Source organism: Lampetra fluviatilis, chromosome 48 (assembly GCF_964198595.1).
Source record: "Lampetra fluviatilis chromosome 48, kcLamFluv1.1, whole genome shotgun sequence".
In the NCBI taxonomy this organism is placed as follows: domain Eukaryota; kingdom Metazoa; phylum Chordata; class Hyperoartia; order Petromyzontiformes; family Petromyzontidae; genus Lampetra; species Lampetra fluviatilis.
The window spans coordinates 3897003-4016935 of NC_136322.1; the positions used below are offsets into that span (position 1 = coordinate 3897003).

Here is a 119933-nt window from a genome sequence, read left to right on the forward strand (position 1 = left end):
CACATAGGGCCTCGTGGTCGGGTCACCTACCCTGAGTTTTCACCCGAGGGCCCCCTAGGGGGGTTACCCCACGGTTTCTCAGGGCCAGGGAATTGGACAGGACCCTTCCCAGGCCAAGTAACACTGCGGCGCCGTGGGCGGATTTGAGATCGCACGACCACGGCGAGCTCAGAGAGCCCCGCAGTTAGAAACGCATACAAACACAAACACGGGTCAGCAAGGCAGATAGCTGGGATCAGGAACCGGGACGACTGATTGGTCGAAAGTTCAAAGGCCGGCGGGATCGCAAAAGAGCGGGAAATCCTAGGCTCAGGATTGGTCGAGAGACCAAGGCGGTCGGGACGGGGGCGCCTAGCCTTTGATGTGAATAGTTTAAAAGAAAACGCAGGGGCAGTAGGGAACTCTCTTCTTCTGGAGTTTGGACACGGGGTCAGCGACGAAGGAGTCATCGGGCGAGCCGCTAGATTGTCTGCAGGACGATCTGAGCGCCGCAAGGTCACCAAGGACTACAGACGGTATCGTGTTGCGCGCCTTACAACACCTCAGAGCGGAGGGTAGGATCCGTAGGAGAGGGTTAGTTCGGGGTAAGGACGAGTAGGAAAGCGGTTTAGCAGAGAGCGCAGCATAGAATAGGGCTACACGGCACCAGAGTGTGGGTTAGAAGCGCCTTGCTGTCCCGCACACACACACGGGTGGCTCGGTTGGTTAGCAAGGGCTAATAAAATCTCGAGCGTAGTAACAAAACCGTGTTGTTGGGTGTTTTTGGAACGTGGTATTAGCGTGCACTGCATTCGCGAGTGTGTGGTCGTTGTACGCATAAAGGCCGTGGTCTCTGTACGATTGTGCGGGTACGGAGGTGTGTGCGTTAACGCCCGGGGAGAGCACTTTTGGTGTGTTGGCGTGACTACGCAGCCGTGTGAGAGGAGAATCGTCCTTGTACGATATTTGTGTTGACGTGCACGCGCGAGTGGGGGAGGGGACGAGTCGTCGTGTCGGCGTGTGCCCCGCTTGCGTGCGCTCGTTACTTGCGTAAGCTCTCGGCGTGCGTAATCGGCGTGCCCAAGGTGCGCGATCGTAACGTGGGCGGCCAGCGCGGCGCAGAGCGGCGCAGGAGTGGGTATCGCGTGTGGAGCTGTATGCGTGTGTGCGCGCACGTTCACGACGTGTGTAACACAGGTGCGCGATCCTAACGTGAGTGGTCAGGGTTGGGTGAGTGCCGTGCAGAGCTGTGTGTGGGTGTGCGCGTGCGTGGTTATCCATGCCTGCTACGCGGACCCGCGGTGGAGGGGAACCCTCGGGTGACGGCTCCCACACCCTGGGTGAGGAGCCTAGCGGCGGTTCGCTTAGCAGCGGGGGGGCGATTGATGATGTTAGTCCGGCCGTTAGTATTATCGAGGGAGGGATCTCGGGGGCTAGCGACCCCTACACTCTCCCCGGGCGTTAACGCACACACCTCCGTACCCGCACAATCGTACAGAGACCACGGCCTTTATGCGTACAACGACCACACACTCGCGAATGCAGTGCACGCTAATACCACGTTCCAAAAACACCCAACAACACGGTTTTGTTACTACGCTCGAGATTTTATTAGCCCTTGCTAACCAACCGAGCCACCCGTGTGTGTGTGCGGGACAGCAAGGCGCTTCTAACCCACACTCTGGTGCCGTGTAGCCCTATTCTATGCTGCGCTCTCTGCTAAACCGCTTTCCTACTCGTCCTTACCCCGAACTAACCCTCTCCTACGGATCCTACCCTCCGCTCTGAGGTGTTGTAAGGCGCGCAACACGATACCGTCTGTAGTCCTTGGTGACCTTGCGGCGCTCAGATCGTCCTGCAGACAATCTAGCGGCTCGCCCGATGACTCCTTCGTCGCTGACCCCGTGTCCAAACTCCAGAAGAAGAGAGTTCCCTACTGCCCCTGCGTTTTCTTTTAAACTATTCACATCAAAGGCTAGGCGCCCCCGTCCCGACCGCCTTGGTCTCTCGACCAATCCTGAGCCTAGGATTTCCCGCTCTTTTGCGATCCCGCCGGCCTTTGAACTTTCGACCAATCAGTCGTCCCGGTTCCTGATCCCAGCTATCTGCCTTGCTGACCCGTGTTTGTGTTTGTATGCGTTTCTAACTGCGGGGCTCTCTGAGCTCGCCGTGGTCGTGCGATCTCAAATCCGCCCACGGCGCCGCAGTGTTACTTGGCCTGGGAAGGGTCCTGTCCAATTCCCTGGCCCTGAGAAACCGTGGGGTAACCCCCCTAGGGGGCCCTCGGGTGAAAACTCAGGGTAGGTGACCCGACCACGAGGCCCTACGTGGGTGCGGGTGCGTGTTTATGTGGGGGGGGTGATGGGGGGCAGTGCGGCGGTGGAAGCCGGGCGGCTCCCTGGCTCGGCCGAGCGGCCCCGTCGCTGTGGCACCACATAGCCCCCCGGGGTGCCAGTCCCCGTCCCGGGTTGACTGGAGCACCTCGCCTGGGTTGCCCCCACGAGGTATCGCCGCGGGGTCCGCGGGATTCGCCCGGCCCTTGTGGCTGGCCTCGGGGGTGGCGGCTCCGTCTCCTGGGGCTCCGGCGGTGGTCTCCTCCTCCATTCCAACGGCTCCCCTCGGTCTCTGGCACCTGCGGGCTGGGGAACAAACTCAGAGGCGGTGGGGTTTAAGGGTCGCCGTCCTCGTCGCCCCCGGCCCCGCCCGGGGCCCCTCGGAGCCCGGGGCTCCGTGGGGCCCATATACTGCGCGAGGCCCCCGGGCACGGGGGGTAGGGGGACCCCGGGGTTTCGGGGTACTTGGACGGCGGGGCTCCCCCCCTCGGGGGCTGCTCGCCACGGCTTCAGTCGGCGGATGTTGACCACCATCTCCCGGCCCCTCTCTCCTCCCTGAATCAGCACCGTCCATGGTGAGATCTGCCGTCTCACAATCCAGGGTCCTCGCCAGTAGGTGGTCAGCTTCCCCACCTGTCCGGCACCGACGCGGGGAGTGTACAGCCACACCTCGGAGCCCGCAGTGTAGAAGGGGGGCTCCATACGGGGTCGGGCGCCCTGCTCTTGCCGCTGGTGCGCGGCCTCTCCGTGCGGGTAGGCTCGGCCCCTGGCCCCTCGCAGGGTCTCCAGCAAGTGCTCCACGGGGTGGCTCCCTTCCTCCCGTTGCGGCGGAGGGACACCGAACAGCAGATCTGCGGGCAGGCGAGACTCGCGACCAAACATCATTAGGAACGGGGTCTGTCCTGTAGATGTGTGAACGGCGGTGGTGTAGGCGAACAGGGCATAGGGGAGGTGTTCGTCCCAGTCCTGTTGATTCGCGGCCGCCATGCGTTTAAGCTTCCCGGCCAGAGTCTGGTTCATCCTCTCTACCATCCCGTTCGCCTGGGGGTGATATGCCGTGGTTCGGTCCTTCTGGATCCCGAACTCTCGGCACAGCGCCTGGAATAGTTCGGCCTCGAATTCACTACCCTGGTCGGTAATGACTCGTTCGGGGATCCCGCACTTAAGTACGTAGTTTTCCACGAAGGCCCGGGCCACTACGAGGGCTGTTTTATCCGGGATAGCCACCGCCACGGGGTAGCGGGTGAAGTACTCCACCGCTACAAGAATATATCGGTTGCCCCGGTGGGATCGTGGAAAGGGCCCTTGCAGGTCGATTCCGACCAACTGATTCGTCCGACTGACTCGGAACGGCCTCAGGGGTACCTGGTACCTCGCCGGCTTTTGCCCACACTGCTGACAGGCCCGGCAGCCCTGCACCCAGGCGGCCACATCTTGCGCCAATTTAGGCCAGAGATACTGGCGACGCAGAGTCTCCCGGGTGCGCCGTTCCCCATCATGGCCCCCGAGCGGGTGGTCGTGTACCAGTCGTAGCAGCTGGGGTCGCACCTGGGCAGGAACACAGATACACCCCGGCTGGCCGGCCTCGGTTAACTCCCGTACCACTCCGTTCTGTACACACAACCGGGCATACAAACCGCTCCAGGGTCCTGGTAGGGCGCTCTTTTCCTCCCGCAGTGCCGCCTCCACTGCCGCCAGATCCGGATCTCGCTGCTGGGTCTGTCTCAGCTGCTCGTCGTTTAGGCCCGGGAAGGCACAGCCGACGTCCTCCTGGGTCCGTCCGATCGGGTCCCGAGCCGCGGGTCCCGCGCTTGCCGGGCGGTCGACGGGATCCTCAGTGCCACCTGCGAGGGTCTCTGTGGCGCACACTGCACTCTCTCTCGGGGGGGGGAGTTTAGTTTCCGCGCGCTCCTTGGGTTCTGCTGCCTGGCGGCAGCGTCCCCCCGTGAAGCACGGGCAGGCGTCTCCCTCCCTCGTCTCAGCGCGCACCGCGGGCCGTCTTGACAAGGCGTCCGCGTTCGCGTGTGTCCGCCCCGCTCGGTACTCGATCTGCAGGTTGTACTCCTGCAGCTGCGCCAGCCATCGAGCCATCTGCCCCCGCGGTTCCTTGAATGTAAGGAGGAACTGCAGTGCATAATGATCGGTGCGCACACGACATTTCCTGCCGTACAAGTACGGTCGGAACTGTTTACACGCGAAAATTACAGCATACAGTTCCTGACGGGTTACACAATAGTTCAGTTCGGCCCCGCTCAGGGTCCGACTGGCGTACGCGATGACCCGCTCCGTCCCACCCTGCACTTGCGACAGCACCGCGCCCAGCCCACTGCTGCAGGCGTCAGTGTCCAAAATAAAATCGGTGGTGAAATCTGGGAAAGCCAAGGTGGGGGTGTGGGTGAGGTGGTCTTTGAGTGTGGTGAAAGCCGTCTGGCAGGCCTCCGACCACTGATAGGGGTTCTTAGGGGAGGTGAGTTGGGTGAGGGGGCGTGCAATCTCACTGAATCCCTTTACAAATCGACGGTAATAAGTGGCGAGTCCCAAGAATGACCTGATCTCCGTCAGGTTCCTCGGCCGCGGCCAATCCACTACGGCACGCACCTTCTCGGGATCGGTGCTCACCCCTGCCTCGCTGACTCGGTGTCCGAGGTACCCCACCTCGCGTTGCGCAATGTAACACTTACGTGGCTTGAGCTTGAGATGGGCTGCTCGCAGTCGCTGGAATACTTCCCGCAGCCTGGACCAGTGTTCGGACAGCGACCTACTGAACACTATTACGTCGTCCAGGTAAATCAGGCACTGTTCCCACTGCAAGCCCCGCATCACCAACTCCATCAACCGCTGGAACGTCGCGGGCGCGTTAGTGAGTCCGAACGGCAACACTCGAAACTCAAACAGGCCCATCGGGGTGGTGAATGCTGTTTTTGGCCGATCCTCCTCCGTCATCTCCACCTGCCAGTAACCGGACGCCGGATCGAGGGTGGAAAAATACCGCGCTCCTGCGAGACTGTCGAAGGTGTCGTCGATGCGTGGGATGGGAAAAGCGTCGCCGAGGGTGACTGCGTTCAATTTTCGGTAATCAACGCAGAACCGAGTCGATCCGTCCTTTTTCGTTACCAGTACCACCGGGGCAGACCAAGGGCTCGCGGAGGGCTGGATTATGTTATTGCGTAGCATATCCGTGACTGCCTCTTTGATCTGGGTCCGTTCAGGCGCGCCCACTCGGTATGCGGGGAGTTTGATGGGTCGGGCTGCACCTGTGTCAATTTGGTGCTTGACCAGGTCGGTCCGGCCCACGTCCGAATCGTGCTCACTGAACACGTCGGCGTACTCCCGCAATAACCCGCGCAGCTGATCGGCCTCCCCCTTAGGTAAGGCTGCCCAAGGCACATGTAACGCATCCTGCAGGGGAACAATCTCGGCTCGGGGGGTCGGGCCGACCCGCCAGGCCAGATCCTGGCTGTCCTCGGGGCGGCCAGGGTCCTCCGCCCAGAGTGCGAACACCGAGTCGTTCGAGTGGCGAGCATGCAGGGGGTGTATGGTGGCTACCGGGGTGCGTCGTCGTATCATTGCCGGGGTACTGTGTGGGTTAAACACACGTATAAACAGCCGGCCCCCATCTGCGTTTACCAGTGTGGCTGACCCTACCACCCCGTATCGCGATGCCAACTCCGGGTGAGGAGTCAGCATTACCTCGCCCGATGGTCGGTGGGTTGGGTCGGTGGAGAGGGTTGCCACCGGCACCAGCATCTCGGCGAGAGGCCCGATGGTGACGGCCGACACCAGCGTAGCGGCCACAGGTGCGAAGCGGGGGCGCGTTGGTTCTCGTCCCAGGAACGGTATCCGCTCGCCGTTGCTCTCCATGGTGGCGCATCGCTGGCGGGGTTGCACGTTGAGTCCCAGCCGTTCTAAGAGGTCGGTACCTGCGATACACTCGTGACACAACGCACTCGACACGTAGAACTCCTGGGTGCACACCTGACTGCCTATGCGGACCTCTAGGGTGGCTCTCCCCAGCAGCCCCATTCCGGCTCCGCTCGCCGTGTGCAGCGCGCGGTCCGGTGCCTGCAGGTGACGCACGTCGACCCCGATCGCGCTGCAGTGCGCTGCGCTCACGAGCGAGGCCACCGCCCCCGTGTCCAGCAGAATTCGGGTACGCACTCCGTTTACCTCCCCTTCCACCAGCGACGTGGCCCCCGTGATCCCCGCCACCAGCTCCCGTAGCCAGTCGCCAGGAGTCACCGTTTCCGTGGGCGTTGTTGTTGGAACCTGTGTGGAGATCACTCGCTCGCCATTATTACCGTCTTTTTGCATCGGGACCGCTTCGAATGCACCCCCAGATGGTCCACTCTCTAGGGGGCGTTGGGGTTTAACCCCGGCGCGTTTCTAGCGCGGGCGATCTGCGGACAGTCTCTCACGAGATGCCCTCGCCGGTCACACAGGTAACACGCACGGGGGGCCGTCCCGTAGGAGCCCCCCCGTCCGTTCCCTATCCCCCCTCCGGCACGCCGCTGCCCCGACTCTGCCTCCAGTCGAGCCACTCTCCCAGTTAATCCTCCTACCTCGGCCTGGACCGTCTCTACCATTGTCTCCAGCGCAGTCATGTGTGCCCGTACTTGGGTTACCTTGTTGTCTACTTGGGTTACCCTGTCACCTACCTGGGTTACCCTGTCACCTACCGGGGTTACCTGGCCGGAGACATCCTTTATACCCGTTTGTATACCGGCAACCCATCCCGGGGTTGTCTCGCGGGACACTGGAGGTTCTCTTTCCCGGCCCCTTACCGTCCTCGCGAGCTCCTGTTCCTCCTCCTCGTCTTCCGAGAGCAGGCTCGCAATGGCGCGCTCTCGTCCCAGCCCCCGGAGCTGCGCGCGTTCGCTGTGAATTCTTTCACACTTACGTGCGCGCTCGACAAGGGTGTTAAAGGGAAGACGTGGGCAGCTCATGTCTGGCTGCCACCACGCCGTGCGAGACAGGTACCGCTGGATTTTCTCGGCAGCCAGTTCCTCAATAACCTCAGTTGCGTACCCCGGGCGTGCGATCTTTGTTAACTCGCGCACATCCTCGGCGTAATCACGGAGATCTTCGCCAGGTTGGCGACGGCGCGCCTCTAAGGCCGATTTTGCTTCCTCCTCGTCACGCGTGCCAAAACGCTGATCGAGTCGGCGCATCAGCTCCTCTAGCTGTGTCTGTGCGCTCGCGGGTAACGCTTCTACAAAATCGGCTGCCCGCCCATCAAGATTCATATTAAGTTGACGTACCGCCTGCGCGTCCGTCCATCCATTAATTTCCTTGGCCCCTAAGAGATTGCGGGCGAATGCCTTCCACGAAGGGGCCCCCCGGCCGGTAAATATCAGTCTTATTTTAGCGTGAGGTAACGCGGGGGTCCGTACCGCTTCCGACACCAATTTGTGGGGGTCGCTAGCCCCCGAGATCCCTCCCTCGATAATACTAACGGCCGGACTAACATCATCAATCGCCCCCCCGCTGCTAAGCGAACCGCCGCTAGGCTCCTCACCCAGGGTGTGGGAGCCGTCACCCGAGGATTCCCCTCCACCGCGGGTCCGCGTAGCAGGCATGGATAACCACGCACGCGCACACCCACACACAGCTCTGCACGGCACTCACCCAACCCTGACCACTCACGTTAGGATCGCGCACCTGTGTTACACACGTCGTGAACGTGCGCGCACACACGCGTACAGCTCCACACGCGATACCCACTCCTGCGCCGCTCTGCGCTGCGCTGGCCGCCCACGTTACGATCGCGCACCTTGGGCACGCCGATTACGCACGCCGAGAGCTTACGCAAGTAACGAGCGCACGCAAGCGGGGCACACGCCGACACGACGACTCGTCCCCTCCCCCACTCGCGCGTGCACGTCAACACAAATATCGTACAAGGACGATTCTCCTCTCACACGGCTGCGTAGTCACGCCAACACACCAAAAGTGCTCTCCCCGGGCGTTAACGCACACACCTCCGTACCCGCACAATCGTACAGAGACCACGGCCTTTATGCGTACAACGACCACACACTCGCGAATGCAGTGCACGCTAATACCACGTTCCAAAAACACCCAACAACACGGTTTTGTTACTACGCTCGAGATTTTATTAGCCCTTGCTAACCAACCGAGCCACCCGTGTGTGTGTGCGGGACAGCAAGGCGCTTCTAACCCACACTCTGGTGCCGTGTAGCCCTATTCTATGCTGCGCTCTCTGCTAAACCGCTTTCCTACTCGTCCTTACCCCGAACTAACCCTCTCCTACGGATCCTACCCTCCGCTCTGAGGTGTTGTAAGGCGCGCAACACGATACCGTCTGTAGTCCTTGGTGACCTTGCGGCGCTCAGATCGTCCTGCAGACAATCTAGCGGCTCGCCCGATGACTCCTTCGTCGCTGACCCCGTGTCCAAACTCCAGAAGAAGAGAGTTCCCTACTGCCCCTGCGTTTTCTTTTAAACTATTCACATCAAAGGCTAGGCGCCCCCGTCCCGACCGCCTTGGTCTCTCGACCAATCCTGAGCCTAGGATTTCCCGCTCTTTTGCGATCCCGCCGGCCTTTGAACTTTCGACCAATCAGTCGTCCCGGTTCCTGATCCCAGCTATCTGCCTTGCTGACCCGTGTTTGTGTTTGTATGCGTTTCTAACTGCGGGGCTCTCTGAGCTCGCCGTGGTCGTGCGATCTCAAATCCGCCCACGGCGCCGCAGTGTTACTTGGCCTGGGAAGGGTCCTGTCCAATTCCCTGGCCCTGAGAAACCGTGGGGTAACCCCCCTAGGGGGCCCTCGGGTGAAAACTCAGGGTAGGTGACCCGACCACGAGGCCCTACGTGGGTGCGGGTGCGTGTTTATGTGGGGGGGGTGATGGGGGGCAGTGCGGCGGTGGAAGCCGGGCGGCTCCCTGGCTCGGCCGAGCGGCCCCGTCGCTGTGGCACCACAGCCCCGCTTGCGTGCGCTCGTTACTTGCGTAAGCTCTCGGCGTGCGTAATCGGCGTGCCCAAGGTGCGCGATCGTAACGTGGGCGGCCAGCGCAGCGCAGAGCGGCGCAGGAGTGGGTATCGCGTGTGGAGCTGTACGCGTGTGTGCGCGCACGTTCACGACGTGTGTAACACAGGTGCGCGATCCTAACGTGAGTGGTCAGGGTTGGGTGAGTGCCGTGCAGAGCTGTGTGTGGGTGTGCGCGTGCGTGGTTATCCATGCCTGCTACGCGGACCCGCGGTGGAGGGGAATCCTCGGGTGACGGCTCCCACACCCTGGGTGAGGAGCCTAGCGGCGGTTCGCTTAGCAGCGGGGGGGCGATTGATGATGTTAGTCCGGCCGTTAGTATTATCGAGGGAGGGATCTCGGGGGCTAGCGACCCCCACAAATTGGTGTCGGAAGCGGTACGGACCCCCGCGTTACCTCACGCTAAAATAAGACTGATATTTACCGGCCGGGGGGCCCCTTCGTGGAAGGCATTCGCCCGCAATCTCTTAGGGGCCAAGGAAATTAATGGATGGACGGACGCGCAGGCAGTACGTCAACTTAATATGAATCTTGATGGGCGGGCAGCCGATTTTGTAGAAGCGTTACCCGCGAGCGCACAGACACAGCTAGAGGAGCTGATGCGCTGACTCGATCAGCGTTTTGGCACGCGTGATGAGGAGGAAGCAAAATCGGCCTTAGAGGCGCGCCGTCGCCAACCTGGCGAAGATCTCCGTGATTACGCCGAGGATGTGCGCGAGTTAACAAAGATCGCACGCCCGGGGTACGCAACTGAGGTTATTGAGGAACTGGCTGCCGAGAAAATCCAGCGGTACCTGTCTCGCACGGCGTGGTGGCAGCCAGACATGAGCTGCCCACGTCTTCCCTTTAACACCCTTGTCGAGCGCGCACGTAAGTGTGAAAGAATTCACAGCGAACGCGCGCAGCTCCGGGGGCTGGGACGAGAGCGCGCCATTGCAAGCCTGCTCTCGGAAGACGAGGAGGAGGAACAGGAGCTCGCGAGGACGGTAAGGGGCCGGGAAAGAGAACCTCCAGTGTCCCGCGAGACAACCCCGGGATGGGTTGCCGGTATACAAACGGGTATAAAGGATGTCTCCGGCCAAGTAACCCAGGTACGCGAGGAAACGAATAAAAATATGACCCAACTGCAATCCTCCGTTGAGACCATCCGATCCGAAATGGGGGACCTAGACTCCACGGTAGGAGGGCTAACTGGAAGGATAGCCCGACTAGAAGCAGAGTATGAGCAACAGCGCACGGGGGGAGGAGGGAGTGGGCAGAAAGTTCGCCACAGAGCCGCCACTCCTCCCAGGACGTGTTATGTGTGCGACCGTCGAGGGCATCTCATGAGGGACTGCCCTCAGCTCGCCCGTGCGAGGCCGATGCATAGGTCAAACACTAAGCCCCCCCTAGAGAGGGGACCACCGGGGGATGAAATCGACGTAGACCCGACCCAAACCAGCTGTAATAATAATGGCGAGCGAGTGATCCATAAACAGGTTACAACGACAACACCCAAGGGCGCAGGGACCTCGGGCGATTGGCTGCGGGAGCTGGTGGCAGGGATAACGGGAGCCACGTCGCTGGTGGAAGGCCAGGTGAAGGGGCAGCGCACCCGGATCCTGCTGGACACGGGCGCCGTGGCCTCTCTCATGAGCGCCGCGCACTGCAGCATGCTCGGGGTGGACGTGGGCTGCCTGCAGGCCCCGGATCGCGCGCTGCACACGGCAAGCGGAGCCGGGATGGGGTTGCTGGGGAAGGTCTCCCTCGAGGTCCGTCTAGGAAACCAGGTGTGCACACAGGAATTCTACGTTTCGAGTGTGTTGTGCCACGAGTGCATTGCAGGAACGGACCTCCTGGAAAAGTTGGGACTTAACGTACAGCCCCGGCAACGATGCGCTACGGTGGAGGGCAGCGGGGAGCGGATTCCGTTCCTAGGACAGGAGCCGAATCGCCCACGCTTCACACCCGTGGCCGCTACGCTGGTGTCGGCCGTCACCATCGGGCCTCTCGCCGAGATGCTGGTGCCAGTGGCAACCCTCTCCACCGACCCAACCCACCGACCATCGGGCGAGGTAATGCTGACTCCTCACCCGGAGTTGGCATCGCGATACGGGGTGGTAGGGTCAGCCACACTGGTAAACGCAGATGGGGGCCGGCTGTTTATACGTGTGTTTAACCCACACAGTACCCCGGCAATGATACGACGACGCACCCCGGTAGCCACCGTACACCCCCTGCACGCTCGCCACTCGAACGACTCGGTGTTCGCACTCTGGGCGGAGGACCCTGGCCGCCCCGAGGACAGCCAGGATCTGGCCTGGCGGGTCGGCCCGACCCCCCGAGCCGAGATTGTTCCCCTGCAGGATGCGTTACATGTGCCTTGGGCAGCCTTACCTAAGGGGGAGGCCGATCAGCTGCGCGGGTTATTGCGGGAGTACGCCGACGTGTTCAGTGAGCACGATTCGGACGTGGGCCGGACCGACCTGGTCAAGCACCAAATTGACACAGGTGCAGCCCGACCCATCAAACTCCCCGCATACCGAGTGGGCGCGCCTGAACGGACCCAGATCAAAGAGGCAGTCACGGATATGCTACGCGATAACATAATCCAGCCCTCCGCGAGCCCTTGGTCTGCCCCGGTGGTACTGGTAACGAAAAAGGACGGATCGACTCGGTTCTGCGTTGATTACCGAAAATTGAACGCAGTCACCCTCGGCGACGCTTTTCCCATCCCACGCATCGACGACACCTTCGACAGTCTCGCAGGAGCGCGGTATTTTTCCACCCTCGATCTGGCGTCCGGTTACTGGCAGGTGGAGATGACGGAGGAGGATCGGCCAAAAACAGCATTCACCACCCCGATGGGCCTGTTTGAGTTTCGAGTGTTGCCGTTCGGACTCACTAACGCGCCCGCGACGTTCCAGCGGTTGATGGAGTTGGTGATGCGGGGCTTGCAGTGGGAACAGTGCCTGATTTACCTGGACGACGTAATAGTGTTCAGTAGGTCGCTGTCCGAACACTGGTCCAGGCTGCGGGAAGTATTCCAGCGACTGCGAGCAGCCCATCTCAAGCTCAAGCCACGTAAGTGTTACATTGCGCAAAGCGAGGTGGGGTACCTCGGACACCGAGTCAGCGAGGCAGGGGTGAGCACCGATCCCGAGAAGGTGCGTGCCGTAGTGGATTGGCCGCGGCCGAGGAACCTGACGGAGATCAGGTCATTCTTGGGACTCGCCACTTATTACCGTCGATTTGTAAAGGGATTCAGTGAGATTGCACGCCCCCTCACCCAACTCACCTCCCCTAAGAACCCCTATCAGTGGTCGGAGGCCTGCCAGACGGCTTTCACCACACTCAAAGACCACCTCACCCACACCCCCACCTTGGCTTTCCCAGATTTCACCACCGATTTTATTTTGGACACTGACGCCTGCAGCAGTGGGCTGGGCGCGGTGCTGTCGCAAGTGCAGGGTGGGACGGAGCGGGTCATCGCATACGCCAGTCGGACCCTGAGCGGGGCCGAACTGAACTATTGTGTAACCCGTCAGGAACTGTATGCTGTAATTTTCGCGTGTAAACAGTTCCGACCGTACTTGTACGGCAGGAAATGTCGTGTGCGCACCGATCATTATGCACTGCAGTTCCTCCTTACATTCAAGGAACCGCGGGGGCAGATGGCTCGATGGCTGGCGCAGCTGCAGGAGTACAACCTGCAGATCGAGTACCGAGCGGGGCGAACACACGCGAACGCGGACGCCTTGTCAAGACGGCCCGCGGTGCGCGCTGAGACGAGGGAGGGAGACGCCTGCCCGTGCTTCACGGGGGGACGCTGCCGCCAGGCAGCAGAACCCAAGGAGCGCGCGGAAACTAAACTCCCCCCCCCGAGAGAGAGTGCAGTGTGCGCCGCAGGAACCCCTGCAGAAGGAGCCCGGGGACAGACGGATCATCCCACCCCAACCGGGCGGATCCAAGAGGATGTCGGCTGCGCCTTCCCGGGCTTGGACGACGAGCAGCTGCGACAAACCCAGCAGCGGGATCCGGATCTGGCGGCGGTGGAGGCGGCACTGCGAGAGAGGAAGGATGCACTACCAGGGCCCTGGAGCGGTTTGTATGCCCGGTTGTGTGTAGAAAACGGGGTGGTGAGGGAACTGGCCGACGCTGGGCAGCCGGGGTGCATCTGCGTTCCCGCCCATGTGCGACCCCAACTACTACGACTGGTACACGACCACCCGCTCGGGGGCCATGATGGGGAACGGCGCACCCGGGAGACTCTGCGTCGCCAGTATCTCTGGCCTAAATTAGCGCAAGATGTGGCCGCCTGGGTGCAGGGCTGCCGGGCCTGTCAGCAGTGTGGGCAAAAGCCGGCGAGGTACCAGGTACCCCTGAGGCCGTTCCGAGTCAGTCGGACGAATCAGTTGGTCGGAATCGACCTGCAGGGGCCCTTTCCACGATCCCACCGGGGCAACCGATATATTCTTGTAGCGGTGGAGTACTTCACCCGCTACCCCGTGGCGGTGGCTATCCCGGATAAAACAGCCCTCGTAGTGGCCCGGGCCTTCGTGGAAAACTACGTACTTAAGTGCGGGATCCCCGAACGAGTCATTACCGACCAGGGTAGTGAATTCGAGGCCGAACTATTCCAGGCGCTGTGCCGAGAGTTCGGGATCCAGAAGGACCGAACCACGGCATATCACCCCCAGGCGAACGGGATGGTAGAGAGGATGAACCAGACTCTGGCCGGGAAGCTTAAACGCATGGCGGCCGCGAATCAACAGGACTGGGACGAACACCTCCCCTATGCCCTGTTCGCCTACACCACCGCCGTTCACACATCTACAGGACAGACCCCGTTCCTAATGATGTTTGGTCGCGAGTCTCGCCTGCCCGCAGATCTGCTGTTCGGTGTCCCTCCGCCGCAACGGGAGGAAGGGAGCCACCCCATGGAGCACTTGCTGGAAACCCTGCGAGAGGCCAGGGGCCGAGCCTACCCGCACGGAGAGGCCGCGCACCAGCGGCAAGAGCAGGGCGCCCGACCCCGTATGGAGCCCCCCTTCTACACTGCGGGCTCCGAGGTGTGGCTGTACACTCCCCGCGTCGGTGCCGGACAGGTGGGGAAGCTGACCACCTTCTGGCGAGGACCCTGGATTGTGAGACGGCAGATCTCACCATGGACGGTGCTGATTCAGGGAGGAGAGAGGGGCCGGGAGATGGTGGTCAACATCCGCCGACTGAAGCCGTGGCGAGCAGCCCCCGAGGGGGGGAGCCCCGCCGTCCAAGTACCCCGAAACCCCGGGGTCCCCCCACCCCCCGTGCCCGGGGGCCTCGCGCAGTATATGGGCCCCACGGAGCCCCGGGCTCCGAGGGGCCCCGGGCGGGGCCGGGGGCGACGAGGACGGCGACCCTTAAACCCCACCGCCTCTGAGTTTGTCCCCCAGCCCGCAGGTGCCGGAGACCGAGGGGAGCCGTTGGAATGGAGGAGGAGACCACCGCCGGAGCCCCAGGAGACGGAGCCGCCACCCCCGAGGCCAGCCACAAGGGCCGGGCGAATCCCGCGGACCCCGCGGCGATACCTCGTGGGGGCAACCCAGGCGAGGTGCTCCAGTCAACCCGGGACGGGGACTGGCACCCCGGGGGGCTATGTGGTGCCACAGCGACGGGGCCGCTCGGCCGAGCCAGGGAGCCGCCCGGCTTCCACCGCCGCACTGCCCCCCATCACCCCCCCCACATAAACACGCACCCGCACCCATGTAGGGCCTCGTGGTCGGGTCACCTACCCTGAGTTTTCACCCGAGGGCCCCCTAGGGGGGTTACCCCACGGTTTCTCAGGGCCAGGGAATTGGACAGGACCCTTCCCAGGCCAAGTAACACTGCGGCGCCGTGGGCGGATTTGAGATCGCACGACCACGGCGAGCTCAGAGAGCCCCGCAGTTAGAAACGCATACAAACACAAACACGGGTCAGCAAGGCAGATAGCTGGGATCAGGACCCGGGACGACTGATTGGTCGAAAGTTCAAAGGCCGGCGGGATCGCAAAAGAGCGGGAAATCCTAGGCTCAGGATTGGTCGAGAGACCAAGGCGGTCGGGACGGGGGCTCCTAGCCTTTGATGTGAATAGTTTAAAAGAAAACGCAGGGGCAGTAGGGAACTCTCTTCTTCTGGAGTTTGGACACGGGGTCAGCGACGAAGGAGTCATCGGGCGAGCCGCTAGATTGTCTGCAGGACGATCTGAGCGCCGCAAGGTCACCAAGGACTACAGACGGTATCGTGTTGCGCGCCTTACAACACCTCAGAGCGGAGGGTAGGATCCGTAGGAGAGGGTTAGTTCGGGGTAAGGACGAGTAGGAAAGCGGTTTAGCAGAGAGCGCAGCATAGAATAGGGCTACACGGCACCAGAGTGTGGGTTAGAAGCGCCTTGCTGTCCCGCACACACACACGGGTGGCTCGGTTGGTTAGCAAGGGCTAATAAAATCTCGAGCGTAGTAACAAAACCGTGTTGTTGGGTGTTTTTGGAACGTGGTATTAGCGTGCACTGCATTCGCGAGTGTGTGGTCGTTGTACGCATAAAGGCCGTGGTCTCTGTACGATTGTGCGGGTACGGAGGTGTGTGCGTTAACGCCCGGGGAGAGCACTTTTGGTGTGTTGGCGTGACTACGCAGCCGTGTGAGAGGAGAATCGTCCTTGTACGATATTTGTGTTGACGTGCACGCGCGAGTGGGGGAGGGGACGAGTCGTCGTGTCGGCGTGTGCCCCGCTTGCGTGCGCTCGTTACTTGCGTAAGCTCTCGGCGTGCGTAATCGGCGTGCCCAAGGTGCGCGATCGTAACGTGGGCGGCCAGCGCAGCGCAGAGCGGCGCAGGAGTGGGTATCGCGTGTGGAGCTGTACGCGTGTGTGCGCGCACGTTCACGACGTGTGTAACACAGGTGCGCGATCCTAACGTGAGTGGTCAGGGTTGGGTGAGTGCCGTGCAGAGCTGTGTGTGGGTGTGCGCGTGCGTGGTTATCCATGCCTGCTACGCGGACCCGCGGTGGAGGGGAATCCTCGGGTGACGGCTCCCACACCCTGGGTGAGGAGCCTAGCGGCGGTTCGCTTAGCAGCGGGGGGGCGATTGATGATGTTAGTCCGGCCGTTAGTATTATCGAGGGAGGGATCTCGGGGGCTAGCGACCCCCACAAATTACTCTGCACTCCGTTCGAGTGAGGGAGCTGCCACCCGCCTCGCCTGTGTTTGTGATCTCTGCTTTCGGGCTCGATTACTCCCATCACATCAATGCTTAAAACACATCGAGTGGGTAAAATGTTATAGTTAATTTGGCGAATGTACGTAACTTATCCAATCTACACAAATCCTCACGATTGAACTGCACCAAGCGTCGAGCTCCTTGATCAGGGCCGAGGCAAGGCGAGCAACCATCGCCACGCCGTAAATGGGTTTGACTTACAGAATATGGCACGCATTCAACAGCAACGTAATACACTGTCATGTGTTACCGATGAACTAATGGAAGCGCAGCAGCATCTGGTTCACTTTTTTAACTAAGTGGGTGGCTCTGAAAAGAGCCGTTGAGGTGGAGTGAATCGAGCGTCGTCCGATCGGATTCACTTCTTTGGCGCAGTCTTCTTGGGCTTGGCCGCGGCCTTCTTGGGCTTGGCCACCTTGGGTTTGGCGGCCTTGGCCTTGACGGTCTTGGGCTTAGCGACCTTGGGCTTCGCAGCCTTGGGCTTGGCTGGGCTCTTCGCCGCCTTCTTGGGCTTAACAGCCAACTTCACCTTTTTGGGGCTCTTGGCCGCCTTGGCAGCCGCGGGCTTCTTTGCTTTCTTGGGAGACTTCTTGGGCGCGGTCTTCTTGGCTGCCGCGGGCTTCTTCACCTTCTTGGCTGCCGCGGGCTTTTTAGCTGCGGGCTTTGCCGTTGACGACTTGGGCTTCGCCTTTGCGGCAGCCTTTTCCTTGTTGAGTTTGAAAGAGCCAGACGCGCCGCTGCCCTTCACTTGCGCCACGGCGTCTTTGGCCACGAGCTTCTTGATGGCCAACTTCACGCGGGCATTGTTCTTCTCCACGTCGTATCCTCCGGCAGCAAGCGACTTTTTGAGCGCAGGAAGAGACACGCCGTTCCTCTCCTTGCTGCTGGCCAGAGCCTTGAGGATGAGCTCGGACACGCTGGGGCCGACCTTCTTGGCCTTTGGAGCGGCGCGCTTCTTCTTGGGGCTTTTAGGCGCTGAAGTAGCCGCAGCTGGTGGTTGAGCAGGAGCAGTTTCCGCCATCTCAAGACGTCGCTTTTATCGCCTCGCCTCTTTGAAATCGAAATCAGCGCTCTCACGAATTCGAAACGAGTGTTCTCCAGGCCCGAGGTTATTATAGAAGCGGCGTACTGAATGCGGACGTCGCTGAGATCATTCAGAACTCAGCTCTGGTGAGGGAGTTGCCACCATACTCACTGTGTTTATCACGCCTGCCTTTGGGCTCGATTACTCCCGTAACGTTCATACTTACATGCATCTAGTTGATACATTATCACGAAGATCACTTCTTTAATGTACGTTACTTATGCAATATACGACAATGCTCACGATATAAATTATAATTCAAAACAAGTGAACAACCAACATTTGGGAGACATTGTTCGGTCAGGGCATGCTATGACGATTGTCGGTTTTCAAAAGTGTTACTGATGAACACTATTTAAAACGCACTCGAATTTTTTGCAAGACAAGATGCTTCAACAGACTACTCATATTTAATTCCAACGAAATATTTTCTATTTAAGTTTTGCCTCGCGCGCTCGCGATTCCTCCTCTCGCGCTATGGTGAGGACTGCGCGCCATGTCAACAGTCCCTTGTCACCGAACTTTTAACTGGACGTTTTAATCGAACTTTGAAATGAATAAATATATGGATTTTCAGATGGACAACAAACTGAAGAAAATTACTCAAAATTAACCGACATTAAATAGAAAGTTTAACATTTTACGTGGCAAGAGGTGAGTAGCTCACGCACTGCAGAAGGGTCGCGCGCCTTGAACAAGATCGAGGCACGGTGCACAATCATCACCACTCAAATTCAACTCAAGTGACTCTGCAGTCGAATGTTTAAAGAAAATATATAATCTTACGTTTAATGCACCGACAGAGTTGATATTCTAGGAGCGCAGGATGGTTCATCCGATGGGTTGTTTTTACTGCAATAAGTAACACGTATTTACTGCACTAAGTAACACGAATGAGTAATCATTGGAAAGATGTTATTAACCATGTAAAAAATATTTAACTACACATATTTGTACCATCTTATTTGACAAGTAATATTATACTTTACCGAGTGTTGACATCCCCAGCGTTTACCAGTACTTTTTTGCTTACTATCAGCTAACACCGGCCACAACCCTGAGCTGATGTGCTCATTTGATCCCTTTTCTGACCGCTCAAAAAGAGCGAGTTTTATTCTTTAAAAAACACGATTCTTTCTTCCAATAGGCATCCCAATTTATTCTAAACCATGTTCCATGATTGATGCAATGTTGGAATGCTGCTCAAATACCGTTCCTAAATTAGACATAAAGGGTATCTGGAATGAGCAGAGCATTCGTTTAATTGCGAGCAATTTGGGACGAGGGCAACTCGACGACGGTGTCCTTATTAAACAGGACCCTGCGGGGTGGGCTGGTAGGAACGAATAACCAAATAATATAAACATAATGTATTATTACACTTGTTAAGCCAGGAAAGCCCCACTGAGTCAAAAGGTTTTTGTAGGGTCCTGCCAAGTGTTTGCAGTAGGGGGCGATGTTGCTACACCTAATCGGACGATACGAAGGGAGAGATTGAGGCCTAGTTCTAGGCTTTAGGCCTAGCTGTATGCTTTAGGGCGCTGTGAGTTAATTTTTAATTTAAATGATTTAATGATTCATGTAAAAGCTTTAAATTTAAATGTTTCTATTTAAAAACATGAGGGAATGTAACATTGTTAAACATAACTCCCTTTCACACACGCGGGGGTACGACACGAATGGAGAGTTTCAGGCCTAGTTCTAGGCTTTAGGCCTAGCTGTAGGCTTTAGGGCGCTGTGAGTTTTTTTTTAATTTCAAAGTTTTAATTAAAAGCTATCTCAGGGAATTATTAGGGCGCTGTTAGTTGTTTTATTTAATTTCAAAGTTTTAATTAAAAGCTATCTCAGGGAATTATTAGGGAATGTTACACGTGTTTAGCCAGGAAAGCCTCATTAATTTAAATGTTTTAATTAAAAGCTGAGGGAATTATAAGGGAATGTTACACTTGTTTAGCCAGGATAGCGTCACTGAGTCAAGGTTTTCGTAGGGTCATGCCAAATGTTTGCAGTAGGGGGCGATGTTGACGGACGGACACATTAATCTATTGGTGGTCTGGTCCACTTCGTTCCTACCAGTATAACAAAACTCCTGTGTACGACTGTCCGAGCTCTTTGCAAGTAAGTGGGTGGCTCTGAAAAGAGCCGTTGTTGTGGTGGTAGAGGCGGCGGCGCGTTCACTTCTTTGCCTGAGAGGTCTTCTTGGGCAGCAGCACGGCCTGGATGTTGGGCAGCACACCGCCCTGGGCGATAGTCACGCCGCCCATGAGCTTGTTGAGCTCCTCGTCGTTTCGCACGGCGAGCTGCAGGTGTCGGGGGATGATCCTCGTCTTCTTGTTGTCGCGGGCGGCATTGCCAGCCAGCTCGAGGATCTCGGCAGAAAGGTACTCGAGCACGGCGGCCAGGTAGACGGGTGCTCCAGCGCCGACCCGCTGGGCGTAATTGCCCTTGCGGAGCAGCCTGTGAACGCGACCCACGGGGAACTGCAGGCCGGCGCGGGAAGAGCGGGACTTTGCCTTGGCGCGAGACTTGCCACCGGTCTTGCCGCGTCCAGACATTGTTAAGCGACCTAGGATGCAAAAAGCACTGGAGACAAAGTACGAACGATTTGTGACGTTAACACGCACCACCGGAGCGGCTTTTATAGCGGAGACGAGGATCGTAGAGCGCGCCGCTGCTGATTGGCTCCTCTCGGTCGAGTCCCGCCCTCTCCTTGAGCCACCAATGAAAAGCCGGGACGCGAGGATTCGATGTTGACTTTAATTATTTGTATCCATATATATTTTAATGCGGGCACGCATCTTATGAATGAAACAATGCGATACACGTACTTAATAGGTTCAAGTTTTAAGCATGATAGAGTTAATTAATGGGCACGTGCTGGCAAGTCAAACTTATAAGCGGATTCCGCAAATATCAATGTATTATTGATTATAATAATCATTTTGAGGGACCGCATTGGTTATAAGAAATCATTGTGATAGCCTTGAGCTCGTGATTGATCGCCCACGTGCCTATACGGTGTATATATATTTTCCTTTAACCGCCTGTTCGGGCAATGCCTAAAAATATATGTGCGTGAATAATTCAGTCTCTTAGTTTGCAAAATGTGAACTTCTTATCAGCTCGGGCTTGAAACAACATAAACCAATATCTTTGGGTTTAATAGTTAATATATTTCACCAAAATAACCCTTTTGTTGAACATTATGTAAGCATGGTTTCACAACGCTTATATACGACACCAACGTGTGATGTTGAAAAATATGAGCGGCGGGGTATAGAAAATGAACTTCATTGTCGCTTACGCCTGACGACTCGTGAGAGCCGTGACCAGCAAACGAAGGTTTCCGGCACCCGAACTTTGAAGAACACACATGGAAGCGTTTTCATGAGTAAGTGGTGGCTCTGAAAAGAGCCTTTGTGTTGTGCTTTGAGGGCCGAGCTGGGCGTTCAAGCGCGCTCGCCACGAATGCGGCGGGCGAGCTGAATGTCCTTGGGCATGATGGTGACGCGCTTGGCGTGGATGGCGCACAGGTTGGTGTCCTCGAAGAGCGCGACAAGGTACGCTTCGCTGGCCTCCTGCAGAGCCATGACAGCGGAGCTCTGGAAGCGCAGGTCGGTCTTGAAGTCCTGCGCGATCTCCCTGACGAGGCGCTGGAAGGGCAGTTTGCGGATGAGCAGCTCGGTGGACTTCTGGTAGCGGCGGATCTCGCGCAGAGCGACGGTGCCGGGCCTGTAGCGGTGAGGCTTCTTGACGCCGCCCGTGGCCGGAGCGCTCTTTCGGGCCGCCTTGGTGGCGAGTTGCTTGCGGGGGGCCTTGCCGCCCGTGGACTTGCGAGCCGTCTGCTTGGTGCGAGCCATGGCTTGGTGAGGGCAAAGATTCTCACAGGCGGGGAGAAGGCGGCTTATGTAGCCCAGAGCGCGCGCTCACTGGTCAGCGGAGTCGTGACGTGCGAAGAAGGGGAGCGTGCTGATTGGTTGGCAGCGTGCAATGATCTCGAGTCGTCAACTCTTCTTAATCAACAAAATGTTCACAGTTTGGATCATTTCAGAATGCCGCATCACGATGCAGTAGTACCCTTTGAGCGCCGTCGATGTCTTTAACGGATGTTATTTTCTCAAGCAAACACCTTTCCGAAAACAACTTTACAGTGCTCTGCATGATCTAAATAAAGTGTTAAGAAACTGCACTTCATTGGAAACAGTAATACGTAAAAATGTCGGAAAGAGGTGATCACAGGAATAGATATATATTCTCTTGGCATTGAGATGATGATCAATTATACTGCACGAGTCATCCATGCTAGGCGCTTACTTTTACATATATGTACACGTGCAAAATGTTAGTTCCTGCCCGAAAATACAACCACGAATTAAATATGGCATTGCAAGGTTTTGGCGCCAAATATCCAATGTAATATCTGAATGGGCTGCAGATGAAATCAATGGACAATCAAGTCCAAGAAATGCCTGCTGGTGAATATGATGTGCCATGAATATTGTTATCGCTTTTATTCACGTGGAAACATGTTAAAATGCGTTCGATCTCTCCACTTCACTCAATGAGCGAACAATGTCCCCGCGTGAACCGGGGCTTTGTTGGAAGTTTCGTTTTGTACTCCTGCTAGGACTGGTACAAGCAGGTTCGGAGAGGTGGGTGGCTCTGAAAAGAGCCTTTGTAATTAATGGTGGAGTCGAGGCTTCACTTGGAGCTTGTGTACTTGGTGACGGCCTTGGTGCCCTCCGACACGGCGTGCTTGGCCAGCTCGCCGGGGAGCAGCAGTCGCACTGCGGTCTGGATCTCCCGAGAAGTGATGGTGGAGCGCTTGTTGTAGTGCGCCAGGCGGGACGCCTCGGAAGCGATGCGCTCGAAGATGTCGTTGACGAACGAGTTCATGATGCTCATTGCCTTGGACGAGATGCCGGTATCGGGGTGCACCTGCTTCATCACCTTGTAGATGTAAATGGCGTAGCTCTCCTTCCTGCGGTGGCGTCGCTTCTTGCCATCCTTGCGCGTTGCCTTGGTCACAGCCTTCTTGGAGCCCTTCTTGGGAGCAGGAACCTTGGCCGGCCCAGCGCTCTTTGATGCGGGAGGATCGGGCATGTCGACGCGTTGTAGGCAGCTTCAGGTCAGAACAGACGGGAAGCGAATGTGGATGTCGGTCGGGCGATGAGCTCCTTTTATAGGAGGCGAGATGCAAATCAGAGGATCGTAGTGCGCGGCGCTGCTGAGTGGCTCTTTTAGTACCATCCCTCTCCATCAGCCTCCAATGAGAAACGCGGACGCGATGCTCACTTTAATATCGTTTTTACTGCAAAAAGGACTTGTGAATATAACACAATGTAATGTCCAAACATGTATATTAGTGAATTGCAGCCATGGCCATTGCCTTTGTTTTAATAAGGATGACTGGAAAACCCAATACAGTATATTGTGTTTTGAGCGTGGGTTTTTTTGTTTCTTACGAGGGATTGTTTCACCACTCGTCTAATACGGCGCACGGGCGTTTTAAGAACGCAATTTGGAAAAATACAAGCGCTCGGTGGAGAAAAATAACTTCGCTGTTGTGCTGTACAGGTGGAGATTAGCATTCCGGCACGCTACGTCAATTAGGACGAGTGTGCTGTAAGATTGTGGCGCCAAATGCTCCACGTAATATCGGAATCGGCTGCAGCTGGAAATAATTAACGCAAAAATACCAGAAATGGGTACTGTATTAACGCGTTCAAGAATTACGCCTTGTTAAATGTGACGTGTCGTGAATATCATTTCTTTCATTCATGTGGAAGCAGATGAAGATTCGCCAACTCAACAAGCAAACGTCCACCACGCTCACGAGGAATTGGTGCGCAACAACCCAGGACATGTGCTCCATTTAGAAAGTGTTTGGCAACACTGGCGCAAGCAGTTTCGAAGAGGTGGGTGGCTCTGAAAAGAGCCTTTGGGTTGGCTTAGTGTGCGAGAGATGGGCGCTCAGCCTCCGAAGCCGTAGAGAGTGCGGCCCTGGCGCTTGAGGGCGTAGACCACGTCCATGGCGGTGACGGTCTTGCGCTTGGCGTGCTCCGTGTAGGTGACGGCGTCGCGGATGACGTTCTCAAGGAAGACCTTCAGGACGCCGCGGGTCTCCTCGTAGATGAGGCCCGAGATGCGCTTCACACCGCCGCGGCGAGCGAGGCGGCGGATGGCGGGCTTGGTGATGCCCTGGATGTTGTCGCGCAGCACCTTGCGATGGCGTTTTGCGCCTCCCTTGCCGAGCCCCTTACCGCCTTTACCGCGTCCAGACATTCCGACTACTTCTGACAAAGCTCGCGAGAGACTGCGCGCTCAGCTTGAAAGCAGCAGCCGCCTTTATACCCGAAGCGTGGTGACGTCACCGACCACCCCTGCCCTCCGCGATGGCTCCGCCTTAAACCTTAGACCTTTAACCTCTGTGACGAAGAAAACCCTCCACTGTCGTCAATAACACTTCCTTGACATGTATAATATGCGACGTTTTGGGCAATGACCCTTCTTCGAAGCACTCTGTAATGATATTGGCACACCCGCAGCGAACGCGAGAGGAACGCGATCTGTTGCAAGATTGCACGTGGAGTGAATAATCGGTGTAAGGTCTTGTTTTCAAGTGAACAAGATGAACTAACTTTATAATCGTGTGAAGCTAAACGGCTTCCAATTGTGGTGCCACAGCGACGGGGCCGCTCGGCCGAGCCAGGGAGCCGCCCGGCTTCCACCGCCGCACTGCCCCCCATCACCCCCCCCACATAAACACGCACCCGCACCCACGTAGGGCCTCGTGGTCGGGTCACCTACCCTGAGTTTTCACCCGAGGGCCCCCTAGGGGGGTTACCCCACGGTTTCTCAGGGCCAGGGAATTGGACAGGACCCTTCCCAGGCCAAGTAACACTGCGGCGCCGTGGGCGGATTTGAGATCGCACGACCATGGCGAGCTCAGAGAGCCCCGCAGTTAGAAACGCATACAAACACAAACACGGGTCAGCAAGGCAGATAGCTGGGATCAGGACCCGGGACGACTGATTGGTCGAAAGTTCAAAGGCCGGCGGGATCGCAAAAAAGCGGGAAATCCTAGGCTCAGGATTGGTCGAGAGACCAAGGCGGTCGGGACGGGGGCTCCTAGCCTTTGATGTGAATAGTTTAAAAGAAAACGCAGGGGCAGTAGGGAACTCTCTTCTTCTGGAGTTTGGACACGGGGTCAGCGACGAAGGAGTCATCGGGCGAGCCGCCAGATTGTCTGCAGGACGATCTGAGCGCCGCAAGGTCACCAAGGACTACAGACGGTATCGTGTTGCGCGCCTTACAACACCTCAGAGCGGAGGGTAGGATCCGTAGGAGAGGGTTAGTTCGGGGTAAGGACGAGTAGGAAAGCGGTTTAGCAGAGAGCGCAGCATAGAATAGGGCTACACGGCACCAGAGTGTGGGTTAGAAGCGCCTTGCTGTCCCGCACACACACACGGGTGGCTCGGTTGGTTAGCAAGGGCTAATAAAATCTCGAGCGTAGTAACAAAACCGTGTTGTTGGGTGTTTTTGGAACGTGGTATTAGCGTGCACTGCATTCGCGAGTGTGTGGTCGTTGTACGCATAAAGGCCGTGGTCTCTGTACGATTGTGCGGGTACGGAGGTGTGTGCGTTAACGCCCGGGGAGAGCACTTTTGGTGTGTTGGCGTGACTACGCAGCCGTGTGAGAGGAGAATCGTCCTTGTACGATATTTGTGTTGACGTGCACGCGCGAGTGGGGGAGGGGACGAGTCGTCGTGTCGGCGTGTGCCCCGCTTGCGTGCGCTCGTTACTTGCGTAAGCTCTCGGCGTGCGTAATCGGCGTGCCCAAGGTGCGCGATCGTAACGTGGGCGGCCAGCGCAGCGCAGAGCGGCGCAGGAGTGGGTATCGCGTGTGGAGCTGTATGCGTGTGTGCGCGCACGTTCACGACGTGTGTAACACAGGTGCGCGATCCTAACGTGAGTGGTCAGGGTTGGGTGAGTGCCGTGCAGAGCTGTGTGTGGGTGTGCGCGTGCGTGGTTATCCATGCCTGCTACGCGGACCCGCGGTGGAGGGGAATCCTCGGGTGACGGCTCCCACACCCTGGGTGAGGAGCCTAGCGGCGGTTCGCTTAGCAGCGGGGGGGCGATTGATGATGTTAGTCCGGCCGTTAGTATTATCGAGGGAGGGATCTCGGGGGCTAGCGACCCCCACAAATTGGTGTCGGAAGCGGTACGGACCCCCGCGTTACCTCACGCTAAAATAAGACTGATATTTACCGGCCGGGGGGCCCCTTCGTGGAAGGCATTCGCCCGCAATCTCTTAGGGGCCAAGGAAATTAATGGATGGACGGACGCGCAGGCAGTACGTCAACTTAATATGAATCTTGATGGGCGGGCAGCCGATTTTGTAGAAGCGTTACCCGCGAGCGCACAGACACAGCTAGAGGAGCTGATGCGCTGACTCGATCAGCGTTTTGGCACGCGTGATGAGGAGGAAGCAAAATCGGCCTTAGAGGCGCGCCGTCGCCAACCTGGCGAAGATCTCCGTGATTACGCCGAGGATGTGCGCGAGTTAACAAAGATCGCACGCCCGGGGTACGCAACTGAGGTTATTGAGGAACTGGCTGCCGAGAAAATCCAGCGGTACCTGTCTCGCACGGCGTGGTGGCAGCCAGACATGAGCTGCCCACGTCTTCCCTTTAACACCCTTGTCGAGCGCGCACGTAAGTGTGAAAGAATTCACAGCGAACGCGCGCAGCTCCGGGGGCTGGGACGAGAGCGCGCCATTGCAAGCCTGCTCTCGGAAGACGAGGAGGAGGAACAGGAGCTCGCGAGGACGGTAAGGGGCCGGGAAAGAGAACCTCCAGTGTCCCGCGAGACAACCCCGGGATGGGTTGCCGGTATACAAACGGGTATAAAGGATGTCTCCGGCCAAGTAACCCAGGTACGCGAGGAAACGAATAAAAATATGACCCAACTGCAATCCTCCGTTGAGACCATCCGATCCGAAATGGGGGACCTAGACTCCACGGTAGGAGGGCTAACTGGAAGGATAGCCCGACTAGAAGCAGAGTATGAGCAACAGCGCACGGGGGGAGGAGGGAGTGGGCAGAAAGTTCGCCACAGAGCCGCCACTCCTCCCAGGACGTGTTATGTGTGCGACCGTCGAGGGCATCTCATGAGGGACTGCCCTCAGCTCGCCCGTGCGAGGCCGATGCATAGGTCAAACACTAAGCCCCCCCTAGAGAGGGGACCACCGGGGGATGAAATCGACGTAGACCCGACCCAAACCAGCTGTAATAATAATGGCGAGCGAGTGATCCATAAACAGGTTACAACGACAACACCCAAGGGCGCAGGGACCTCGGGCGATTGGCTGCGGGAGCTGGTGGCAGGGATAACGGGAGCCACGTCGCTGGTGGAAGGCCAGGTGAAGGGGCAGCGCACCCGGATCCTGCTGGACACGGGCGCCGTGGCCTCTCTCATGAGCGCCGCGCACTGCAGCATGCTCGGGGTGGACGTGGGCTGCCTGCAGGCCCCGGATCGCGCGCTGCACACGGCAAGCGGAGCCGGGATGGGGTTGCTGGGGAAGGTCTCCCTCGAGGTCCGTCTAGGAAACCAGGTGTGCACACAGGAATTCTACGTTTCGAGTGTGTTGTGCCACGAGTGCATTGCAGGAACGGACCTCCTGGAAAAGTTGGGACTTAACGTACAGCCCCGGCAACGATGCGCTACGGTGGAGGGCAGCGGGGAGCGGATTCCGTTCCTAGGACAGGAGCCGAATCGCCCACGCTTCACACCCGTGGCCGCTACGCTGGTGTCGGCCGTCACCATCGGGCCTCTCGCCGAGATGCTGGTGCCAGTGGCAACCCTCTCCACCGACCCAACCCACCGACCATCGGGCGAGGTAATGCTGACTCCTCACCCGGAGTTGGCATCGCGATACGGGGTGGTAGGGTCAGCCACACTGGTAAACGCAGATGGGGGCCGGCTGTTTATACGTGTGTTTAACCCACACAGTACCCCGGCAATGATACGACGACGCACCCCGGTAGCCACCGTACACCCCCTGCACGCTCGCCACTCGAACGACTCGGTGTTCGCACTCTGGGCGGAGGACCCTGGCCGCCCCGAGGACAGCCAGGATCTGGCCTGGCGGGTCGGCCCGACCCCCCGAGCCGAGATTGTTCCCCTGCAGGATGCGTTACATGTGCCTTGGGCAGCCTTACCTAAGGGGGAGGCCGATCAGCTGCGCGGGTTATTGCGGGAGTACGCCGACGTGTTCAGTGAGCACGATTCGGACGTGGGCCGGACCGACCTGGTCAAGCACCAAATTGACACAGGTGCAGCCCGACCCATCAAACTCCCCGCATACCGAGTGGGCGCGCCTGAACGGACCCAGATCAAAGAGGCAGTCACGGATATGCTACGCGATAACATAATCCAGCCCTCCGCGAGCCCTTGGTCTGCCCCGGTGGTACTGGTAACGAAAAAGGACGGATCGACTCGGTTCTGCGTTGATTACCGAAAATTGAACGCAGTCACCCTCGGCGACGCTTTTCCCATCCCACGCATCGACGACACCTTCGACAGTCTCGCAGGAGCGCGGTATTTTTCCACCCTCGATCTGGCGTCCGGTTACTGGCAGGTGGAGATGACGGAGGAGGATCGGCCAAAAACAGCATTCACCACCCCGATGGGCCTGTTTGAGTTTCGAGTGTTGCCGTTCGGACTCACTAACGCGCCCGCGACGTTCCAGCGGTTGATGGAGTTGGTGATGCGGGGCTTGCAGTGGGAACAGTGCCTGATTTACCTGGACGACGTAATAGTGTTCAGTAGGTCGCTGTCCGAACACTGGTCCAGGCTGCGGGAAGTATTCCAGCGACTGCGAGCAGCCCATCTCAAGCTCAAGCCACGTAAGTGTTACATTGCGCAAAGCGAGGTGGGGTACCTCGGACACCGAGTCAGCGAGGCAGGGGTGAGCACCGATCCCGAGAAGGTGCGTGCCGTAGTGGATTGGCCGCGGCCGAGGAACCTGACGGAGATCAGGTCATTCTTGGGACTCGCCACTTATTACCGTCGATTTGTAAAGGGATTCAGTGAGATTGCACGCCCCCTCACCCAACTCACCTCCCCTAAGAACCCCTATCAGTGGTCGGAGGCCTGCCAGACGGCTTTCACCACACTCAAAGACCACCTCACCCACACCCCCACCTTGGCTTTCCCAGATTTCACCACCGATTTTATTTTGGACACTGACGCCTGCAGCAGTGGGCTGGGCGCGGTGCTGTCGCAAGTGCAGGGTGGGACGGAGCGGGTCATCGCATACGCCAGTCGGACCCTGAGCGGGGCCGAACTGAACTATTGTGTAACCCGTCAGGAACTGTATGCTGTAATTTTCGCGTGTAAACAGTTCCGACCGTACTTGTACGGCAGGAAATGTCGTGTGCGCACCGATCATTATGCACTGCAGTTCCTCCTTACATTCAAGGAACCGCGGGGGCAGATGGCTCGATGGCTGGCGCAGCTGCAGGAGTACAACCTGCAGATCGAGTACCGAGCGGGGCGAACACACGCGAACGCGGACGCCTTGTCAAGACGGCCCGCGGTGCGCGCTGAGACGAGGGAGGGAGACGCCTGCCCGTGCTTCACGGGGGGACGCTGCCGCCAGGCAGCAGAACCCAAGGAGCGCGCGGAAACTAAACTCCCCCCCCCGAGAGAGAGTGCAGTGTGCGCCGCAGGAACCCCTGCAGAAGGAGCCCGGGGACAGACGGATCATCCCACCCCAACCGGGCGGATCCAAGAGGATGTCGGCTGCGCCTTCCCGGGCTTGGACGACGAGCAGCTGCGACAAACCCAGCAGCGGGATCCGGATCTGGCGGCGGTGGAGGCGGCACTGCGAGAGAGGAAGGATGCACTACCAGGGCCCTGGAGCGGTTTGTATGCCCGGTTGTGTGTAGAAAACGGGGTGGTGAGGGAACTGGCCGACGCTGGGCAGCCGGGGTGCATCTGCGTTCCCGCCCATGTGCGACCCCAACTACTACGACTGGTACACGACCACCCGCTCGGGGGCCATGATGGGGAACGGCGCACCCGGGAGACTCTGCGTCGCCAGTATCTCTGGCCTAAATTAGCGCAAGATGTGGCCGCCTGGGTGCAGGGCTGCCGGGCCTGTCAGCAGTGTGGGCAAAAGCCGGCGAGGTACCAGGTACCCCTGAGGCCGTTCCGAGTCAGTCGGACGAATCAGTTGGTCGGAATCGACCTGCAGGGGCCCTTTCCACGATCCCACCGGGGCAACCGATATATTCTTGTAGCGGTGGAGTACTTCACCCGCTACCCCGTGGCGGTGGCTATCCCGGATAAAACAGCCCTCGTAGTGGCCCGGGCCTTCGTGGAAAACTACGTACTTAAGTGCGGGATCCCCGAACGAGTCATTACCGACCAGGGTAGTGAATTCGAGGCCGAACTATTCCAGGCGCTGTGCCGAGAGTTCGGGATCCAGAAGGACCGAACCACGGCATATCACCCCCAGGCGAACGGGATGGTAGAGAGGATGAACCAGACTCTGGCCGGGAAGCTTAAACGCATGGCGGCCGCGAATCAACAGGACTGGGACGAACACCTCCCCTATGCCCTGTTCGCCTACACCACCGCCGTTCACACATCTACAGGACAGACCCCGTTCCTAATGATGTTTGGTCGCGAGTCTCGCCTGCCCGCAGATCTGCTGTTCGGTGTCCCTCCGCCGCAACGGGAGGAAGGGAGCCACCCCATGGAGCACTTGCTGGAAACCCTGCAAGAGGCCAGGGGCCGAGCCTACCCGCACGGAGAGGCCGCGCACCAGCGGCAAGAGCAGGGCGCCCGACCCCGTATGGAGCCCCCCTTCTACACTGCGGGCTCCGAGGTGTGGCTGTACACTCCCCGCGTCGGTGCCGGACAGGTGGGGAAGCTGACCACCTTCTGGCGAGGACCCTGGATTGTGAGACGGCAGATCTCACCATGGACGGTGCTGATTCAGGGAGGAGAGAGGGGCCGGGAGATGGTGGTCAACATCCGCCGACTGAAGCCGTGGCGAGCAGCCCCCGAGGGGGGGAGCCCCGCCGTCCAAGTACCCCGAAACCCCGGGGTCCCCCCACCCCCCGTGCCCGGGGGCCTCGCGCAGTATATGGGCCCCACGGAGCCCCGGGCTCCGAGGGGCCCCGGGCGGGGCCGGGGGCGACGAGGACGGCGACCCTTAAACCCCACCGCCTCTGAGTTTGTCCCCCAGCCCGCAGGTGCCGGAGACCGAGGGGAGCCGTTGGAATGGAGGAGGAGACCACCGCCGGAGCCCCAGGAGACGGAGCCGCCACCCCCGAGGCCAGCCACAAGGGCCGGGCGAATCCCGCGGACCCCGCGGCGATACCTCGTGGGGGCAACCCAGGCGAGGTGCTCCAGTCAACCCGGGACGGGGACTGGCACCCCGGGGGGCTATGTGGTGCCACAGCGACGGGGCCGCTCGGCCGAGCCAGGGAGCCGCCCGGCTTCCACCGCCGCACTGCCCCCCATCACCCCCCCCACATAAACACGCACCCGCACCCACGTAGGGCCTCGTGGTCGGGTCACCTACCCTGAGTTTTCACCCGAGGGCCCCCTAGGGGGGTTACCCCACGGTTTCTCAGGGCCAGGGAATTGGACAGGACCCTTCCCAGGCCAAGTAACACTGCGGCGCCGTGGGCGGATTTGAGATCGCACGACCACGGCGAGCTCAGAGAGCCCCGCAGTTAGAAACGCATACAAACACAAACACGGGTCAGCAAGGCAGATAGCTGGGATCAGGACCCGGGACGACTGATTGGTCGAAAGTTCAAAGGCCGGCGGGATCGCAAAAGAGCGGGAAATCCTAGGCTCAGGATTGGTCGAGAGACCAAGGCGGTCGGGACGGGGGCTCCTAGCCTTTGATGTGAATAGTTTAAAAGAAAACGCAGGGGCAGTAGGGAACTCTCTTCTTCTGGAGTTTGGACACGGGGTCAGCGACGAAGGAGTCATCGGGCGAGCCGCTAGATTGTCTGCAGGACGATCTGAGCGCCGCAAGGTCACCAAGGACTACAGACGGTATCGTGTTGCGCGCCTTACAACACCTCAGAGCGGAGGGTAGGATCCGTAGGAGAGGGTTAGTTCGGGGTAAGGACGAGTAGGAAAGCGGTTTAGCAGAGAGCGCAGCATAGAATAGGGCTACACGGCACCAGAGTGTGGGTTAGAAGCGCCTTGCTGTCCCGCACACACACACGGGTGGCTCGGTTGGTTAGCAAGGGCTAATAAAATCTCGAGCGTAGTAACAAAACCGTGTTGTTGGGTGTTTTTGGAACGTGGTATTAGCGTGCACTGCATTCGCGAGTGTGTGGTCGTTGTACGCATAAAGGCCGTGGTCTCTGTACGATTGTGCGGGTACGGAGGTGTGTGCGTTAACGCCCGGGGAGAGCACTTTTGGTGTGTTGGCGTGACTACGCAGCCGTGTGAGAGGAGAATCGTCCTTGTACGATATTTGTGTTGACGTGCACGCGCGAGTGGGGGAGGGGACGAGTCGTCGTGTCGGCGTGTGCCCCGCTTGCGTGCGCTCGTTACTTGCGTAAGCTCTCGGCGTGCGTAATCGGCGTGCCCAAGGTGCGCGATCGTAACGTGGGCGGCCAGCGCAGCGCAGAGCGGCGCAGGAGTGGGTATCGCGTGTGGAGCTGTACGCGTGTGTGCGCGCACGTTCACGACGTGTGTAACACAGGTGCGCGATCCTAACGTGAGTGGTCAGGGTTGGGTGAGTGCCGTGCAGAGCTGTGTGTGGGTGTGCGCGTGCGTGGTTATCCATGCCTGCTACGCGGACCCGCGGTGGAGGGGAATCCTCGGGTGACGGCTCCCACACCCTGGGTGAGGAGCCTAGCGGCGGTTCGCTTAGCAGCGGGGGGGCGATTGATGATGTTAGTCCGGCCGTTAGTATTATCGAGGGAGGGATCTCGGGGGCTAGCGACCCCCACAAATTACTCTGCACTCCGTTCGAGTGAGGGAGCTGCCACCCGCCTCGCCTGTGTTTGTGATCTCTGCTTTCGGGCTCGATTACTCCCATCACATCAATGCTTAAAACACATCGAGTGGGTAAAATGTTATAGTTAATTTGGCGAATGTACGTAACTTATCCAATCTACACAAATCCTCACGATTGAACTGCACCAAGCGTCGAGCTCCTTGATCAGGGCCGAGGCAAGGCGAGCAACCATCGCCACGCCGTAAATGGGTTTGACTTACAGAATATGGCACGCATTCAACAGCAACGTAATACACTGTCATGTGTTACCGATGAACTAATGGAAGCGCAGCAGCATCTGGTTCACTTTTTTAACTAAGTGGGTGGCTCTGAAAAGAGCCGTTGAGGTGGAGTGAATCGAGCGTCGTCCGATCGGATTCACTTCTTTGGCGCAGTCTTCTTGGGCTTGGCCGCGGCCTTCTTGGGCTTGGCCACCTTGGGTTTGGCGGCCTTGGCCTTGACGGTCTTGGGCTTAGCGACCTTGGGCTTCGCAGCCTTGGGCTTGGCTGGGCTCTTCGCCGCCTTCTTGGGCTTAACAGCCAACTTCACCTTTTTGGGGCTCTTGGCCGCCTTGGCAGCCGCGGGCTTCTTTGCTTTCTTGGGAGACTTCTTGGGCGCGGTCTTCTTGGCTGCCGCGGGCTTCTTCACCTTCTTGGCTGCCGCGGGCTTTTTAGCTGCGGGCTTTGCCGTTGACGACTTGGGCTTCGCCTTTGCGGCAGCCTTTTCCTTGTTGAGTTTGAAAGAGCCAGACGCGCCGCTGCCCTTCACTTGCGCCACGGCGTCTTTGGCCACGAGCTTCTTGATGGCCAACTTCACGCGGGCATTGTTCTTCTCCACGTCGTATCCTCCGGCAGCAAGCGACTTTTTGAGCGCAGGAAGAGACACGCCGTTCCTCTCCTTGCTGCTGGCCAGAGCCTTGAGGATGAGCTCGGACACGCTGGGGCCGACCTTCTTGGCCTTTGGAGCGGCGCGCTTCTTCTTGGGGCTTTTAGGCGCTGAAGTAGCCGCAGCTGGTGGTTGAGCAGGAGCAGTTTCCGCCATCTCAAGACGTCGCTTTTATCGCCTCGCCTCTTTGAAATCGAAATCAGCGCTCTCACGAATTCGAAACGAGTGTTCTCCAGGCCCGAGGTTATTATAGAAGCGGCGTACTGAATGCGGACGTCGCTGAGATCATTCAGAACTCAGCTCTGGTGAGGGAGTTGCCACCATACTCACTGTGTTTATCACGCCTGCCTTTGGGCTCGATTACTCCCGTAACGTTCATACTTACATGCATCTAGTTTATACATTATCACGAAGATCACTTCTTTAATGTACGTTACTTATGCAATATACGACAATGCTCACGATATAAATTATAATTCAAAACAAGTGAACAACCAACATTTGGGAGACATTGTTCGGTCAGGGCATGCTATGACGATTGTCGGTTTTCAAAAGTGTTACTGATGAACACTATTTAAAACGCACTCGAATTTTTTGCAAGACAAGATGCTTCAACAGACTACTCATATTTAATTCCAACGAAATATTTTCTATTTAAGTTTTGCCTCGCGCGCTCGCGATTCCTCCTCTCGCGCTATGGTGAGGACTGCGCGCCATGTCAACAGTCCCTTGTCACCGAACTTTTAACTGGACGTTTTAATCGAACTTTGAAATGAATAAATATATGGATTTTCAGATGGACAACAAACTGAAGAAAATTACTCAAAATTAACCGACATTAAATAGAAAGTTTAACATTTTACGTGGCAAGAGGTGAGTAGCTCACGCACTGCAGAAGGGTCGCGCGCCTTGAACAAGATCGAGGCACGGTGCACAATCATCACCACTCAAATTCAACTCAAGTGACTCTGCAGTCGAATGTTTAAAGAAAATATATAATCTTACGTTTAATGCACCGACAGAGTTGATATTCTAGGAGCGCAGGATGGTTCATCCGATGGGTTGTTTTTACTGCAATAAGTAACACGTATTTACTGCACTAAGTAACACGAATGAGTAATCATTGGAAAGATGTTATTAACCATGTAAAAAATATTTAACTACACATATTTGTACCATCTTATTTGACAAGTAATATTATACTTTACCGAGTGTTGACATCCCCAGCGTTTACCAGTACTTTTTTGCTTACTATCAGCTAACACCGGCCACAACCCTGAGCTGATGTGCTCATTTGATCCCTTTTCTGACCGCTCAAAAAGAGCGAGTTTTATTCTTTAAAAAACACGATTCTTTCTTCCAATAGGCATCCCAATTTATTCTAAACCATGTTCCATGATTGATGCAATGTTGGAATGCTGCTCAAATACCGTTCCTAAATTAGACATAAAGGGTATCTGGAATGAGCAGAGCATGCGTTTAATTGCGAGCAATTTGGGACGAGGGCAACTCGACGACGGTGTCCTTATTAAACAGGACCCTGCGGGGTGGGCTGGTAGGAACGAATAACCAAATAATATAAACATAATGTATTATTACACTTGTTAAGCCAGGAAAGCCCCACTGAGTCAAAAGGTTTTTGTAGGGTCCTGCCAAGTGTTTGCAGTAGGGGGCGATGTTGCTACACCTAATCGGACGATACGAAGGGAGAGATTGAGGCCTAGTTCTAGGCTTTAGGCCTAGCTGTATGCTTTAGGGCGCTGTGAGTTAATTTTTAATTTAAATGATTTAATGATTCATGTAAAAGCTTTAAATTTAAATGTTTCTATTTAAAAACATGAGGGAATGTAACATTGTTAAACATAACTCCCTTTCACACACGCGGGGGTACGACACGAATGGAGAGTTTCAGGCCTAGTTCTAGGCTTTAGGCCTAGCTGTAGGCTTTAGGGCGCTGTGAGTTTTTTTTTTATTTCAAAGTTTTAATTAAAAGCTATCTCAGGGAATTATTAGGGCGCTGTTAGTTGTTTTATTTAATTTCAAAGTTTTAATTAAAAGCTATCTCAGGGAATTATTAGGGAATGTTACACGTGTTTAGCCAGGAAAGCCTCATTAATTTAAATGTTTTAATTAAAAGCTGAGGGAATTATAAGGGAATGTTACACTTGTTTAGCCAGGATAGCGTCACTGAGTCAAGGTTTTCGTAGGGTCATGCCAAATGTTTGCAGTAGGGGGCGATGTTGACGGACGGACACATTAATCTATTGGTGGTCTGGTCCACTTCGTTCCTACCAGTATAACAAAACTCCTGTGTACGACTGTCCGAGCTCTTTGCAAGTAAGTGGGTGGCTCTGAAAAGAGCCGTTGTTGTGGTGGTAGAGGCGGCGGCGCGTTCACTTCTTTGCCTGAGAGGTCTTCTTGGGCAGCAGCACGGCCTGGATGTTGGGCAGCACACCGCCCTGGGCGATAGTCACGCCGCCCATGAGCTTGTTGAGCTCCTCGTCGTTTCGCACGGCGAGCTGCAGGTGTCGGGGGATGATCCTCGTCTTCTTGTTGTCGCGGGCGGCATTGCCAGCCAGCTCGAGGATCTCGGCAGAAAGGTACTCGAGCACGGCGGCCAGGTAGACGGGTGCTCCAGCGCCGACCCGCTGGGCGTAATTGCCCTTGCGGAGCAGCCTGTGAACGCGACCCACGGGGAACTGCAGGCCGGCGCGGGAAGAGCGGGACTTTGCCTTGGCGCGAGACTTGCCACCGGTCTTGCCGCGTCCAGACATTGTTAAGCGACCTAGGATGCAAAAAGCACTGGAGACAAAGTACGAACGATTTGTGACGTTAACACGCACCACCGGAGCGGCTTTTATAGCGGAGACGAGGATCGTAGAGCGCGCCGCTGCTGATTGGCTCCTCTCGGTCGAGTCCCGCCCTCTCCTTGAGCCACCAATGAAAAGCCGGGACGCGAGGATTCGATGTTGACTTTAATTATTTGTATCCATATATATTTTAATGCGGGCACGCATCTTATGAATGAAACAATGCGATACACGTACTTAATAGGTTCAAGTTTTAAGCATGATAGAGTTAATTAATGGGCACGTGCTGGCAAGTCAAACTTATAAGCGGATTCCGCAAATATCAATGTATTATTGATTATAATAATCATTTTGAGGGACCGCATTGGTTATAAGAAATCATTGTGATAGCCTTGAGCTCGTGATTGATCGCCCACGTGCCTATACGGTGTATATATATTTTCCTTTAACCGCCTGTTCGGGCAATGCCTAAAAATATATGTGCGTGAATAATTCAGTCTCTTAGTTTGCAAAATGTGAACTTCTTATCAGCTCGGGCTTGAAACAACATAAACCAATATCTTTGGGTTTAATAGTTAATATATTTCACCAAAATAACCCTTTTGTTGAACATTATGTAAGCATGGTTTCACAACGCTTATATACGACACCAACGTGTGATGTTGAAAAATATGAGCGGCGGGGTATAGAAAATGAACTTCATTGTCGCTTACGCCTGACGACTCGTGAGAGCCGTGACCAGCAAACGAAGGTTTCCGGCACCCGAACTTTGAAGAACACACATGGAAGCGTTTTCATGAGTAAGTGGTGGCTCTGAAAAGAGCCTTTGTGTTGTGCTTTGAGGGCCGAGCTGGGCGTTCAAGCGCGCTCGCCACGAATGCGGCGGGCGAGCTGAATGTCCTTGGGCATGATGGTGACGCGCTTGGCGTGGATGGCGCACAGGTTGGTGTCCTCGAAGAGCGCGACAAGGTACGCTTCGCTGGCCTCCTGCAGAGCCATGACAGCGGAGCTCTGGAAGCGCAGGTCGGTCTTGAAGTCCTGCGCGATCTCCCTGACGAGGCGCTGGAAGGGCAGTTTGCGGATGAGCAGCTCGGTGGACTTCTGGTAGCGGCGGATCTCGCGCAGAGCGACGGTGCCGGGCCTGTAGCGGTGAGGCTTCTTGACGCCGCCCGTGGCCGGAGCGCTCTTTCGGGCCGCCTTGGTGGCGAGTTGCTTGCGGGGGGCCTTGCCGCCCGTGGACTTGCGAGCCGTCTGCTTGGTGCGAGCCATGGCTTGGTGAGGGCAAAGATTCTCACAGGCGGGGAGAAGGCGGCTTATGTAGCCCAGAGCGCGCGCTCACTGGTCAGCGGAGTCGTGACGTGCGAAGAAGGGGAGCGTGCTGATTGGTTGGCAGCGTGCAATGATCTCGAGTCGTCAACTCTTCTTAATCAACAAAATGTTCACAGTTTGGATCATTTCAGAATGCCGCATCACGATGCAGTAGTACCCTTTGAGCGCCGTCGATGTCTTTAACGGATGTTATTTTCTCAAGCAAACACCTTTCCGAAAACAACTTTACAGTGCTCTGCATGATCTAAATAAAGTGTTAAGAAACTGCACTTCATTGGAAACAGTAATACGTAAAAATGTCGGAAAGAGGTGATCACAGGAATAGATATATATTCTCTTGGCATTGAGATGATGATCAATTATACTGCACGAGTCATCCATGCTAGGCGCTTACTTTTACATATATGTACACGTGCAAAATGTTAGTTCCTGCCCGAAAATACAACCACGAATTAAATATATTGCATTGCAAGGTTTTGGCGCCAAACATCCAATGTAATATCTGAATGGGCTGCAGATGAAATCAATGGACAAACAAGTCCAAGAAATGCCTGCTGGTAAATATGATGTGCCATGAATATTGTTATCGCTTTTATTCACGTGGAAACATGTTAAAATGCGTTCGATCTCTCCACTTCACTCAATGAGCGAACAATGTCCCCGCGTGAACCGGGGCTTTGTTGGAAGTTTCGTTTTGTACTCCTGCTAGGACTGGTACAAGCAGGTTCGGAGAGGTGGGTGGCTCTGAAAAGAGCCTTTGTAATTAATGGTGGAGTCGAGGCTTCACTTGGAGCTTGTGTACTTGGTGACGGCCTTGGTGCCCTCCGACACGGCGTGCTTGGCCAGCTCGCCGGGGAGCAGCAGTCGCACTGCGGTCTGGATCTCCCGAGAAGTGATGGTGGAGCGCTTGTTGTAGTGCGCCAGGCGGGACGCCTCGGAAGCGATGCGCTCGAAGATGTCGTTGACGAACGAGTTCATGATGCTCATTGCCTTGGACGAGATGCCGGTATCGGGGTGCACCTGCTTCATCACCTTGTAGATGTAAATGGCGTAGCTCTCCTTCCTGCGGTGGCGTCGCTTCTTGCCATCCTTGCGCGTAGCCTTGGTCACAGCCTTCTTGGAGCCCTTCTTGGGAGCAGGAACCTTGGCCGGCCCAGCGCTCTTTGATGCGGGAGGATCGGGCATGTCGACGCGTTGTAGGCAGCTTCAGGTCAGAACAGACGGGAAGCGAATGTGGATGTCGGTCGCGCGTTGAGCTCCTTTTATAGGAGGCGAGATGCAAATCAGAGGATCGTAGTGCGCGGCGCTGCTGAGTGGCTCTTTTAGTACCATCCCTCTCCATCAGCCTCCAATGAGAAACGCGGACGCGATGCTCACTTTAATATCGTTTTTACTGCAAAAAGGACTTGTGAATATAACAAAATGTAATGTCCAAACATGTATATTAGTGAATTGCAGCCATGGCCATTGCCTTTGTTTTAATAAGGATGACTGGAAAACCCAATACAGTATATTGTGTTTTGAGCGTGGGTTTTTTTGTTTCTTACGAGGGATTGTTTCACCACTCGTCTAATACGGCGCACGGGCGTTTTAAGAACGCAATTTGGAAAAATACAAGCGCTCGGTGGAGAAAAATAACTTCGCTGTTGTGCTGTACAGGTGGAGATTAGCATTCCGGCACGCTACGTCAATTAGGACGAGTGTGCTGTAAGATTGTGGCGCCAAATGCTCCACGTAATATCGGAATCGGCTGCAGCTGGAAATAATTAACGCAAAAATACCAGAAATGGGTACTGTATTAACGCGTTCAAGAATTACGCCTTGTTAAATGTGACGTGTCGTGAATATCATGATTTCTTTCATTCATGTGGAAGCAGATGAAGATTCGCCAACTCAACAAGCAAACGTCCACCACGCTCACGAGGAATAGGCGCGCAACAACCCAGGACATGTGCTCCATTTAGAAAGTGTTTGGCAACACTGGCGCAAGCAGTTTCGAAGAGGTGGGTGGCTCTGAAAAGAGCCTTTGGGTTGGCTTAGTGTGCGAGAGATGGGCGCTCAGCCTCCGAAGCCGTAGAGAGTGCGGCCCTGGCGCTTGAGGGCGTAGACCACGTCCATGGCGGTGACGGTCTTGCGCTTGGCGTGCTCCGTGTAGGTGACGGCGTCGCGGATGACGTTCTCAAGGAAGACCTTCAGGACGCCGCGGGTCTCCTCGTAGATGAGGCCCGAGATGCGCTTCACACCGCCGCGGCGAGCGAGGCGGCGGGCTTGGTGATGCCCTGGATGTTGTCGCGCAGCACCTTGCGATGGCGTTTTGCGCCTCCCTTGCCGAGCCCCTTACCGCCTTTACCGCGTCCAGACATTCCGACTACTTCTGACAAAGCTCGCGAGAGACTGCGCGCTCAGCTTGCAGCAGCAGCCGCCTTTATACCCGAAGCGTGGTGACGTCACCGACCACCCCTGCCCTCCGCGATGGCTCCGCCTTAAACCTTAGACCTTTAACCTCTGTGACGAAGAAAACCCTCCACTGTCGTCAATAACACTTCCTTGACATGTATAATATGCGACGTTTTGGGCAATGACCCTTCTTCGAAGCACTCTGTAATGATATTGGCACACCCGCAGCGAACGCGAGAGGAACGCGATCTGTTGCAAGATTGCACGTGGAGTGAATAATCGGTGTAAGGTCTTGTTTTCAAGTGAACAAGATGAACTAACTTTATAATCGTGTGAAGCTAAACGGCTTCCAACACAATAGTTGAGTGAACGTCACCAACTAGTTCTCCCAAAGTAAGAAAGACATTGCAAACAATGCGATATTTACGTATAGAAATTAATTTTAATAGAGAAGTTTAGATGGTGCACCGCAATGTTTACAAAACAAAGTGAAAAGGCGAGAACGAGCGAATGAAGGCAAATTGAGTAAAGCTGTCTGGAATCAATACCTTTTTAGACTAAATTCCATATTTGGCACCAGTAACATGATGACGGAATGAAGAGGTGCAACACATAATTCGGACGTCGCTGAGATTACTCTGCACTCCGTTCGAGTGAGGGAGCTGCCACCCGCCTCGCCTGTGTTTGTGATCCCTGCTTTCGGGCTCGATTACTCCCATCACATCAATGCTTAAAACACATCGAGTGGGTAAAATGTTATAGTTAATTTGGCGAATGTACGTAACTTATCCAATCTACACAAATCCTCACGATTGAACTGCACCAAGCGTCGAGCTCCTTGATCAGGGCCGAGGCAAGGCGAGCAACCATCGCCACGCCGTAAATGGGTTTGACTTACAGAATATGGCACGCATTCAACAGCAACGTAATACACTGTCATGTGTTACCGATGAACTAATGGAAGCGCAGCAGCATCTGGTTCACTTTTTTAACTAAGTGGGTGGCTCTGAAAAGAGCCGTTGAGGTGGAGTGAATCGAGCGTCGTCCGATCGGATTCACTTCTTTGGCGCAGTCTTCTTGGGCTTGGCCGCGGCCTTCTTGGGCTTGGCCACCTTGGGTTTGGCGGCCTTGGCCTTGACGGTCTTGGGCTTAGCGACCTTGGGCTTCGCAGCCTTGGGCTTGGCTGGGCTCTTCGCCGCCTTCTTGGGCTTAACAGCCAACTTCACCTTTTTGGGGCTCTTGGCCGCCTTGGCAGCCGCGGGCTTCTTTGCTTTCTTGGGAGACTTCTTGGGCGCGGTCTTCTTGGCTGCCGCGGGCTTCTTCACCTTCTTGGCTGCCGCGGGCTTTTTAGCTGCGGGCTTTGCCGTTGACGACTTGGGCTTCGCCTTTGCGGCAGCCTTTTCCTTGTTGAGTTTGAAAGAGCCAGACGCGCCGCTGCCCTTCACTTGCGCCACGGCGTCTTTGGCCACGAGCTTCTTGATGGCCAACTTCACGCGGGCATTGTTCTTCTCCACGTCGTATCCTCCGGCAGCAAGCGACTTTTTGAGCGCAGGAAGAGACACGCCGTTCCTCTCCTTGCTGCTGGCCAGAGCCTTGAGGATGAGCTCGGACACGCTGGGGCCGACCTTCTTGGCCTTTGGAGCGGCGCGCTTCTTCTTGGGGCTTTTAGGCGCTGAAGTAGCCGCAGCTGGTGGTTGAGCAGGAGCAGTTTCCGCCATCTCAAGACGTCGCTTTTATCGCCTCGCCTCTTTGAAATCGAAATCAGCGCTCTCACGAATTCGAAACGAGTGTTCTCCAGGCCCGAGGTTATTATAGAAGCGGCGTACTGAATGCGGACGTCGCTGAGATCATCCAGAACTCAGCTCTGGTGAGGGAGTTGCCACCATACTCACTGTGTTTATCACGCCTGCCTTTGGGCTCGATTACTCCCGTAACGTTCATACTTACATGCATCTAGTTGATACATTATCACGAAGATCACTTCTTTAATGTACGTTACTTATGCAATATACGACAATGCTCACGATATAAATTATAATTCAAAACAAGTGAACAACCAACATTTGGGAGACATTGTTCGGTCAGGGCATGCTATGACGATTGTCGGTTTTCAAAAGTGTTACTGATGAACACTATTTAAAACGCACTCGAATTTTTTGCAAGACAAGATGCTTCAACAGACTACTCATATTTAATTCCAACGAAATATTTTCTATTTAAGTTTTGCCTCGCGCGCTCTCGATTTCTCCTCTCGCGCTATGGTGAGGACTGCGCGCCATGTCAACAGTCCCTTGTCACCGAACTTTTAACTGGACGTTTTAATCGAACTTTGAAATGAATAAATATATGGATTTTCAGATGGACAACAAACTGAAGAAATTTACTCAAAATTAACCGACATTAAATAGAAAGTTTAACATTTTACGTGGCAAGAGGTGAGTAGCTCACGCACTGCAGAAGGGTCGCGCGCCTTGAACAAGATCGAGGCACGGTGCACAATCATCACCACTCAAATTCAACTCAAGTGACTCTGCAGTCGAATGTTTAAAGAAAATATATAATCTTACGTTTAATGCACCGACAGAGTTGATATTCTAGGAGCGCAGGATGGTTCATCCGATGGGTTGTTTTTACTGCAATAAGTAACACGTATTTACTGCACTAAGTAACACGAATGAGTAATCATTGGAAAGATGTTATTAACCATGTAAAAAATATTTAACTACACATATTTGTACCATCTTATTTGACAAGTAATATTATACTTTACCGAGTGTTGACATCCCCAGCGTTTACCAGTACTTTTTTGCTTACTATCAGCTAACACCGGCCACAACCCTGAGCTGATGTGCTCATTTGATCCCTTTTCTGACCGCTCAAAAAGAGCGAGTTTTATTCTTTAATAAACACGATTCTTTCTTCCAATAGGCATCCCAATTTATTCTAAACCATGTTCCATGATTGATGCAATGTTGGAATGCTGCTCAAATACCGTTCCTAAATTAGACATAAAGGGTATCTGGAATGAGCAGAGCATTCGTTTAATTGCGAGCATTTTGGGACGAGGGCAACTCGACGACGGTGTCCTTATTAAACAGGACCCTGCGGGGTGGGCTGGTAGGAACGAATAACCAAATAATATAAACATAATGTATTATTACACTTGTTAAGCCAGGAAAGCCCCACTGAGTCAAAAGGTTTTTGTAGGGTCCTGCCAAGTGTTTGCAGTAGGGGGCGATGTTGCTACACCTAATCGGACGATACGAAGGGAGAGATTGAGGCCTAGTTCTAGGCTTTAGGCCTAGCTGTATGCTTTAGGGCGCTGTGAGTTAATTTTTAATTTAAATGATTTAATGATTCATGTAAAAGCTTTAAATTTAAATGTTTCTATTTAAAAACATGAGGGAATGTAACATTGTTAAACATAACTCCCTTTCACACACGCGGGGGTACGACACGAATGGAGAGTTTCAGGCCTGGTTCTAGGCTTTAGGCCTAGCTGTAGGCTTTAGGGCGCTGTGAGTTTTTTTTTAATTTCAAAGTTTTAATTAAAAGCTATCTCAGGGAATTATTAGGGCGCTGTTAGTTGTTTTATTTAATTTCAAAGTTTTAATTAAAAGCTATCTCAGGGAATTATTAGGGAATGTTACACGTGTTTAGCCAGGAAAGCCTCATTAATTTAAATGTTTTAATTAAAAGCTGAGGGAATTATAAGGGAATGTTACACTTGTTTAGCCAGGATAGCGTCACTGAGTCAAGGTTTTCGTAGGGTCATGCCAAATGTTTGCAGTAGGGGGCGATGTTGACGGACGGACACATTAATCTATTGGTGGTCTGGTCCACTTCGTTCCTACCAGTATAACAAAACTCCTGTGTACGACTGTCCGAGCTCTTTGCAAGTAAGTGGGTGGCTCTGAAAAGAGCCGTTGTTGTGGTGGTAGAGGCGGCGGCGCGTTCACTTCTTTGCCTGAGAGGTCTTCTTGGGCAGCAGCACGGCCTGGATGTTGGGCAGCACACCGCCCTGGGCGATAGTCACGCCGCCCATGAGCTTGTTGAGCTCCTCGTCGTTTCGCACGGCGAGCTGCAGGTGTCGGGGGATGATCCTCGTCTTCTTGTTGTCGCGGGCGGCATTGCCAGCCAGCTCGAGGATCTCGGCAGAAAGGTACTCGAGCACGGCGGCCAGGTAGACGGGTGCTCCAGCGCCGACCCGCTGGGCGTAATTGCCCTTGCGGAGCAGCCTGTGAACGCGACCCACGGGGAACTGCAGGCCGGCGCGGGAAGAGCGGGACTTTGCCTTGGCGCGAGACTTGCCACCGGTCTTGCCGCGTCCAGACATTGTTAAGCGACCTAGGATGCAAAAAGCACTGGAGACAAAGTACGAACGATTTGTGACGTTAACACGCACCACCGGAGCGGCTTTTATAGCGGAGACGAGGATCGTAGAGCGCGCCGCTGCTGATTGGCTCCTCTCGGTCGAGTCCCGCCCTCTCCTTGAGCCACCAATGAAAAGCCGGGACGCGAGGATTCGATGTTGACTTTAATTATTTGTATCCATATAAATTTTAATGCGGGCACGCATCTTATGAATGAAACAATGCGATACACGTACTTAATAGGTTCAAGTTTTAAGCATGATAGAGTTAATTAATGGGCACGTGCTGGCAAGTCAAACTTATAAGCGGATTCCGCAAATATCAATGTATTATTGATTATAATAATCATTTTGAGGGACCGCATTGGTTATAAGAAATCATTGTGATAGCCTTGAGCTCGTGATTGATCGCCCACGTGCCTATACGGTGTATATATATTTTCCTTTAACCGCCTGTTCGGGCAATGCCTAAAAATATATGTGCGTGAATAATTCAGTCTCTTAGTTTGCAAAATGTGAACTTCTTATCAGCTCGGGCTTGAAACAACATAAACCAATATCTTTGGGTTTAATAGTTAATATATTTCACCAAAATAACCCTTTTGTTAAACATTATGTAAGCATGGTTTCACAACGCTTATATACGACACCAACGTGTGATGTTGAAAAATATGAGCGGCGGGGTATAGAAAATGAACTTCATTGTCGCTTACGCCTGACGACTCGTGAGAGCCGTGACCAGCAAACGAAGGTTTCCGGCACCCGAACTTTGAAGAACACACATGGAAGCGTTTTCATGAGTAAGTGGTGGCTCTGAAAAGAGCCTTTGTGTTGTGCTTTGAGGGCCGAGCTGGGCGTTCAAGCGCGCTCGCCACGAATGCGGCGGGCGAGCTGAATGTCCTTGGGCATGATGGTGACGCGCTTGGCGTGGATGGCGCACAGGTTGGTGTCCTCGAAGAGCGCGACAAGATACGCTTCGCTGGCCTCCTGCAGAGCCATGACAGCGGAGCTCTGGAAGCGCAGGTCGGTCTTGAAGTCCTGCGCGATCTCCCTGACGAGGCGCTGGAAGGGCAGTTTGCGGATGAGCAGCTCGGTGGACTTCTGGTAGCGGCGGATCTCGCGCAGAGCGACGGTGCCGGGCCTGTAGCGGTGAGGCTTCTTGACGCCGCCCGTGGCCGGAGCGCTCTTTCGGGCCGCCTTGGTGGCGAGTTGCTTGCGGGGGGCCTTGCCGCCCGTGGACTTGCGAGCCGTCTGCTTGGTGCGAGCCATGGCTTGGTGAGGGCAAAGATTCTCACAGGCGGGGAGAAGGCGGCTTATGTAGCCCAGAGCGCGCGCTCACTGGTCAGCGGAGTCGTGACGTGCGAAGAAGGGGAGCGTGCTGATTGGTTGGCAGCGTGCAATGATCTCGAGTCGTCAACTCTTCTTAATCAACAAAATGTTCACAGTTTGGATCATTTCAGAATGCCGCATCACGATGCAGTAGTACCCTTTGAGCGCCGTCGATGTCTTTAACGGATGTTATTTTCTCAAGCAAACACCTTTCCGAAAACAACTTTACAGTGCTCTGCATGATCTAAATAAAGTGTTAAGAAACTGCACTTCATTGGAAACAGTAATACGTAAAAATGTCGGAAAGAGGTGATCACAGGAATAGATATATATTCTCTTGGCATTGAGATGATGATCAATTATACTGCACGAGTCATCCATGCTAGGCGCTTACTTTTACATATATGAACACGTGCAAAATGTTAGTTCCTGCCCGAAAATACAACCACGAATTAAATATATTGCATTGCAAGGTTTTGGCGCCAAACATCCAATGTAATATCTGAATGGGCTGCAGATGAAATCAATGGACAAACAAGTCCAAGAAATGCCTGCTGGTAAATATGATGTGCCATGAATATTGTTATCGCTTTTATTCACGTGGAAACATGTTAAAATGCGTTCGATCTCTCCACTTCACTCAATGAGCGAACAATGTCCCCGCGTGAACCGGGGCTTTGTTGGAAGTTTCGTTTTGTACTCCTGCTAGGACTGGTACAAGCAGGTTCGGAGAGGTGGGTGGCTCTGAAAAGAGCCTTTGTAATTAATGGTGGAGTCGAGGCTTCACTTGGAGCTTGTGTACTTGGTGACGGCCTTGGTGCCCTCCGACACGGCGTGCTTGGCCAGCTCGCCGGGGAGCAGCAGTCGCACTGCGGTCTGGATCTCCCGAGAAGTGATGGTGGAGCGCTTGTTGTAGTGCGCCAGGCGGGACGCCTCGGAAGCGATGCGCTCGAAGATGTCGTTGACGAACGAGTTCATGATGCTCATTGCCTTGGACGAGATGCCGGTATCGGGGTGCACCTGCTTCATCACCTTGTAGATGTAAATGGCGTAGCTCTCCTTCCTGCGGTGGCGTCGCTTCTTGCCATCCTTGCGCGTTGCCTTGGTCACAGCCTTCTTGGAGCCCTTCTTGGGAGCAGGAACCTTGGCCGGCCCAGCGCTCTTTGATGCGGGAGGATCGGGCATGTCGACGCGTTGTAGGCAGCTTCAGGTCAGAACAGACGGGAAGCGAATGTGGATGTCGGTCGGGCGATGAGCTCCTTTTATAGGAGGCGAGATGCAAATCAGAGGATCGTAGTGCGCGGCGCTGCTGAGTGGCTCTTTTAGTACCATCCCTCTCCATCAGCCTCCAATGAGAAACGCGGACGCGATGCTCACTTTAATATCGTTTTTACTGCAAAAAGGACTTGTGAATATAACACAATGTAATGTCCAAACATGTATATTAGTGAATTGCAGCCATGGCCATTGCCTTTGTTTTAATAAGGATGACTGGAAAACCCAATACAGTATATTGTGTTTTGAGCGTGGGTTTTTTTGTTTCTTACGAGGGATTGTTTCACCTGTGGGGGTCGCTAGCCCCCGAGATCCCTCCCTCGATAATACTAACGGCCGGACTAACATCATCAATCGCCCCCCCGCTGCTAAGCGAACCGCCGCTAGGCTCCTCACCCAGGGTGTGGGAGCCGTCACCCGAGGATTCCCCTCCACCGCGGGTCCGCGTAGCAGGCATGGATAACCACGCACGCGCACACCCACACACAGCTCTGCACGGCACTCACCCAACCCTGACCACTCACGTTAGGATCGTGCACCTGTGTTACACACGTCGTGAACGTGCGCGCACACACGCGTACAGCTCCACACGCGATACCCACTCCTGCGCCGCTCTGCGCTGCGCTGGCCGCCCACGTTACGATCGCGCACCTTGGGCACGCCGATTACGCACGCCGAGAGCTTACGCAAGTAACGAGCGCACGCAAGCGGGGCACACGCCGACACGACGACTCGTCCCCTCCCCCACTCGCGCGTGCACGTCAACACAAATATCGTACAAGGACGATTCTCCTCTCACACGGCTGCGTAGTCACGCCAACACACCAAAAGTGCTCTCCCCGGGCGTTAACGCACATGTGGGGGTCGCTAGCCCCCGAGATCCCTCCCTCGATAATACTAACGGCCGGACTAACATCATCAATCGCCCCCCCGCTGCTAAGCGAACCGCCGCTAGGCTCCTCACCCAGGGTGTGGGAGCCGTCACCCGAGGGTTCCCCTCCACCGCGGGTCCGCGTAGCAGGCATGGATAACCACGCACGCGCACACCCACACACAGCTCTGCACGGCACTCACCCAACCCTGACCACTCACGTTAGGATCGCGCACCTGTGTTACACACGTCGTGAACGTGCGCGCACACACGCATACAGCTCCACACGCGATACCCACTCCTGCGCCGCTCTGCGCCGCGCTGGCCGCCCACGTTACGATCGCGCACCTTGGGCACGCCGATTACGCACGCCGAGAGCTTACGCAAGTAACGAGCGCACGCAAGCGGGGCACACGCCGACACGACGACTCGTCCCCTCCCCCACTCGCGCGTGCACGTCAACACAAATATCGTACAAGGACGATTCTCCTCTCACACGGCTGCGTAGTCACGCCAACACACCAAAAGTGCTCTCCCCGGGCGTTAACGCACACACCTCCGTACCCGCACAATCGTACAGAGACCACGGCCTTTATGCGTACAACGACCACACACTCGCGAATGCAGTGCACGCTAATACCACGTTCCAAAAACACCCAACAACACGGTTTTGTTACTACGCTCGAGATTTTATTAGCCCTTGCTAACCAACCGAGCCACCCGTGTGTGTGTGCGGGACAGCAAGGCGCTTCTAACCCACACTCTGGTGCCGTGTAGCCCTATTCTATGCTGCGCTCTCTGCTAAACCGCTTTCCTACTCGTCCTTACCCCGAACTAACCCTCTCCTACGGATCCTACCCTCCGCTCTGAGGTGTTGTAAGGCGCGCAACACGATACCGTCTGTAGTCCTTGGTGACCTTGCGGCGCTCAGATCGTCCTGCAGACAATCTAGCGGCTCGCCCGATGACTCCTTCGTCGCTGACCCCGTGTCCAAACTCCAGAAGAAGAGAGTTCCCTACTGCCCCTGCGTTTTCTTTTAAACTATTCACATCAAAGGCTAGGCGCCCCCGTCCCGACCGCCTTGGTCTCTCGACCAATCCTGAGCCTAGGATTTCCCGCTCTTTTGCGATCCCGCCGGCCTTTGAACTTTCGACCAATCAGTCGTCCCGGTTCCTGATCCCAGCTATCTGCCTTGCTGACCCGTGTTTGTGTTTGTATGCGTTTCTAACTGCGGGGCTCTCTGAGCTCGCCGTGGTCGTGCGATCTCAAATCCGCCCACGGCGCCGCAGTGTTACTTGGCCTGGGAAGGGTCCTGTCCAATTCCCTGGCCCTGAGAAACCGTGGGGTAACCCCCCTAGGGGGCCCTCGGGTGAAAACTCAGGGTAGGTGACCCGACCACGAGGCCCTACGTGGGTGCGGGTGCGTGTTTATGTGGGGGGGGTGATGGGGGGCAGTGCGGCGGTGGAAGCCGGGCGGCTCCCTGGCTCGGCCGAGCGGCCCCGTCGCTGTGGCACCACATAGCCCCCCGGGGTGCCAGTCCCCGTCCCGGGTTGACTGGAGCACCTCGCCTGGGTTGCCCCCACGAGGTATCGCCGCGGGGTCCGCGGGATTCGCCCGGCCCTTGTGGCTGGCCTCGGGGGTGGCGGCTCCGTCTCCTGGGGCTCCGGCGGTGGTCTCCTCCTCCATTCCAACGGCTCCCCTCGGTCTCTGGCACCTGCGGGCTGGGGAACAAACTCAGAGGCGGTGGGGTTTAAGGGTCGCCGTCCTCGTCGCCCCCGGCCCCGCCCGGGGCCCCTCGGAGCCCGGGGCTCCGTGGGGCCCATATACTGCGCGAGGCCCCCGGGCACGGGGGGTAGGGGGACCCCGGGGTTTCGGGGTACTTGGACGGCGGGGCTCCCCCCCTCGGGGGCTGCTCGCCACGGCTTCAGTCGGCGGATGTTGACCACCATCTCCCGGCCCCTCTCTCCTCCCTGAATCAGCACCGTCCATGGTGAGATCTGCCGTCTCACAATCCAGGGTCCTCGCCAGTAGGTGGTCAGCTTCCCCACCTGTCCGGCACCGACGCGGGGAGTGTACAGCCACACCTCGGAGCCCGCAGTGTAGAAGGGGGGCTCCATACGGGGTCGGGCGCCCTGCTCTTGCCGCTGGTGCGCGGCCTCTCCGTGCGGGTAGGCTCGGCCCCTGGCCCCTCGCAGGGTCTCCAGCAAGTGCTCCACGGGGTGGCTCCCTTCCTCCCGTTGCGGCGGAGGGACACCGAACAGCAGATCTGCGGGCAGGCGAGACTCGCGACCAAACATCATTAGGAACGGGGTCTGTCCTGTAGATGTGTGAACGGCGGTGGTGTAGGCGAACAGGGCATAGGGGAGGTGTTCGTCCCAGTCCTGTTGATTCGCGGCCGCCATGCGTTTAAGCTTCCCGGCCAGAGTCTGGTTCATCCTCTCTACCATCCCGTTCGCCTGGGGGTGATATGCCGTGGTTCGGTCCTTCTGGATCCCGAACTCTCGGCACAGCGCCTGGAATAGTTCGGCCTCGAATTCACTACCCTGGTCGGTAATGACTCGTTCGGGGATCCCGCACTTAAGTACGTAGTTTTCCACGAAGGCCCGGGCCACTACGAGGGCTGTTTTATCCGGGATAGCCACCGCCACGGGGTAGCGGGTGAAGTACTCCACCGCTACAAGAATATATCGGTTGCCCCGGTGGGATCGTGGAAAGGGCCCTTGCAGGTCGATTCCGACCAACTGATTCGTCCGACTGACTCGGAACGGCCTCAGGGGTACCTGGTACCTCGCCGGCTTTTGCCCACACTGCTGACACCAATTTGTGGGGGTCGCTAGCCCCCGAGATCCCTCCCTCGATAATACTAACGGCCGGACTAACATCATCAATCGCCCCCCCGCTGCTAAGCGAACCGCCGCTAGGCTCCTCACCCAGGGTGTGGGAGCCGTCACCCGAGGGTTCCCCTCCACCGCGGGTCCGCGTAGCAGGCATGGATAACCACGCACGCGCACACCCACACACAGCTCTGCACGGCACTCACCCAACCCTGACCACTCACGTTAGGATCGCGCACCTGTGTTACACACGTCGTGAACGTGCGCGCACACACGCATACAGCTCCACACGCGATACCCACTCCTGCGCCGCTCTGCGCCGCGCTGGCCGCCCACGTTACGATCGCGCACCTTGGGCACGCCGATTACGCACGCCGAGAGCTTACGCAAGTAACGAGCGCACGCAAGCGGGGCACACGCCGACACGACGACTCGTCCCCTCCCCCACTCGCGCGTGCACGTCAACACAAATATCGTACAAGGACGATTCTCCTCTCACACGGCTGCGTAGTCACGCCAACACACCAAAAGTGCTCTCCCCGGGCGTTAACGCACACACCTCCGTACCCGCACAATCGTACAGAGACCACGGCCTTTATGCGTACAACGACCACACACTCGCGAATGCAGTGCACGCTAATACCACGTTCCAAAAACACCCAACAACACGGTTTTGTTACTACGCTCGAGATTTTATTAGCCCTTGCTAACCAACCGAGCCACCCGTGTGTGTGTGCGGGACAGCAAGGCGCTTCTAACCCACACTCTGGTGCCGTGTAGCCCTATTCTATGCTGCGCTCTCTGCTAAACCGCTTTCCTACTCGTCCTTACCCCGAACTAACCCTCTCCTACGGATCCTACCCTCCGCTCTGAGGTGTTGTAAGGCGCGCAACACGATACCGTCTGTAGTCCTTGGTGACCTTGCGGCGCTCAGATCGTCCTGCAGACAATCTAGCGGCTCGCCCGATGACTCCTTCGTCGCTGACCCCGTGTCCAAACTCCAGAAGAAGAGAGTTCCCTACTGCCCCTGCGTTTTCTTTTAAACTATTCACATCAAAGGCTAGGCGCCCCCGTCCCGACCGCCTTGGTCTCTCGACCAATCCTGAGCCTAGGATTTCCCGCTCTTTTGCGATCCCGCCGGCCTTTGAACTTTCGACCAATCAGTCGTCCCGGTTCCTGATCCCAGCTATCTGCCTTGCTGACCCGTGTTTGTGTTTGTATGCGTTTCTAACTGCGGGGCTCTCTGAGCTCGCCGTGGTCGTGCGATCTCAAATCCGCCCACGGCGCCGCAGTGTTACTTGGCCTGGGAAGGGTCCTGTCCAATTCCCTGGCCCTGAGAAACCGTGGGGTAACCCCCCTAGGGGGCCCTCGGGTGAAAACTCAGGGTAGGTGACCCGACCACGAGGCCCTACGTGGGTGCGGGTGCGTGTTTATGTGGGGGGGGTGATGGGGGGCAGTGCGGCGGTGGAAGCCGGGCGGCTCCCTGGCTCGGCCGAGCGGCCCCGTCGCTGTGGCACCACACACACACCTCCGTACCCGCACAATCGTACAGAGACCACGGCCTTTATGCGTACAACGACCACACACTCGCGAATGCAGTGCACGCTAATACCACGTTCCAAAAACACCCAACAACACGGTTTTGTTACTACGCTCGAGATTTTATTAGCCCTTGCTAACCAACCGAGCCACCCGTGTGTGTGTGCGGGACAGCAAGGCGCTTCTGTGGGGGTCGCTAGCCCCCGAGATCCCTCCCTCGATAATACTAACGGCCGGACTAACATCATCAATCGCCCCCCCGCTGCTAAGCGAACCGCCGCTAGGCTCCTCACCCAGGGTGTGGGAGCCGTCACCCGAGGGTTCCCCTCCACCGCGGGTCCGCGTAGCAGGCATGGATAACCACGCACGCGCACACCCACACACAGCTCTGCACGGCACTCACCCAACCCTGACCACTCACGTTAGGATCGCGCACCTGTGTTACACACGTCGTGAACGTGCGCGCACACACGCATACAGCTCCACACGCGATACCCACTCCTGCGCCGCTCTGCGCCGCGCTGGCCGCCCACGTTACGATCGCGCACCTTGGGCACGCCGATTACGCACGCCGAGAGCTTACGCAAGTAACGAGCGCACGCAAGCGGGGCACACGCCGACACGACGACTCGTCCCCTCCCCCACTCGCGCGTGCACGTCAACACAAATATCGTACAAGGACGATTCTCCTCTCACACGGCTGCGTAGTCACGCCAACACACCAAAAGTGCTCTCCCCGGGCGTTAACGCACACACCTCCGTACCCGCACAATCGTACAGAGACCACGGCCTTTATGCGTACAACGACCACACACTCGCGAATGCAGTGCACGCTAATACCACGTTCCAAAAACACCCAACAACACGGTTTTGTTACTACGCTCGAGATTTTATTAGCCCTTGCTAACCAACCGAGCCACCCGTGTGTGTGTGCGGGACAGCAAGGCGCTTCTAACCCACACTCTGGTGCCGTGTAGCCCTATTCTATGCTGCGCTCTCTGCTAAACCGCTTTCCTACTCGTCCTTACCCCGAACTAACCCTCTCCTACGGATCCTACCCTCCGCTCTGAGGTGTTGTAAGGCGCGCAACACGATACCGTCTGTAGTCCTTGGTGACCTTGCGGCGCTCAGATCGTCCTGCAGACAATCTAGCGGCTCGCCCGATGACTCCTTCGTCGCTGACCCCGTGTCCAAACTCCAGAAGAAGAGAGTTCCCTACTGCCCCTGCGTTTTCTTTTAAACTATTCACATCAAAGGCTAGGCGCCCCCGTCCCGACCGCCTTGGTCTCTCGACCAATCCTGAGCCTAGGATTTCCCGCTCTTTTGCGATCCCGCCGGCCTTTGAACTTTCGACCAATCAGTCGTCCCGGTTCCTGATCCCAGCTATCTGCCTTGCTGACCCGTGTTTGTGTTTGTATGCGTTTCTAACTGCGGGGCTCTCTGAGCTCGCCGTGGTCGTGCGATCTCAAATCCGCCCACGGCGCCGCAGTGTTACTTGGCCTGGGAAGGGTCCTGTCCAATTCCCTGGCCCTGAGAAACCGTGGGGTAACCCCCCTAGGGGGCCCTCGGGTGAAAACTCAGGGTAGGTGACCCGACCACGAGGCCCTACGTGGGTGCGGGTGCGTGTTTATGTGGGGGGGGTGATGGGGGGCAGTGCGGCGGTGGAAGCCGGGCGGCTCCCTGGCTCGGCCGAGCGGCCCCGTCGCTGTGGCACCACATAGCCCCCCGGGGTGCCAGTCCCCGTCCCGGGTTGACTGGAGCACCTCGCCTGGGTTGCCCCCACGAGGTATCGCCGCGGGGTCCGCGGGATTCGCCCGGCCCTTGTGGCTGGCCTCGGGGGTGGCGGCTCCGTCTCCTGGGGCTCCGGCGGTGGTCTCCTCCTCCATTCCAACGGCTCCCCTCGGTCTCTGGCACCTGCGGGCTGGGGAACAAACTCAGAGGCGGTGGGGTTTAAGGGTCGCCGTCCTCGTCGCCCCCGGCCCCGCCCGGGGCCCCTCGGAGCCCGGGGCTCCGTGGGGCCCATATACTGCGCGAGGCCCCCGGGCACGGGGGGTAGGGGGACCCCGGGGTTTCGGGGTACTTGGACGGCGGGGCTCCCCCCCTCGGGGGCTGCTCGCCACGGCTTCAGTCGGCGGATGTTGACCACCATCTCCCGGCCCCTCTCTCCTCCCTGAATCAGCACCGTCCATGGTGAGATCTGCCGTCTCACAATCCAGGGTCCTCGCCAGTAGGTGGTCAGCTTCCCCACCTGTCCGGCACCGACGCGGGGAGTGTACAGCCACACCTCGGAGCCCGCAGTGTAGAAGGGGGGCTCCATACGGGGTCGGGCGCCCTGCTCTTGCCGCTGGTGCGCGGCCTCTCCGTGCGGGTAGGCTCGGCCCCTGGCCCCTCGCAGGGTCTCCAGCAAGTGCTCCACGGGGTGGCTCCCTTCCTCCCGTTGCGGCGGAGGGACACCGAACAGCAGATCTGCGGGCAGGCGAGACTCGCGACCAAACATCATTAGGAACGGGGTCTGTCCTGTAGATGTGTGAACGGCGGTGGTGTAGGCGAACAGGGCATAGGGGAGGTGTTCGTCCCAGTCCTGTTGATTCGCGGCCGCCATGCGTTTAAGCTTCCCGGCCAGAGTCTGGTTCATCCTCTCTACCATCCCGTTCGCCTGGGGGTGATATGCCGTGGTTCGGTCCTTCTGGATCCCGAACTCTCGGCACAGCGCCTGGAATAGTTCGGCCTCGAATTCACTACCCTGGTCGGTAATGACTCGTTCGGGGATCCCGCACTTAAGTACGTAGTTTTCCACGAAGGCCCGGGCCACTACAAGGGCTGTTTTATCCGGGATAGCCACCGCCACGGGGTAGCGGGTGAAGTACTCCACCGCTACAAGAATATATCGGTTGCCCCGGTGGGATCGTGGAAAGGGCCCTTGCAGGTCGATTCCGACCAACTGATTCGTCCGACTGACTCGGAACGGCCTCAGGGGTACCTGGTACCTCGCCGGCTTTTGCCCACACTGCTGACAGGCCCGGCAGCCCTGCACCCAGGCGGCCACATCTTGCGCCAATTTAGGCCAGAGATACTGGCGACGCAGAGTCTCCCGGGTGCGCCGTTCCCCATCATGGCCCCCGAGCGGGTGGTCGTGTACCAGTCGTAGCAGCTGGGGTCGCACCTGGGCAGGAACACAGATACACCCCGGCTGGCCGGCCTCGGTTAACTCCCGTACCACTCCGTTCTGTACACACAACCGGGCATACAAACCGCTCCAGGGTCCTGGTAGGGCGCTCTTTTCCTCCCGCAGTGCCGCCTCCACTGCCGCCAGATCCGGATCTCGCTGCTGGGTCTGTCTCAGCTGCTCGTCGTTTAGGCCCGGGAAGGCACAGCCGACGTCCTCCTGGGTCCGTCCGATCGGGTCCCGAGCCGCGGGTCCCGCGCTTGCCGGGCGGTCGACGGGATCCTCAGTGCCACCTGCGAGGGTCTCTGTGGCGCACACTGCACTCTCTCTCGGGGGGGGGAGTTTAGTTTCCGCGCGCTCCTTGGGTTCTGCTGCCTGGCGGCAGCGTCCCCCCGTGAAGCACGGGCAGGCGTCTCCCTCCCTCGTCTCAGCGCGCACCGCGGGCCGTCTTGACAAGGCGTCCGCGTTCGCGTGTGTCCGCCCCGCTCGGTACTCGATCTGCAGGTTGTACTCCTGCAGCTGCGCCAGCCATCGAGCCATCTGCCCCCGCGGTTCCTTGAATGTAAGGAGGAACTGCAGTGCATAATGATCGGTGCGCACACGACATTTCCTGCCGTACAAGTACGGTCGGAACTGTTTACACGCGAAAATTACAGCATACAGTTCCTGACGGGTTACACAATAGTTCAGTTCGGCCCCGCTCAGGGTCCGACTGGCGTACGCGATGACCCGCTCCGTCCCACCCTGCACTTGCGACAGCACCGCGCCCAGCCCACTGCTGCAGGCGTCAGTGTCCAAAATAAAATCGGTGGTGAAATCTGGGAAAGCCAAGGTGGGGGTGTGGGTGAGGTGGTCTTTGAGTGTGGTGAAAGCCGTCTGGCAGGCCTCCGACCACTGATAGGGGTTCTTAGGGGAGGTGAGTTGGGTGAGGGGGCGTGCAATCTCACTGAATCCCTTTACAAATCGACGGTAATAAGTGGCGAGTCCCAAGAATGACCTGATCTCCGTCAGGTTCCTCGGCCGCGGCCAATCCACTACGGCACGCACCTTCTCGGGATCGGTGCTCACCCCTGCCTCGCTGACTCGGTGTCCGAGGTACCCCACCTCGCGTTGCGCAATGTAACACTTACGTGGCTTGAGCTTGAGATGGGCTGCTCGTAGTCGCTGGAATACTTCCCGCAGCCTGGACCAGTGTTCGGACAGCGACCTACTGAACACTATTACGTCGTCCAGGTAAATCAGGCACTGTTCCCACTGCAAGCCCCGCATCACCAACTCCATCAACCGCTGGAACGTCGCGGGCGCGTTAGTGAGTCCGAACGGCAACACTCGAAACTCAAACAGGCCCATCGGGGTGGTGAATGCTGTTTTTGGCCGATCCTCCTCCGTCATCTCCACCTGCCAGTAACCGGACGCCAGATCGAGGGTGGAAAAATACCGCGCTCCTGCGAGACTGTCGAAGGTGTCGTCGATGCGTGGGATGGGAAAAGCGTCGCCGAGGGTGACTGCGTTCAATTTTCGGTAATCAACGCAGAACCGAGTCGATCCGTCCTTTTTCGTTACCAGTACCACCGGGGCAGACCAAGGGCTCGCGGAGGGCTGGATTATGTTATCGCGTAGCATATCCGTGACTGCCTCTTTGATCTGGGTCCGTTCAGGCGCGCCCACTCGGTATGCGGGGAGTTTGATGGGTCGGGCTGCACCTGTGTCAATTTGGTGCTTGACCAGGTCGGTCCGGCCCACGTCCGAATCGTGCTCACTGAACACGTCGGCGTACTCCCGCAATAACCCGCGCAGCTGATCGGCCTCCCCCTTAGGTAAGGCTGCCCAAGGCACATGTAGCGCATCCTGCAGGGGAACAATCTCGGCTCGGGGGGTCGGGCCGACTCGCCAGGCCAGATCCTGGCTGTCCTCGGGGCGGCCAGGGTCCTCCGCCCAGAGTGCGAACACCGAGTCGTTCGAGTGGCGAGCGTGCAGGGGGTGTACGGTGGCTACCGGGGTGCGTCGTCGTATCATTGCCGGGGTACTGTGTGGGTTAAACACACGTATAAACAGCCGGCCCCCATCTGCGTTTACCAGTGTGGCTGACCCTACCACCCCGTATCGCGATGCCAACTCCGGGTGAGGAGTCAGCATTACCTCGCCCGATGGTCGGTGGGTTGGGTCGGTGGAGAGGGTTGCCACTGGCACCAGCATCTCGGCGAGAGGCCCGATGGTGACGGCCGACACCAGCGTAGCGGCCACGGGTGTGAAGCGTGGGCGATTCGGCTCCTGTCCTAGGAACGGAATCCGCTCCCCGCTGCCCTCCACCGTAGCGCATCGTTGCCGGGGCTGTACGTTAAGTCCCAACTTTTCCAGGAGGTCCGTTCCTGCAATGCACTCGTGGCACAACACACTCGAAACGTAGAATTCCTGTGTGCACACCTGGTTTCCTAGACGGACCTCGAGGGAGACCTTCCCCAGCAACCCCATCCCGGCTCCGCTTGCCGTGTGCAGCGCGCGATCCGGGGCCTGCAGGCAGCCCACGTCCACCCCGAGCATGCTGCAGTGCGCGGCGCTCATGAGAGAGGCCACGGCGCCCGTGTCCAACAGGATCCGGGTGCGCTGCCCGTTCACCTGGCCTTCCACCAGCGACGTGGCTCCCGTTATCCCTGCCACCAGCTCCCGCAGCCAATCGCCCGAGGTCCATGCGCCCTTGGGTGTTGTCGTTGTAACCTGTTTATGGATCACTCGCTCGCCATTATTATTACAGCTGGTTTGGGTCGGGTCTACGTCGATTTCATCCCCTGGTGGTCCCCTCTCTAGGGGGGGCTTAGTGTTTGACCTATGCATCGGCCTCGCACGGGCGCGCTGAGGGCAGTCCCTCATGAGATGCCCTCGACGGTCGCACACATAACACGTCCTGGGAGGAGTGGCGGCTCTGTGGCGAACTTTCTGCCCACTCCCTCCTCCCCCCGTGCGCTGTTGCTCATACTCTGCTTCTAGTCGGGCTATCCTCCCAGTTAATCCTCCTACCTCGGCCTGGACCGTCTCTACCATTGTCTCCAGCGCAGTCATGTGTGCCCGTACTTGGGTTACCTTGTTGTCTACTTGGGTTACCCTGTCACCTACCTGGGTTACCCTGTCACCTACCTGGGTTACCTGGCCGGAGACATCCTATATACCCGTTTGTATACCGGCAACCCATCCCGGGGTTGTCTCGCGGGACACTGGAGGTTCTCTTTCCCGGCCCCTTACCGTCCTCGCGAGCTCCTGTTCCTCCTCCTCGTCTTCCGAGAGCAGGCTCGCAATGGCGCGCTCTCGTCCCAGCCCCCGGAGCTGCGCGCGTTCGCTGTGAATTCTTTCACACTTACGTGCGCGCTCGACAAGGGTGTTAAAGGGAAGACGTGGGCAGCTCATGTCTGGCTGCCACCACGCCGTGCGAGACAGGTACCGCTGGATTTTCTCGGCAGCCAGTTCCTCAATAACCTCAGTTGCGTACCCCGGGCGTGCGATCTTTGTTAACTCGCGCACATCCTCGGCGTAATCACGGAGATCTTCGCCAGGTTGGCGACGGCGCGCCTCTAAGGCCGATTTTGCTTCCTCCTCGTCACGCGTGCCAAAACGCTGATCGAGTCGGCGCATCAGCTCCTCTAGCTGTGTCTGTGCGCTCGCGGGTAACGCTTCTACAAAATCGGCTGCCCGCCCATCAAGATTCATATTAAGTTGACGTACTGCCTGCGCGTCCGTCCATCCATTAATTTCCTTGGCCCCTAAGAGATTGCGGGCGAATGCCTTCCACGAAGGGGCCCCCCGGCCGGTAAATATCAGTCTTATTTTAGCGTGAGGTAACGCGGGGGTCCGTACCGCTTCCGACACCAATTTGTGGGGGTCGCTAGCCCCCGAGATCCCTCCCTCGATAATACTAACGGCCGGACTAACATCATCAATCGCCCCCCCGCTGCTAAGCGAACCGCCGCTAGGCTCCTCACCCAGGGTGTGGGAGCCGTCACCCGAGGGTTCCCCTCCACCGCGGGTCCGCGTAGCAGGCATGGATAACCACGCACGCGCACACCCACACACAGCTCTGCACGGCACTCACCCAACCCTGACCACTCACGTTAGGATCGCGCACCTGTGTTACACACGTCGTGAACGTGCGCGCACACACGCATACAGCTCCACACGCGATACCCACTCCTGCGCCGCTCTGCGCCGCGCTGGCCGCCCACGTTACGATCGCGCACCTTGGGCACGCCGATTACGCACGCCGAGAGCTTACGCAAGTAACGAGCGCACGCAAGCGGGGCACACGCCGACACGACGACTCGTCCCCTCCCCCACTCGCGCGTGCACGTCAACACAAATATCGTACAAGGACGATTCTCCTCTCACACGGCTGCGTAGTCACGCCAACACACCAAAAGTGCTCTCCCCGGGCGTTAACGCACACACCTCCGTACCCGCACAATCGTACAGAGACCACGGCCTTTATGCGTACAACGACCACACACTCGCGAATGCAGTGCACGCTAATACCACGTTCCAAAAACACCCAACAATACGGTTTTGTTACTACGCTCGAGATTTTATTAGCCCTTGCTAACCAACCGAGCCACCCGTGTGTGTGTGCGGGACAGCAAGGCGCTTCTAACCCACACTCTGGTGCCGTGTAGCCCTATTCTATGCTGCGCTCTCTGCTAAACCGCTTTCCTACTCGTCCTTACCCCGAACTAACCCTCTCCTACGGATCCTACCCTCCGCTCTGAGGTGTTGTAAGGCGCGCAACACGATACCGTCTGTAGTCCTTGGTGACCTTGCGGCGCTCAGATCGTCCTGCAGACAATCTAGCGGCTCGCCCGATGACTCCTTCGTCGCTGACCCCGTGTCCAAACTCCAGAAGAAGAGAGTTCCCTACTGCCCCTGCGTTTTCTTTTAAACTATTCACATCAAAGGCTAGGCGCCCCCGTCCCGACCGCCTTGGTCTCTCGACCAATCCTGAGCCTAGGATTTCCCGCTCTTTTGCGATCCCGCCGGCCTTTGAACTTTCGACCAATCAGTCGTCCCGGTTCCTGATCCCAGCTATCTGCCTTGCTGACCCGTGTTTGTGTTTGTATGCGTTTCTAACTGCGGGGCTCTCTGAGCTCGCCGTGGTCGTGCGATCTCAAATCCGCCCACGGCGCCGCAGTGTTACTTGGCCTGGGAAGGGTCCTGTCCAATTCCCTGGCCCTGAGAAACCGTGGGGTAACCCCCCTAGGGGGCCCTCGGGTGAAAACTCAGGGTAGGTGACCCGACCACGAGGCCCTACGTGGGTGCGGGTGCGTGTTTATGTGGGGGGGGGTGATGGGGGGCAGTGCGGCGGTGGAAGCCGGGCGGCTCCCTGGCTCGGCCGAGCGGCCCCGTCGCTGTGGCACCACACTTCTAACCCACACTCTGGTGCCGTGTAGCCCTATTCTATGCTGCGCTCTCTGCTAAACCGCTTTCCTACTCGTCCTTACCCCGAACTAACCCTCTCCTACGGATCCTACCCTCCGCTCTGAGGTGTTGTAAGGCGCGCAACACGATACCGTCTGTAGTCCTTGGTGACCTTGCGGCGCTCAGATCGTCCTGCAGACAATCTAGCGGCTCGCCCGATGACTCCTTCGTCGCTGACCCCGTGTCCAAACTCCAGAAGAAGAGAGTGTGGTGCCACAGCGACGGGGCCGCTCGGCCGAGCCAGGGAGCCGCCCGGCTTCCACCGCCGCACTGCCCCCCATCACCCCCCCCACATAAACACGCACCCGCACCCACGTAGGGCCTCGTGGTCGGGTCACCTACCCTGAGTTTTCACCCGAGGGCCCCCTAGGGGGGTTACCCCACGGTTTCTCAGGGCCAGGGAATTGGACAGGACCCTTCCCAGGCCAAGTAACACTGCGGCGCCGTGGGCGGATTTGAGATCGCACGACCACGGCGAGCTCAGAGAGCCCCGCAGTTAGAAACGCATACAAACACAAACACGGGTCAGCAAGGCAGATAGCTGGGATCAGGAACCGGGACGACTGATTGGTCGAAAGTTCAAAGGCCGGCGGGATCGCAAAAGAGCGGGAAATCCTAGGCTCAGGATTGGTCGAGAGACCAAGGCGGTCGGGACGGGGGCGCCTAGCCTTTGATGTGAATAGTTTAAAAGAAAACGCAGGGGCAGTAGGGAACTCTCTTCTTCTGGAGTTTGGACACGGGGTCAGCGACGAAGGAGTCATCGGGCGAGCCGCTAGATTGTCTGCAGGACGATCTGAGCGCCGCAAGGTCACCAAGGACTACAGACGGTATCGTGTTGCGCGCCTTACAACACCTCAGAGCGGAGGGTAGGATCCGTAGGAGAGGGTTAGTTCGGGGTAAGGACGAGTAGGAAAGCGGTTTAGCAGAGAGCGCAGCATAGAATAGGGCTACACGGCACCAGAGTGTGGGTTAGAAGCGCCTTGCTGTCCCGCACACACACACGGGTGGCTCGGTTGGTTAGCAAGGGCTAATAAAATCTCGAGCGTAGTAACAAAACCGTGTTGTTGGGTGTTTTTGGAACGTGGTATTAGCGTGCACTGCATTCGCGAGTGTGTGGTCGTTGTACGCATAAAGGCCGTGGTCTCTGTACGATTGTGCGGGTACGGAGGTGTGTGCGTTAACGCCCGGGGAGAGCACTTTTGGTGTGTTGGCGTGACTACGCAGCCGTGTGAGAGGAGAATCGTCCTTGTACGATATTTGTGTTGACGTGCACGCGCGAGTGGGGGAGGGGACGAGTCGTCGTGTCGGCGTGTGCCCCGCTTGCGTGCGCTCGTTACTTGCGTAAGCTCTCGGCGTGCGTAATCGGCGTGCCCAAGGTGCGCGATCGTAACGTGGGCGGCCAGCGCGGCGCAGAGCGGCGCAGGAGTGGGTATCGCGTGTGGAGCTGTATGCGTGTGTGCGCGCACGTTCACGACGTGTGTAACACAGGTGCGCGATCCTAACGTGAGTGGTCAGGGTTGGGTGAGTGCCGTGCAGAGCTGTGTGTGGGTGTGCGCGTGCGTGGTTATCCATGCCTGCTACGCGGACCCGCGGTGGAGGGGAACCCTCGGGTGACGGCTCCCACACCCTGGGTGAGGAGCCTAGCGGCGGTTCGCTTAGCAGCGGGGGGGCGATTGATGATGTTAGTCCGGCCGTTAGTATTATCGAGGGAGGGATCTCGGGGGCTAGCGACCCCCACAAATTGGTGTCGGAAGCGGTACGGACCCCCGCGTTACCTCACGCTAAAATAAGACTGATATTTACCGGCCGGGGGGCCCCTTCGTGGAAGGCATTCGCCCGCAATCTCTTAGGGGCCAAGGAAATTAATGGATGGACGGACGCGCAGGCAGTACGTCAACTTAATATGAATCTTGATGGGCGGGCAGCCGATTTTGTAGAAGCGTTACCCGCGAGCGCACAGACACAGCTAGAGGAGCTGATGCGCCGACTCGATCAGCGTTTTGGCACGCGTGACGAGGAGGAAGCAAAATCGGCCTTAGAGGCGCGCCGTCGCCAACCTGGCGAAGATCTCCGTGATTACGCCGAGGATGTGCGCGAGTTAACAAAGATCGCACGCCCGGGGTACGCAACTGAGGTTATTGAGGAACTGGCTGCCGAGAAAATCCAGCGGTACCTGTCTCGCACGGCGTGGTGGCAGCCAGACATGAGCTGCCCACGTCTTCCCTTTAACACCCTTGTCGAGCGCGCACGTAAGTGTGAAAGAATTCACAGCGAACGCGCGCAGCTCCGGGGGCTGGGACGAGAGCGCGCCATTGCGAGCCTGCTCTCGGAAGACGAGGAGGAGGAACAGGAGCTCGCGAGGACGGTAAGGGGCCGGGAAAGAGAACCTCCAGTGTCCCGCGAGACAACCCCGGGATGGGTTGCCGGTATACAAACGGGTATAAAGGATGTCTCCGGCCAGGTAACCCAGGTAGGTGACAGGGTAACCCAGGTAGGTGACAGGGTAACCCAAGTAGACAACAAGGTAACCCAAGTACGGGCACACATGACTGCGCTGGAGACAATGGTAGAGACGGTCCAGGCCGAGGTAGGAGGATTAACTGGGAGGATAGCCCGACTAGAAGCAGAGTATGAGCAACAGCGCACGGGGGGAGGAGGGAGTGGGCAGAAAGTTCGCCACAGAGCCGCCACTCCTCCCAGGACGTGTTATGTGTGCGACCGTCGAGGGCATCTCATGAGGGACTGCCCTCAGCGCGCCCGTGCGAGGCCGATGCATAGGTCAAACACTAAGCCCCCCCTAGAGAGGGGACCACCAGGGGATGAAATCGACGTAGACCCGACCCAAACCAGCTGTAATAATAATGGCGAGCGAGTGATCCATAAACAGGTTACAACGACAACACCCAAGGGCGCATGGACCTCGGGCGATTGGCTGCGGGAGCTGGTGGCAGGGATAACGGGAGCCACGTCGCTGGTGGAAGGCCAGGTGAACGGGCAGCGCACCCGGATCCTGTTGGACACGGGCGCCGTGGCCTCTCTCATGAGCGCCGCGCACTGCAGCATGCTCGGGGTGGACGTGGGCTGCCTGCAGGCCCCGGATCGCGCGCTGCACACGGCAAGCGGAGCCGGGATGGGGTTGCTGGGGAAGGTCTCCCTCGAGGTCCGTCTAGGAAACCAGGTGTGCACACAGGAATTCTACGTTTCGAGTGTGTTGTGCCACGAGTGCATTGCAGGAACGGACCTCCTGGAAAAGTTGGGACTTAACGTACAGCCCCGGCAACGATGCGCTACGGTGGAGGGCAGCGGGGAGCGGATTCCGTTCCTAGGACAGGAGCCGAATCGCCCACGCTTCACACCCGTGGCCGCTACGCTGGTGTCGGCCGTCACCATCGGGCCTCTCGCCGAGATGCTGGTGCCAGTGGCAACCCTCTCCACCGACCCAACCCACCGACCATCGGGCGAGGTAATGCTGACTCCTCACCCGGAGTTGGCATCGCGATACGGGGTGGTAGGGTCAGCCACACTGGTAAACGCAGATGGGGGCCGGCTGTTTATACGTGTGTTTAACCCACACAGTACCCCGGCAATGATACGACGACGCACCCCGGTAGCCACCGTACACCCCCTGCACGCTCGCCACTCGAACGACTCGGTGTTCGCACTCTGGGCGGAGGACCCTGGCCGCCCCGAGGACAGCCAGGATCTGGCCTGGCGAGTCGGCCCGACCCCCCGAGCCGAGATTGTTCCCCTGCAGGATGCGCTACATGTGCCTTGGGCAGCCTTACCTAAGGGGGAGGCCGATCAGCTGCGCGGGTTATTGCGGGAGTACGCCGACGTGTTCAGTGAGCACGATTCGGACGTGGGCCGGACCGACCTGGTCAAGCACCAAATTGACACAGGTGCAGCCCGACCCATCAAACTCCCCGCATACCGAGTGGGCGCGCCTGAACGGACCCAGATCAAAGAGGCAGTCACGGATATGCTACGCGATAACATAATCCAGCCCTCCGCGAGCCCTTGGTCTGCCCCGGTGGTACTGGTAACGAAAAAGGACGGATCGACTCGGTTCTGCGTTGATTACCGAAAATTGAACGCAGTCACCCTCGGCGACGCTTTTCCCATCCCACGCATCGACGACACCTTCGACAGTCTCGCAGGAGCGCGGTATTTTTCCACCCTCGATCTGGCGTCCGGTTACTGGCAGGTGGAGATGACGGAGGAGGATCGGCCAAAAACAGCATTCACCACCCCGATGGGCCTGTTTGAGTTTCGAGTGTTGCCGTTCGGACTCACTAACGCGCCCGCGACGTTCCAGCGGTTGATGGAGTTGGTGATGCGGGGCTTGCAGTGGGAACAGTGCCTGATTTACCTGGACGACGTAATAGTGTTCAGTAGGTCGCTGTCCGAACACTGGTCCAGGCTGCGGGAAGTATTCCAGCGACTACGAGCAGCCCATCTCAAGCTCAAGCCACGTAAGTGTTACATTGCGCAACGCGAGGTGGGGTACCTCGGACACCGAGTCAGCGAGGCAGGGGTGAGCACCGATCCCGAGAAGGTGCGTGCCGTAGTGGATTGGCCGCAGCCGAGGAACCTGACGGAGATCAGGTCATTCTTGGGACTCGCCACTTATTACCGTCGATTTGTAAAGGGATTCAGTGAGATTGCACGCCCCCTCACCCAACTCACCTCCCCTAAGAACCCCTATCAGTGGTCGGAGGCCTGCCAGACGGCTTTCACCACACTCAAAGACCACCTCACCCACACCCCCACCTTGGCTTTCCCAGATTTCACCACCGATTTTATTTTGGACACTGACGCCTGCAGCAGTGGGCTGGGCGCGGTGCTGTCGCAAGTGCAGGGTGGGACGGAGCGGGTCATCGCGTACGCCAGTCGGACCCTGAGCGGGGCCGAACTGAACTATTGTGTAACCCGTCAGGAACTGTATGCTGTAATTTTCGCGTGTAAACAGTTCCGACCGTACTTGTACGGCAGGAAATGTCGTGTGCGCACCGATCATTATGCACTGCAGTTCCTCCTTACATTCAAGGAACCGCGGGGGCAGATGGCTCGATGGCTGGCGCAGCTGCAGGAGTACAACCTGCAGATCGAGTACCGAGCGGGGCGGACACACGCGAACGCGGACGCCTTGTCAAGACGGCCCGCGGTGCGCGCTGAGACGAGGGAGGGAGACGCCTGCCCGTGCTTCACGGGGGGACGCTGCCGCCAGGCAGCAGAACCCAAGGAGCGCGCGGAAACTAAACTCCCCCCCCCCGAGAGAGAGTGCAGTGTGCGCCACAGAGACCCTCGCAGGTGGCACTGAGGATCCCGTCGACCGCCCGGCAAGCGCGGGACCCGCGGCTCGGGACCCGATCGGACGGACCCAGGAGGACGTCGGCTGTGCCTTCCCGGGCCTAAACGACGAGCAGCTGAGACAGACCCAGCAGCGAGATCCGGATCTGGCGGCAGTGGAGGCGGCACTGCGGGAGGAAAAGAGCGCCCTACCAGGACCCTGGAGCGGTTTGTATGCCCGGTTGTGTGTACAGAACGGAGTGGTACGGGAGTTAACCGAGGCCGGCCAGCCGGGGTGTATCTGTGTTCCTGCCCAGGTGCGACCCCAGCTGCTACGACTGGTACACGACCACCCGCTCGGGGGCCATGATGGGGAACGGCGCACCCGGGAGACTCTGCGTCGCCAGTATCTCTGGCCTAAATTGGCGCAAGATGTGGCCGCCTGGGTGCAGGGCTGCCGGGCCTGTCAGCAGTGTGGGCAAAAGCCGGCGAGGTACCAGGTACCCCTGAGGCCGTTCCGAGTCAGTCGGACGAATCAGTTGGTCGGAATCGACCTGCAAGGGCCCTTTCCACGATCCCACCGGGGCAACCGATATATTCTTGTAGCGGTGGAGTACTTCACCCGCTACCCCGTGGCGGTGGCTATCCCGGATAAAACAGCCCTCGTAGTGGCCCGGGCCTTCGTGGAAAACTACGTACTTAAGTGCGGGATCCCCGAACGAGTCATTACCGACCAGGGTAGTGAATTCGAGGCCGAACTATTCCAGGCGCTGTGCCGAGAGTTCGGGATCCAGAAGGACCGAACCACGGCATATCACCCCCAGGCGAACGGGATGGTAGAGAGGATGAACCAGACTCTGGCCGGGAAGCTTAAACGCATGGCGGCCGCGAATCAACAGGACTGGGACGAACACCTCCCCTATGCCCTGTTCGCCTACACCACCGCCGTTCACACATCTACAGGACAGACCCCGTTCCTAATGATGTTTGGTCGCGAGTCTCGCCTGCCCGCAGATCTGCTGTTCGGTGTCCCTCCGCCGCAACGGGAGGAAGGGAGCCACCCCGTGGAGCACTTGCTGGAGACCCTGCGAGGGGCCAGGGGCCGAGCCTACCCGCACGGAGAGGCCGCGCACCAGCGGCAAGAGCAGGGCGCCCGACCCCGTATGGAGCCCCCCTTCTACACTGCGGGCTCCGAGGTGTGGCTGTACACTCCCCGCGTCGGTGCCGGACAGGTGGGGAAGCTGACCACCTACTGGCGAGGACCCTGGATTGTGAGACGGCAGATCTCACCATGGACGGTGCTGATTCAGGGAGGAGAGAGGGGCCGGGAGATGGTGGTCAACATCCGCCGACTGAAGCCGTGGCGAGCAGCCCCCGAGGGGGGGAGCCCCGCCGTCCAAGTACCCCGAAACCCCGGGGTCCCCCTACCCCCCGTGCCCGGGGGCCTCGCGCAGTATATGGGCCCCACGGAGCCCCGGGCTCCGAGGGGCCCCGGGCGGGGCCGGGGGCGACGAGGACGGCGACCCTTAAACCCCACCGCCTCTGAGTTTGTTCCCCAGCCCGCAGGTGCCAGAGACCGAGGGGAGCCGTTGGAATGGAGGAGGAGACCACCGCCGGAGCCCCAGGAGACGGAGCCGCCACCCCCGAGGCCAGCCACAAGGGCCGGGCGAATCCCGCGGACCCCGCGGCGATACCTCGTGGGGGCAACCCAGGCGAGGTGCTCCAGTCAACCCGGGACGGGGACTGGCACCCCGGGGGGCTATGTGGTGCCACAGCGACGGGGCCGCTCGGCCGAGCCAGGGAGCCGCCCGGCTTCCACCGCCGCACTGCCCCCCATCACCCCCCCCACATAAACACGCACCCGCACCCACGTAGGGCCTCGTGGTCGGGTCACCTACCCTGAGTTTTCACCCGAGGGCCCCCTAGGGGGGTTACCCCACGGTTTCTCAGGGCCAGGGAATTGGACAGGACCCTTCCCAGGCCAAGTAACACTGCGGCGCCGTGGGCGGATTTGAGATCGCACGACCACGGCGAGCTCAGAGAGCCCCGCAGTTAGAAACGCATACAAACACAAACACGGGTCAGCAAGGCAGATAGCTGGGATCAGGAACCGGGACGACTGATTGGTCGAAAGTTCAAAGGCCGGCGGGATCGCAAAAGAGCGGGAAATCCTAGGCTCAGGATTGGTCGAGAGACCAAGGCGGTCGGGACGGGGGCGCCTAGCCTTTGATGTGAATAGTTTAAAAGAAAACGCAGGGGCAGTAGGGAACTCTCTTCTTCTGGAGTTTGGACACGGGGTCAGCGACGAAGGAGTCATCGGGCGAGCCGCTAGATTGTCTGCAGGACGATCTGAGCGCCGCAAGGTCACCAAGGACTACAGACGGTATCGTGTTGCGCGCCTTACAACACCTCAGAGCGGAGGGTAGGATCCGTAGGAGAGGGTTAGTTCGGGGTAAGGACGAGTAGGAAAGCGGTTTAGCAGAGAGCGCAGCATAGAATAGGGCTACACGGCACCAGAGTGTGGGTTAGAAGTGTGGTGCCACAGCGACGGGGCCGCTCGGCCGAGCCAGGGAGCCGCCCGGCTTCCACCGCCGCACTGCCCCCCATCACCCCCCCCACATAAACACGCACCCGCACCCACGTAGGGCCTCGTGGTCGGGTCACCTACCCTGAGTTTTCACCCGAGGGCCCCCTAGGGGGGTTACCCCACGGTTTCTCAGGGCCAGGGAATTGGACAGGACCCTTCCCAGGCCAAGTAACACTGCGGCGCCGTGGGCGGATTTGAGATCGCACGACCACGGCGAGCTCAGAGAGCCCCGCAGTTAGAAACGCATACAAACACAAACACGGGTCAGCAAGGCAGATAGCTGGGATCAGGAACCGGGACGACTGATTGGTCGAAAGTTCAAAGGCCGGCGGGATCGCAAAAGAGCGGGAAATCCTAGGCTCAGGATTGGTCGAGAGACCAAGGCGGTCGGGACGGGGGCGCCTAGCCTTTGATGTGAATAGTTTAAAAGAAAACGCAGGGGCAGTAGGGAACTCTCTTCTTCTGGAGTTTGGACACGGGGTCAGCGACGAAGGAGTCATCGGGCGAGCCGCTAGATTGTCTGCAGGACGATCTGAGCGCCGCAAGGTCACCAAGGACTACAGACGGTATCGTGTTGCGCGCCTTACAACACCTCAGAGCGGAGGGTAGGATCCGTAGGAGAGGGTTAGTTCGGGGTAAGGACGAGTAGGAAAGCGGTTTAGCAGAGAGCGCAGCATAGAATAGGGCTACACGGCACCAGAGTGTGGGTTAGAAGCGCCTTGCTGTCCCGCACACACACACGGGTGGCTCGGTTGGTTAGCAAGGGCTAATAAAATCTCGAGCGTAGTAACAAAACCGTGTTGTTGGGTGTTTTTGGAACGTGGTATTAGCGTGCACTGCATTCGCGAGTGTGTGGTCGTTGTACGCATAAAGGCCGTGGTCTCTGTACGATTGTGCGGGTACGGAGGTGTGTGCGTTAACGCCCGGGGAGAGCACTTTTGGTGTGTTGGCGTGACTACGCAGCCGTGTGAGAGGAGAATCGTCCTTGTACGATATTTGTGTTGACGTGCACGCGCGAGTGGGGGAGGGGACGAGTCGTCGTGTCGGCGTGTGCCCCGCTTGCGTGCGCTCGTTACTTGCGTAAGCTCTCGGCGTGCGTAATCGGCGTGCCCAAGGTGCGCGATCGTAACGTGGGCGGCCAGCGCGGCGCAGAGCGGCGCAGGAGTGGGTATCGCGTGTGGAGCTGTATGCGTGTGTGCGCGCACGTTCACGACGTGTGTAACACAGGTGCGCGATCCTAACGTGAGTGGTCAGGGTTGGGTGAGTGCCGTGCAGAGCTGTGTGTGGGTGTGCGCGTGCGTGGTTATCCATGCCTGCTACGCGGACCCGCGGTGGAGGGGAACCCTCGGGTGACGGCTCCCACACCCTGGGTGAGGAGCCTAGCGGCGGTTCGCTTAGCAGCGGGGGGGGCGATTGATGATGTTAGTCCGGCCGTTAGTATTATCGAGGGAGGGATCTCGGGGGCTAGCGACCCCCACAAGAGTTCCCTACTGCCCCTGCGTTTTCTTTTAAACTATTCACATCAAAGGCTAGGCGCCCCCGTCCCGACCGCCTTGGTCTCTCGACCAATCCTGAGCCTAGGATTTCCCGCTCTTTTGCGATCCCGCCGGCCTTTGAACTTTCGACCAATCAGTCGTCCCGGGTCCTGATCCCAGCTATCTGCCTTGCTGACCCGTGTTTGTGTTTGTATGCGTTTCTAACTGCGGGGCTCTCTGAGCTCGCCGTGGTCGTGCGATCTCAAATCCGCCCACGGCGCCGCAGTGTTACTTGGCCTGGGAAGGGTCCTGTCCAATTCCCTGGCCCTGAGAAACCGTGGGGTAACCCCCCTAGGGGGCCCTCGGGTGAAAACTCAGGGTAGGTGACCCGACCACGAGGCCCTACGTGGGTGCGGGTGCGTGTTTATGTGGGGGGGGTGATGGGGGGCAGTGCGGCGGTGGAAGCCGGGCGGCTCCCTGGCTCGGCCGAGCGGCCCCGTCGCTGTGGCACCACACACCACTCGTCTAATACGGCGCACGGGCGTTTTAAGAACGCAATTTGGAAAAATACAAGCGCTCGGTGGAGAAAAATAACTTCGCTGTTGTGCTGTACAGGTGGAGATTAGCATTCCGGCACGCTACGTCAATTAGGACGAGTGTGCTGTAAGATTGTGGCGCCAAATGCTCCACGTAATATCGGAATCGGCTGCAGCTGGAAATAATTAACGCAAAAATACCAGAAATGGGTACTGTATTAACGCGTTCAAGAATTACGCCTTGTTAAATGTGACGTGTCGTGAATATCATGATTTCTTTCATTCATGTGGAAGCAGATGAAGATTCGCCAACTCAACAAGCAAACGTCCACCACGCTCACGAGGAATTGGCGCGCAACAACCCAGGACATGTGCTCCATTTAGAAAGTGTTTGGCAACACTGGCGCAAGCAGTTTCGAAGAGGTGGGTGGCTCTGAAAAGAGCCTTTGGGTTGGCTTAGTGTGCGAGAGATGGGCGCTCAGCCTCCGAAGCCGTAGAGTGCGGCCCTGGCGCTTGAGGGCGTAGACCACGTCCATGGCGGTGACGGTCTTGCGCTTGGCGTGCTCCGTGTAGGTGACGGCGTCGCGGATGACGTTCTCAAGGAAGACCTTCAGGACGCCGCGGGTCTCCTCGTAGATGAGGCCCGAGATGCGCTTCACACCGCCGCGGCGAGCGAGGCGGCGGATGGCGGGCTTGGTGATGCCCTGGATGTTGTCGCGCAGCACCTTGCGATGGCGTTTTGCGCCTCCCTTGCCGAGCCCCTTACCGCCTTTACCGCGTCCAGACATTCCGACTACTTCTGACAAAGCTCGCGAGAGACTGCGCGCTCAGCTTGCAGCAGCAGCCGCCTTTATACCCGAAGCGTGGTGACGTCACCGACCACTCCTGCCCTCCGCGATGGCTCCGCCTTAAACCTTAGACCTTTAACCTCTGTGACGAAGAAAACCCTCCACTGTCGTCAATAACACTTCCTTGACATGTATAATATGCGACGTTTTGGGCAATGACCCTTCTTCGAAGCACTCTGTAATGATATTGGCACACCCGCAGCGAACGCGAGAGGAACGCGATCTGTTGCAAGATTGCACGTGGAGTGAATAATCGGTGTAAGGTCTTGTTTTCAAGTGAACAAGATGAACTAACTTTATAATCGTGTGAAGCTAAACGGCTTCCAACACAATAGTTGAGTGAACGTCACCAACTAGTTCTCCCAAAGTAAGAAAGACATTGCAAACAATGCGATATTTACGTATAGAAATTAATTTTAATAGAGAAGTTTAGATGGTGCACCGCAATGTTTACAAAACAAAGTGAAAAGGCGAGAACGAGCGAATGAAGGCAAATTGAGTAAAGCTGTCTGGAATCAATACCTTTTTAGACTAAATTCCATATTTGGCACCAGTAACATGATGACGGAATGAAGAGGTGCAACACATAATTCGGACGTCGCTGAGATTACTCTGCACTCCGTTCGAGTGAGGGAGCTGCCACCCGCCTCGCCTGTGTTTGTGATCCCTGCTTTCGGGCTCGATTACTCCCATCACATCAATGCTTAAAACACATCGAGTGGGTAAAATGTTATAGTTAATTTGGCGAATGTACGTAACTTATCCAATCTACACAAATCCTCACGATTGAACTGCACCAAGCGTCGAGCTCCTTGATCAGGGCCGAGGCAAGGCGAGCAACCATCGCCACGCCGTAAATGGGTTTGACTTACAGAATATGGCACGCATTCAACAGCAACGTAATACACTGTCATGTGTTACCGATGAACTAATGGAAGCGCAGCAGCATCTGGTTCACTTTTTTAACTAAGTGGGTGGCTCTGAAAAGAGCCGTTGAGGTGGAGTGAATCGAGCGTCGTCCGATCGGATTCACTTCTTTGGCGCAGTCTTCTTGGGCTTGGCCGCGGCCTTCTTGGGCTTGGCCACCTTGGGTTTGGCGGCCTTGGCCTTGACGGTCTTGGGCTTAGCGACCTTGGGCTTCGCAGCCTTGGGCTTGGCTGGGCTCTTCGCCGCCTTCTTGGGCTTAACAGCCAACTTCACCTTTTTGGGGCTCTTGGCCGCCTTGGCAGCCGCGGGCTTCTTTGCTTTCTTGGGAGACTTCTTGGGCGCGGTCTTCTTGGCTGCCGCGGGCTTCTTCACCTTCTTGGCTGCCGCGGGCTTTTTAGCTGCGGGCTTTGCCGTTGACGACTTGGGCTTCGCCTTTGCGGCAGCCTTTTCCTTGTTGAGTTTGAAAGAGCCAGACGCGCCGCTGCCCTTCACTTGCGCCACGGCGTCTTTGGCCACGAGCTTCTTGATGGCCAACTTCACGCGGGCATTGTTCTTCTCCACGTCGTATCCTCCGGCAGCAAGCGACTTTTTGAGCGCAGGAAGAGACACGCCGTTCCTCTCCTTGCTGCTGGCCAGAGCCTTGAGGATGAGCTCGGACACGCTGGGGCCGACCTTCTTGGCCTTTGGAGCGGCGCGCTTCTTCTTGGGGCTTTTAGGCGCTGAAGTAGCCGCAGCTGGTGGTTGAGCAGGAGCAGTTTCCGCCATCTCAAGACGTCGCTTTTATCGCCTCGCCTCTTTGAAATCGAAATCAGCGCTCTCACGAATTCGAAACGAGTGTTCTCCAGGCCCGAGGTTATTATAGAAGCGGCGTACTGAATGCGGACGTCGCTGAGATCATCCAGAACTCAGCTCTGGTGAGGGAGTTGCCATCATACTCACTGTGTTTATCACGCCTGCCTTTGGGCTCGATTACTCCCGTAACGTTCATACTTACATGCATCTAGTTGATACATTATCACGAAGATCACTTCTTTAATGTACGTTACTTATGCAATATACGACAATGCTCACGATATAAATTATAATTCAAAACAAGTGAACAACCAACATTTGGGAGACATTGTTCGGTCAGGGCATGCTATGACGATTGTCGGTTTTCAAAAGTGTTACTGATTAACACTATTTAAAACGCACTCGAATTTTTTGCAAGACAAGATGCTTCAACAGACTACTCATATTTAATTCCAACGAAATATTTTCTATTTAAGTTTTGCCTCGCGCGCTCGCGATTCCTCCTCTCGCGCTATGGTGAGGACTGCGCGCCATGTCAACAGTCCCTTGTCACCGAACTTTTAACTGGACGTTTTAATCGAACTTTGAAATGAATAAATATATGGATTTTCAGATGGACAACAAACTGAAGAAAATTACTCAAAATTAACCGACATTAAATAGAAAGTTTAACATTTTACGTGGCAAGAGGTGAGTAGCTCACGCACTGCAGAAGGGTCGCGCGCCTTGAACAAGATCGAGGCACGGTGCACAATCATCACCACTCAAATTCAACTCAAGTGACTCTGCAGTCGAATGTTTAAAGAAAATATATAATCTTACGTTTAATGCACCGACAGAGTTGATATTCTAGGAGCGCAGGATGGTTCATCCGATGGGTTGTTTTTACTGCAATAAGTAACACGTATTTACTGCACTAAGTAACACGAATGAGTAATCATTGGAAAGATGTTATTAACCATGTAAAAAATATTTAACTACACATATTTGTACCATCTTATTTGACAAGTAATATTATACTTTACCGAGTGTTGACATCCCCTGCGTTTACCAGTACTTTTTTGCTTACTATCAGCTAACACCGGCCACAACCCTGAGCTGATGTGCTCATTTGATCCCTTTTCTGACCGCTCAAAAAGAGCGAGTTTTATTCTTTAAAAAACACGATTCTTTCTTCCAATAGGCATCCCAATTTATTCTAAACCATGTTCCATGATTGATGCAATGTTGGAATGCTGCTCAAATACCGTTCCTAAATTAGACATAAAGGGTATCTGGAATGAGCAGAGCATTCGTTTAATTGCGAGCAATTTGGGACGAGGGCAACTCGACGACGGTGTCCTTATTAAACAGGACCCTGCGGGGTGGGCTGGTAGGAACGAATAACCAAATAATATAAACATAATGTATTATTACACTTGTTAAGCCAGGAAAGCCCCACTGAGTCAAAAGGTTTTTGTAGGGTCCTGCCAAGTGTTTGCAGTAGGGGGCGATGTTGCTACACCTAATCGGACGATACGAAGGGAGAGATTGAGGCCTAGTTCTAGGCTTTAGGCCTAGCTGTATGCTTTAGGGCGCTGTGAGTTAATTTTTAATTTAAATGATTTAATGATTCATGTAAAAGCTTTAAATTTAAATGTTTCTATTTAAAAACATGAGGGAATGTAACATTGTTAAACATAACTCCCTTTCACACACGCGGGGGTACGACACGAATGGAGAGTTTCAGGCCTAGTTCTAGGCTTTAGGCCTAGCTGTAGGCTTTAGGGCGCTGTGAGTTTTTTTTAATTTCAAAGTTTTAATTAAAAGCTATCTCAGGGAATTATTAGGGCGCTGTTAGTTGTTTTATTTAATTTCAAAGTTTTAATTAAAAGCTATCTCAGGGAATTATTAGGGAATGTTACACGTGTTTAGCCAGGAAAGCCTCATTAATTTAAATGTTTTAATTAAAAGCTGAGGGAATTATAAGGGAATGTTACACTTGTTTAGCCAGGATAGCGTCACTGAGTCAAGGTTTTCGTAGGGTCATGCCAAATGTTTGCAGTAGGGGGCGATGTTGACGGACGGACACATTAATCTATTGGTGGTCTGGTCCACTTCGTTCCTACCAGTATAACAAAACTCCTGTGTACGACTGTCCGAGCTCTTTGCAAGTAAGTGGGTGGCTCTGAAAAGAGCCGTTGTTGTGGTGGTAGAGGCGGCGGCGCGTTCACTTCTTTGCCTGAGAGGTCTTCTTGGGCAGCAGCACGGCCTGGATGTTGGGCAGCACACCGCCCTGGGCGATAGTCACGCCGCCCATGAGCTTGTTGAGCTCCTCGTCGTTTCGCACGGCGAGCTGCAGGTGTCGGGGGATGATCCTCGTCTTCTTGTTGTCGCGGGCGGCATTGCCAGCCAGCTCGAGGATCTCGGCAGAAAGGTACTCGAGCACGGCGGCCAGGTAGACGGGTGCTCCAGCGCCGACCCGCTGGGCGTAATTGCCCTTGCGGAGCAGCCTGTGAACGCGACCCACGGGGAACTGCAGGCCGGCGCGGGAAGAGCGGGACTTTGCCTTGGCGCGAGACTTGCCACCGGTCTTGCCGCGTCCAGACATTGTTAAGCGACCTAGGATGCAAAAAGCACTGGAGACAAAGTACGAACGATTTGTGACGTTAACACGCACCACCGGAGCGGCTTTTATAGCGGAGACGAGGATCGTAGAGCGCGCCGCTGCTGATTGGCTCCTCTCGGTCGAGTCCCGCCCTCTCCTTGAGCCACCAATGAAAAGCCGGGACGCGAGGATTCGATGTTGACTTTAATTATTTGTATCCATATATATTTTAATGCGGGCACGCATCTTATGAATGAAACAATGCGATACACGTACTTAATAGGTTCAAGTTTTAAGCATGATAGAGTTAATTAATGGGCACGTGCTGGCAAGTCAAACTTATAAGCGGATTCCGCAAATATCAATGTATTATTGATTATAATAATCATTTTGAGGGACCGCATTGGTTATAAGAAATCATTGTGATAGCCTTGAGCTCGTGATTGATCGCCCACGTGCCTATACGGTGTATATATATTTTCCTTTAACCGCCTGTTCGGGCAATGCCTAAAAATATATGTGCGTGAATAATTCAGTCTCTTAGTTTGCAAAATGTGAACTTCTTATCAGCTCGGGCTTGAAACAACATAAACCAATATCTTTGGGTTTAATAGTTAATATATTTCACCAAAATAACCCTTTTGTTGAACATTATGTAAGCATGGTTTCACAACGCTTATATACGACACCAACGTGTGATGTTGAAAAATATGAGCGGCGGGGTATAGAAAATGAACTTCATTGTCGCTTACGCCTGACGACTCGTGAGAGCCGTGACCAGCAAACGAAGGTTTCCGGCACCCGAACTTTGAAGAACACACATGGAAGCGTTTTCATGAGTAAGTGGTGGCTCTGAAAAGAGCCTTTGTGTTGTGCTTTGAGGGCCGAGCTGGGCGTTCAAGCGCGCTCGCCACGAATGCGGCGGGCGAGCTGAATGTCCTTGGGCATGATGGTGACGCGCTTGGCGTGGATGGCGCACAGGTTGGTGTCCTCGAAGAGCGCGACAAGGTACGCTTCGCTGGCCTCCTGCAGAGCCATGACAGCGGAGCTCTGGAAGCGCAGGTCGGTCTTGAAGTCCTGCGCGATCTCCCTGACGAGGCGCTGGAAGGGCAGTTTGCGGATGAGCAGCTCGGTGGACTTCTGGTAGCGGCGGATCTCGCGCAGAGCGACGGTGCCGGGCCTGTAGCGGTGAGGCTTCTTGACGCCGCCCGTGGCCGGAGCGCTCTTTCGGGCCGCCTTGGTGGCGAGTTGCTTGCGGGGGGCCTTGCCGCCCGTGGACTTGCGAGCCGTCTGCTTGGTGCGAGCCATGGCTTGGTGAGGGCAAAGATTCTCACAGGCGGGGAGAAGGCGGCTTATGTAGCCCAGAGCGCGCGCTCACTGGTCAGCGGAGTCGTGACGTGCGAAGAAGGGGAGCGTGCTGATTGGTTGGCAGCGTGCAATGATCTCGAGTCGTCAACTCTTCTTAATCAACAAAATGTTCACAGTTTGGATCATTTCAGAATGCCGCATCACGATGCAGTAGTACCGTTTGAGCGCCGTCGATGTCTTTAACGGATGTTCTTCTCTCAAGCAAACACCTTTCCGAAAACAACTTTACAGTGCTCTGCATGATCTAAATAAAGTGTGAAGAAACTGCACTTCATTGGAAACAGTAATACGTAAAAATGTCGGAAAGAGGTGATCACAGGAATAGATATATATTCTCTTGGCATTGAGATGATGATCAATTTTACTGCACGAGTCATCCATGCTAGGCGCTTACTTTTACATATATGTACACGTGCAAAATGTTAGTTCCTGCCCGAAAATACAACCACGAATTAAATATTGCATTGCAAGGTTTTGGCGCCAAATATCCAATGTAATATCTGAATGGGCTGCAGATGAAATCAATGGACAATCAAGTCCAAGAAATGCCTGCTGGTGAATATGATGTGCCATGAATATTGTTATCGCTTTTATTCACGTGGAAACATGTTAAAATGCGTTCGATCTCTCCACTTCACTCAATGAGCGAACAATGTCCCCGCGTGAACCGGGGCTTTGTTGGAAGTTTCGTTTTGTACTCCTGCTAGGACTGGTACAAGCAGGTTCGGAGAGGTGGGTGGCTCTGAAAAGAGCCTTTGTAATTAATGGTGGAGTCGAGGCTTCACTTGGAGCTTGTGTACTTGGTGACGGCCTTGGTGCCCTCCGACACGGCGTGCTTGGCCAGCTCGCCGGGGAGCAGCAGTCGCACTGCGGTCTGGATCTCCCGAGAAGTGATGGTGGAGCGCTTGTTGTAGTGCGCCAGGCGGGACGCCTCGGAAGCGATGCGCTCGAAGATGTCGTTGACGAACGAGTTCATGATGCTCATTGCCTTGGACGAGATGCCGGTATCGGGGTGCACCTGCTTCATCACCTTGTAGATGTAAATGGCGTAGCTCTCCTTCCTGCGGTGGCGTCGCTTCTTGCCATCCTTGCGCGTTGCCTTGGTCACAGCCTTCTTGGAGCCCTTCTTGGGAGCAGGAACCTTGGCCGGCCCAGCGCTCTTTGATGCGGGAGGATCGGGCATGTCGACGCGTTGTAGGCAGCTTCAGGTCAGAACAGACGGGAAGCGAATGTGGATGTCGGTCGGGCGATGAGCTCCTTTTATAGGAGGCGAGATGCAAATCAGAGGATCGTAGTGCGCGGCGCTGCTGAGTGGCTCTTTTAGTACCATCCCTCTCCATCAGCCTCCAATGAGAAACGCGGACGCGATGCTCACTTTAATATCGTTTTTACTGCAAAAAGGACTTGTGAATATAACACAATGTAATGTCCAAACATGTATATTAGTGAATTGCAGCATTGGCCATTGCCTTTGTTTTAATAAGGATGACTGGAAAACCCAATACAGTATATTGTGTTTTGAGCGTGGGTTTTTTTGTTTCTTACGAGGGATTGTTTCACCACTCGTCTAATACGGCGCACGGGCGTTTTAAGAACGCAATTTGGAAAAATACAAGCGCTCGGTGGAGAAAAATAACTTCGCTGTTGTGCTGTACAGGTGGAGATTAGCATTCCGGCACGCTACGTCAATTAGGACGAGTGTGCTGTAAGATTGTGGCGCCAAATGCTCCACGTAATATCGGAATCGGCTGCAGCTGGAAATAATTAACGCAAAAATACCAGAAATGGGTACTGTATTAACGCGTTCAAGAATTACGCCTTGTTAAATGTGACGTGTCGTGAATATCATGATTTCTTTCATTCATGTGGAAGCAGATGAAGATTCGCCAACTCAACAAGCAAACGTCCACCACGCTCACGAGGAATTGGCGCGCAACAACCCAGGACATGTGCTCCATTTAGAAAGTGTTTGGCAACACTGGCGCAAGCAGTTTCGAAGAGGTGGGTGGCTCTGAAAAGAGCCTTTGGGTTGGCTTAGTGTGCGAGAGATGGGCGCTCAGCCTCCGAAGCCGTAGAGAGTGCGGCCCTGGCGCTTGAGGGCGTAGACCACGTCCATGGCGGTGACGGTCTTGCGCTTGGCGTGCTCCGTGTAGGTGACGGCGTCGCGGATGACGTTCTCAAGGAAGACCTTCAGGACGCCGCGGGTCTCCTCGTAGATGAGGCCCGAGATGCGCTTCACACCGCCGCGGCGAGCGAGGCGGCGGATGGCGGGCTTGGTGATGCCCTGGATGTTGTCGCGCAGCACCTTGCGATGGCGTTTTGCGCCTCCCTTGCCGAGCCCCTTACCGCCTTTACCGCGTCCAGACATTCCGACTACTTCTGACAAAGCTCGCGAGAGACTGCGCGCTCAGCTTGCAGCAGCAGCCGCCTTTATACCCGAAGCGTGGTGACGTCACCGACCACCCCTGCCCTCCGCGATGGCTCCGCCTTAAACCTTAGACCTTTAACCTCTGTGACGAAGAAAACCCTCCACTGTCGTCAATAACACTTCCTTGACATGTATAATATGCGACGTTTTGGGCAATGACCCTTCTTCGAAGCACTCTGTAATGATATTGGCACACCCGCAGCGAACGCGAGAGGAACGCGATCTGTTGCAAGATTGCACGTGGAGTGAATAATCGGTGTAAGGTCTTGTTTTCAAGTGAACAAGATGAACTAACTTTATAATCGTGTGAAGCTAAACGGCTTCCAACACAATAGTTGAGTGAACGTCACCAACTAGTTCTCCCAAAGTAAGAAAGACATTGCAAACAATGCGATATTTACGTATAGAACTTAATTTTAATAGAGAAGTTTAGATGGTGCACCGCAATGTTTACAAAACAAAGTGAAAAGGCGAGAACGAGCGAATGAAGGCAAATTGAGTAAAGCTGTCTGGAATCAATACCTTTTTAGACTAAATTCCATATTTGGCACCAGTAACATGATGACGGAATGAAGAGGTGCAACACATAATTCGGACGTCGCTGAGATTATGTGGTGCCACAGCGACGGGGCCGCTCGGCCGAGCCAGGGAGCCGCCCGGCTTCCACCGTCGCACTGCCCCCCATCACCCCCCCCACATAAACACGCACCCGCACCCACGTAGGGCCTCGTGGTCGGGTCACCTACCCTGAGTTTTCACCCGAGGGCCCCCTAGGGGGGTTACCCCACGGTTTCTCAGGGCCAGGGAATTGGACAGGACCCTTCCCAGGCCAAGTAACACTGCGGCGCCGTGGGCGGATTTGAGATCGCACGACCACGGCGAGCTCAGAGAGCCCCGCAGTTATAAACGCATACAAACACAAACACGGGTCAGCAAGGCAGATAGCTGGGATCAGGACCCGGGACGACTGATTGGTCGAAAGTTCAAAGGCCGGCGGGATCGCAAAAGAGCGGGAAATCCTAGGCTCAGGATTGGTCGAGAGACCAAGGCGGTCGGGACGGGGGCTCCTAGCCTTTGATGTGAATAGTTTAAAAGAAAACGCAGGGGCAGTAGGGAACTCTCTTCTTCTGGAGTTTGGACACGGGGTCAGCGACGAAGGAGTCATCGGGCGAGCCGCTAGATTGTCTGCAGGACGATCTGAGCGCCGCAAGGTCACCAAGGACTACAGACGGTATCGTGTTGCGCGCCTTACAACACCTCAGAGCGGAGGGTAGGATCCGTAGGAGAGGGTTAGTTCGGGGTAAGGACGAGTAGGAAAGCGGTTTAGCAGAGAGCGCAGCATAGAATAGGGCTACACGGCACCAGAGTGTGGGTTAGAAGCGCCTTGCTGTCCCGCACACACACACGGGTGGCTCGGTTGGTTAGCAAGGGCTAATAAAATCTCGAGCGTAGTAACAAAACCGTGTTGTTGGGTGTTTTTGGAACGTGGTATTAGCGTGCACTGCATTCGCGAGTGTGTGGTCGTTGTACGCATAAAGGCCGTGGTCTCTGTACGATTGTGCGGGTACGGAGGTGTGTGCGTTAACGCCCGGGGAGAGCACTTTTGGTGTGTTGGCGTGACTACGCAGCCGTGTGAGAGGAGAATCGTCCTTGTACGATATTTGTGTTGACGTGCACGCGCGAGTGGGGGAGGGGACGAGTCGTCGTGTCGGCGTGTGCCCCGCTTGCGTGCGCTCGTTACTTGCGTAAGCTCTCGGCGTGCGTAATCGGCGTGCCCAAGGTGCGCGATCGTAACGTGGGCGGCCAGCGCAGCGCAGAGCGGCGCAGGAGTGGGTATCGCGTGTGGAGCTGTACGCGTGTGTGCGCGCACGTTCACGACGTGTGTAACACAGGTGCGCGATCCTAACGTGAGTGGTCAGGGTTGGGTGAGTGCCGTGCAGAGCTGTGTGTGGGTGTGCGCGTGCGTGGTTATCCATGCCTGCTACGCGGACCCGCGGTGGAGGGGAATCCTCGGGTGACGGCTCCCACACCCTGGGTGAGGAGCCTAGCGGCGGTTCGCTTAGCAGCGGGGGGGCGATTGATGATGTTAGTCCGGCCGTTAGTATTATCGAGGGAGGGATCTCGGGGGCTAGCGACCCCCACAAATTGGTGTCGGAAGCGGTACGGACCCCCGCGTTACCTCACGCTAAAATAAGACTGATATTTACCGGCCGGGGGGCCCCTTCGTGGAAGGCATTCGCCCGCAATCTCTTAGGGGCCAAGGAAATTAATGGATGGACGGACGCGCAGGCAGTACGTCAACTTAATATGAATCTTGATGGGCGGGCAGCCGATTTTGTAGAAGCGTTACCCGCGAGCGCACAGACACAGCTAGAGGAGCTGATGCGCTGACTCGATCAGCGTTTTGGCACGCGTGATGAGGAGGAAGCAAAATCGGCCTTAGAGGCGCGCCGTCGCCAACCTGGCGAAGATCTCCGTGATTACGCCGAGGATGTGCGCGAGTTAACAAAGATCGCACGCCCGGGGTACGCAACTGAGGTTATTGAGGAACTGGCTGCCGAGAAAATCCAGCGGTACCTGTCTCGCACGGCGTGGTGGCAGCCAGACATGAGCTGCCCACGTCTTCCCTTTAACACCCTTGTCGAGCGCGCACGTAAGTGTGAAAGAATTCACAGCGAACGCGCGCAGCTCCGGGGGCTGGGACGAGAGCGCGCCATTGCAAGCCTGCTCTCGGAAGACGAGGAGGAGGAACAGGAGCTCGCGAGGACGGTAAGGGGCCGGGAAAGAGAACCTCCAGTGTCCCGCGAGACAACCCCGGGATGGGTTGCCGGTATACAAACGGGTATAAAGGATGTCTCCGGCCAAGTAACCCAGGTACGCGAGGAAACGAATAAAAATATGACCCAACTGCAATCCTCCGTTGAGACCATCCGATCCGAAATGGGGGACCTAGACTCCACGGTAGGAGGGCTAACTGGAAGGATAGCCCGACTAGAAGCAGAGTATGAGCAACAGCGCACGGGGGGAGGAGGGAGTGGGCAGAAAGTTCGCCACAGAGCCGCCACTCCTCCCAGGACGTGTTATGTGTGCGACCGTCGAGGGCATCTCATGAGGGACTGCCCTCAGCTCGCCCGTGCGAGGCCGATGCATAGGTCAAACACTAAGCCCCCCCTAGAGAGGGGACCACCGGGGGATGAAATCGACGTAGACCCGACCCAAACCAGCTGTAATAATAATGGCGAGCGAGTGATCCATAAACAGCTTACAACGACAACACCCAAGGGCGCAGGGACCTCGGGCGATTGGCTGCGGGAGCTGGTGGCAGGGATAACGGGAGCCACGTCGCTGGTGGAAGGCCAGGTGAAGGGGCAGCGCACCCGGATCCTGCTGGACACGGGCGCCGTGGCCTCTCTCATGAGCGCCGCGCACTGCAGCATGCTCGGGGTGGACGTGGGCTGCCTGCAGGCCCCGGATCGCGCGCTGCACACGGCAAGCGGAGCCGGGATGGGGTTGCTGGGGAAGGTCTCCCTCGAGGTCCGTCTAGGAAACCAGGTGTGCACACAGGAATTCTACGTTTCGAGTGTGTTGTGCCACGAGTGCATTGCAGGAACGGACCTCCTGGAAAAGTTGGGACTTAACGTACAGCCCCGGCAACGATGCGCTACGGTGGAGGGCAGCGGGGAGCGGATTCCGTTCCTAGGACAGGAGCCGAATCGCCCACGCTTCACACCCGTGGCCGCTACGCTGGTGTCGGCCGTCACCATCGGGCCTCTCGCCGAGATGCTGGTGCCAGTGGCAACCCTCTCCACCGACCCAACCCACCGACCATCGGGCGAGGTAATGCTGACTCCTCACCCGGAGTTGGCATCGCGATACGGGGTGGTAGGGTCAGCCACACTGGTAAACGCAGATGGGGGCCGGCTGTTTATACGTGTGTTTAACCCACACAGTACCCCGGCAATGATACGACGACGCACCCCGGTAGCCACCGTACACCCCCTGCACGCTCGCCACTCGAACGACTCGGTGTTCGCACTCTGGGCGGAGGACCCTGGCCGCCCCGAGGACAGCCAGGATCTGGCCTGGCGGGTCGGCCCGACCCCCCGAGCCGAGATTGTTCCCCTGCAGGATGCGTTACATGTGCCTTGGGCAGCCTTACCTAAGGGGGAGGCCGATCAGCTGCGCGGGTTATTGCGGGAGTACGCCGACGTGTTCAGTGAGCACGATTCGGACGTGGGCCGGACCGACCTGGTCAAGCACCAAATTGACACAGGTGCAGCCCGACCCATCAAACTCCCCGCATACCGAGTGGGCGCGCCTGAACGGACCCAGATCAAAGAGGCAGTCACGGATATGCTACGCGATAACATAATCCAGCCCTCCGCGAGCCCTTGGTCTGCCCCGGTGGTACTGGTAACGAAAAAGGACGGATCGACTCGGTTCTGCGTTGATTACCGAAAATTGAACGCAGTCACCCTCGGCGACGCTTTTCCCATCCCACGCATCGACGACACCTTCGACAGTCTCGCAGGAGCGCGGTATTTTTCCACCCTCGATCTGGCGTCCGGTTACTGGCAGGTGGAGATGACGGAGGAGGATCGGCCAAAAACAGCATTCACCACCCCGATGGGCCTGTTTGAGTTTCGAGTGTTGCCGTTCGGACTCACTAACGCGCCCGCGACGTTCCAGCGGTTGATGGAGTTGGTGATGCGGGGCTTGCAGTGGGAACAGTGCCTGATTTACCTGGACGACGTAATAGTGTTCAGTAGGTCGCTGTCCGAACACTGGTCCAGGCTGCGGGAAGTATTCCAGCGACTGCGAGCAGCCCATCTCAAGCTCAAGCCACGTAAGTGTTACATTGCGCAAAGCGAGGTGGGGTACCTCGGACACCGAGTCAGCGAGGCAGGGGTGAGCACCGATCCCGAGAAGGTGCGTGCCGTAGTGGATTGGCCGCGGCCGAGGAACCTGACGGAGATCAGGTCATTCTTGGGACTCGCCACTTATTACCGTCGATTTGTAAAGGGATTCAGTGAGATTGCACGCCCCCTCACCCAACTCACCTCCCCTAAGAACCCCTATCAGTGGTCGGAGGCCTGCCAGACGGCTTTCACCACACTCAAAGACCACCTCACCCACACCCCCACCTTGGCTTTCCCAGATTTCACCACCGATTTTATTTTGGACACTGACGCCTGCAGCAGTGGGCTGGGCGCGGTGCTGTCGCAAGTGCAGGGTGGGACGGAGCGGGTCATCGCATACGCCAGTCGGACCCTGAGCGGGGCCGAACTGAACTATTGTGTAACCCGTCAGGAACTGTATGCTGTAATTTTCGCGTGTAAACAGTTCCGACCGTACTTGTACGGCAGGAAATGTCGTGTGCGCACCGATCATTATGCACTGCAGTTCCTCCTTACATTCAAGGAACCGCGGGGGCAGATGGCTCGATGGCTGGCGCAGCTGCAGGAGTACAACCTGCAGATCGAGTACCGAGCGGGGCGAACACACGCGAACGCGGACGCCTTGTCAAGACGGCCCGCGGTGCGCGCTGAGACGAGGGAGGGAGACGCCTGCCCGTGCTTCACGGGGGGACGCTGCCGCCAGGCAGCAGAACCCAAGGAGCGCGCGGAAACTAAACTCCCCCCCCCGAGAGAGAGTGCAGTGTGCGCCGCAGGAACCCCTGCAGAAGGAGCCCGGGGACAGACGGATCATCCCACCCCAACCGGGCGGATCCAAGAGGATGTCGGCTGCGCCTTCCCGGGCTTGGACGACGAGCAGCTGCGACAAACCCAGCAGCGGGATCCGGATCTGGCGGCGGTGGAGGCGGCACTGCGAGAGAGGAAGGATGCACTACCAGGGCCCTGGAGCGGTTTGTATGCCCGGTTGTGTGTAGAAAACGGGGTGGTGAGGGAACTGGCCGACGCTGGGCAGCCGGGGTGCATCTGCGTTCCCGCCCATGTGCGACCCCAACTACTACGACTGGTACACGACCACCCGCTCGGGGGCCATGATGGGGAACGGCGCACCCGGGAGACTCTGCGTCGCCAGTATCTCTGGCCTAAATTAGCGCAAGATGTGGCCGCCTGGGTGCAGGGCTGCCGGGCCTGTCAGCAGTGTGGGCAAAAGCCGGCGAGGTACCAGGTACCCCTGAGGCCGTTCCGAGTCAGTCGGACGAATCAGTTGGTCGGAATCGACCTGCAGGGGCCCTTTCCACGATCCCACCGGGGCAACCGATATATTCTTGTAGCGGTGGAGTACTTCACCCGCTACCCCGTGGCGGTGGCTATCCCGGATAAAACAGCCCTCGTAGTGGCCCGGGCCTTCGTGGAAAACTACGTACTTAAGTGCGGGATCCCCGAACGAGTCATTACCGACCAGGGTAGTGAATTCGAGGCCGAACTATTCCAGGCGCTGTGCCGAGAGTTCGGGATCCAGAAGGACCGAACCACGGCATATCACCCCCAGGCGAACGGGATGGTAGAGAGGATGAACCAGACTCTGGCCGGGAAGCTTAAACGCATGGCGGCCGCGAATCAACAGGACTGGGACGAACACCTCCCCTATGCCCTGTTCGCCTACACCACCGCCGTTCACACATCTACAGGACAGACCCCGTTCCTAATGATGTTTGGTCGCGAGTCTCGCCTGCCCGCAGATCTGCTGTTCGGTGTCCCTCCGCCGCAACGGGAGGAAGGGAGCCACCCCATGGAGCACTTGCTGGAAACCCTGCGAGAGGCCAGGGGCCGAGCCTACCCGCACGGAGAGGCCGCGCACCAGCGGCAAGAGCAGGGCGCCCGACCCCGTATGGAGCCCCCCTTCTACACTGCGGGCTCCGAGGTGTGGCTGTACACTCCCCGCGTCGGTGCCGGACAGGTGGGGAAGCTGACCACCTTCTGGCGAGGACCCTGGATTGTGAGACGGCAGATCTCACCATGGACGGTGCTGATTCAGGGAGGAGAGAGGGGCCGGGAGATGGTGGTCAACATCCGCCGACTGAAGCCGTGGCGAGCAGCCCCCGAGGGGGGGAGCCCCGCCGTCCAAGTACCCCGAAACCCCGGGGTCCCCCCACCCCCCGTGCCCGGGGGCCTCGCGCAGTATATGGGCCCCACGGAGCCCCGGGCTCCGAGGGGCCCCGGGCGGGGCCGGGGGCGACGAGGACGGCGACCCTTAAACCCCACCGCCTCTGAGTTTGTCCCCCAGCCCGCAGGTGCCGGAGACCGAGGGGAGCCGTTGGAATGGAGGAGGAGACCACCGCCGGAGCCCCAGGAGACGGAGCCGCCACCCCCGAGGCCAGCCACAAGGGCCGGGCGAATCCCGCGGACCCCGCGGCGATACCTCGTGGGGGCAACCCAGGCGAGGTGCTCCAGTCAACCCGGGACGGGGACTGGCACCCCGGGGGGCTATGTGGTGCCACAGCGACGGGGCCGCTCGGCCGAGCCAGGGAGCCGCCCGGCTTCCACCGCCGCACTGCCCCCCATCACCCCCCCCACATAAACACGCACCCGCACCCACGTAGGGCCTCGTGGTCGGGTCACCTACCATGAGTTTTCACCCGAGGGCCCCCTAGGGGGGTTACCCCACGGTTTCTCAGGGCCAGGGAATTGGACAGGACCCTTCCCAGGCCAAGTAACACTGCGGCGCCGTGGGCGGATTTGAGATCGCACGACCACGGCGAGCTCAGAGAGCCCCGCAGTTAGAAACGCATACAAACACAAACACGGGTCAGCAAGGCAGATAGCTGGGATCAGGACCCGGGACGACTGATTGGTCGAAAGTTCAAAGGCCGGCGGGATCGCAAAAGAGCGGGAAATCCTAGGCTCAGGATTGGTCGAGAGACCAAGGCGGTCGGGACGGGGGCTCCTAGCCTTTGATGTGAATAGTTTAAAAGAAAACGCAGGGGCAGTAGGGAACTCTCTTCTTCTGGAGTTTGGACACGGGGTCAGCGACGAAGGAGTCATCGGGCGAGCCGCTAGATTGTCTGCAGGACGATCTGAGCGCCGCAAGGTCACCAAGGACTACAGACGGTATCGTGTTGCGCGCCTTACAACACCTCAGAGCGGAGGGTAGGATCCGTAGGAGAGGGTTAGTTCGGGGTAAGGACGAGTAGGAAAGCGGTTTAGCAGAGAGCGCAGCATAGAATAGGGCTACACGGCACCAGAGTGTGGGTTAGAAGCGCCTTGCTGTCCCGCACACACACACGGGTGGCTCGGTTGGTTAGCAAGGGCTAATAAAATCTCGAGCGTAGTAACAAAACCGTGTTGTTGGGTGTTTTTGGAACGTGGTATTAGCGTGCACTGCATTCGCGAGTGTGTGGTCGTTGTACGCATAAAGGCCGTGGTCTCTGTACGATTGTGCGGGTACGGAGGTGTGTGCGTTAACGCCCGGGGAGAGCACTTTTGGTGTGTTGGCGTGACTACGCAGCCGTGTGAGAGGAGAATCGTCCTTGTACGATATTTGTGTTGACGTGCACGCGCGAGTGGGGGAGGGGACGAGTCGTCGTGTCGGCGTGTGCCCCGCTTGCGTGCGCTCGTTACTTGCGTAAGCTCTCGGCGTGCGTAATCGGCGTGCCCAAGGTGCGCGATCGTAACGTGGGCGGCCAGCGCAGCGCAGAGCGGCGCAGGAGTGGGTATCGCGTGTGGAGCTGTACGCGTGTGTGCGCGCACGTTCACGACGTGTGTAACACAGGTGCGCGATCCTAACGTGAGTGGTCAGGGTTGGGTGAGTGCCGTGCAGAGCTGTGTGTGGGTGTGCGCGTGCGTGGTTATCCATGCCTGCTACGCGGACCCGCGGTGGAGGGGAATCCTCGGGTGACGGCTCCCACACCCTGGGTGAGGAGCCTAGCGGCGGTTCGCTTAGCAGCGGGGGGGCGATTGATGATGTTAGTCCGGCCGTTAGTATTATCGAGGGAGGGATCTCGGGGGCTAGCGACCCCCACAAATTACTCTGCACTCCGTTCGAGTGAGGGAGCTGCCACCCGCCTCGCCTGTGTTTGTGATCTCTGCTTTCGGGCTCGATTACTCCCATCACATCAATGCTTAAAACACATCGAGTGGGTAAAATGTTATAGTTAATTTGGCGAATGTACGTAACTTATCCAATCTACACAAATCCTCACGATTGAACTGCACCAAGCGTCGAGCTCCTTGATCAGGGCCGAGGCAAGGCGAGCAACCATCGCCACGCCGTAAATGGGTTTGACTTACAGAATATGGCACGCATTCAACAGCAACGTAATACACTGTCATGTGTTACCGATGAACTAATGGAAGCGCAGCAGCATCTGGTTCACTTTTTTAACTAAGTGGGTGGCTCTGAAAAGAGCCGTTGAGGTGGAGTGAATCGAGCGTCGTCCGATCGGATTCACTTCTTTGGCGCAGTCTTCTTGGGCTTGGCCGCGGCCTTCTTGGGCTTGGCCACCTTGGGTTTGGCGGCCTTGGCCTTGACGGTCTTGGGCTTAGCGACCTTGGGCTTCGCAGCCTTGGGCTTGGCTGGGCTCTTCGCCGCCTTCTTGGGCTTAACAGCCAACTTCACCTTTTTGGGGCTCTTGGCCGCCTTGGCAGCCGCGGGCTTCTTTGCTTTCTTGGGAGACTTCTTGGGCGCGGTCTTCTTGGCTGCCGCGGGCTTCTTCACCTTCTTGGCTGCCGCGGGCTTTTTAGCTGCGGGCTTTGCCGTTGACGACTTGGGCTTCGCCTTTGCGGCAGCCTTTTCCTTGTTGAGTTTGAAAGAGCCAGACGCGCCGCTGCCCTTCACTTGCGCCACGGCGTCTTTGGCCACGAGCTTCTTGATGGCCAACTTCACGCGGGCATTGTTCTTCTCCACGTCGTATCCTCCGGCAGCAAGCGACTTTTTGAGCGCAGGAAGAGACACGCCGTTCCTCTCCTTGCTGCTGGCCAGAGCCTTGAGGATGAGCTCGGACACGCTGGGGCCGACCTTCTTGGCCTTTGGAGCGGCGCGCTTCTTCTTGGGGCTTTTAGGCGCTGAAATAGCCGCAGCTGGTGGTTGAGCAGGAGCAGTTTCTGCCATCTCAAGACGTCGCTTTTATCGCCTCGCCTCTTTGAAATCGAAATCAGCGCTCTCACGAATTCGAAACGAGTGTTCTCCAGGCCCGAGGTTATTATAGAAGCGGCGTACTGAATGCGGACGTCGCTGAGATCATTCAGAACTCAGCTCTGGTGAGGGAGTTGCCACCATACTCACTGTGTTTATCACGCCTGCCTTTGGGCTCGATTACTCCCGTAACGTTCATACTTACATGCATCTAGTTGATACATTATCACGAAGATCACTTCTTTAATGTACGTTACTTATGCAATATACGACAATGCTCACGATATAAATTATAATTCAAAACAAGTGAACAACCAACATTTGGGAGACATTGTTCGGTCAGGGCATGCTATGACGATTGTCGGTTTTCAAAAGTGTTACTGATGAACACTATTTAAAACGCACTCGAATTTTTTGCAAGACAAGATGCTTCAACAGACTACTCATATTTAATTCCAACGAAATATTTTCTATTTAAGTTTTGCCTCGCGCGCTCGCGATTCCTCCTCTCGCGCTATGGTGAGGACTGCGCGCCATGTCAACAGTCCCTTGTCACCGAACTTTTAACTGGACGTTTTAATCGAACTTTGAAATGAATAAATATATGGATTTTCAGATGGACAACAAACTGAAGAAAATTACTCAAAATTAACCGACATTAAATAGAAAGTTTAACATTTTACGTGGCAAGAGGTGAGTAGCTCACGCACTGCAGAAGGGTCGCGCGCCTTGAACAAGATCGAGGCACGGTGCACAATCATCACCACTCAAATTCAACTCAAGTGACTCTGCAGTCGAATGTTTAAAGAAAATATATAATCTTACGTTTAATGCACCGACAGAGTTGATATTCTAGGAGCGCAGGATGGTTCATCCGATGGGTTGTTTTTACTGCAATAAGTAACACGTATTTACTGCACTAAGTAACACGAATGAGTAATCATTGGAAAGATGTTATTAACCATGTAAAAAATATTTAACTACACATATTTGTACCATCTTATTTGACAAGTAATATTATACTTTACCGAGTGTTGACATCCCCAGCGTTTACCAGTACTTTTTTGCTTACTATCAGCTAACACCGGCCACAACCCTGAGCTGATGTGCTCATTTGATCCCTTTTCTGACCGCTCAAAAAGAGCGAGTTTTATTCTTTAAAAAACACGATTCTTTCTTCCAATAGGCATCCCAATTTATTCTAAACCATGTTCCATGATTGATGCAATGTTGGAATGCTGCTCAAATACCGTTCCTAAATTAGACATAAAGGGTATCTGGAATGAGCAGAGCATTCGTTTAATTGCGAGCAATTTGGGACGAGGGCAACTCGACGACGGTGTCCTTATTAAACAGGACCCTGCGGGGTGGGCTGGTAGGAACGAATAACCAAATAATATAAACATAATGTATTATTACACTTGTTAAGCCAGGAAAGCCCCACTGAGTCAAAAGGTTTTTGTAGGGTCCTGCCAAGTGTTTGCAGTAGGGGGCGATGTTGCTACACCTAATCGGACGATACGAAGGGAGAGATTGAGGCCTAGTTCTAGGCTTTAGGCCTAGCTGTATGCTTTAGGGCGCTGTGAGTTAATTTTTAATTTAAATGATTTAATGATTCATGTAAAAGCTTTAAATTTAAATGTTTCTATTTAAAAACATGAGGGAATGTAACATTGTTAAACATAACTCCCTTTCACACACGCGGGGGTACGACACGAATGGAGAGTTTCAGGCCTAGTTCTAGGCTTTAGGCCTAGCTGTAGGCTTTAGGGCGCTGTGAGTTTTTTTTTAATTTCAAAGTTTTAATTAAAAGCTATCTCAGGGAATTATTAGGGCGCTGTTAGTTGTTTTATTTAATTTCAAAGTTTTAATTAAAAGCTATCTCAGGGAATTATTAGGGAATGTTACACGTGTTTAGCCAGGAAAGCCTCATTAATTTAAATGTTTTAATTAAAAGCTGAGGGAATTATAAGGGAATGTTACACTTGTTTAGCCAGGATAGCGTCACTGAGTCAAGGTTTTCGTAGGGTCATGCCAAATGTTTGCAGTAGGGGGCGATGTTGACGGACGGACACATTAATCTATTGGTGGTCTGGTCCACTTCGTTCCTACCAGTATAACAAAACTCCTGTGTACGACTGTCCGAGCTCTTTGCAAGTAAGTGGGTGGCTCTGAAAAGAGCCGTTGTTGTGGTGGTAGAGGCGGCGGCGCGTTCACTTCTTTGCCTGAGAGGTCTTCTTGGGCAGCAGCACGGCCTGGATGTTGGGCAGCACACCGCCCTGGGCGATAGTCACGCCGCCCATGAGCTTGTTGAGCTCCTCGTCGTTTCGCACGGCGAGCTGCAGGTGTCGGGGGATGATCCTCGTCTTCTTGTTGTCGCGGGCGGCATTGCCAGCCAGCTCGAGGATCTCGGCAGAAAGGTACTCGAGCACGGCGGCCAGGTAGACGGGTGCTCCAGCGCCGACCCGCTGGGCGTAATTGCCCTTGCGGAGCAGCCTGTGAACGCGACCCACGGGGAACTGCAGGCCGGCGCGGGAAGAGCGGGACTTTGCCTTGGCGCGAGACTTGCCACCGGTCTTGCCGCGTCCAGACATTGTTAAGCGACCTAGGATGCAAAAAGCACTGGAGACAAAGTACGAACGATTTGTGACGTTAACACGCACCACCGGAGCGGCTTTTATAGCGGAGACGAGGATCGTAGAGCGCGCCGCTGCTGATTGGCTCCTCTCGGTCGAGTCCCGCCCTCTCCTTGAGCCACCAATGAAAAGCCGGGACGCGAGGATTCGATGTTGACTTTAATTATTTGTATCCATATATATTTTAATGCGGGCACGCATCTTATGAATGAAACAATGCGATACACGTACTTAATAGGTTCAAGTTTTAAGCATGATAGAGTTAATTAATGGGCACGTGCTGGCAAGTCAAACTTATAAGCGGATTCCGCAAATATCAATGTATTATTGATTATAATAATCATTTTGAGGGACCGCATTGGTTATAAGAAATCATTGTGATAGCCTTGAGCTCGTGATTGATCGCCCACGTGCCTATACGGTGTATATATATTTTCCTTTAACCGCCTGTTCGGGCAATGCCTAAAAATATATGTGCGTGAATAATTCAGTCTCTTAGTTTGCAAAATGTGAACTTCTTATCAGCTCGGGCTTGAAACAACATAAACCAATATCTTTGGGTTTAATAGTTAATATATTTCACCAAAATAACCCTTTTGTTGAACATTATGTAAGCATGGTTTCACAACGCTTATATACGACACCAACGTGTGATGTTGAAAAATATGAGCGGCGGGGTATAGAAAATGAACTTCATTGTCGCTTACGCCTGACGACTCGTGAGAGCCGTGACCAGCAAACGAAGGTTTCCGGCACCCGAACTTTGAAGAACACACATGGAAGCGTTTTCATGAGTAAGTGGTGGCTCTGAAAAGAGCCTTTGTGTTGTGCTTTGAGGGCCGAGCTGGGCGTTCAAGCGCGCTCGCCACGAATGCGGCGGGCGAGCTGAATGTCCTTGGGCATGATGGTGACGCGCTTGGCGTGGATGGCGCACAGGTTGGTGTCCTCGAAGAGCGCGACAAGGTACGCTTCGCTGGCCTCCTGCAGAGCCATGACAGCGGAGCTCTGGAAGCGCAGGTCGGTCTTGAAGTCCTGCGCGATCTCCCTGACGAGGCGCTGGAAGGGCAGTTTGCGGATGAGCAGCTCGGTGGACTTCTGGTAGCGGCGGATCTCGCGCAGAGCGACGGTGCCGGGCCTGTAGCGGTGAGGCTTCTTGACGCCGCCCGTGGCCGGAGCGCTCTTTCGGGCCGCCTTGGTGGCGAGTTGCTTGCGGGGGGCCTTGCCGCCCGTGGACTTGCGAGCCGTCTGCTTGGTGCGAGCCATGGCTTGGTGAGGGCAAAGATTCTCACAGGCGGGGAGAAGGCGGCTTATGTAGCCCAGAGCGCGCGCTCACTGGTCAGCGGAGTCGTGACGTGCGAAGAAGGGGAGCGTGCTGATTGGTTGGCAGCGTGCAATGATCTCGAGTCGTCAACTCTTCTTAATCAACAAAATGTTCACAGTTTGGATCATTTCAGAATGCCGCATCACGATGCAGTAGTACCGTTTGAGCGCCGTCGATGTCTTTAACGGATGTTCTTTTCTCAAGCAAACACCTTTCCGAAAACAACTTTACAGTGCTCTGCATGATCTAAATAAAGTGTGAAGAAACTGCACTTCATTGGAAACAGTAATACGTAAAAATGTCGGAAAGAGGTGATCACAGGAATAGATATATATTCTCTTGGCATTGAGATGATGATCAATTATACTGCACGAGTCATCCATGCTAGGCGCTTACTTTTACATATATGTACACGTGCAAAATGTTAGTTCCTGCCCGAAAATACAACCACGAATTAAATATTGCATTGCAAGGTTTTGGCGCCAAATATCCAATGTAATATCTGAATGGGCTGCAGATGAAATCAATGGACAATCAAGTCCAAGAAATGCCTGCTGGTGAATATGATGTGCCATGAATATTGTTATCGCTTTTATTCACGTGGAAACATGTTAAAATGCGTTCGATCTCTCCACTTCACTCAATGAGCGAACAATGTCCCCGCGTGAACCGGGGCTTTGTTGGAAGTTTCGTTTTGTACTCCTGCTAGGACTGGTACAAGCAGGTTCGGAGAGGTGGGTGGCTCTGAAAAGAGCCTTTGTAATTAATGGTGGAGTCGAGGCTTCACTTGGAGCTTGTGTACTTGGTGACGGCCTTGGTGCCCTCCGACACGGCGTGCTTGGCCAGCTCGCCGGGGAGCAGCAGTCGCACTGCGGTCTGGATCTCCCGAGAAGTGATGGTGGAGCGCTTGTTGTAGTGCGCCAGGCGGGACGCCTCGGAAGCGATGCGCTCGAAGATGTCGTTGACGAACGAGTTCATGATGCTCATTGCCTTGGACGAGATGCCGGTATCGGGGTGCACCTGCTTCATCACCTTGTAGATGTAAATGGCGTAGCTCTCCTTCCTGCGGTGGCGTCGCTTCTTGCCATCCTTGCGCGTTGCCTTGGTCACAGCCTTCTTGGAGCCCTTCTTGGGAGCAGGAACCTTGGCCGGCCCAGCGCTCTTTGATGCGGGAGGATCGGGCATGTCGACGCGTTGTAGGCAGCTTCAGGTCAGAACAGACGGGAAGCGAATGTGGATGTCGGTCGGGCGATGAGCTCCTTTTATAGGAGGCGAGATGCAAATCAGAGGATCGTAGTGCGCGGCGCTGCTGAGTGGCTCTTTTAGTACCATCCCTCTCCATCAGCCTCCAATGAGAAACGCGGACGCGATGCTCACTTTAATATCGTTTTTACTGCAAAAAGGACTTGTGAATATAACACAATGTAATGTCCAAACATGTATATTAGTGAATTGCAGCCATGGCCATTGCCTTTGTTTTAATAAGGATGACTGGAAAACCCAATACAGTATATTGTGTTTTGAGCGTGGGTTTTTTTGTTTCTTACGAGGGATTGTTTCACCACTCGTCTAATACGGCGCACGGGCGTTTTAAGAACGCAATTTGGAAAAATACAAGCGCTCGGTGGAGAAAAATAACTTCGCTGTTGTGCTGTACAGGTGGAGATTAGCATTCCGGCACGCTACGTCAATTAGGACGAGTGTGCTGTAAGATTGTGGCGCCAAATGCTCCACGTAATATCGGAATCGGCTGCAGCTGGAAATAATTAACGCAAAAATACCAGAAATGGGTACTGTATTAACGCGTTCAAGAATTACGCCTTGTTAAATGTGACGTGTCGTGAATATCATTTCTTTCATTCATGTGGAAGCAGATGAAGATTCGCCAACTCAACAAGCAAACGTCCACCACGCTCACGAGGAATTGGTGCGCAACAACCCAGGACATGTGCTCCATTTAGAAAGTGTTTGGCAACACTGGCGCAAGCAGTTTCGAAGAGGTGGGTGGCTCTGAAAAGAGCCTTTGGGTTGGCTTAGTGTGCGAGAGATGGGCGCTCAGCCTCCGAAGCCGTAGAGAGTGCGGCCCTGGCGCTTGAGGGCGTAGACCACGTCCATGGCGGTGACGGTCTTGCGCTTGGCGTGCTCCGTGTAGGTGACGGCGTCGCGGATGACGTTCTCAAGGAAGACCTTCAGGACGCCGCGGGTCTCCTCGTAGATGAGGCCCGAGATGCGCTTCACACCGCCGCGGCGAGCGAGGCGGCGGATGGCGGGCTTGGTGATGCCCTGGATGTTGTCGCGCAGCACCTTGCGATGGCGTTTTGCGCCTCCCTTGCCGAGCCCCTTACCGCCTTTACCGCGTCCAGACATTCCGACTACTTCTGACAAAGCTCGCGAAAGACTGCGCGCTCAGCTTGCAGCAGCAGCCGCCTTTATACCCGAAGCGTGGTGACGTCACCGACCACCCCTGCCCTCCGCGATGGCTCCGCCTTAAACCTTAGACCTTTAACCTCTGTGACGAAGAAAACCCTCCACTGTCGTCAATAACACTTCCTTGACATGTATAATATGCGACGTTTTGAGCAATGACCCTTCTTCGAAGCACTCTAATGATATTGGCACACCCGCAGCGAACGCGAGAGGAACGCGATCTGTTGCAAGATTGCACGTGGAGTGAATAATCGGTGTAAGGTCTTGTTTTCAAGTGAACAAGATGAACTAACTTTATAATCGTGTGAAGCTAAACGGCTTCCAACACAATAGTTGAGTGAACGTCACCAACTAGTTCTCCCAAAGTAAGAAAGACATTGCAAACAATGCGATATTTACGTATAGAAATTAATTTTAATAGAGAAGTTTAGATGGTGCACCGCAATGTTTACAAAACAAAGTGAAAAGGCGAGAACGAGCGAATGAAGGCAAATTGAGTAAAGCTGTCTGGAATCAATACCTTTTTAGACTAAATTCCATATTTGGCACCAGTAACATGATGACGGAATGAAGAGGTGCAACACATAATTCGGACGTCGCTGAGATTACTCTGCACTCCGTTCGAGTGAGGGAGCTGCCACCCGCCTCGCCTGTGTTTGTGATCCCTGCTTTCGGGCTCGATTACTCCCATCACATCAATGCTTAAAACACATCGAGTGGGTAAAATGTTATTGTTAATTTGGCGAATGTACGTAACTTATCCAATCTACACAAATCCTCACGATTGAACTGCACCAAGCGTCGAGCTCCTTGATCAGGGCCGAGGCAAGGCGAGCAACCATCGCCACGCCGTAAATGGGTTTGACTTACAGAATATGGCACGCATTCAACAGCAACGTAATACACTGTCATGTGTTACCGATGAACTAATGGAAGCGCAGCAGCATCTGGTTCACTTTTTTAACTAAGTGGGTGGCTCTGAAAAGAGCCGTTGAGGTGGAGTGAATCGAGCGTCGTCCGATCGGATTCACTTCTTTGGCGCAGTCTTCTTGGGCTTGGCCGCGGGCTTGGCCACCTTGGGTTTGGCGGCCTTGGCCTTGACGGTCTTGGGCTTAGCGACCTTGGGCTTCGCAGCCTTGGGCTTGGCTGGGCTCTTCGCCGCCTTCTTGGGCTTAACAGCCAACTTCACCTTTTTGGGGCTCTTGGCCGCCTTGGCAGCCGCGGGCTTCTTTGCTTTCTTGGGAGACTTCTTGGGCGCGGTCTTCTTGGCTGCCGCGGGCTTCTTCACCTTCTTGGCTGCCGCGGGCTTTTTAGCTGCGGGCTTTGCCGTTGACGACTTGGGCTTCGCCTTTGCGGCAGCCTTTTCCTTGTTGAGTTTGAAAGAGCCAGACGCGCCGCTGCCCTTCACTTGCGCCACGGCGTCTTTGGCCACGAGCTTCTTGATGGCCAACTTCACGCGGGCATTGTTCTTCTCCACGTCGTATCCTCCGGCAGCAAGCGACTTTTTGAGCGCAGGAAGAGACACGCCGTTCCTCTCCTTGCTGCTGGCCAGAGCCTTGAGGATGAGCTCGGACACGCTGGGGCCGACCTTCTTGGCCTTTGGAGCGGCGCGCTTCTTCTTGGGGCTTTTAGGCGCTGAAATAGCCGCAGCTGGTGGTTGAGCAGGAGCAGTTTCTGCCATCTCAAGACGTCGCTTTTATCGCCTCGCCTCTTTGAAATCGAAATCAGCGCTCTCACGAATTCGAAACGAGTGTTCTCCAGGCCCGAGGTTATTATAGAAGCGGCGTACTGAATGCGGACGTCGCTGAGATCATTCAGAACTCAGCTCTGGTGAGGGAGTTGCCACCATACTCACTGTGTTTATCACGCCTGCCTTTGGGCTCGATTACTCCCGTAACGTTCATACTTACATGCATCTAGTTGATACATTATCACGAAGATCACTTCTTTAATGTACGTTACTTATGCAATATACGACAATGCTCACGATATAAATTATAATTCAAAACAAGTGAACAACCAACATTTGGGAGACATTGTTCGGTCAGGGCATGCTATGACGATTGTCGGTTTTCAAAAGTGTTACTGATGAACACTATTTAAAACGCACTCGAATTTTTTGCAAGACAAGATGCTTCAACAGACTACTCATATTTAATTCCAACGAAATATTTTCTATTTAAGTTTTGCCTCGCGCGCTCGCGATTCCTCCTCTCGCGCTATGGTGAGGACTGCGCGCCATGTCAACAGTCCCTTGTCACCGAACTTTTAATTGGACGTTTTAATCGAACTTTGAAATGAATAAATATATGGATTTTCAGATGGACAACAAACTGAAGAAAATTACTCAAAATTAACCGACATTAAATAGAAAGTTTAACATTTTACGTGGCAAGAGGTGAGTAGCTCACGCACTGCAGAAGGGTCGCGCGCCTTGAACAAGATCGAGGCACGGTGCACAATCATCACCACTCAAATTCAACTCAAGTGACTCTGCAGTCGAATGTTTAAAGAAAATATATAATCTTACGTTTAATGCACCGACAGAGTTGATATTCTAGGAGCGCAGGATGGTTCATCCGATGGGTTGTTTTTACTGCAATAAGTAACACGTATTTACTGCACTAAGTAACACGAATGAGTAATCATTGGAAAGATGTTATTAACCATGTAAAAAATATTTAACTACACATATTTGTACCATCTTATTTGACAAGTAATATTATACTTTACCGAGTGTTGACATCTCCAGCGTTTACCAGTACTTTTTTGCTTACTATCAGCTAACACCGGCCACAACCCTGAGCTGATGTGCTCATTTGATCCCTTTTCTGACCGCTCAAAAAGAGCGAGTTTTATTCTTTAAAAAACACGATTCTTTCTTCCAATAGGCATCCCAATTTATTCTAAACCATGTTCCATGATTGATGCAATGTTGGAATGCTGCTCAAATACCGTTCCTAAATTAGACATAAAGGGTATCTGGAATGAGCAGAGCATTCGTTTAATTGTGAGCAATTTGGGACGAGGGCAACTCGACGACGGTGTCCTTATTAAACAGGACCCTGCGGGGTGGGCTGGTAGGAACGAATAACCAAATAATATAAACATAATGTATTATTACACTTGTTAAGCCAGGAAAGCCCCACTGAGTCAAAAGGTTTTTGTAGGGTCCTGCCAAGTGTTTGCAGTAGGGGGCGATGTTGCTACACCTAATCGGACGATACGAAGGGAGAGATTGAGGCCTAGTTCTAGGCTTTAGGCCTAGCTGTATGCTTTAGGGCGCTGTGAGTTAATTTTTAATTTAAATGTTTTAATGATTCATGTAAAAGCTTTAAATTTAAATGTTTCTATTTAAAAACATGAGGGAATGTAACATTGTTAAACATAACTCCCTTTCACACACGCGGGGGTACGACACGAATGGAGAGTTTCAGGCCTAGTTCTAGGCTTTAGGCCTAGCTGTAGGCTTTAGGGCGCTGTGAGTTTTTTTTTTATTTCAAAGTTTTAATTAAAAGCTATCTCAGGGAATTATTAGGGCGCTGTTAGTTGTTTTATTTAATTTCAAAGTTTTAATTAAAAGCTATCTCAGGGAATTATTAGGGAATGTTACACGTGTTTAGCCAGGAAAGCCTCATTAATTTAAATGTTTTAATTAAAAGCTGAGGGAATTATAAGGGAATGTTACACTTGTTTAGCCAGGATAGCGTCACTGAGTCTAAAGGTTTTCGTAGGGTCATGCCAAATGTTTGCAGTAGGGGGCGATGTTGACGGACGGACACATTAATCTGTTGGTGGTCTGGTCCATTTCGTTCCTACCAGTATAACAAAACTCCTGTGTACGACTGTCCAAGCTCTTTGCAAGTAAGTGGGTGGCTCTGAAAAGAGCCGTTGTTGTGGTGGTAGAGGCGGCGGCGCGTTCACTTCTTTGCCTGAGAGGTCTTCTTGGGCAGCAGCACGGCCTGGATGTTGGGCAGCACACCGCCCTGGGCGATAGTCACGCCGCCCATGAGCTTGTTGAGCTCCTCGTCGTTTCGCACGGCGAGCTGCAGGTGTCGGGGGATGATCCTCGTCTTCTTGTTGTCGCGGGCGGCATTGCCAGCCAGCTCGAGGATCTCGGCAGAAAGGTACTCGAGCACGGCGGCCAGGTAGACGGGTGCTCCAGCGCCGACCCGCTGGGCGTAATTGCCCTTGCGGAGCAGCCTGTGAACGCGACCCACGGGGAACTGCAGGCCGGCGCGGGAAGAGCGGGACTTTGCCTTGGCGCGAGACTTGCCACCGGTCTTGCCGCGTCCAGACATTGTTAAGGGACCTAGGATGCAAAAAGCACTGGAGACAAAGTACGAACGATTTGTGACGTTGACACGCACCACCGGAGCGGCTTTTATAGCGGAGACGAGGATCGTAGAGCGCGCCGCTGCTGATTGGCTCCTCTCGGTCGAGTCCCGCCCTCTCCTTGAGCCACCAATGAAAAGCCGGGACGCGAGGATTCGATGTTGACTTTAATTATTTGTATCCATATATATTTTAATGCGGACACGCATCTTATGAATGAAACAATGCGATACACGTACTTAATAGGTTCAAGTTTTAAGCATGATAGAGTTAATTTATGGGCACGTGCTGGCAAGTCAAACTTATAAGCGGATTCCGCAAATATCAATGTATTATTGATTATAATCATCATTTTGAGGGACCGCATTGGTTATAAGAAATCATTGTGATAGCCTTGAGCTCGTGCTTGATCGCCCACGTGCCTATACGGTGTATATATATTTTCCTTTAACCGCCTGTTCGGGCAATGCCTAAAAATATATGTGCGTGAATAATTCAGTCTCTTAGTTTGCAAAATGTGAACTTCTTATCAGCTCGGGCTTGAAACAACATAAACCAATATCTTTGGGTTTAATAGTTAATATATTTAACCAAAATAACCCTTTTGTTGTACATTATGTAAACATGGTTTCCCAACGCTTATACACGACACCAACGTGTGATGTTGAAAAATATGAGCGGCGGGGTATAGAAAATGAACTTCATTGTCGCTTACGCCTGACGACTCGTGAGAGCCGTGACCAGCAAACGAAGGTTTCCGGCACCCGAACTTTGAAGGACACACATGGAAGCGTTTTCATGAGTAAGTGGTGGCTCTGAAAAGAGCCTTTGTGTTGTGCTTTGAGGGCCGAGCTGGGCGTTCAAGCGCGCTCGCCACGAATGCGGCGGGCGAGCTGAATGTCCTTGGGCATGATGGTGACGCGCTTGGCGTGGATGGCGCACAGGTTGGTGTCCTCGAAGAGCGCGACAAGGTACGCTTCGCTGGCCTCCTGCAGAGCCATGACAGCGGAGCTCTGGAAGCGCAGGTCGGTCTTGAAGTCCTGCGCGATCTCCCTGACGAGGCGCTGGAAGGGCAGTTTGCGGATGAGCAGCTCGGTGGACTTCTGGTAGCGGCGGATCTCGCGCAGAGCGACGGTGCCGGGCCTGTAGCGGTGAGGCTTCTTGACGCCGCCCGTGGCCGGAGCGCTCTTTCGGGCCGCCTTGGTGGCGAGTTGCTTGCGGGGGGCCTTGCCGCCCGTGGACTTGCGAGCCGTCTGCTTGGTGCGAGCCATGGCTTGGTGAGGGCAAAGATTCTCACAGGCGGGGAGAAGGCGGCTTATGTAGCCCAGAGCGCGCGCTCACTGGTCAGCGGAGTCGTGACGTGCGAAGAAGGGGAGCGTGCTGATTGGTTGGCAGCGTGCAATGATCTCGAGTCGTCAACTCTTCTTAATCAACAAAATGTTCACAGTTTGGATCATTTCAGAATGCCGCATCACGATGCAGTAGTACCCTTTGAGCGCCGTCGATGTCTTTAACGGATGTTATTTTCTCAAGCAAACACCTTTCCGAAAACAACTTTACAGTGCTCTGCATGATCTAAATAAAGTGTGAAGAAACTGCACTTCATTGGAAACAGTAATACGTAAAAATGTCGGAAAGAGGTGATCACAGGAATAGATATATATTCTCTTGGCATTGAGATGATGATCAATTATACTGCACGAGTCATCCATGCTAGGCGCTTACTTTTACATATATGTACACGTGCAAAATGTTAGTTCCTGCCCGAAAATACAACCACGAATTAAATATATTGCATTGCAAGGTTTTGGCGCCAAATATCCAATGTAATATCTGAATGGGCTGCAGATGAAATCAATGGACAATCAAGTCCAAGAAATGCCTGCTGGTGAATATGATGTGCCATGAATATTGTTATCGCTTTTATTCACGTGGAAACATGTTAAAATGCGTTCGATCTCTCCACTTCACTCAATGAGCGAACAATGTCCCCGCGTGAACCGGGGCTTTGTTGGAAGTTTCGTTTTGTACTCCTGCTAGGACTGGTACAAGCAGGTTCGGAGAGGTGGGTGGCTCTGAAAAGAGCCTTTGTAATTAATGGTGGAGTCGAGGCTTCACTTGGAGCTTGTGTACTTGGTGACGGCCTTGGTGCCCTCCGACACGGCGTGCTTGGCCAGCTCGCCGGGGAGCAGCAGTCGCACTGCGGTCTGGATCTCCCGAGAAGTGATGGTGGAGCGCTTGTTGTAGTGCGCCAGGCGGGACGCCTCGGAAGCGATGCGCTCGAAGATGTCGTTGACGAACGAGTTCATGATGCTCATTGCCTTGGACGAGATGCCGGTATCGGGGTGCACCTGCTTCATCACCTTGTAGATGTAAATGGCGTAGCTCTCCTTCCTGCGGTGGCGTCGCTTCTTGCCATCCTTGCGCGTAGCCTTGGTCACAGCCTTCTTGGAGCCCTTCTTGGGAGCAGGAACCTTGGCCGGCCCAGCGCTCTTTGATGCGGGAGGATCGGGCATGTCGACGCGTTGTAGGCAGCTTCAGGTCAGAACAGACGGGAAGCGAATGTGGATGTCGGTCGGGCGATGAGCTCCTTTTATAGGAGGCGAGATGCAAATCAGAGGATCGTAGTGCGCGGCGCTGCTGAGTGGCTCTTTTAGTACCATCCCTCTCCATCAGCCTCCAATGAGAAACGCGGACGCGATGCTCACTTTAATATCGTTTTTACTGCAAAAAGGACTTGTGAATATAACACAATGTAATGTCCAAACATGTATATTAGTGAATTGCAGCCATGGCCATTGCCTTTGTTTTAAAAAGGATGACTGGAAAACCCAATACAGTATATTGTGTTTTGAGCGTGGGTTTTTTTGTTTCTTACGAGGGATTGTTTCACCACTCGTCTAATACGGCGCACGGGCGTTTTATGAACGCAATTTGGAAAAATACAAGCGCTCGGTGGAGAAAAATAACTTCGCTGTTGTGCTGTACAGGTGGAGATTAGCATTCCGGCACGCTACGTCAATTAGGACGAGTGTGCTGTAAGATTGTGGCGCCAAATGCTCCACGTAATATCGGAATCGGCTGCAGCTGGAAATAATTAACGCAAAAATACCAGAAATGGGTACTGTATTAACGCGTTCAAGAATTACGCATTGTTAAATGTGACGTGTCGTGAATATCATGATTTCTTTCATTCATGTGGAAGCAGATGAAGATTCGCCAACTCAACAAGCAAACGTCCACCACGCTCACGAGGAATTGGCGCGCAACAACCCAGGACATGTGCTCCATTTAGAAAGTGTTTGCAAACACTGGCGCAAGCAGTTTCGAAGAGGTGGGTGGCTCTGAAAAGAGCCTTTGGGTTGGCTTAGTGTGCGAGAGATGGGCGCTCAGCCTCCGAAGCCGTAGAGAGTGCGGCCCTGGCGCTTGAGGGTGTGTGGGGGTCGCTAGCCCCCGAGATCCCTCCCTCGATAATACTAACGGCCGGACTAACATCATCAATCGCCCCCCCGCTGCTAAGCGAACCGCCGCTAGGCTCCTCACCCAGGGTGTGGGAGCCGTCACCCGAGGATTCCCCTCCACCGCGGGTCCGCGTAGCAGGCATGGATAACCACGCACGCGCACACCCACACACAGCTCTGCACGGCACTCACCCAACCCTGACCACTCACGTTAGGATCGCGCACCTGTGTTACACACGTCGTGAACGTGCGCGCACACACGCATACAGCTCCACACACGATACCCACTCCTGCGCCGCTCTGCGCCGCGCTGGCCGCCCACGTTACGATCGCGCACCTTGGGCACGCCGATTACGCACGCCGAGAGCTTACGCAAGTAACGAGCGCACGCAAGCGGGGCACACGCCGTCACGACGACTCGTCCCCTCCCCCACTCGCGCGTGCACGTCAACACAAATATCGTACAAGGACGATTCTCCTCTCACACGGCTGCGTAGTCACGCCAACACACCAAAAGTGCTCTCCCCGGGCGTAAATGCACACACCTCCGTACCCGCACAATCGTACAGAGACCACGGCCTTTATGCGTACAACGACCACACACTCGCGAATGCAGTGTGTGGGGGTCGCTAGCCCCCGAGATCCCTCCCTCGATAATACTAACGGCCGGACTAACATCATCAATCGCCCCCCCGCTGCTAAGCGAACCGCCGCTAAGCTCCTCACCCATGGTGTGGGAGCCGTCACCCGAGGATTCCCCTCCACCGCGGGTCCGCGTAGCAGGCATAGTTAACCACGTACGCGCACACCCACACACAGCTCTGCACGGCACTCACCCAACACTGACCACTCACGTTAGGATCGCGCACCTGTGTTACACACGTCGTGAACTTACGCAAGTAACGAGCACACGCAAGCGGGGCACACGCCGACACAACGACTCAAGCCGCCGCCGCCGTGCGCGCGAGACAAACCGTACAACAATGCGCAGCCGATTACGCGCTCGAGCCGTGGGGTCGGGGGTCAGGGGTCCACCACCGCGCCGCACTTTACGCAAGTAACGAGCACACGCAAGCGGGGCACACGCCGACACACAAAAGTGCTCTCCCCGGGCGTTAACGCACACACCCCCGTACCCGCACAATCGTACAGAGACCACGGCCTTTATGCATACGACCACACACTCGCGAATGCAGTGCACGCTAATACCACGTTCCAAAAACACCCAACAACACGGTTTTGTTACTACGCTCGAGATTTTATTAGCCCTTGCTAACCAACCGAGCCACCCGTGTGTGTGTGCGGGACAGCAAGGCGCTTCTAACCCACACTCTGGTGCCGTGTAGCCCTATTCTATGCTGCGCTCTCTGCTAAACCGCTTTCCTACTCGTCCTTACCCCGAACTAACCCTCTCCTACGGATCCTACCCTCCGCTCTGAGGTGTTGTAAGGCGCGCAACACGATACCGTCTGTAGTCCTTGGTGACCTTGCGGCGCTCAGATCGTCCTGCAGACAATCTAGCGGCTCGCCCGATGACTCCTTCGTCGCTCACCCCGTGTCCAAACTCCAGAAGAAGAGAGTTCCCTACTGCCCCTGCGTTTTCTTTTAAACTATTCACATCAAAGGCTAGGCGCCCCCGTCCCGACCGCCTTGGTCTCTCGACCAATCCTGAGCCTAGGATTTCCCGCTCTTTTGCGATCCCGCCGGCCTTTGAACTTTCGACCAATCAGTCGTCCCGGGTCCTGATCCCAGCTATCTGCCTTGCTGACCCGTGTTTGTGTTTGTATGCGTTTCTAACTGCGGGGCTCTCTGAGCTCGCCGTGGTCGTGCGATCTCAAATCCGCCCACGGCGCCGCAGTGTTACTTGGCCTGGGAAGGGTCCTGTCCAATTCCCTGGCCCTGAGAAACCGTGGGGTAACCCCCCTAGGGGGCCCTCGGGTGAAAACTCAGGGTAGGTGACCCGACCACGAGGCCCTACGTGGGTGCGGGTGCGTGTTTATGTGGGGGAGGTGATGGGGGGCAGTGCGGCGGTGGAAGCCGGGCGGCTCCCTGGCTCGGCCGAGCGGCCCCGTCGCTGTGGCACCACATAGCCCCCCGGGGTGCCAGTCCCCGTCCCGGGTTGACTGGAGCACCTCGCCTGGGTTGCCCCCACGAGGTATCGCCGCGGGGTCCGCGGGATTCGCCCGGCCCTTGTGGCTGGCCTCGGGGGTGGCGGCTCCGTCTCCTGGGGCTCCGGCGGTGGTCTCCTCCTCCATTCCAACGGCTCCCCTCGGTCTCCGGCACCTGCGGGCTGGGGGACAAACTCAGAGGCGGTGGGGTTTAAGGGTCGCCGTCCTCGTCGCCCCCGGCCCCGCCCGGGGCCCCTCGGAGCCCGGGGCTCCGTGGGGCCCATATACTGCGCGAGGCCCCCGGGCACGGGGGGTGGGGGGACCCCGGGGTTTCGGGGTACTTGGACGGCGGGGCTCCCCCCCTCGGGGGCTGCTCGCCACGGCTTCAGTCGGTGGATGTTGACCACCATCTCCCGGCCCCTCTCTCCTCCCTGAATCAGCACCGTCCATGGTGAGATCTGCCGTCTCACAATCCAGGGTCCTCGCCAGTAGGTGGTCAGCTTCCCCACCTGTCCGGCACCGACGCGGGGAGTGTACAGCCACACCTCGGAGCCCGCAGTGTAGAAGGGGGGCTCCATACGGGGTCGGGCGCCCTGCTCTTGCCGCTGGTGCGCGGCCTCTCCGTGCGGGTAGGCTCGGCCCCTGGCCTCTCGCAGGGTCTCCAGCAAGTGCTCCATGGGGTGGCTCCCTTCCTCCCGTTGCGGCGGAGGGACACCGAACAGCAGATCTGCGGGCAGGCGAGACTCGCGACCAAACATCATTAGGAACGGGGTCTGTCCTGTAGATGTGTGAACGGCGGTGGTGTAGGCGAACAGGGCATAGGGGAGGTGTTCGTCCCAGTCCTGTTGATTCGCGGCCGCCATGCGTTTAAGCTTCCCGGCCAGAGTCTGGTTCATCCTCTCTACCATCCCGTTCGCCTGGGGGTGATATGCCGTGGTTCGGTCCTTCTGGATCCCGAACTCTCGGCACAGCGCCTGGAATAGTTCGGCCTCGAATTCACTACCCTGGTCGGTAATGACTCGTTCGGGGATCCCGCACTTAAGTACGTAGTTTTCCACGAAGGCCCGGGCCACTACGAGGGCTGTTTTATCCGGGATAGCCACCGCCACGGGGTAGCGGGTGAAGTACTCCACCGCTACAAGAATATATCGGTTGCCCCGGTGGGATCGTGGAAAGGGCCCCTGCAGGTCGATTCCGACCAACTGATTCGTCCGACTGACTCGGAACGGCCTCAGGGGTACCTGGTACCTCGCCGGCTTTTGCCCACACTGCTGACAGGCCCGGCAGCCCTGCACCCAGGCGGCCACATCTTGCGCTAATTTAGGCCAGAGATACTGGCGACGCAGAGTCTCCCGGGTGCGCCGTTCCCCATCATGGCCCCCGAGCGGGTGGTCGTGTACCAGTCGTAGTAGTTGGGGCCGCACATGGGCGGGAACGCAGATGCACCCCGGCTGCCCAGCGTCGGCCAGTTCCCTCACCACCCCGTTTTCTACACACAACCGGGCATACAAACCGCTCCAGGGCCCTGGTAGTGCATCCTTCCTCTCTCGCAGTGCCGCCTCCACCGCCGCCAGATCCGGATCCCGCTGCTGGGTTTGTCGCAGCTGCTCGTCGTCCAAGCCCGGGAAGGCGCAGCCGACATCCTCTTGGATCCGCCCGGTTGGGGTGGGATGATCCGTCTGTCCCCGGGCTCCTTCTGCAGGGGTTCCTGCGGCGCACACTGCACTCTCTCTCGGGGGGGGGAGTTTAGTTTCCGCGCGCTCCTTGGGTTCTGCTGCCTGGCGGCAGCGTCCCCCCGTGAAGCACGGGCAGGCGTCTCCCTCCCTCGTCTCAGCGCGCACCGCGGGCCGTCTTGACAAGGCGTCCGCGTTCGCGTGTGTTCGCCCCGCTCGGTACTCGATCTGCAGGTTGTACTCCTGCAGCTGCGCCAGCCATCGAGCCATCTGCCCCCGCGGTTCCTTGAATGTAAGGAGGAACTTCAGTGCATAATGATCGGTGCGCACACGACATTTCCTGCCGTACAAGTACGGTCGGAACTGTTTACACGCGAAAATTACAGCATACAGTTCCTGACGGGTTACACAATAGTTCAGTTCGGCCCCGCTCAGGGTCCGACTGGCGTATGCGATGACCCGCTCCGTCCCACCCTGCACTTGCGACAGCACCGCGCCCAGCCCACTGCTGCAGGCGTCAGTGTCCAAAATAAAATCGGTGGTGAAATCTGGGAAAGCCAAGGTGGGGGTGTGGGTGAGGTGGTCTTTGAGTGTGGTGAAAGCCGTCTGGCAGGCCTCCGACCACTGATAGGGGTTCTTAGGGGAGGTGAGTTGGGTGAGGGGGCGTGCAATCTCACTGAATCCCTTTACAAATCGACGGTAATAAGTGGCGAGTCCCAAGAATGACCTGATCTCCGTCAGGTTCCTCGGCCGCGGCCAATCCACTACGGCACGCACCTTCTCGGGATCGGTGCTCACCCCTGCCTCGCTGACTCGGTGTCCGAGGTACCCCACCTCGCGTTGCGCAATGTAACACTTACGTGGCTTGAGCTTGAGATGGGCTGCTCGCAGTCGCTGGAATACTTCCCGCAGCCTGGACCAGTGTTCGGACAGCGACCTACTGAACACTATTACGTCGTCCAGGTAAATCAGGCACTGTTCCCACTGCAAGCCCCGCATCACCAACTCCATCAACCGCTGGAACGTCGCGGGCGCGTTAGTGAGTCCGAACGGCAACACTCGAAACTCAAACAGGCCCATCGGGGTGGTGAATGCTGTTTTTGGCCGATCCTCCTCCGTCATCTCCACCTGCCAGTAACCGGACGCCAGATCGAGGGTGGAAAAATACCGCGCTCCTGCGAGACTGTCGAAGGTGTCGTCGATGCGTGGGATGGGAAAAGCGTCGCCGAGGGTGACTGCGTTCAATTTTCGGTAATCAACGCAGAACCGAGTCGATCCGTCCTTTTTCGTTACCAGTACCACCGGGGCAGACCAAGGGCTCGCGGAGGGCTGGATTATGTTATCGCGTAGCATATCCGTGACTGCCTCTTTGATCTGGGTCCGTTCAGGCGCGCCCACTCGGTATGCGGGGAGTTTGATGGGTCGGGCTGCACCTGTGTCAATTTGGTGTTTGACCAGGTCGGTCCGGCCCACATCCGAATCGTGCTCACTGAACACGTCGGCGTACTCCCGCAATAACCCGCGCAGCTGATCGGCCTCCCCCTTAGGTAAGGCTGCCCAAGGCACATGTAACGCATCCTGCAGGGGAACAATCTCGGCTCGGGGGGTCGGGCCGACCCGCCAGGCCAGATCCTGGCTGTCCTCGGGGCGGCCAGGGTCCTCCGCCCAGAGTGCGAACACCGAGTCGTTCGAGTGGCGAGCGTGTAGGGGGTGTGTGGGGGTCGCTAGCCCCCGAGATCCCTCCCTCGATAATACTAACGGCCGGACTAACATCATCAATCGCCCCCCCGCTGCTAAGCGAACCGCCGCTAGGCTCCTCACCCAGGGTGTGGGAGCCGTCACCCGAGGATTCCCCTCCACCGCGGGTCCGCGTAGCAGGCATGGATAACCACGCACGCGCACACCCACACACAGCTCTGCACGGCACTCACCCAACCCTGACCACTCACGTTAGGATCGCGCACCTGTGTTACACACGTCGTGAACGTGCGCGCACACACGCATACAGCTCCACACGCGATACCCACTCCTGCGCCGCTCTGCGCCGCGCTGGCCGCCCACGTTACGATCGCGCACCTTGGGCACGCCGATTACGCACGCCGAGAGCTTACGCAAGTAACGAGCGCACGCAAGCGGGGCACACGCCGACACGACGACTCGTCCCCTCCCCCACTCGCGCGTGCACGTCAACACAAATATCGGACAAGGACGATTCTCCTCTCACACGGCTGCGTAGTCACGCCAACACACCAAAAGTGCTCTCCCCGGGCGTTAACGCACACACCTCCGTACCCGCACAATCGTACAGAGACCACGGCCTTTATGCGTACAACGACCACACACTCGCGAATGCAGTGCACGCTAATACCACGTTCCAAAAACACCCAACAACACGGTTTTGTTACTACGCTCGAGATTTTATTAGCCCTTGCTAACCAACCGAGCCACCCGTGTGTGTGTGCGGGACAGCAAGGCGCTTCTAACCCACACTCTGGTGCCGTGTAGCCCTGTTCTATGCTGCGCTCTCTGCTAAACCGCTTTCCTACTCGTCCTTACCCCGAACTAACCCTCTCCTACGGATCCTACCCTCCGCTCTGAGGTGTTGTAAGGCGCGCAACACGATACCGTCTGTAGTCCTTGGTGACCTTGCGGCGCTCAGATCGTCCTGCAGACAATCTAGCGGCTCGCCCGATGACTCCTTCGTCGCTGACCCCGTGTCCAAACTCCAGAAGAAGAGAGTTCCCTACTGCCCCTGCGTTTTCTTTTAAACTATTCACATCAAAGGCTAGGCGCCCCCGTCCCGACCGCCTTGGTCTCTCGACCAATCCTGAGCCTAGGATTTCCCGCTCTTTTGCGATCCCGCCGGCCTTTGAACTTTCGACCAATCAGTCGTCCCGGGTCCTGATCCCAGCTATCTGCCTTGCTGACCCGTGTTTGTGTTTGTATGCGTTTCTAACTGCGGGGCTCTCTGAGCTCGCCATGGTCGTGCGATCTCAAATCCGCCCACGGCGCCGCAGTGTTACTTGGCCTGGGAAGGGTCCTGTCCAATTCCCTGGCCCTGAGAAACCGTGGGGTAACCCCCCTAGGGGGCCCTCGGGTGAAAACTCAGGGTAGGTGACCCGACCACGAGGCCCTACGTGGGTGCGGGTGCGTGTTTATGTGGGGGGGGTGATGGGGGGCAGTGCGGCGGTGGAAGCCGGGCGGCTCCCTGGCTCGGCCGAGCGGCCCCGTCGCTGTGGCACCACATAGCCCCCCGGGGTGCCAGTCCCCGTCCCGGGTTGACTGGAGCACCTCGCCTGGGTTGCCCCCACGAGGTATCGCCGCGGGGTCCGCGGGATTCGCCCGGCCCTTGTGGCTGGCCTCGGGGGTGGCGGCTCCGTCTCCTGGGGCTCCGGCGGTGGTCTCCTCCTCCATTCCAACGGCTCCCCTCGGTCTCTGGCACCTGCGGGCTGGGGAACAAACTCAGAGGCGGTGGGGTTTAAGGGTCGCCGTCCTCGTCGCCCCCGGCCCCGCCCGGGGCCCCTCGGAGCCCGGGGCTCCGTGGGGCCCATATACTGCGCGAGGCCCCCGGGCACGGGGGGTGGGGGGACCCCGGGGTTTCGGGGTACTTGGACGGCGGGGCTCCCCCACTCGGGGGCTGCTCGCCACGGCTTCAGTCGGCGGATGTTGACCACCATCTCCCGGCCCCTCTCTCCTCCCTGAATCAGCACCGTCCATGGTGAGATCTGCCGTCTCACAATCCAGGGTCCTCGCCAGTAGGTGGTCAGCTTCCCCACCTGTCCGGCACCGACGCGGGGAGTGTACAGCCACACCTCGGAGCCCGCAGTGTAGAAGGGGGGCTCCATACGGGGTCGGGCGCCCTGCTCTTGCCGCTGGTGCGCGGCCTCTCCGTGCGGGTAGGCTCGGCCCCTGGCCCCTCGCAGGGTCTCCAGCAAGTGCTCCACGGGGTGGCTCCCTTCCTCCCGTTGCGGCGGAGGGACACCGAACAGCAGATCTGCGGGCAGGCGAGACTCGCGACCAAACATCATTAGGAACGGGGTCTGTCCTGTAGATGTGTGAACGGCGGTGGTGTAGGCGAACAGGGCATAGGGGAGGTGTTCGTCCCAGTCCTGTTGATTCGCGGCCGCCATGCGTTTAAGCTTCCCGGCCAGAGTCTGGTTCATCCTCTCTACCATCCCGTTCGCCTGGGGGTGATATGCCGTGGTTCGGTCCTTCTGGATCCCGAACTCTCGGCACAGCGCCTGGAATAGTTCGGCCTCGAATTCACTACCCTGGTCGGTAATGACTCGTTCGGGGATCCCGCACTTAAGTACGTAGTTTTCCACGAAGGCCCGGGCCACTACGAGGGCTGTTTTATCCGGGATAGCCACCGCCACGGGGTAGCGGGTGAAGTACTCCACCGCTACAAGAATATATCGGTTGCCCCGGTGGGATCGTGGAAAGGGCCCCTGCAGGTCGATTCCGACCAACTGATTCGTCCGACTGACTCGGAACGGCCTCAGGGGTACCTGGTACCTCGCCGGCTTTTGCCCACACTGCTGACAGGCCCGGCAGCCCTGCACCCAGGCGGCCACATCTTGCGCTAATTTAGGCCAGAGATACTGGCGACGCAGAGTCTCCCGGGTGCGCCGTTCCCCATCATGGCCCCCGAGCGGGTGGTCGTGTACCAGTCGTAGTAGTTGGGGTCGCACATGGGCGGGAACGCAGATGCACCCAGGCTGCCCAGCGTCGGCCAGTTCCCTCACCACCCCGTTTTCCACACACAACCGGGCATACAAACCGCTCCAGGGCCCTGGTAGTGCATCCTCCTTCTCTCGCAGTGCCGCCTCCACCGCCGCCAGATCCGGATCTCGCTGCTGGGTCTGTCTCAGCTGCTCGTCGTTCAGGCCCGGGAAGGCGCAGCCGACGTCCTCCTGGATCCGTCCGATCGGGTCCCGAGCTGCGGGTCCCGCGCTTGCCGGGCGGTCGACGGGATCCTCGGTGCCACCTGCGAGGGTCTCTGTGGCGCACACTGCACTCTCTCTCGCTGGGGGGGGGTCAGTGGCCGCGGCCGCTCGGGGGTCCGTTGCCTGCCGGCAGCGTCCCCCCGTGAAACACGGGCAGGCCTCCTCCGCCCTCGTCTCGGCGAACACCGTGGGTCGCCTCGACAAGGCGTCCGCGTTTGCATGCGTCCGGCCAGCCCGATACTCGATTTGCAGGTTGTATTCCTGCAACTGCGCCAACCACCGGGCCATCTGCCCCCGCGGCTCCTTGAATGTAAGAAGGAACTGCAGAGCATAATGGTCAGTGCGTACGCGACATCTCCTGCCGTACAAATACGGCCGGAACTGTTTGCATGCGAAAATCACGGCGTACAACTCTTGGCGGGTCACGCAATAGTTCAGCTCGGCCCCACTCAAGGTCCGGCTGGCGTACGCGATGACTCGTTCCGTCCCCTCCTGTACCTGTGACAACACCGCGCCCAGCCCGCTGCTGCAGGCGTCGGTGTCCAAAATAAAATCGGTGGTAAAATCGGGGAAAGCGAGGGTGGGGGCGTGGGTGAGGTGATCTTTGAGAGTGGTGAAGGCCGTCTGGCAGGCCCCCGTCCACTGGTAGGGGTGCTTAGGGGAGGTGAGTTGGGTGAGAGGGCGTGCAATCTCGCTGAATCCCTTTACAAATCGACGATAATAGGTGGCGAGCCCCAAAAATGATCTGATCTCCGTCAGATTCCTTGGCCGTGGCCACTCCACTACGGCGCGTACCTTCTCCGGATCGGTGTGCACGCCTGCCTCGCTGACGCGATGCCCGAGGTACCCCACCTCGCGTTGTGCGATGTAACACTTACGTGGCTTGAGCTTGAGATGAGCCGCTCGCAGTCGCTGGAACACCTCTCGAAGCCTGGACCAATGCTCAGACAAAGATCTACTGAACACTATCACATCGTCCAAGTAAATCAGGCACTGTTCCCATTGCAAGCCCCGCATCACCAACTCCATCAGCCGCTGGAACGTCGCAGGCGCATTGGTGAGTCCGAACGGGAGTACTCGAAACTCGAATAGTCCCATCGGGGTGGTGAATGCGGTTTTCGGCCGATCTTCCTCCGTCATCTCCACCTGCCAGTAACCGGACGCCAGATCGAGGGTGGAAAAATACCGCGCTCCTGCGAGACTGTCGAAGGTGTCGTCGATGCGGGGTATGGGGAAGGCATCGCCGAGCGTGACTGCATTTAGTTTACGGTAATCGACACAGAACCGGGTTGACCCATCCTTTTTCGTTACCAGTACCACCGGGGCAGACCAAGGGCTCGCGGAGGGCTGGATTATGTTATCGCGTAGCATATCCGTGACTGCCTCTTTGATCTGGGTCCGTTCAGGCGCGCCCACTCGGTATGCGGGGAGTTTGATGGGTCGGGCTGCACCTGTGTCAATTTGGTGCTTGACCAGGTCGGTCCGGCCCACGTCCGAATCGTGCTCACTGAACACGTCGGCGTACTCCCGCAATAACCCGCGCAGCTGATCGGCCTCCCCCTTAGGTAAGGCTGCCCAAGGCACATGTAGCGCATCCTGCAGGGGAACAATCTCGGCTCGGGGGGTCGGGCCGACCCGCCAGGCCAGATCCTGGCTGTCCTCGGGGCGGCCAGGGTCCTCCGCCCAGAGTGCGAACACCGAGTCGTTCGAGTGGCGAGCATGCAGGGGGTGTACGGTGGCTACCGGGGTGCGTCGTCGTATCATTGCCGGGGTACTGTGTGGGTTAAACACACGTATAAACAGCCGGCCCCCATCTGCGTTTACCAGTGTGGCTGACCCTACCACCCCGTATCGCGATGCCAACTCCGGGTGAGGAGTCAGCATTACCTCGCCCGATGGTCGGTGGGTTGGGTCGGTGGAGAGGGTTGCCACTGGCACCAGCATCTCGGCGAGAGGCCCGATGGTGACGGCCGACACCAGCGTAGCGGCCACGGGTGTGAAGCGTGGGCGATTCGGCTCCTGTCCTAGGAACGGAATCCGCTCCCCGCTGCCCTCCACCGTAGCGCATCGTTGCCGGGGCTGTACGTTAAGTCCCAACTTTTCCAGGAGGTCCGTTCCTGCAATGCACTCGTGGCACAACACACTCGAAACGTAGAATTCCTGTGTGCACACCTGGTTTCCTAGACGGACCTCGAGGGAGACCTTCCCCAGCAACCCCATCCCGGCTCCGCTTGCCGTGTGCAGCGCGCGATCCGGGGCCTGCAGGCAGCCCACGTCCACCCCGAGCATGCTGCAGTGCGCGGCGCTCATGAGAGAGGCCACGGCGCCCGTGTCCAACAGGATCCGGGTGCGCTGCCCGTTCACCTGGCCTTCCACCAGCGACGTGGCTCCCGTTATCCCTGCCACCAGCTCCTGCAGCCAATCGCCCGAGGTCCCTGCGCCCTTGGGTGTTGTCGTTGTAACCTGTTTATGGATCACTCGCTCGCCATTATTATTACAGCTGGTTTGGGTCGGGTCTACGTCGATTTCATCCCCCGGTGGTCCCCTCTCTAGGGGGGGCTTAGTGTTTGACCTATGCATCGGCCTCGCACGGGCGAGCTGAGGGCAGTCCCTCATGAGATGCCCTCGACGGTCGCACACATAACACGTCCTGGGAGGAGTGGCGGCTCTGTGGCGAACTTTCTGCCCACTCCCTCCTCCCCCCATGCGCTGTTGCTCATACTCTGCTTCTAGTCGGGCTATCCTTCCAGTTAGCCCTCCTACCGTGGAGTCTAGGTCCCCCATTTCGGATCGGATGGTCTCAACGGAGGATTGCAGTTGGGTCATATTTTTATTCGTTTCCTCGCGTACCTGGGTTACCTGGCCGGAGACATCCTTTATACCCGTTTGTATACCGGCAACCCATCCCGGGGTTGTCTCGCGGGACACTGGAGGCTCTCTTTCCCGGCCCCTTACCGTCCTCGCGAGCTCCTGTTCCTCCTCCTCGTCTTCCGAGAGCAGGCTCGCAATGGCGCGCTCTCGTCCCAGCCCCCGGAGCTGCGCGCGTTCGCTGTGAATCCTTTCACACTTACGTGCGCGCTCGACAAGGGTGTTAAAGGGAAGACGTGGGCAGCTCATGTCTGGCTGCCACCACGCCGTGCGAGACAGGTACCGCTGGATTTTCTCGGCAGCCAGTTCCTCAATAACCTCAGTTGCGTACCCCGGGCGTGCGATCTTTGTTAACTCGCGCACATCCTCGGCGTAATCACGGAGATCTTCGCCAGGTTGGCGACGGCGCGCCTCTAAGGCCGATTTTGCTTCCTCCTCGTCACGTGTGCCAAAACGCTGATCGAGTCGGCGCATCAGCTCCTCTAGCTGTGTCTGTGCGCTCGCGGGTAACGCTTCTACAAAATCGGCTGCCCGCCCATCAAGATTCATATTAAGTTGACGTACTGCCTGCGCGTCCGTCCATCCATTAATTTCCTTGGCCCCTAAGAGATTGCGGGCGAATGCCTTCCACGAAGGGGCCCCCCGGCCGGTAAATATCAGTCTTATTTTAGCGTGAGGTAACGCGGGGATCCGTACCGCTTCCGACACCAATTTGTGGGGGTCGCTAGCCCCCGAGATCCCTCCCTCGATAATACTAACGGCCGGACTAACATCATCAATCGCCCCCCCGCTGCTAAGCGAACCGCCGCTAGGCTCCTCACCCAGGGTGTGGGAGCCGTCACCCGAGGATTCCCCTCCACCGCGGGTCCGCGTAGCAGGCATGGATAACCACGCACGCGCACACCCACACACAGCTCTGCACGGCACTCACCCAACCCTGACCACTCACGTTAGGATCGCGCACCTGTGTTACACACGTCGTGAACGTGCGCGCACACACGCATACAGCTCCACACGCGATACCCACTCCTGCGCCGCTCTGCGCCGCGCTGGCCGCCCACGTTACGATCGCGCACCTTGGGCACGCCGATTACGCACGCCGAGAGCTTACGCAAGTAACGAGCGCACGCAAGCGGGGCACACGCCGACACGACGACTCGTCCCCTCCCCCACTCGCGCGTGCACGTCAACACAAATATCGGACAAGGACGATTCTCCTCTCACACGGCTGCGTAGTCACGCCAACACACCAAAAGTGCTCTCCCCGGGCGTTAACGCACACACCTCCGTACCCGCACAATCGTACAGAGACCACGGCCTTTATGCGTACAACGACCACACACTCGCGAATGCAGTGCACGCTAATACCACGTTCCAAAAACACCCAACAACACGGTTTTGTTACTACGCTCGAGATTTTATTAGCCCTTGCTAACCAACCGAGCCACCCGTGTGTGTGTGCGGGACAGCAAGGCGCTTCTAACCCACACTCTGGTGCCGTGTAGCCCTGTTCTATGCTGCGCTCTCTGCTAAACCGCTTTCCTACTCGTCCTTACCCCGAACTAACCCTCTCCTACGGATCCTACCCTCCGCTCTGAGGTGTTGTAAGGCGCGCAACACGATACCGTCTGTAGTCCTTGGTGACCTTGCGGCGCTCAGATCGTCCTGCAGACAATCTAGCGGCTCGCCCGATGACTCCTTCGTCGCTGACCCCGTGTCCAAACTCCAGAAGAAGAGAGTTCCCTACTGCCCCTGCGTTTTCTTTTAAACTATTCACATCAAAGGCTAGGCGCCCCCGTCCCGACCGCCTTGGTCTCTCGACCAATCCTGAGCCTAGGATTTCCCGCTCTTTTGCGATCCCGCCGGCCTTTGAACTTTCGACCAATCAGTCGTCCCGGGTCCTGATCCCAGCTATCTGCCTTGCTGACCCGTGTTTGTGTTTGTATGCGTTTCTAACTGCGGGGCTCTCTGAGCTCGCCATGGTCGTGCGATCTCAAATCCGCCCACGGCGCCGCAGTGTTACTTGGCCTGGGAAGGGTCCTGTCCAATTCCCTGGCCCTGAGAAACCGTGGGGTAACCCCCCTAGGGGGCCCTCGGGTGAAAACTCAGGGTAGGTGACCCGACCACGAGGCCCTACGTGGGTGCGGGTGCGTGTTCATGTGGGGGGGGTGATGGGGGGCAGTGCGGCGGTGGAAGCCGGGCGGCTCCCTGGCTCGGCCGAGCGGCCCCGTCGCTGTGGCACCACAGGTGTACGGTGGCTACCGGGGTGCGTCGTCGTATCATTGCCGGGGTACTGTGTGGGTTAAACACACGTATAAACAGCCGGCCCCCATCTGCGTTTACCAGTGTGGCTGACCCTACCACCCCGTATCGCGATGCCAACTCTGGGTGAGGAGTCAGCATTACCTCGCCCGATGGTCGGTGGGTTGGGTCGGTGGAGAGGGTTGCCACTGGCACCAGCATCTCGGCGAGAGGCCCGATGGTGACGGCCGACACCAGCGTAGCGGCCACGGGTGTGAAGCGTGGGCGATTCGGCTCCTGTCCTAGGAACGGAATCCGCTCCCCGCTGCCCTCCACCGTAGCGCATCGTTGCCGGGGCTGTACGTTAAGTCCCAACTTTTCCAGGAGGTCCGTTCCTGCAATGCACTCGTGGCACAACACACTCGAAACGTAGAATTCCTGTGTGCACACCTGGTTTCCTAGACGGACCTCGAGGGAGACCTTCCCCAGCAACCCCATCCCGGCTCCGCTTGCCGTGTGCAGCGGGCGATCCGGGGCCTGCAGGCAGCCCACGTCCACCCCGAGCATGCTGCAGTGCGCGGCGCTCATGAGAGAGGCCACGGCGCCCGTGTCCAGCAGGATCCGGGTGCGCTGCCCGTTCACCTGGCCTTCCACCAGCGACGTGGCTCCCGTTATCCCTGCCACCAGCTCCCGCAGCCAATCGCCCGAGGTCCCCGCGCCCTTGGGTGTTGTTGTTGTAACCTGTTTATGGATCACTCGCTCGCCATTATTCTCATTACCGTCTATTTGTATCGGGACCGCGTCGATTGCACCCCTAGTTGGTCCGCTCACTAGGAGGCGTTGGAGTTTAACCCCCGCGCCTGCCTAGCTCGGGTGATTTCAGGACAGTCTCTCACTAGATGCCCTCGGCGATCACACATATAACATGCCCGGGGAGGGGGGGCGGCTCCGTAGTGGGCCCCCTGCCCACTCCCTCCCCCCCCATTACGCCGCTGTCCACCCTCCGCCTCTAGTCGGGCTACCCTCCCAGATAACCCTCCCACCGTGGCGCGTAGGTCCCCCATTTCGGATCGGATGGTCTCAACGGAGGATTGCAGTTTGGCCATATTTTTATTCGTTTCCTCACCTACTTGGTTTACCTTGTTGTCTATCTGGGTTACCTGGCCGGAGACATCCTTTATACCCGTTTGTATACCGGCAACCCATCCCGGGGTTGTCTCGCGGGACACTGGAGGCTCTCTTTCCCGGCCCCTTACCGTCCTCGCGAGCTCCTGTTCCTCCTCCTCGTCTTCCGAGAGCAGGCTCGCAATGGCGCGCTCTCGTCCCAGCCCCCGGAGCTGCGCGCGTTCGCTGTGAATTCTTTCACACTTACGTGCGCGCTCGACAAGGGTGTTAAAGGGAAGACGTGGGCAGCTCAGGTCTGGCTGCCACCACGCCGTGCGAGACAGGTACCGCTGGATTTTCTCGGCAGCCAGTTCCTCAATAACCTCCGTTGCGTACCCCGGGCGTGCGATCTTTGTTAACTCGCGCACATCCTCGGCGTAATCACGGAGATCTTCGCCAGGTTGGCGACGGCGCGCCTCTAAGGCCGATTTTGCTTCCTCCTCGTCACGCGTGCCAAAACGCTGATCGAGTCGGCGCATCAGCTCCTCTAGCTGTGTCTGTGCGCTCGCGGGTAACGCTTCTACAAAATCGGCTGCCCGCCCATCAAGATTCATATTAAGTTGACGTACTGCCTGCACGTCCGTCCATCCATTAATTTCCTTAGCCCCTAAGAGATTGCGGGCGAATGCCTTCCACGAAGGGGCCCCCCTGCCGGTAAATATTAGTCTTATTTTAGCGTGAGGTAACGCGGGGGTCCGTACCGCTTCTGACACCAATTTGTGGGGGTCGCTAGCCCCCGAGATCCCTCCCTCGATAATACTAACGGCCGGACTAACATCATCAATCGCCCCCCCGCTGCTAAGCGAACCGCCGCTAAGCTCCTCACCCATGGTGTGGGAGCCGTCACCCGAGGATTCCCCTCCACCGCGGGTCCGCGTAGCAGGCATAGTTAACCACGTACGCGCACACCCACACACAGCTCTGCACGGCACTCACCCAACACTGACCAC

The 119933-nt window shown here is 56.6% G+C and overlaps 27 protein-coding genes and 2 pseudogenes across 27 annotated transcripts; all 29 read right to left on the reverse strand.

Moving 5' to 3' along the window:
- Window positions 1-16892: 16892 nt before the first annotated feature.
- LOC144948203 (histone H1.2-like) lies at window positions 16893-17555 on the reverse strand. The gene has a single exon (XM_078877633.1). It carries the CDS (start codon window positions 17553-17555, stop codon window positions 16893-16895), a length of 663 nt encoding a protein of 220 aa, XP_078733759.1.
- A 2237-nt stretch (window positions 17556-19792) lies between these two features.
- LOC144948082 (histone H2A) lies at window positions 19793-20173 on the reverse strand. The gene has a single exon (XM_078877509.1). It carries the CDS (start codon window positions 20171-20173, stop codon window positions 19793-19795), a length of 381 nt encoding a protein of 126 aa, XP_078733635.1.
- Window positions 20174-21067: 894 nt separating this feature from the next.
- LOC144948083 (histone H3) lies at window positions 21068-21478 on the reverse strand. Its single transcript, XM_078877510.1, has one exon. The coding sequence runs from the start codon at window positions 21476-21478 to the stop codon at window positions 21068-21070; it is 411 nt and encodes a 136-aa protein (XP_078733636.1).
- An 841-nt stretch (window positions 21479-22319) lies between these two features.
- LOC144948084 (histone H2B type 3-B-like) lies at window positions 22320-23493 on the reverse strand. The gene is made up of 2 exons (XM_078877512.1): window positions 23483-23493; window positions 22320-22740 (listed from the first exon to the last, which is right to left on the reverse strand). The coding sequence occupies exons 1-2, from the start codon at window positions 23491-23493 to the stop codon at window positions 22320-22322; spliced, it is 432 nt and encodes a 143-aa protein (XP_078733638.1).
- A 98-nt stretch (window positions 23494-23591) lies between these two features.
- LOC144948204 (histone H4) lies at window positions 23592-23903 on the reverse strand. The gene has a single exon (XM_078877634.1). It carries the CDS (start codon window positions 23901-23903, stop codon window positions 23592-23594), a length of 312 nt encoding a protein of 103 aa, XP_078733760.1.
- Window positions 23904-33039: 9136 nt separating this feature from the next.
- On the reverse strand, window positions 33040-33702 carry LOC144948205 (histone H1.2-like). Its single transcript, XM_078877635.1, has one exon. It carries the CDS (start codon window positions 33700-33702, stop codon window positions 33040-33042), a length of 663 nt encoding a protein of 220 aa, XP_078733761.1.
- Window positions 33703-35939: 2237 nt separating this feature from the next.
- LOC144948085 (histone H2A) lies at window positions 35940-36320 on the reverse strand. Its single transcript, XM_078877513.1, has one exon. The coding sequence runs from the start codon at window positions 36318-36320 to the stop codon at window positions 35940-35942; it is 381 nt and encodes a 126-aa protein (XP_078733639.1).
- Window positions 36321-37214: 894 nt separating this feature from the next.
- Window positions 37215-37625, reverse strand: LOC144948086 (histone H3). Its single transcript, XM_078877514.1, has one exon. The coding sequence runs from the start codon at window positions 37623-37625 to the stop codon at window positions 37215-37217; it is 411 nt and encodes a 136-aa protein (XP_078733640.1).
- Window positions 37626-38468: 843 nt separating this feature from the next.
- On the reverse strand, window positions 38469-38870 carry LOC144948087 (histone H2B type 3-B). Its single transcript, XM_078877515.1, has one exon. The coding sequence runs from the start codon at window positions 38868-38870 to the stop codon at window positions 38469-38471; it is 402 nt and encodes a 133-aa protein (XP_078733641.1).
- Window positions 38871-39743: 873 nt separating this feature from the next.
- Window positions 39744-40048, reverse strand: LOC144948207 (histone H4-like; annotated as a pseudogene).
- A 1089-nt stretch (window positions 40049-41137) lies between these two features.
- On the reverse strand, window positions 41138-41800 carry LOC144948208 (histone H1.2-like). Its single transcript, XM_078877636.1, has one exon. It carries the CDS (start codon window positions 41798-41800, stop codon window positions 41138-41140), a length of 663 nt encoding a protein of 220 aa, XP_078733762.1.
- Window positions 41801-44037: 2237 nt separating this feature from the next.
- LOC144948088 (histone H2A) lies at window positions 44038-44418 on the reverse strand. The gene has a single exon (XM_078877516.1). It carries the CDS (start codon window positions 44416-44418, stop codon window positions 44038-44040), a length of 381 nt encoding a protein of 126 aa, XP_078733642.1.
- An 894-nt stretch (window positions 44419-45312) lies between these two features.
- Window positions 45313-45723, reverse strand: LOC144948089 (histone H3). The gene has a single exon (XM_078877517.1). The coding sequence runs from the start codon at window positions 45721-45723 to the stop codon at window positions 45313-45315; it is 411 nt and encodes a 136-aa protein (XP_078733643.1).
- Window positions 45724-46566: 843 nt separating this feature from the next.
- LOC144948090 (histone H2B type 3-B) lies at window positions 46567-46968 on the reverse strand. Its single transcript, XM_078877518.1, has one exon. It carries the CDS (start codon window positions 46966-46968, stop codon window positions 46567-46569), a length of 402 nt encoding a protein of 133 aa, XP_078733644.1.
- Window positions 46969-71287: 24319 nt separating this feature from the next.
- Window positions 71288-71597, reverse strand: LOC144948209 (histone H4-like; annotated as a pseudogene).
- A 1089-nt stretch (window positions 71598-72686) lies between these two features.
- LOC144948210 (histone H1.2-like) lies at window positions 72687-73349 on the reverse strand. The gene has a single exon (XM_078877638.1). The coding sequence runs from the start codon at window positions 73347-73349 to the stop codon at window positions 72687-72689; it is 663 nt and encodes a 220-aa protein (XP_078733764.1).
- Window positions 73350-75585: 2236 nt separating this feature from the next.
- Window positions 75586-75966, reverse strand: LOC144948092 (histone H2A). The gene has a single exon (XM_078877519.1). The coding sequence runs from the start codon at window positions 75964-75966 to the stop codon at window positions 75586-75588; it is 381 nt and encodes a 126-aa protein (XP_078733645.1).
- An 894-nt stretch (window positions 75967-76860) lies between these two features.
- Window positions 76861-77271, reverse strand: LOC144948093 (histone H3). The gene has a single exon (XM_078877520.1). The coding sequence runs from the start codon at window positions 77269-77271 to the stop codon at window positions 76861-76863; it is 411 nt and encodes a 136-aa protein (XP_078733646.1).
- An 841-nt stretch (window positions 77272-78112) lies between these two features.
- On the reverse strand, window positions 78113-78514 carry LOC144948094 (histone H2B type 3-B). The gene has a single exon (XM_078877521.1). It carries the CDS (start codon window positions 78512-78514, stop codon window positions 78113-78115), a length of 402 nt encoding a protein of 133 aa, XP_078733647.1.
- Window positions 78515-79387: 873 nt separating this feature from the next.
- LOC144948211 (histone H4) lies at window positions 79388-79699 on the reverse strand. The gene has a single exon (XM_078877639.1). The coding sequence runs from the start codon at window positions 79697-79699 to the stop codon at window positions 79388-79390; it is 312 nt and encodes a 103-aa protein (XP_078733765.1).
- Window positions 79700-88867: 9168 nt separating this feature from the next.
- Window positions 88868-89779, reverse strand: LOC144948095 (histone H1.5-like). The gene is made up of 2 exons (XM_078877523.1): window positions 89299-89779; window positions 88868-88878 (listed from the first exon to the last, which is right to left on the reverse strand). Exons 1-2 carry the CDS (start codon window positions 89777-89779, stop codon window positions 88868-88870), a joined length of 492 nt encoding a protein of 163 aa, XP_078733649.1.
- A 2237-nt stretch (window positions 89780-92016) lies between these two features.
- LOC144948096 (histone H2A) lies at window positions 92017-92397 on the reverse strand. The gene has a single exon (XM_078877524.1). It carries the CDS (start codon window positions 92395-92397, stop codon window positions 92017-92019), a length of 381 nt encoding a protein of 126 aa, XP_078733650.1.
- Window positions 92398-93291: 894 nt separating this feature from the next.
- Window positions 93292-93702, reverse strand: LOC144948097 (histone H3). Its single transcript, XM_078877525.1, has one exon. It carries the CDS (start codon window positions 93700-93702, stop codon window positions 93292-93294), a length of 411 nt encoding a protein of 136 aa, XP_078733651.1.
- Window positions 93703-94543: 841 nt separating this feature from the next.
- Window positions 94544-94945, reverse strand: LOC144948098 (histone H2B type 3-B). The gene has a single exon (XM_078877527.1). It carries the CDS (start codon window positions 94943-94945, stop codon window positions 94544-94546), a length of 402 nt encoding a protein of 133 aa, XP_078733653.1.
- Window positions 94946-95815: 870 nt separating this feature from the next.
- LOC144948212 (histone H4) lies at window positions 95816-96127 on the reverse strand. Its single transcript, XM_078877640.1, has one exon. It carries the CDS (start codon window positions 96125-96127, stop codon window positions 95816-95818), a length of 312 nt encoding a protein of 103 aa, XP_078733766.1.
- A 127-nt stretch (window positions 96128-96254) lies between these two features.
- LOC144948099 (histone H1.5-like) lies at window positions 96255-97868 on the reverse strand. Its single transcript, XM_078877528.1, has 2 exons — window positions 97476-97868; window positions 96255-96269 (listed from the first exon to the last, which is right to left on the reverse strand). The coding sequence occupies exons 1-2, from the start codon at window positions 97866-97868 to the stop codon at window positions 96255-96257; spliced, it is 408 nt and encodes a 135-aa protein (XP_078733654.1).
- Window positions 97869-100107: 2239 nt separating this feature from the next.
- LOC144948213 (histone H2A) lies at window positions 100108-100545 on the reverse strand. Its single transcript, XM_078877641.1, has one exon. The coding sequence runs from the start codon at window positions 100486-100488 to the stop codon at window positions 100108-100110; it is 381 nt and encodes a 126-aa protein (XP_078733767.1). The 5' UTR covers window positions 100489-100545.
- An 837-nt stretch (window positions 100546-101382) lies between these two features.
- On the reverse strand, window positions 101383-101793 carry LOC144948100 (histone H3). Its single transcript, XM_078877529.1, has one exon. It carries the CDS (start codon window positions 101791-101793, stop codon window positions 101383-101385), a length of 411 nt encoding a protein of 136 aa, XP_078733655.1.
- An 843-nt stretch (window positions 101794-102636) lies between these two features.
- Window positions 102637-103038, reverse strand: LOC144948101 (histone H2B type 3-B). Its single transcript, XM_078877530.1, has one exon. The coding sequence runs from the start codon at window positions 103036-103038 to the stop codon at window positions 102637-102639; it is 402 nt and encodes a 133-aa protein (XP_078733656.1).
- Window positions 103039-119933: the final 16895 nt, after the last annotated feature.

Coding starts and splice junctions, on each gene's coding strand:
- LOC144948203 (XM_078877633.1), bottom strand. CDS start 17,555: ATGGCGGAAACTGCTCCTGCTCAACCACCAGCTGCGGCTACTTCAGCG.
- LOC144948082 (XM_078877509.1), bottom strand. CDS start 20,173: ATGTCTGGACGCGGCAAGACCGGTGGCAAGTCTCGCGCCAAGGCAAAG.
- LOC144948083 (XM_078877510.1), bottom strand. CDS start 21,478: ATGGCTCGCACCAAGCAGACGGCTCGCAAGTCCACGGGCGGCAAGGCC.
- LOC144948204 (XM_078877634.1), bottom strand. CDS start 23,903: ATGTCTGGACGCGGTAAAGGCGGTAAGGGGCTCGGCAAGGGAGGCGCA.
- LOC144948205 (XM_078877635.1), bottom strand. CDS start 33,702: ATGGCGGAAACTGCTCCTGCTCAACCACCAGCTGCGGCTACTTCAGCG.
- LOC144948085 (XM_078877513.1), bottom strand. CDS start 36,320: ATGTCTGGACGCGGCAAGACCGGTGGCAAGTCTCGCGCCAAGGCAAAG.
- LOC144948086 (XM_078877514.1), bottom strand. CDS start 37,625: ATGGCTCGCACCAAGCAGACGGCTCGCAAGTCCACGGGCGGCAAGGCC.
- LOC144948087 (XM_078877515.1), bottom strand. CDS start 38,870: ATGCCCGATCCTCCCGCATCAAAGAGCGCTGGGCCGGCCAAGGTTCCT.
- LOC144948208 (XM_078877636.1), bottom strand. CDS start 41,800: ATGGCGGAAACTGCTCCTGCTCAACCACCAGCTGCGGCTACTTCAGCG.
- LOC144948088 (XM_078877516.1), bottom strand. CDS start 44,418: ATGTCTGGACGCGGCAAGACCGGTGGCAAGTCTCGCGCCAAGGCAAAG.
- LOC144948089 (XM_078877517.1), bottom strand. CDS start 45,723: ATGGCTCGCACCAAGCAGACGGCTCGCAAGTCCACGGGCGGCAAGGCC.
- LOC144948090 (XM_078877518.1), bottom strand. CDS start 46,968: ATGCCCGATCCTCCCGCATCAAAGAGCGCTGGGCCGGCCAAGGTTCCT.
- LOC144948210 (XM_078877638.1), bottom strand. CDS start 73,349: ATGGCGGAAACTGCTCCTGCTCAACCACCAGCTGCGGCTACTTCAGCG.
- LOC144948092 (XM_078877519.1), bottom strand. CDS start 75,966: ATGTCTGGACGCGGCAAGACCGGTGGCAAGTCTCGCGCCAAGGCAAAG.
- LOC144948093 (XM_078877520.1), bottom strand. CDS start 77,271: ATGGCTCGCACCAAGCAGACGGCTCGCAAGTCCACGGGCGGCAAGGCC.
- LOC144948094 (XM_078877521.1), bottom strand. CDS start 78,514: ATGCCCGATCCTCCCGCATCAAAGAGCGCTGGGCCGGCCAAGGTTCCT.
- LOC144948211 (XM_078877639.1), bottom strand. CDS start 79,699: ATGTCTGGACGCGGTAAAGGCGGTAAGGGGCTCGGCAAGGGAGGCGCA.
- LOC144948095 (XM_078877523.1), bottom strand. CDS start 89,779: ATGGCAGAAACTGCTCCTGCTCAACCACCAGCTGCGGCTATTTCAGCG.
- LOC144948096 (XM_078877524.1), bottom strand. CDS start 92,397: ATGTCTGGACGCGGCAAGACCGGTGGCAAGTCTCGCGCCAAGGCAAAG.
- LOC144948097 (XM_078877525.1), bottom strand. CDS start 93,702: ATGGCTCGCACCAAGCAGACGGCTCGCAAGTCCACGGGCGGCAAGGCC.
- LOC144948098 (XM_078877527.1), bottom strand. CDS start 94,945: ATGCCCGATCCTCCCGCATCAAAGAGCGCTGGGCCGGCCAAGGTTCCT.
- LOC144948212 (XM_078877640.1), bottom strand. CDS start 96,127: ATGTCTGGACGCGGTAAAGGCGGTAAGGGGCTCGGCAAGGGAGGCGCA.
- LOC144948099 (XM_078877528.1), bottom strand. CDS start 97,868: ATGGCAGAAACTGCTCCTGCTCAACCACCAGCTGCGGCTATTTCAGCG.
- LOC144948213 (XM_078877641.1), bottom strand. CDS start 100,488: ATGTCTGGACGCGGCAAGACCGGTGGCAAGTCTCGCGCCAAGGCAAAG.
- LOC144948100 (XM_078877529.1), bottom strand. CDS start 101,793: ATGGCTCGCACCAAGCAGACGGCTCGCAAGTCCACGGGCGGCAAGGCC.
- LOC144948101 (XM_078877530.1), bottom strand. CDS start 103,038: ATGCCCGATCCTCCCGCATCAAAGAGCGCTGGGCCGGCCAAGGTTCCT.